Below are 144,179 nucleotides of genomic sequence, written 5' to 3'. Positions count from 1 at the left end.
TCCAGTGATTTCTATTGTTGACACAACAGATGCCTAAGCATATCTGGATCTTAAAAATGAGAGATAAGCCATTGGCCACTTACCATTGATGTCTCCTTAAAGCGAATATACCAGTTCCATCCAAATATTAAGCTTTTTATATGACCTTATAGGTGCCCCGCACTCCTTATTGGGTAGTGGATCGAAAAAAGGACTACACTGGCAGAATTATCGTAGCGGCAAACATGGCCTTGTATGAAAAGCTTAATATGTGAATTGCATCAGCACTGCACTTTATTTTGCACAAGCATTTTTTATCACTGTGCCCCCCTTTTTTATTACCATGATTTATTTGTACATATTGTTTTCTGCACTTGTTATATGTTTGTATGTGTTAGTTTATGCACTTTAACCCCTTAACGACATCGGGCGTAAACTTACGCCCTCGCGCCCTGGTACTTGGCGCATCAGGGCGTAAATTTACGCCCGATGTTTCCCCGATCGCTGCGTGTTCACACACAGCGGTCGGGGAAGATGGCCTGCTATAAATCATAGCAGGCCATCTTAGCTTCACAGCACGGGGGGTGGTTAACACCCCCCGTGCTTACGATCGCCGCTATAGGCTGATCAATTCAGATCAGCCAATAGCGGCGATCGGAACCTTTCCGGGTCATCGGTGACCCGATGACCCGGAAAAAAATGGCGGTCGGTGCTGTCCGAGGACGGCACCGACCGCCATTACTGTAAAAAGTAATGGTGATCGCCGTGCCACCGGCCCGATCGCTGTGAACGGCCGGCCGGCCGTTCACGGCGATCGGGCCGGTGGCACGGCGATCAGAGTCCAGCAAAATAATAAATACCTGCCCTGGACCCCTCAGCTAGGTAGCGGAGGGGTCCAGAGCAGGTATTTGTACATTACTCACCTGTCCCGGGCTCCTGATCGGCGTCTTCCGGGTTCGCGGCGTCCTCCGTCATTCCGTTCGGTCTTCGGGTCTTTCCGCCGTTCCCCGTCATCTTCTTTCGGCTATTTTCGGCTCCAGCCTCGTCATTTTCCGGATTTTGCGCTCTGCTGCCCCCTAGCGGCTGATATGTGTAATACACTTATCAGCAGCTACAGGGATATTCAGAATATAGAAAAAGGTGTTTTTTTTTTTCCAAATTTTTTTTTCTTCTATTTTCCGCACCCTATCGCCGCTGAGTGTTGATCAGCGTCGCACGAAAGTGCGCTGCTAATCAGCAACTCCTCCTTTTTGGCGTTTTTTTTCTATATTCTACTGCCACAGTCTGCTTATAAGTGCCGGACATAAGTGCGGCATTTATCAGCAACTCCTTTGTTGGCGTAGGTTTTTTTTTATACTTACTGTAAAAAAACACGTAAAAAACACTACATTACACCACACTACACTACATTGAATAAAGTTTGACACTACACCACTATATACCCCATATACTAGTCCCCGTATAAAGATGCCCCCCAGGGTGTTTTCAGCGTCAGAGGGATACGTTATTATTACCTCCGACACCGAAACAGCCAGTGAGGATGAATGGGTGGATCCTTCTTTCCTCCATTCATCCTCATCATCCTCATCATCCAGTGACGTGTCTGGGGGGTAGCGTAGCGTACGCTGCCGCCCAGACACGTCTTTTCCGCCAGTACCGTCCCAATAAGAGATCACGGTATGGTGTGAAATTCTACAAACTCTGTGAGCGTACCTCAGGGTACACTTACAGATTTGGGGTACGTGCACACTGCGGAATGGCGAAGGATAACCCTTCGTGCATTCCGCAGCTGGCACCCGCCGGTGGACTGATGGAGGCGCATGTCTCTACCCGTGTCATAGACTCCATTCTATGCACGGGCGGAATCCGTCGTCCATCCAAAGAATGAACACATTGGACGGAGAGCGGAATCCGCCCGTGCATAGAATGGAGTCTATGACACGGATGGAGACGTGCGCCTGCATCAGTCCGCCGGTGGGTGCCAGCTGTGGAATGCACGAAGGGTTATCTGTCGCGATTCCGCAGTGTGCATGTACCCTTAGAGTGTATGTAGGAAGGGACACCCGAATCCAGCCCCCAGATGCCCCCCCCCCCATCCTCGGAGTTAGTGGGAAGATCGTCCGGGAACTGATCTTCCCACTGCTGGATAAAGGTCACCACCTGTACGGGGATAACTCTTATACCAGCACCCCCTCTTCTGGTCCCTCGCTGCCCGAGCTACTGTAGCTTGCGGCACGATCCGAACATATCAGAAGCAGTAATACAGCCCTAATATTTAGCAGCCATGGAGCGGACCCAGCGCTTCTGGATATGAAGGACCCCGTATCCCACCAGGACAACATTTTCCAGGTGACGTCCCCCACACTGGAGAAAGGGAGACCCCAGAAGAAGTGCAGTGTGGCGTAACAGGGGGATCAGGTAGGACACCATTTTCCTGTGTGACACCTGTCCTGATCCCCCCGGCCTCTGCATACTGGATCGCTCCAAGGTGCACCACACGTCACTGGGGTTCTACATTATCTAAATTCTGTCCCTTATTCCTATTTCGGGGATTATTCTGATCGCCATTATGGAGTCGGGAAGGAATTTTTCCCCTGTGATGAGGCTACTGTCGTCTTCCTTATGAGGGGTTTTTTTTGCCTTCCTCTGGATCAACACAGGTTGAATTTGATGGACACCTGTCATTTCCAACCTTATAAACTAATAATTGGCCTAATACCCCCAAATAAATTAGAATTGTCCCTTTTCCCCAGCTAAGTAGGTATGGCCGCCATTCCCATTAGAGACTTGCCATGATGCAATTACAAAGCCTCTGTGCGGCCAGGACAGTAGAAACCCCCCACAAGTGACCCCATTCTGGAAACTACACCCCATAAGGAATCTAACAAGTGGGGCAGCGGGGATATGGCCCCCTGGTGACGGCCACATTTGGGACGTGAAAATGAAAAAAATTGTATTTTTTATTTTCTTGGCACATGTTCTACGTAAGTGCCCGTCACCAGTGGGGTCCATATGCTCACTGCACCCCTTGTTAGATTCCTTATGGGGTGTAGTTTCCAGAATGGGGTCACTTGTTGGGGGTTTCTACTGTCCTGGCAGCACAGGAGCTTTGTAATTGCGACATGGCCTCCATCCTCCATTCCAGCCTCTAAATGGCGCTCTGTCCCTTTGGTGACTTGCCCTGTGCCCATATGGCACATTATGCCCACATGTGGGGTATTTTCGTACTCAGGGGAAACTACCCTACACGTTTTGTGTTCATTTTCTTTTTTAACCCCTTGTGGAAATGGAAAAAAATCAAGGCTAGACCAACATTTAGTGTAATTTTTGTAAAATTTTTACTCTAAATCATTAATCTTGTCATGTTTTTTCATTTTCACAAGGGGCTAAAAGATAAAAAAAACATTTAATGTGTAGAGCAATTTCCCCTGAGTACGGAAATACCCCACATGTGACATAAAGCGCCATGCGGGTGCAGGGTAAGCCTCCGAAGGGAAGAAGCGCCATTTGGTTTTTGAAGGCTGGATTTGGATGGAATGGATTTCGAGGGGCCATGTTGCATTCAAAAGGCCCCTGTGTTGCCAAGACAGTTGAAACCCCCCACAAGTGACCCCATTATGGAAACTGCACCCCTCAAGGAATGTAACAAGGGGTGTAGTGAGCATATGGACCCCACTGGTGACGGACACAAATGTGGAACAATGTGGCGTGAAAATGAAATATTACATTTTTTACACTATAATGTTGGTTTAGCCTTGAATTTATCATTTTCACAAGGGGTTAAAAGAGAAAAAAACACACAATATGTGTAGAGCAATTTCCCCCGAGTCCATAAATACCCCACATGTGGACATAAAGCGCCATGTGGGCGCAGGGCAAGCCTCCGAAGGGAAGGAGCGCCATTTGGATTTTGGAGGTTGGATTTGGCTAGAATGGATGATGAACGCCATGTCGCATTTACAGAGCCCTCGTGCTGCCAAAACACTGGAAACCCCCCACAAGTGACCCCATTCTGGAAACTGCAGCCCTCAGGGAATCTAACAAGGGGTGCAGTGAGGATATGAACCCCTTGATGACGTGCACATTTGTGCCGTAAAAGTGAAAAAAATGAAATTTTTCCCTTTCACGTCACATTGTTCCACATTTGTGCCCGTCACCAGTGGGGTCCATATGCTCACTGCACCCCTTGTTAGATTCCTTGAGGCGTGTAGTTTCCAGAATGGGGTCACTTGTGGGGGGTTTCCAGTGTCTTGGCAGCACAAGGGCTCTGTAAATGCGACATGGCCCTTGAAATCCTTTTCAGTGAAATTCAGCTTCCAAAAGCCAATTGGCGCTCCTTACCTTTGGAGGCTCGTCCTGCGCCCCCTTGGCACTCTATCGCCACATGTGGGGTATTTCTGTACTCGGGAGAAACTGCGCTACACATTTTTTGTCTTTTTTTGCCTCTTATCCCTTTAAGAAAATGAAAAATTGAAGGCTAGAACAACGTTTTAGTGTAAAAAATAAATTTTTCTTTTTTCACGCCATATTGTTCGGAAAATCTGTGAAGCACCTGTGGGGTCCAGATGCTCACCGCACCCCTTGTTACATTCCTTGAGGGGTGTAGTTTTCTAAATGGTGTCCCTTTAGGGGTGTTTTTTAGGTTTTGACACCCCAGAGCCTCTGCCAACCTGAAGTGGTACAGTCAAAAATGACCAAATATAACGGAGGCGTTGAAATTCACTAGGCGCTCCCTTATATCTGAGGCTTGTGGTTGCGTCAAGTAGCGCAATAGGGCCACATATGGGGTATTTCTATAAACTGCAGAAACGGGGCAATAATTATTGGGGTGCATTTCTCTGGTAATAGGTTTATAATTATGAAAAATATTGGATTACAATAAAATCTCTGCAGAGAAAATTAAAATTTTCAAATTCCTTACACACTTAGCTTTTATTTCTGTGACTCCCCTAAAGGGTTAAAACACTTTCTGGATGTGCTTTTGCAGAGTTTGGGGGGTGCAGTTTCTGAAATGGGGTGCTTTGTGGGGCTTTCTAACATACAGGCCCCTCAAATACACTTTAATTTACCTGAACAGGTCCCTAAAAATATCTGATTTTGAAATTTTACTGAAAATTTGGAAATTTGCTGCTAATGTTTTAAGCTTCCTATCGTCTAAAAAAAATGAAAGATAGTTTAATAAATGCCGCCAACATAAAGTAGACATGTTGCTAATGCTATTTAATATATAATTTATGTGGTATAACCACTTTCTGTATACGCAAAAAAGTTTCAAAGTTGGAAAAATGCATTTTTTCACATTTTTTCACATTATTTGGGTTTTTTTCATAAAGATTTGTTATGAGTATCGACTCCAATTTACCAGAAATGTAAAGTACAATATGTCACGAGAAAACAATCTCAGAATCAGCCGGATAGGTAAAAGCATCCCGAAGTTATTAATGACTAAAGTGACACTGGTCATATTCATAAAATTTGTCTCTGTCATTAAGGCCATTTCAGGCTCTGTCCTTAAGGGGTTAATGTCTCCTATGGAGCAATTATATTTATTTCATTATTTCATATTTTATCTTTATATAAATATTTTTTCTATCTTTATATCTATAGATTTTATTTATTGTAGCACTTATTCAAGATTCATTTGTACTATTTGATTGTATTTGTATGATATGTGTATTGCCTGGTATGTTTTTCGTTTGTTTCAGTCTGTTCTATATTTTGCCCCTATATTTGCCCACTACCAATATGGCGACCGGACTGTGTGTGATGATGTGCGCATGTCCGGGATCTGCGTCGCGCCGTGATGCATCGGGACTGACTGATGGCGCCTTGCTGCTGATGTTATTTCCGGTTGCGCTCGTCGTTGCATTGATTCCCGGCAACATGGAGGACAATGTGCCATTTAATTATGCAGTCCCGGTAAGATGTTACCTTCTAGCCAACCAGGGCATGTGTGGCGTATATAAATTGTCCCCTGGGCCTCCCCCTCACTACTCCCTGAGGAAGCGGAAGCGAAATGGAGTGAGGTGGGAGGCCAGCGGACTGGGACACATTATTCCTTGCATGTAGCTTATTGGATTGCATTTTGCATATACTCTGTACAGCGTACTGTAGGCATTTTAGGCACTTGCACTTTATTATCTATAATGCATTTATGCTGATGAGTTTACAGAAGGGCTATTCATTAATTGCACATGCACTTTTTACGTGTTATGTCCCAGTAGTGGGGTCTCCCACATTCCAGGTCCTGTTTTTATTAATTGTGTGGTAGATTGAATAAAGTTTTGTTTCTAATACATCTAATCTAATACATCTAATAAAATAATCTTTCTAATACATTGGAATTATGTGCTTTTATTTGGGCTCAAGAGGTCTGATAGGTGTAGGTATATAACGAAGAAACTCATGGTGGCACTACTGGTCCCAGTATAGACGTAAAAAATATTAGGAATTGCAGTAATAATGGAGGTGCTAGTTCCCAAGTATAAGTAACAAGATAATTGCACAAAAAGAAGGAAATAGAACTGCACTCACTGCTAAAATTTCTTCATCTTTATTTGTAATCCATCATAAAATCAAGGAGCATTGGACAAGGTGCAGAAGGCTGTTTCATGCCTCTTTCCGGCGCTTCTACGGACCACCCTCCTATCGACGTCATCACGCTGCTTTAAATCAGTTAGCTTACAGTGACGTCAAAATCATGTGCAAGTGATTAGTTTTAAACAAACAAATATACATATATACATATATTTATAAAAACACTGATCCACTACATATAATGCACACTTGGTCTGATAGGTGTATATTATCTACTTTTAAAGGGCAATTTGAGCTTATTATTTTGGTTATGGCCCTATTTCACGGGTCGTCTAGAGGAACAAACGAGCGCTCTCAGCGCTCGTTTGCTCCTCGTTCCCCGCTCGCTGCCGCCGCTATTCAACGCGGCTGCAGCGAGCGGGTGAGTGCGCGAGGGGCGGCGGGGACCTGCGGGGGGGCTGCCCGGGTGATTGCTGATCTTCCGGGCAGCCCATAGGCTACAGCAGCGTCTGCTGCCGATGCTCCTATTCAACGGAGCGACGGCAGCAGATCTTTGCTGTATCAGTCACTTGTTTTTCAACATGTTGATAAACAAGCGACTGCAACGATCAGCCGACATGAACGATGTCGGCTGATCGTTGCACTCTATTCCACGGGACGATTATCGTCCGTAGCGGCAGATAACAGCCGAATACGGACGATAATCGTTCCGTGGAATAGGGCCTTTAGCAAAAGTAGGTCTCTAGGAATATAGGTGTTTATTAATATGTGGATTGAACTGGTACATTCACTTTAAAGAGAACCTGTCAGCTGCTATTAGATACGGCTGACACTGTTAGATAGTTGGCAAAGAAAAAAAATGGCAACTTTTATATATCTGCCTGTGCTTCCATAATGCATACACAAACCTGTGCCAAAAGGCAGGGATGGGAATGGGAGCAAGCAGGCTTCCTAGTTTGATGCACTGCAAGGGCTTGAGAAAGCCTCTATGACATTGCACAGGGGAATAAAAACATTTTTCTGTGTTATGGAAGCACAGGTAAATATATAACAGGTAATGTGTCTCCTTGCCCTAACAGCTATCTAACACTACCAGCAGTTTGGATAGAATTGCAGCTGAGAGATTTATTTTAACCACAAGCCTTTACTTTTGCACTATTATGAATCACATGGCACAAAGATTAAATGGGTTGTCCAGCGAAAATCTTTTTTATTTTTCAAATAAACTGGTATCAGAAAGTTATATAGATTTATAATTTACTTCTAATAAAAAATTTCCTCAAGTCTTCCCATACAGTCATGGCCAAAAGTTTTGAGAATGACACAAATATTATATTTTCACATGATCTGCTGCCCTCTGGTTTTTATGTGTGTTTGTCAGATTTTTTTTTTATCACATACAGAAATATAATTGCAATCACATTATGAGTAACAAAAGCTTACAATTAGACAATTAGAATGAGTTAATGCAGCAAGTCAATATTTGCAGTGTTGACCCTTATTCTTCAGGACCTCTGCAATTCTCCCTGGCTGCTCTCAATCAACTTCTGGACCAAATCCTGACTGAAAGCAGTCCATTTTTGCACAATCAATGCTTCAATTTTGTCAGCATTTGTTGGTTTTTGTTTGTCCTCCTGTCTCTTAATGATTGACCACAAGTTCTCAATGGGATTAAGATCTGGGGAGTTTCCAGGCCATGGACCCAAAATCTCTTTTTTGTTCCCTTAGCCATTTAGTTATCACCTTTGCTTTATGGCAAGGTGCTCCATCATGCTGGAAAAGGCATTGTTTATCGCCAAACTGCTCTTGGACGACATTCTGGTACCATTCTTTATTCATGCCTGTGTTTTTAGGCAAGACTGTAAGAGAGCCAATTCCCTTGGCTATGAAGTAACCCCACACATAAATAGTTTCAGAATGCTTTACAGTTGGCATGAGACAAGACTGACAGTAGCGCTCACCTCGTCTTCTCCGAATAAGCTGTTTTCCAGATGTCCCAAACAATCGGAAAGGGGATGCATCAGAGAAAATGACTTTATCCTCAGCTGTCCACTCCCTGTACCTTTTGCAGAATATCAGTCTGTCCCTGATGTTTTTTTCTGGAGAGAAGTGGCTTCTTTGCTGCCCTCCTTGAGACCAGGCCTTGCTCCAAGAGTCTCTGCCTCACAGTGCATGCAGATGCACTCACACCTGCCTGCTGCCATTCCTGAGCAAGCTCTGCACTGCTGGTAGCCCCATTCCGCAGCTGAAACACTTTTAAGAGACGGTCCTGGTGCTTGCTGGTCTTTCTTAAGTGCCCTGGAGCCTTTTTGGCAACAATGGAACCTCTCTCCTTGAAGTTCTTGATGATGTGATAGATTGTTGACTGAGGTGCAATCTTTCTAGCTGCGATACTCTTTCCTGTTAGGCCATTTTTGTGCAGTGCAATGATGACTGCACTTGTTTCTTTAGAGATAACCATGGTTAACAGAAGAGAAACAATGATGCCAAGCACCATCCTCCTTTTAAAGTGTCCAGTGGTGTCATTCTTACTTAATCATGACAGATTGATCTCCAGCCCTGTCCTCATCAACACCCACACCTGTGTTAATGGAGCAATCACTGAAACAATGTTAGCTGGACCTTTTAAGGCAGGGCTGCAATGATGTTGAAATGTGTTTTGGGGAATAAAGTTCATTTTCTAGGCAAATATTGACTTTGCAAGTAATTGCTGTTAAGCTGATGACTCTATATAACATTCTGGAGTATATGCAAATTGCCATTTTCAAAACTGAAGCAGTAGACTTTGTAAAAATTAATATTTGTATCATTCTCAACACTTTTGGCCATGACTGTACTTATAAGCTGCTGTATGTCCTGCAGGAAATGTTCTTTTATTTTCAGTCTGACACAGTGGCCTCTGCTGACCTCTCGGAACTGTCCAGAGAAGGAGCAAATCCCCATAGAAAAACCTCTCCTGCTCTGGACAGTTCCTGTCTCGGCCAGAGATGTCAGCAGAGAGCACTGTGTCAGACTGAAAATAAAACTACATTTCCTGCATGACATACAGCAGCTGATAAGTATGGGAAGACTTGAAATTTTTAATAGAAGTAAACTACAAATCTACATAACTTTCTGACACCAGTTGATTTGAAAGAAAAAGATTTTCGCTGGACAACCCCTTTAAGCCCTATAACATCAGAATGACTAGTCTTTTTATCAGGCCATCTTTTTCTCCCAGGTCTCCTATGTCTTTTCAGATAACCAAGTCTAATAAGACTGATTCTATGGATAAACTTTAATATTAACAGCATAAAGTCTTTTTTTGGCATTGACACTTACAATAATATTTACTTGGTATATTAATATGTGCTTTAGAGTTTTGCTGTGTATAGTAAACCAGACTTTATAGTTATTAGATGTCTACAGGGGCATATTCATCTGTTTATGGGGAAATGTTTGTATGAAATGCCCAAGTGCTTGAAAATGCTGCCAACAAAAGGTGAGATTTCATATAATAAAAATAGGTGTTATGTGAAATGTCTGATTCATAGAACTGTTGGCAAAGCATACTGTGTATCTTTAATTACAGCTCTGATATGGAGTCACTAGGGCGTTCCCAAAATTTTATATAAAAACTAGATGAAAACATAACCTAGTAGATGCATCATTTCTTTTTCTAACCTTGTAAATGCAAAGCTGGAATTTAACTGGCACTAATATTAGTTTTAAAGGAATTAGCCAACTCTAGTACTGTATACATGCCACCATTCTAGCATCAGAACGCTCCATAGCTGTGGGAAGTAACTAGATAACTATGTATGAAGAAGGGATCTCTATGCACTGTTCTCACTGTTCTCTGCTTGTTACACAGATATAATAAGAACGGTTGGAGTTACCAAATAAAAATAGACCACAACTGGGAAATGACTACAGAATTGGGAGCAGTCTGCATTTGTTCATTTTCAAGCCTGGTGTAAGGCTTGTATAAAACCCATGAATGGCTAAACATCAAAGCTGGCTGGACACTTTAGATGGATGTCACTCAAAACAGCAAGAAGATGATCAATAAAGAGCCTATGCTTACCTTTCTGCGTTCCCCTGGTGTCCTGCTGCTGTCTCAGGAGTGACAGCCCACTGGCTGTCTGGCTGATGAATCTGTCACTTCCAAGATGGATTCCCTCTAAGAAGTGCAGGCAGCTGCGATCCACGGGGGACACCGGTGACACTGCAGGAGGAAAACAGGCAAGGGCGGACAGGCAAGCATAGATTGTTTATATGGTTTTCTACATAACAGCAGCAAGATATCAAAAGTTGTCTAATGCTAGCAGGGCCGGCTTCAGCACCCGGCTGACTCGGGCAAGTGCGGGGGCCCACAGCACCTCAAGGGGCCCCCGGCACTTGCTTCCCCCGAGATGCAGAGTCAGTGGACACCCCTGGCATACGGGCCGCTGCCTTCCCCATCTCACTCCCTCTCACTGGACCTCACCCCCTGAAAAGTTAAAGCACCGAGTACCTCCTGGTAAGCCCCGCCCCAATCGTGACAAACCCCGCCCCCGGAACTTCACACGGGTGGAGGATTAGCGGAGCACTATGTAGGTAAGGAGCTGATGGAAGCCTCTCCTGTCTCCCTCCAACCTCACTGCTCCTTGAGAAAGGAAATGTGTTGGAGGGTGAGGCTGAGGGGCAATGTTATTGCGGGGAAGCAGGACTCTCTGCTCTTCTATGGTCAGTGTGACGCTGTGATGAGGAAGACTGCACTCACCCTCACTGTTATATCTGCCAATTGCACTTTACATGAATGAGCTGAGTATTGTTTAACCTGAAGTCCATGAATTATAAGTAATCAATGTGATCATGAGGTTTCTACCCCACGAAGTATCAGTCCACATTGCTGATTAATTGACAATTGAATATTAGTGAGTATAATGGCAGTCACTCAGCTTTCCCACCATCTTGTATAGTACGCAGTATATGGAGGTTACCCAGCTTTCCTAGCATCATGTATAGTAGTCAGTATAATGGCGGTCCCCCAGCTTTCCTAGCATCTTGTATAATGGCGGTCACCAAGCTTTCCCAGCATCTTGTATAGTAGTCAGTATAATGGAGATCACCCAGCTTTCCCAGCATCTTGTATAGTAATCAGTATAAAGGCGGTCACCCATCTTTCCTAGCATCATGTATAGCAGTCAGTATAATGGCGGTCACCCAGCTTTCCTAGCATCTTGTATAGTAGTCAGTATAATGGAGGTCACCAAGCTTTCCTAGCATCTTGTATAGTAGTCAGTATAATGGAGGTCACCCAGCTTTCCCAGCATCTTGTATAGTAGTCAGTATAATGTAGGTCACCCAGCTTTCCTAGCATCTTGTATAATGGGGTCATGCAGCTTTCCTAGCATCTTGTATATTAGTATAATGGAGGTCACCCAGCTTTCCCAGGATCTTGAAGTCAGTAAATAAAAAAGTAATAATCTTCTTTCTCAAGTAGTCCAGTCTTAACAATGATGCCACATGATTTGTTATACAAAGGGGCCCGCTGAGGCTCTTTCGCCCAGGGGCCCACAAAAGCCTGGAGCCGGCCCTGAATGCTGGATAACTTCTTTAACCTCTTCCCTCCTGGGCATGTTAAGTTTTTGCATTTTTGTTTTTTCCTCGGGTTTAAAAGGCCATAGCACTTGCATTTTTTAACCTACAGACCCATATGAGCCCTTATTTTTTACTTTTTTACTTTGCAATGGCAGACTTAATTTTTGCATAAAATATATACTGCGAAACCAGAAAAAAAATTATATGCACAGTGAAATTGAAAATAAAACGCAATATTTTTTATTTGGGGTGGTTTTTCTGTTTACGCCATGCACCATATGGTAAAACTGACTTGTTATGCCTGTTCCTCAGGTTGTTACGATTACAACGATATGTAACATGTATAACTTTTATCATTTGATGGCTTGTAAAAAATCAAAACCTTTCATAAAAACTAAGGGCGACATGTATCATCCGGCGTACGGATGATTTTCGGCGGAAAGTGCCAATTTGCGTATTTTTTTATTCGCAAATGCCCGATTTGCAAATAAAATATTTGCAAATCGGCACTTTCCGCCGAGTACGCCGGGGAGGGGGTGTGAAGGGGGCGGAACGGAGGGCGCGAACTCAGAGTCTGCGCGATCTACCATCCGTTCCGCCAAAAGATACGCCGAAAACCTACTCCAGTCCTCAGCTGGCGTAGGTTTTTGGCTGTGCACACCGACGCGCACGGGATTTATGTAGAGGCAGTCCGCCTCTACATAAATCCCCGTAGCGCTGGAGATGCGGGGACATTTATAAGTCCGGCGTAAAAAACGCCGGACTTAATAAATGTCCCCCTAAATGTTCCTTAAAATCGCTCCATTCCCAGGCTTATAACGCTTTTATCCTTTGATCTATGTCTGTGTGAGGTGTCATTTTTTGCGCCATGATGTGTTCTTTCTATCGGTACCTTACTTCCATATATGCAACTTTTTGATCGCTTTTTATCACAATTTTTCTGAATTTAATGCGACCAAAAATGCGCAATTTTGCACTTTGGTTTTTTTGGCGCTTACGCCGTTTACCGTGCGAGATATAAGGAATGTGACAATTTAATATTTTGGGCGATTATGGGTGCGGCAATGTCAAATATGTTATTTATTTATTTATTTATTTTTATTTATAAAATGGGAAAAGGGGGGTGATTTAAACTTTTATTAGGGGAGGGGATTTTTTTTATTATTTAAAACACTTTATTTTATTTTCACTTACAGTAATTAGAAGCCCCCTGGGGGACTCCTATATACACAGGACTGATCTCCCATTGAGATCAATGCTGTGTATATTATAGGGCACCGATCCATCAGATCGGTGCTCTATTATAATGATCTGTAGCAGACAATCTAAATAGATTGCCGAGCCAGGATCAGCGTCATTCCGATGCTGAGCCCCGGCCGGCTCAGTACACCGGATCTCCCCCCCCCCCCATCGCATCGCCGGGGGGAGATACGGCCACTAGACACCAGGGAGAGTGGGACACAAGGCAGTTAGAGGCAGCTGTCATGTTTGACAGCTGCCTCTAACTGGCCTACATAGCGGGCGCGGCCGATTGGCGGCATCCGCTAATAGCTGCGGTCCCATGCTGTAGTAAGTACGGCGTGGCCCCTCCCTGAACCTCCCCCCCCCCCACACACACACACACACACACACACAGGACATGCCGGTACGTCCTGTGGAGGGAAGGGGTTAAGAAAAGTTATTCAGCCAGTATTCAGAGGTCAGTGCTGACTTCACAGGAGATGGCCGGTGATGTAGCTGTAAATTAACTCTTTGTTGTCCTGTTTTGGTGCCTTATCTCCCTCCACCCCTCCCCTCTCCATAGAAAATCAAAAAGATAATGAAGTACACCACTTGACCATCTTCAGCAGCTCCCATATATAATGAATGGAGCAGCAGCATGCAGGTCTTAATGACTGAAAACCCCTATGTGCTATACTAGGGCATAAAGATTTCATAAAGGGGGATTCCAGTCAAGACACCTTTCAATGAGCCAGAAGAGAGCTGCTCTATTTGCATGGCTCTGACAGACTTCAGCCGTCCATGTATTCAAGCGAGTGGCTGCAATGTAATGTTACAGTTCCTCTGCAGCAGCCAGACAATGTTCCCATTAAAATCAGCTGTTTGTTGGAGGCCCTGTGAACTGGTCCCACAGCAATCAAGCCTTGTCTGAAAGGGGAGGACCCTGATGAGACAACCCCTGGTAGAGCCAAGCAGTCTCTTACTAGAATTCATAATGATGTAATGTTATTGTTAACCCTAGGAGGAGCACATAGACATTAATGGACAGTGCCAATAATTTTAGTTTCCTGGAACTGAAACATACCAAGTATCATCTAATATCAGACTAAACTACATTTTCTTATGTCACTGTTCATCATGACGCCCCATTATTCCCACTATTTGCACCATAGGAGCATATTGTACTGTAGAGTGTAAGCACCACCGCATGACTGTTTTATCAGACTGACGGCATTACACTGTGTGAGATTTACCTATTGGTTACCCATTTACCTTTCTGTCTATGTACGTTACCTAGCCCCTGATCCAATATTAGAGAACAGATTGAACAGTGTTGGGAGGGTACTGCATAAAGGAGAAAGAGTCTAAGGGCCGTTATTACATGGCCTGATAACTAATGTAAGGGAGCACCAATCTGATAGATTACAAGGCCCGATAATTGTGCAGCGATGTCCACGCAGCCCCTGTCTTAATTATAAGATTATAAACTTTATATAGTACATACCTATCCACGTTCCCTGGTGTTCAAGCTTCTGCCCAGGGGATAGTTCAGGGTAGGGGTTGCCTTTGTTAGGGCAAGTGCCCCATTGATCCCTGTGTGAGCAGGTTTATATCATCCATGAGGGGTACAGGGAGAGAATAGGGATATACCCACTCCCATGTACCAACATCAGCACCACAAGACAGCACTACAAAGCTTAGTGAGATCAAACCTATTAAGTGGTATGGTTTTATTGTTGTTCTTGTGGTCCAGATATGGTTGGTTAGTGTCTACCTTTGTGGGATATACTGTATGTGTTTTTTATCGCTGATTAGTAAAACTTACCCGTCATTTAAAACTCATCACTTCTGACAGATTTATTAAGGAAATTGTCATTTTAAGACAGATTTTCTATCCTAAAAAACCAGCCGCGGCCGCGCTGTCATCCCCCGCCGCAGCCGTGCGTCCCCTCGTTCCCCCGGACGGCTTCCTCCTTCCCCTGGCAGCTTCTTTTCTCTCCCTAGCAGGCCGGGACGCGCCTCGGCTCTGCTTACATTTAAAGGGGCGGTATGCCCTTAATTGGCCAGCTGCTCCCTAAAATCCTGCCTGTCCTGACCCCATTGTTAGAGCCTCTGCATGTTTCCTAGTGATTGGTCAGAGCTCTCCGTAATTCCTGCCCGGGGTTCCTGTTGTGACTTCTATCCTGGTCCCCACTATGAGTCCTGCTGTTTTCCTGCTTGCCTACCTGGTTCCTGCTATATCTCGTCCGCTGCCTCTAGCAAACCTAGCCAGGGGTAGCGACCTGGGGGTCGCCTGCTGCAGCAAGTCCATCCTGCCTTGAGGGGGGCACTGGTGAAGACCAGTGGCCCCCTAGACTCCGCTGCCTGGTGCGGCTTATGTCATCACTAGAGGGGGTCCAGTGGATCCAAGACTCCAGTCGTTACAATGGTCAAGTCTTAATTTTGCCCTGTGAAAAAACTTCCAGATTTACATAGGGCATGTGCACATTAATGAATTTGATGCAAAAAAAAAATTTAGTTAAAATTAACAAAAAGAATACTAATTTTAAAGGAACTTTTAGCTGTCTCTTCATTTCTGGACCTCTGGGTAGGCCAGATCAATATCCACTGCTGGAAGCCAACCTGCAACTTTTCTTCTTGTTCACGCAGGGCATTTACTACCTCAGGAATACCCATTTTACCACTTTGACTCCACCTACAATCTGCTATTAAAGCTATGCGCCTTCAAGTTGTGTGTTTTAAAATAGCGATAATTATTTGCCATTAAATGGCGGCCATCCACTAAATTTCAGCAGTGTGTGAAAATAGCCTTTCTGTGTTTTCAATCCACTCCTTGTATTGGTTGCAAAATACTGACCAAAATACTGAGCAAAAATAGTGTGTGGATATAAAGTCTCAAACCCCTTGTATTTTCTGCCTATTTGACCGAATAAAGCATTGATTTAATTGGAATCGGGGAGTACTGATATCATCTTTGCCTACTATTGGGACTGTTGGATATCTTATAATAGCAGAGCACCACAATATGAGAGTGAGCCCAGCATTCGCGCATCACGCCAAGGTCATGGGAGTTTACCATATAGTAAGGTAGTGCCAGCATTGTATCTGTTGTATGTGACTTTAAGAGACTCTCTCAGAAGGTTTATGTTGCCCTTTCTAAGCATTGTTCTGTGCAGCTGATCCAGAGATATCTTTCTGATGAACATGGACAATAAGTAGTCCTCTCCATTATGTTATATTATTGTTATAGTTATGTTATCTATTAATATTAATGAGAAGCAGATAACTCCCAACGTCATCATGGAGGGCGACTCCAACATCCCCATCGACACATCCCAAACAGCTGCCTCCAAACTCCTATCACTAACCTCCTCCTTTGGCCTCACACATTGGTCCTCTATGGCCACTCATAAAAACTGGACATTATTTTTACCTACCTCTGTCCCATATCTGACCTCACTAGCACACCTCTCCATAGCTCTGACCACTACCTCATACCATTCTCTTCTTTCTTTTCTTCAACTGCCCCCCCCCAGTTGAGAACCTTGCCCCCCTCAGAAACCTTAGACACCTTTACATTCAAACACTCTCTGACTTCCTCCTACCACTCTCCACCATATATTCTTTCAATGACACTGACGTAGACGCAACCTTTTACAATTCTACAATTACCTCAGTTCTTGACACCTTCTTCCCTCTCATGCAACATGACACATCAACAGACAGCACTGGCACACTGACCTAACCAAACAATTAAGGTGAGTGTCCAGCGCTGCTGAGTGGTGCTGGAGGAAAACCCACTCCAATGGGAGACTTCCAGACATACAGTCAAGAACTCCTTAACTTCAAATCTGCCCTCTCCTCTGCTGAACAGGATTGACCTATGACCTAGGATTGGCCAATGACCTACTAACTACTTCTCCTTGACCTATCTTCTGCCTTTGACATAGTTGACCATTCCCTCCTTCTACAAACTGTTTCTTCCCTTGGTCACTGGCTCAGCTCTCCCCTGGATCTCCTCTAACCTTTCTAACTGCACTTTTAAAGGGGTTATCCAGCACTACAAAAACATGGCCACTTTTCCCCCTACTGTTGTCTCCAGTTCAGTTGTGGTTTGCAATCAAGCTCCATTTACTTCAATGGAACTGAGTTTTAAAACCCCACCCAAACTGGAGACAACAGTAGGGGGAAAGTGGCCATGTTTTTGTAGTGCTGGATAACCCCTTTAATGTCTCCCACTCCCACACCACCTCCTCTCCTAGTCCCCTGACTGTTGGTGTCCCCCAAGGCTCTGTCCTCGGGCCTCTTCTCTTCTCCATCTACACTTTGGCCTAGGACACAATAAAGGATCCAACGGCTTCAAGTACCACCTTTATGCCGATGACACTCAGATCTACCTCTCCGGTCTGGATAGCAACTCCCTGCTATTCAAAATTCCAGAATGTCTATTGGCTGTATCTTCCTTCTTCTCCTCCCACTTTCTAAAACTCAAATAGGACAAAACAGAACTAATGATCTTTCCTCAGTCTCACTCCACCCCTCCATCAAATCTTTCAATCACAGTCAATGGCTGCACTCTGTCCCCTTTCCCCCAAGTCTGCTGCCTTGGGGTCACCTTTGACTCCACCTCTGACTACCTCTTGCCGCCTTCAACTCAAAAACATTTCCCAATCCTGACTCAACAAAACTGCTGGTACATGCTCTCATTATCTCCCCTCTGTGCCGTAATGCCCCCCTGTGCTCCCTTTATAGTAATGCCTCCCCTGTGTGCTCCCCTTATAGTAAGGCACCCCCTGTGTGCTACCCTTATAGTAATGCACCCCCTGTGTGCTACCCTTATAATAATGCCCCTCCCATAAGGTTCCCCCATGTGCACACTAGACAAAAAAAAACTCACCTAAGGCACGCTCCACCACAGCAGCATCTCTCCCCACACACCTCTCTATTTTCATACACAGACAGTGTGTCGGAGACACTGCCTTTGCTGGAAGCCCTGGCTGCTGGCGCACACACAACTGAATGGGGCACTCAAACGGGATTTCGGGACAGTTGCTCCGGATTACCGGGTTCCCCCTGCAGCCATTGGCACCCACTGGAGCATTTTCTGATCCTCCAGTGGGCCAGTTCAACATTAAAAAGGGGGCGCCACCGGGTTCACCCATTGAGGCACCCTGTGCAGTCGCACACTCCTAAGTCCGGCTGTGTCTATCCACGCTGGGTATAGGCAGTCAACTGTCAATCAGCAGCTGGAGAGTGGGGGTTGGGGTGTGGCATGAAGCCCATTCTCCTGCATATTAGGAGAACAGTTGAAGAAAATGATGTAATTAATATAATAATCTGTATATAGTATCTGTATAGTATAGTCAGCATTTCTCTCACTAGTTTATGCTGCCCTCATTTAAGACGGTATAAACCTAATGACAGATTCCCTTCAATCAGATATAATAATCTACTTAGTGCTTTATTTTCCTTTTCTTATTAAGATATTTATCTGGCAAACATCCTCCGAGCACAGTTACATGGATTTTTTTTTTTACTCAACCATGAAATCATAGAGTATTCTTTGTATTACAATGTGTTATTTCATGAATCTTGGAATAATTCTCTAATGACTTTCACTAACATTGAGTTTCCAGACTGTGATGTCAGTTGCTCAGAAGAACAGTTTCCTATATGAATGACCAAGCCCCAGGTCTATGTTGGACTCAATGGTCTATTCATTAGCACTTTGAATACATATTTTTCAGTTACTAAGTTGTGTGCCTATTGTATAATAAAGGAACAATCACTGACACCATTCTATTGTTCATCTAAAAAGTCACATTTAAACTTTGACAACTATTTGCTGTATTCAGATTCATGCACAGGTAATGGCCAGGAATGAACAGCTTAGTGTCCAGTCACAAGATACCAGTAAAATTCACCTTGTCAGGCTACAGAACTGATAATTGGGGCCACTAATGAAGAACCAGTGAGAACATGCTGACCCGGATCAACCCTGGAGTCATCTATACCTGTGACCTTAATTCCCTTGTCTTTTAATCAAACTACAATTTTTAGAATGACCCATATTTATAAAGCTCTCAGGGTATTCTTGAAGTTGTAATTTGAGAGGACAACCCTTGAATAATTGTTGATAACATAAAAAAGGTTATGCAGATGTTCCTAGTGGCTGCAATATAAGGGCCAGCACCATTAACCCTGAAGGTCCATCAATAAATCTTTCTACAGCACCCGAGGTCATCAGAGGATTGTCTGGATTCGGCAACTTCTCTGAACCTGAAGGCTCTGCATTTAACATCCCGCGTATGGAGAAGGTGGAAGCAGCCTGAGGACTGCCTGGAAAACATGGATACAGCCTATTGGCATTATATATTAGGTTGCTTTCCCATTAAAATGTTATTACAAAGGACTCTGACGTTGTGAACTGCTTGACAAGACAAGCTTGGCTCTTGCCTTCTTCCACGCTGGTTACCTTGTCGAACAAGACGAGTGTGGAATAAAAATGAGATGGTTCACTTTTCCATCACTTAGTAGCAGTATAAAAATGTTTAGAGGTTATAGTTCTTATTAGAAACATATAAGCTAATTGTTTAATCCATACAAAACAGTGCAATCTTCTAAGTTGTAAAAAATAGCCCCTTGGTCACACTCGGGGGATAAATTTCCCAATACACTTTATTCAAAAGTCATCCACACCCATTGACTTCGGTGGGACCAACCAAATGTCTTAAAGAGGTTTTCAACTTAAAACTAACTTGTCCACAGAATAGGCGGCAAGTAAGAGATCATGAGGGTCCAATCTCTGTACCCCCTGGAGATTTCAAAATCGGCCCGAGGTTTCTTTGTTTTGAAACAGCCACGGGTACAGCTACTTCCTCCTTTAGTTGCTTGTCCAATCACAGCATGGGAAATACTCTTCCCAGGTATGCCATGACATAGTGCTGGTGAAAGTGCACTGAATTGTCTGATACTGTGCTGAAGGATGGTTTGCAGTACACTACTATGGAGGGCGAAAGGGTTACTGATGCACTGCTGAGGACAAACCTGCAGACTAAAGTGGGGGGGGATTAGATACAGAAGGCAGCACTGTTTTTATATAGCAGCAACATAGCAAGTAAGCCATTTAACAAAGCACTGTAACTGCTGCAGCTGAGAGGACAGGGAAGCATTGATTTACCTTGCATGGACAGTGCACGTCCTATGGACAATTTAAAAAGCTTGCAGACACAAAATATTTCTCTACCTCTCACTTGCACACAGCAGTGACTAAGCCTCACTCCCACTTCCTGTGTCCCACCTTGCTGTCTCTGTAACTAGAGACAAATCTCTCCTACCAACAGGCAATGGACAGTAGAATTCAGAGGGGAGCTAAGCCTAGTGATGGAGACTTTGGAGCTGTTTTGCTGTGAAATAAGTCATTTTTGATGGATGAAAGGATTTGATAAAATGATTGAGCAAAATGTTAGCCATCTCATTGGCTATTAAACAGATAAAGTTGATTGAAAGGACATGTTTTTTCATTGTAAGTACAGGGCACTGTGTAACTCTGGAAAACATTAACTTCTGTCTAGGTTACCCTGATTGCATGGTATGAATTAACACTATGTAGATGGTCTATGGAATTTAGCACTTATTTCTTTACAGCCAGAAAGTGGATACCTAATGTATACATAGAAGTATTACAAAAACTGCCTTCATTTCTTATGTTGTACATTTAGCCCTAACATAGAGATTGCAATAATAATATATAATATAATAATATTGCTTCCAATATCAATAGAGGTTGCTATAGACTGTTTATGATGACTTTTTCCTTGATTTCCATGATACAATGCTGTAGCCACCATTTTTTTTGGTTACTATGTTGATTTTTTTTTTTGTCTTGTGCCTGGAATGAATGAGATCACATATGAACATTCAATGACATTTCTCAGCCCTTAGATCTCGGCGTACTTAGTGTCAGGCATATCATTGAGCAATCTGACACATGGTTTTTACATATGGAATCCACAAATTGGACTAAGCAATGCAACATTGAAGAAATTGTCTTTAATTAGTACCAGTCTCATTCTGTCTATGTAATACTTTTATAATGTAAATCATTAACAGAGTTTTCAAATGCTTCATTGTCATGAAATGCCTCAGTTATTAAAGTTGTAAGTTAAAGTTTATTTTTCTCCAAATAGGCCATTAAACACATGGGTATCCTTTATTGTGTGCACAGAACGTGCCTCCTATACCTTTCTGTATTTAGACGTACATGCACAAGGCTTAAGAGAAATAGCTAAAGTTTTGCGAAATAGCGATTAGCTATTCAAATAGAAATGACTGTGGTTCATATATATATATACACATATGTATATATTTACCTTGACTCCTAATGACCCCTGATTTATACATACTTCTGCAATACCAGCAGAGCCTACATGTGAGATGTCACTGAGTTCTTGTTACACTGATGTGCCTGGCAGCCATTTGATTTGCTTGTCTGGAGGGATTAGTGACGTCATGCAGCCATGCCACTAGTATTAGATCATCAATTTATAATTCTAATGAAGTGTATATTCATTGTATATACTTTTTTTTTTTTGCACAGAACTGTTTGTACTTTGAAAAAGACAATGTATGAGCCCCTTGAGTGTGGTTATGTCATAAATATCAGGAGGTGTGTCGGTTTCAGTAAAAAATAAATGGGCTAGACTATAATATTCAATGTTATGGTTTCTATATTAAATCCATATCCAACAGTACTACTTTCAGTTATACAGTATTTGGCCATGTGCAGACGCTGTAAGAGACCGGCCGTTCCGTGACTCGGCCGGGTCACGGAACGGCCGGTCTCTGAAAAGATCATCCCGGCTGGTACAGCAGTACCGGCCGGATGACCTTTAGGGCCGCAGAGTTCTGATGCGGGCACGTCCCCACTGCACACTATGGAGCGAGTGGCTGGAGCTGCTCGCTCCATAGTGTGCACTGACAGGGTTTTCTGCCGCCGCTATACACTGAATAGCGGCTGCAGAAAACTGACATGTCATTTTTCAACGGCGCTGCGAGAGATCCCGGCCAGAGTGTATACTATGTGTATACACTCTGGCTGGGATCCCTTTAGCCTGCAGCACTGCGTAAGTTCCGTGGAAATCATGGCCGTTGAAACAACGGCCGTGATTTTCACAGAACTTACGTAGTGTGAACATAGCCTTACAGTGGGGTGCAGAGGTAGGATGCAAATTGTCGTTTTGCAACAGCTGAACGGACGCAGGTTCCCTTCCCTGATCTAAGCAAAGCTTGTTGAACTGAGGGTAAGTACTTCTATGTTCTTATGGACTAAACTGGAACTATGTAGAATAGGATGTGCGTTTGCCTACATTAATGGAACATTTTACCTTAAATTCTTTGCAGCCTTCTGTCCAGCTAAAAACTTATCATGTCTGAAACATTGATTTAGTACAGTGTATTCTATGTACCACATTTTTTAATTTTTCTTCATTAAAAGTAATTTAATTCTGTTTCCAAGAACAGGTTTTTCAAGAATGCAATTTCCACTAATGATCGGAAACCGCATTTGAAAAGCATTTCTACCTAGAAATAAAAAAAAAATTAAAAAAAAGAAATACAAAAAGATGGTTGTAACTAGAACACGTTCATATTTGGTGTCCCCAACACAATTCATTGTGAATTGGGAAAAAGTCTAGAATTATTATTAATTGTAGTTTCATATACTCTTTCACTTATTTCATTGTATAATATGTGATATTATATTATGTGTATTGTTATATTATGTGATATACATGGGCATTAGGATATCCTATGGATATGCTATCAATGTGTGATCAATGGAGTCTGAATCTTAGGGACCTACAAGTGAAGGATTGTAAACGTGAAACTTATTAACAGCTAATAGCTATTTTCTATGGTATATAGACACTAACAGACATGTTTTTGGGTACAGAGGGTGGCTGGGGTGAATTTTCCACATCATGGAACAAACATTTACCCCTTGTGACCTATGACCATTTATTGTCAGAATTCACTATTGAATTGACTATTGTAGCATTAATCCCATATAATTTCATATATACTCCATAATATATACATCTTTGGAGAATTTCTCACAAGTTATAACATTTATGTTTTTATTTAAAGATTTATTTAAAGTTGGTCCCTTTAATTAAAGGGGTAGTTCTTACAAATCATCTCATGCCAGAAAGTCCCAGAGATTTGTAATTTACTTCTATTAGAAAATCTCAAGTATTCCAGTACTTATCAGCTGCTGTATGTCCTGAAGAGAGTGGTGTATTCTTTCCAATCTGAGGAGCAAGAGAGGTTTTCTATGAGGATTTGCTACTGCTCTGGACAGTTCCTAACATGAACAGAGGTTATACATGACTCCCTGCAGGACAGACAGCAGCTGATAAGTACTTACTATTGAACTAAATTACAAATCTTTGACACTTTCTGGCACCAGTTGTTTTAGCCCTTTAAAAAAGAACATCTAGCCACAACATGTTGCTCATTTTCTCATGTCACATTGTGTATTGCATGGAAAATCAATTATATAAATGAGTGACCATGGAATACATGATTGTGCCAAGTCATGCTACCCATGCTAGAGGATTAAGATAGACCCTAATAGGCATATTAAAGTTTGTTTGGCTTTAACAAAAGTTTAGCCTTAGCCATGGATATAACTGAAAGCCATCACTGCCATGGTCACTATGTACTCTTGATAAAAGGCATAATGGGGGTATGTATTTTGTTATTTGTTAATAACCTAACCATCTGATGAGAAAACAGGATTTGTCACCTGAGGCAATGTTTTTGTCTTATTTGGAAGAAGCACCAATGAGGCACAAAAAGTGTACATTTTGTTTAACATGGGCTTCAATCTTCAGGGGTATTCTTAGGAACTGTTTTCTATTAGGGTTGAAAAAACTTCAAGCACACCCGGGTTCCCCCATACTCCAGCATGCAGTATTTCATTATGTATTCCTCAGGGAACAGTTTAATAGTAAAGAACTAGTCTTAACCCCCTCACTTCCTTGCCACCACTATCTCTATGTCAGTCCCCTGCTGCTCTCCACTTCCTTGTGCCTGTGTCACACAAGGACCTTCAAGCTCAACCAGTCAGTGGTTGCAGTGGTGCCCCACACGCCCATTGATTGGCTGAGCAGGGAGGTCCTGGTGCAACACAAACACAAGAACAGTGGGGATTACATGAAGAATGCAGTGGCAGGGGAGTAATGGTGGGTTTGTTTTTTCTACATAGAGGTTTTTTCCATCCGGGACCCCTTTTTTTACAATCGCCACGGAGGGCATGGGTGAAAACGATTACATGGATTTACCTCCCCAACTCCAGAACTTCCTCCTGCATCCCGCCGCTTCAGTCCCCATTCTCTGGCCACTTCCTGGTATGAGACAGGCCACATCTCAGGCCCATTCAGCCATTCAGCAGCCAGTAGTGGATTATAATAGGGGTGTTTCGGGCGGCAGCCCGGGGCCCTGAGCTCCTGGGGGCCCATGACCACCCAAAAAGACTTATACTTTCAGTGGTGTACTGTCTCCTGGCTACACTTCTGCCATGATTTTCAAAAAAATCACTGTTTTTTATAGCAATTTTGCACAAATCAGGACATCATGACATTATATGTCCTGTACTATGAACGCCAGGCTAGTGCTGCCATAGTTACAGTGGGGTGGGGGGCCCAGGCTTGGTGAACAGCCCGGGGCCTATGATAAAGTTAATCCGCCCCTGTCAGCAGCAGAGGCAGGACACCGCTATAGCTGCTGAATGGCTTAGTCTGTCCGTGTCACATCACAAGTCCTGTCTCAGATCAGGAAACGGCCAGAGACCAGGGACTGGAGCAGTGGGATGCGAGCGGCAGCACTGGAGCCGGTGAGGTAAGTAGATGTAATTGTTTTCACACCTACCCTCACTGGTGATTGTGAACAAAAGGGGCCCCGGCCAGAGTGCCCCTTCAATTGTACCCTGAGTAGTTAATGAAAAATTCTCTTGAAAATCCCAGAGTCAACCATTAAGAGAAGAGAAACAGCAGTGATCAGCAAGAAACTATGGGCATTTTTTAAATATTATGTAGATTACTTACTTATCATAGCCAACGCTGACCTGTAGAAAGAAAAAGCGGAGCCACAATATAATCCATTGCACAAAGCTAAATTGTGCCAGTACAGACAGTACAGTGGGATATCTCAACCATCACCTTACAGATATGCCTTTGATTACTCTAATCCACCACAGTTCCATTAGGTTTAATGCACACTGTAGCATAAGAGAAATAATACAAAGCTGTCTTAAACCACTTTAGATGATGTAATGATAGCAGCTCAATGTTAATTTCAGCATGTGTTCTCTTACAGCCCATGCCAACTCTTCAGATGGTAAGAGATGTGAAAAAAAACTTGATAGAAAAATTATAGCGTGCCGACTTTAAACTGACCAAAACCAAATGGTCACGATGAGAAAACTGTTTTTGTATCCAAACTCTAAATTCAATAAACTTCCATGTTTTGTTCTTTTTTTTTTCCTGCAAAAATATTTTTATTAGTGTTTGTTCATGTTTTTCCTAAGATATTTGGTTTGGACTGTATGCAATTTTTCTTGGCTTCCTATTTCATTCATAATGTATATCAATGTATAATATTCATCTAAATACAAGGAAATGAATGTCAGCTGTTATTCTCTTCTCTCTATATGAGCACATAATGTGAAGAAAGCCTAAAATGACTAATAAACAGTATGTGCAGATTATGGAACTGATAACCTGGACTATACCCAAAATGTTCTCATTTACTTTTTATATAGGGTTCTCGCTAAGTCACATAATAAGATGAGTCTCCTTTAAAACACCCTGTATCTAGTTAACCTGCAGCCTGAGGCAAGCACTGAAAGAACACAATCATCCATTTCACCTATAATCATTTGCATGAGGTTAGCATATGCTATAAACACATTATAGTATGGAATATTTCTCATTATTTGGCCAAATTGGGTGTTAAGAAAGCAAACTTAGAGCCATAAATTTAACTTTTAAGCAATAAATTTCCCTATATCATTTAACGTTATATCCCATATTCATAGGCCACCAAGACTGCTGCCTTTGGTGGCCCATCACTCATATTAGATGGGGATCTACACCAAGAGCATTTCTACTGGAAATTTAAGATTTCCCTTGTATAAGTAAATCAGATGTTAGAACAGGAGCCAAAAATGGACATTATATTATATTACTTACAAAGTTTCATGCTTGGCATATATAGTTGTTATATATGAAAGAACTATGCAACTAACATCCATTTAAGAAAACTGTATAAAGTTAAAAAAAAATGTAAATCAAGAACCACATAGAAGATTAGACATAGAAGCCAGCACTACATCATTATAAAATATTTATTAGGGTGCGTTCACACCTACAGGATCCACAGCAGATCTGCAGCAGATCCGATGGTGCAGATTTGATGCTGTGTTCAGTTATTTAAATGAAATCTGCTGTGGATCCGCAGCAGAAAATACACTGCGGATTCGGTAAGTGTGAACGAACCCTTAATCTTTATTAAGGTTCAGGGAAGAAAAAGAGCGCTGCACCTCACACCTATGGCTGATACTAGTGCCCTTAGGCTAAATAAAAAGCACATCAGAATTTTGTGTATGAATTGATCAAGCCATACTGCCCCATGTACCATCGTGCAGGTATCTGATACACATGGGTCCCTACACTAAGTCCACCCCGTGCCAGTCAGTGGCCACCAACCCCGCAGGCGTGCACAGTCAGGGAACGGGGGCCATGGGACGGCCCTGCGACCCCCATGCCACAGGACCAGACCCAAAAACACCACACCAGAACCCGGCCAGCACCGCCGGCGGAGAAGGTCGCCCCCAAACAGCACAAGTCTGGATGAGGTATTGCGCTCACCATAGCTGCTGCAGTCAGAATGGGAAAAGACAGGAGGGATTAAAACCATGTGCACTCAGGTGTCTCCTGCTAATTGCGGTCATGTGGGCCTCACCAGGAGGAGTGCAAAACACAGAGAAAAGAGAGAAACAAAATGCGGTTCAGGGAAGAAAAAGAGCGCTGCACCTTACACCTATGGCTGATACTAGTACCCCTAGGCTAAATAAAAAACACATCAGAATTTTGTGTATGAATTGATCAAGCCATACTGCCCCATGTACCATCGTGCAGGTATCTGATACACATGGGTCCCTACACTAAGTCCACACTGTGCCAGTCAGTGGCTACCAACCCCGCAGGCGTGCACAGTCAGGGAACGGGGGCCATGGGACGGCCCTGCGACCTCCATGCCACAGGACCAGACCCAACAACACCACACCAGAACCCCGCCAGCACCGCCGGCAGAGAAGGTCGCCCCCAAACAGCACAAGTCTGGATGAGGTATTGCGCTCACCATAGCTGCTGCAGACAGAATGGGAAAAGACAGGAGGGATTAATCTTTATTAATCCACATTAAAACGGCTACCAAAGACTGATGTGTTCCCGGTTTCCATTACCTTTACCTATAGAGGGACATTTTTGAAGACCAGCATACAAGTACACCCGGCCCAAATTACCCTGCCGGATTCACTAAGAGGCACATACACTGTTCTGACCTGCTCCTACTGTACAGCAGGCACAGAAATCAGCCATGATTTACAGCTGTCAGCAGGAGTAAATCATTGTAAATGTGGTGACTCCCCCCTACCCCCCCCCCCCCACCACCACCACCTTGCTTGGGAGAAGCGGGGAATCTGTGCCTTCTCTCTGGCGTAAATCTCCGCTAGATTTACATATATATATATATATATATATATATATATATATATATATATATGTATATATACTTGGCACTTGGTTTCATCAACTATTAAGGACATGTTTTAGATTAACTACTAATAAAGACAGGAGCAGGTTTACTGAAACCATTTTAAGTGCAATACAGAAGGTCACAGTCTCTTTCAATATAGGTGCAGTCACAACAATAATACTCCTGAAATCACTTGACAATAATTGAGATCCTTTCATACTGTAATGTAGGCCCCACCTAGTGGGTATAACTAACCAATCAGTTGACCCCTAAGCAAACCTAGCAAGTTGAAGTGGAGTTTTTTTTGGCTTTAAGCACTTACCTAACTACTGACCGAAACCTGGAGTGATCATCAGGATGGAGAAGAGAATAGCCACCCAGCTTAGATAGGGTTGTCCCTGTGGTCCCCTTTTGACCTCAGTCTCACTGTCAGCCCTTGTGTTTCCCATCCTCTCCATTCCTGCTATAATGTTGCCGCACTTACACTCAGCCATTCGCACTGCTGTATAGAAAAGTTACTGTCACTGTCCTCCTGCACAGCTCTCACTTCCTGATTGGTCCATGCTAAACACACCCCTTCCCCATTGCTGTCATGTGACCACACAGACCTCTGAATAGAGAAGCCCTGCTTCTCTATTCTAGCCTGTTGTACTATGCTACTGCATTATAGGGCTCTGCAGTTTCATCCTGTATCTACAAACTGCTGCTGTGTTATCAGGGATATGCAGTTACTGTACATTATACACCACATGCTGATTGCTATACTGTACAGTAACTTATATTATGACATATTCAGCAGTTTCTAAATATTTGTTTCATTTGATTTACATGTTATTCAGTATAAAAAAAAATATTATTTTGGGGGTGTGGAACCAATTGTCAGCATCTCAATGATTTCTTAGAGGAAAATTTGCTTCATTTTAAGAGTGATTTGGTTTACAACCACGGTCCTGGAATGAATTATGCTCGTAATCCAAGGCACCACTATATATATATATATATATATATATATATATATATATTCATATAATATAGCTGTGTAGCAACCCAGAGGGAAAGCAGAAGGCTTCACCTCTTGGGTAGACTGAGACCTGTAGTTACATGTTGGTCATAATGTCACTCTCAGCCAGGGGCGGATTAACATTACCATAGGCCCCGGGCTGTTCACCAAACCTGGGCCCCCCACCCCACTGTAACTATGGCAACACTAGCGTGGTGTTCATTGTACAGGATAGATAATATCATGATTAATTGATTTTTGGGGAAAAAATTGTGGTGAAAAAGCAGTGATTTTTTGAAAATCATGGCAGAACTGTAGCCAGGAGACATTACACCACTGAAAGTATAAGTCTTTTTGGCTGGCCATGGGCCCCCCTGGAGCTCTGGGCCGCGGGCTACCGCACAAAAAGGAGCTATTCTCATCCACTACTGATTTATGCCAGCTAGCAGGTGTAGAGTGTGGGAGTTATAAGGTGTTCACTAGCAGGATTTATGTTTCCCATGCCAGTCTTACTAATTTCCCCACTTTAACTAAAAAAAAGGGGGGGGGAATCTAAAGCATACAGAGGGATTATTTTCAAAAATGCTCTCTTCCTAGTAAAGTCTGTATAAAGACCTTTCTATTCTAGGTATTGTAAAGTAACTAACACATAATCAACTACTCAATAATTAAGTGATGTTTAAAGGTACCAATGTGCTGTATATTATTCCGATGCAATACTTCCACTGGATGAGGATCATCTAGTCTACATCTGACGCCAAAGCACCAAAAAGTGTTTGAGGATAAGCTACAGCAGAACATGAAATGAGATTTGCCAAAATACCAGTAAAATATCTGCCAGAATAGACTGGGACGTTTCCTCCATTAGTCTATGCGACAGTCACCTGCACATGGTGATTAATTTAATGCTGCGTTTACACGGAATGATAATTTGCCCAATCGAACGATTAACGATTTCAAAGTAACAATGTATTTTTCATAACGATCAGCGTTTAGACGGAACGATATATCAATTGGAAAAATCGTTATTGCTGTCATTTTTAAGATCGCTTAAACCCATATCACACATAGGGTAAAGAGGTGAAAGACTGTTTACACGAAGCAATTTGCACATTTTTGAACATGTTGAAAGATCAAAATGAACGATTTCTCGATCGTCACTTGATCGTTCTGTGGTTACACGAGCCGATTATCGCTCAAATGCAATTGTTATCGCAAAATTCAAACGATAATCGCTCCATGTAAACACAGCATAACACTGAGCAATCTACACTCTACTAGAAAGGAAAGTGTTAAATAGTCAAAATCTCCTTAGGGAGGAGGGCGTATTAGAATGTCCCTTTAACCCTTCTGTTTCCAGAGTGCATAGCTGACATTGTGTTTGCCCCCAGACTGTTTTCAAGTCTGAATGAGCCAGCCTGCTGTGAAAGGCAGGATTTCCTAGTTCCCAGTGCATGCTGGGAGCTGCAGTGAATACGGACATGCCTACAAGCCTGACATCGTGTTTTCAAGGTATTGTACTGACAAATACTGTCGTCCATGGTGTCAGCATATATCCTGGAGTGATGGCTTACCTCAGCTGTCAGGAGCTTCAGATCTCCGGCCAGGAAAGGACACATAAACTCCATTAACTTTTCATTATCATTGTATCTATTTGTTATGAAAGACCAGCAGCTGTCAGTCCATAAATTCCAGTACACGAGAGAGAGATAAATTATGAATGTTGTGGAAGTTCATTATTACCAAGAGTCTCTGTCCACGTTTTTGTAATATATGTTATGAAAATTGGATTAGCCCTTTTACAGAATGAACCTCGTAAACAGCCCTTCTTGGCTAAAAAACGGGACAGAATTTTTTTTCCAATGCCAGAAAACATAGCAGAAAAGATTGGCAGAGCTGTGCGGTGCTAGCCAGTGCTGTCTATCCTCCAAAAGGGTTCTCTAGCCTAAATAGTTTGTGTCTATTTTTCACTTGCTCCATTGTTTTATGATATATGAAAACAGGCACAATCTATGTGTCTTTTCTGGCTTGGACATCTCAGTTTACGCCAAGGCGCATATTTCTTGTCTGTTTTTTATTATATAAATCGATATTGTACATAACAGCCCTGAAAAATGTGCTGTGGCCAAACATGCAGGGAAAAAAAAATCTCATGTTTTGTCTATTGGATAATAAAGTAACCACTCTTCTCTGCCAAAACCACTCGCTTTTCATGTTTCACTTGTCACACAATAAAGGAGAAGTCTCCATCTTTTTTAGACATGGTATTAAGATGCCAAGGTTAATGGTGTGTACAGGACTGTGCTTGGCATAGATGAATTGTACCGGAATTATGATGCAAAATATGGAATTGTTTTAGAATGTTCCGCCATAACAACGATTCTAGATATGAAAACCATCTCCCTAAATTACAAGTAAATTTTAGGTCATATAGCAGAACAGGACATAAGGCTCTTGGGGGTGTACTATGAAACTGTAGGCTGTATGGGGTGCTTTCAAAAAGTGGATGTCCTACCATTAGAACTGTCAACCGCCAGGACCCCACACAATTTGTAAACTGGAGACTAGAGTTGAGCGCATCTCTAGCATGCTCGGATCCATCTGGACCCAAGTGTTCAGCTTTTGATAACCAGTGGTTGCAGAAGTCACTGCAGCCACTGGTGATTAAATGCTGCACACTTGGGTTTGGACAGATCTGAGCATGCTAGAGATCGGATATTTATATTTTTCATCTTGATAGGAACCACAAACAAACTAAAAGATAGCACTAAGGCCTCATGCACAAAGCCTTTTACTGCTTTGTTGTACACAGTGCACTTAGAGTGCATGCACTTTTAGGCTATGTTCACACAACGTTATTTTTCAGTAAAGAACAGACACTGATTGCAATGTCAATGCAATGCGGTACGCTGCGTGCACACATCGTTATTTTAATGCCCGTTCTTTAGAACGGGGGTTAAAATGATGTACAAGACTATTATAATAGTTGTTCACACAATGTAAGGCTATGTGCAGACTATGTAAGAGATCGGCCATTCTGTGACCTGGTCGGGTCGCGGAGCAGCCGGTCTCTGAATAAATCATCCCGGACAGTACTGCAGTACCAGAGTTCTGATGGGGGCGCATCTGTGTGCACCCGCATCAGAACTCTCCACTGCACACTGCACTCCACTGCACGGCCGGAGCCGCATGCTCCATAGTGTACACTGACATGGTTTTCTGCAGCAGCTATTCACTGAATAGCGGCCATAGAAAACTGACATGTCAGTTGTTTGTGGCGCCGCTAGGGATTCCACTAGGGATTTTACTATGTGTATATGCTTCGGCCGGCATCCCATAGGCAGCAAGGTATTGTATATTTTTGTAATAATCACTCGTAATTACGAAAATATACGAGTGTGAACATAGCCTAAAGATGGATGGCGGGGGTACTTTACATTGAAGTGAATGGTTAATTGATTTGCAGGCACACCCGATGGTGCCCGCAAGTCAATTGTACAAAAAGAACATTCCTGCAGCCAATGCAGAGGTATCAGCTGCAGGAGTGTCCTGAATGCAGCCCGGTGGGCAGGAGTTTCACAGCGTTCATTGCTACATTAAACGCTGTGTGAACATAGCTTTATTGTTACTTTGATTTCTTGCATTTTCTGTCTAAATGTGGCATGCTCTGTTTGACACTGTGTCATTGGAACTATTCTCCTGTAGAAGGATTGCTAAATATAGAAAAATACAGATTAAAGCTACTGCATGCCCTCCATGCACTTCTGTGAATGCTCCATGCATAATGCTCTACTGCGTACATGGAAAATCCAACTGTTTGTGTAAAGTCCAAGTTGTTTCATGGGAATCCGCATTATGGTACTGCATGACTAAAGTGCAGTCTTCTCACTTTTATGCATGCTGCTAGGGTATATTCACATACTGTATGGCAGGTTTCTTGCAGAAATATCTGCAACTTAAAAATCTGCCACATATTAATATATCTTTGAAGTTTGGCAGTGGCGAAGTACCAAGCATGATGTACATACAGGGATCTTATGCGATAGAATTGATGAAGGGAAATGTGTCCTCAAAATCTATTATACATATAAACAGAGGCACTGCACTCCCAGAAGATTGTATGCTGGTGAAATTTTATTCAGAAGAAAATCATAAACCACAATCCAACCAGATCAAGTTGTACGAATTAAAGTAGAGAAGTAATGCTACGGGCCCGTAGCATTACTTCTCTACTTTAATTCGTACAACTTGATCTGGTTGAATTGTGGTTTATGATTTTCTTCTGAATAAAATTTCACCAGCATACAATCTTCTGGGAGTGCAGTGCCTCTGTTTATATGTATTATGGGATTGAGGAATCCCTCTGCACGAGCACCCAACAACACGATTTAGGGTGTGCGGACTGTTGTTGTTTCACAATCACTCAAAATCTATTATGTGATAGAATTTATAATTTTTCTATGTTAAACTAGGACAATAAAAAGGACATTATGCATGTAAGTACATGGATGGTAGAAGTAGACAATGCAAATTTATTGTAATGCTAAATGCTCATACACCAATCCATAATAAGTCAACCATAGACTTGGGTCTCATACTGTGCCTCTGACTGCTCTGGGGCTGTACAGAAACAGATTATAGGGTAGAATACCTTGGTGGGGGAGGGGGCCCCATATGACAGCATAGATTGGGAATTATAGGAACTATGTGAACCAACATACAGGCTCTATGTATAGGAGACACTAAAAGATTAAACTGCAATGATCCAATCTGATAAGTCTGCACTCTGCAGCCCAAGTGCCCAGGATCATAATTCAGTCCTCTGCCCATACTGGCCAAATATGTGAATTTGTTTTCTAGTAAAAGCATTTAATAATTGTAGCAAATTTTCAGCATAGTATATGGAGAACGTGACTATATTGTCTAAAAAGCCAAAGAATGCAATGCAAGTTCTTTACAAGGTAAAAGAAATCACTCAACTCTTAGAAATGACTTCTTGAACTGTGCAGAGCCAGCACATTTACGACAGATCAGTTCTCTATTAAAGCTCTTGAGAAGATCTAAAGTTGGGAAAGCCACATCAATAGCCTTCCAGAAAGTAAACTTTGACTTCAAGGCTTTGTTCCAATATTTTAGTCATATCTGGAAGATGTAAAGTTTTTGGAATTTATATAAATGGAGACTTTTCATTTCAATTGGAAATAATCCATATGGATATTTTAACATAGCGTTTAACACATATGTTTAATGTAGAGCAACGTGGTTGTCATCAGCTTGGTGGATACATGTAGAACTAGATGATGATAACAAGTTATGACAGCATCTACATCACAACTACTCCTATACCCAATACTTTTTTTCCCCTTGATTAGACTGGTTTATATAACAATGTACCTCCTAAGCTATGACACACTATACAGGGGCCAATCTATCCACCATTGAGAGTTGATTTATCTATTTGAGACACAAGCTGCCAATCACAGCTCAGGCTGGGTGACATCATGGAGACCCAACGGCATCCCGAGGCACAGCTGAATCAACAATATGTTTGTTTAACTGACAGGTCTGCTGACCTGTCAACTGTGAGTTGCTTAGGTGTTTTGGTTAGGGGAGCAGGCCAATCACATCCCTGACCGGCTCCCTGGTCCCCTATATAGTTCAGTCAGTATCTGCATTGGACCCTGGCTATTAAGTCTAGTTCTCCTAGCAAGCTCAACATTTGTGGTGGTCGGCCGGTAGCCGGTTAAATGGTTCGCCACCTCGGGGGAGCTTAGGGTCACTTAGGCACTTGTCACAGTGCCCTGGAGTGGTGTTAGACCCACCCCAGGCTGTTGGGACCCCCACACACATTAAGAGAGGATAGCCCAAGTGTTCTGAGATGTGTAAATGCAGGTGCTTAAGGAGTAGACTAGAGTCTTGTGCGTTTTAGTAAAATTAAAGTACATTACTGAAGGACAACTTAGGGCAAACAATACACATGATGAAAACAGTGCAAATCTTAACAGAGAACGTAGGTACTGACAGTTGAGGTGAGACCAGTGCTTGTAGAAGTAGGTGCTTTGTAGTAGAGAGAGCAGAGGAGTTGCCAGAGGAGCCCTGCCCAATGTAGTAAATGTCCTCTGCCAGAACAGGTGTAGAAATAGAAGAGATAAGAGAATACCCATACTCACGGATGCCTATACTGGCTCTGAACCGCCTTATGCCCCTTAGTTGCGGGATTACCGTCCTAAGTGGGTAATATGAGCCCCAGACGTCGGTTATCTGGGTGTTGAAGACTCCTGAGGTGCGATGTGCAGTAGGATACGTAGACCTTTTCACAGTAGCTTTGTCCTACTGGGGTCCTGCACATTTTAGAGATATCCCTCGTGTGGGAAAGGTGTTTCCTATTTGGCTTCTCTCCCCTTTGTAGAGCTTAGCATGGTTATTTTAGGGTTTAGTAGGAAAACTTTGTAACTTAGCAGGTTCTCACACATCCGTCCGCTTGCACCTCCAGCCACTAACCAACTAACTTCATCCCACCAAGAACTAACTCCTCCTACAGGGGCTGTGTTAACCCCCTGTGAGTGGTGGGGCTGAGTGTATGTGAGAGAGAGAAGACAGGATAGGACAGAGGAGAACTAGCACCTCAGCACATAACATGTGGTACAAAACAATTTAACTCTTCCACTCCTTCAGGTCTGCAATAAGTTGAGACAGTAGTTACACCTAGTGGGGAAAACACACTACATCTCCACTACATCTCTACTACATCTACTACATCTCCCACTTGTGTGAACCTGAGGGAGTGACTTACTAAGGTGCCATTGACAGCACCCTGTGGTGGGACACCACACATTCCCTGCAGTATTTTCTGTGTTGCTTCTCTGGTTTATCGGACCCCTGCATTCGTACCTTGACTTTCCTGGTTTTCTGCCTGCCCTGACCTTTTGGATTAATGACCCAACTATAATATTTGACTCTGATTTGGTACCTCTACTGTCCTCTATTAGTGACCTCAGCTTTCTGACCCTTCTTTATTGTGTGTGTCTGTCTTATCTGCATTTAGTGTGACACATATTTTAGGTCAGCGACTGTTGCCCGGTTGTTCGCAGCAGCTTAGGGCTGATGGTGGCAAGTAGGCAGGGACTAGTGCAGGGTCCACTGTCTGTGTCTTCCCCGTCCTTTTCCTGGCCCAATGGTACCACTGTTTGTAACACCTATGCTAGATTGACTGACAGAGGTGTTCAAAGTTGGCCGTTTTGCAGTATTGTGCTATTCAGGTGAACAATGCTGTAATACTGCTATGAATGTTCCTGTTTGGACCTTGGCGCAGTCCTCGGTTTGTAAGATACAACCGAGACTGCCCTTTTTCCCGTGATTCTACACTTTTATGTTTGTATAACATTTATGTCTGAACCTGGTATGAACACTGTCTTATTCCAGCCCTTGCTGGGTGGTGATTAGCGGGGTTCCACCACACCCATGTCCACCTGTTTAGTTCACTGGCAGGTTTAGAGATAAACTTTGTTGCTTCTTTTTCTCTGTGATTGACGGATCTTATAGCCAGTCAGTTTCCTTGTTGTCAGCTGTGTATGCTCTGCAGTCAGTAGGTTGCTCAAATGGAATTCTGGAGCGGGCTCTGGTTCACTATAAGTCATTCTCAGTATCCCAGTTCAGCTGGTTATGCAGTATAGCTTCCCTGTCCTGCATTCCAGCTCTCCCTGCATTTTTCTGTGTTACCTCTGGTTTTTTGTGCCTTGCTTTGTATTCTTACTATCCTTGCCTGCCTCCTGCCCTGACCATTTGCCTGACTTTTGACTTCTCTTCTGTTTGGTGATTCTGTACTTTGATGCCCGCTTGTTATTACCCTGACTGTCGACTCATTATTGTGTTTGTTTGTTTGTCTTGTTTTGTCTATTTGTTTCACTAATATAGGCCAGGGACCGCCGCACAGTTGCCCGCTGCCACCTTTAGGGCAGATAGTGGCAAGTAGGCAGGATCAGTGGGCGGGGCTTGGCTTAGAGCTCACTGTCTCTGTGTGTTTGGAGCGACTGGTCCTGATAAATACCTTGCACCATCTCTGTAAATGGTATGGTTTTTGCAAGTACAAACACAAGCGCCATGGCCTCTTCAAACAGGTGATCAGCAGAGGTGCCTGGATTCCCACGTCCCACCACCATGAATGTAATATACTGAGGATAGGGGTTCAGTTTCTAAAGGGATAACCCAGTGAAGCACATGGTAAAACCTTATAATGCAGCACTTACTGTATACAGTCTGTACTATTACAGAGCTATAGCCATTCTTTCTGCCACTATATAGTACCTCCATTAAGGCACCACATCCTTTTCTTCATGTAAGGCTTCTATAAAAGAATACCATATGTGTGGAACATACCATTTTTCTAAGATGAAGAAATAAAAAGATTGTGAAGACAGCTTGGGTGAGTGCAACTTCTCTTTTCTCTATGAGCACTCCATTCACAAAACTGGCTGACCAAAACAGTGCCTTGATTCTGCTGACAGAACAATGGCTGGGAATTAGAATGGCTGTGATTTCCTGCAAATTCACTGTATCATTGCTCCCATTTTGCTCCTCTTTTCTCCATCTGCAGACATATTCACTCAGATCACTAGAAAACATTTCTGCTAAATATGTTAGCACTGTAGCATGTGCACTTGTTCCCCAGTAGGGGGAGTCCTCTCACTGTTCTTTTCATGCAGACTCCGCAGCTGGTGGTGTTGAATATTAGAGCACTGCCATAGGATTGTTTAACATACAGATTACTCAGTCGATTTAGTGCTCGATTTTACTATACATGAGCCGTGAGTGATTGTGATCGAAAGCTTATTTAATCATTTCTAAGGAGATTTTGAGAGAACATTTTTATCCTTTTTAGTGTAAGAGACCGCACCTTTGGCACATGTGCAAATATAGCGTCGTAGCCAGGGCTGTGCTGCCGCCACCAACAGTCACTTTGAAGGCTTTTCACATATTTTGTTGGAGTGAAAATGTCCAAATTCTGTTTCAAATGAGGAGAATGTTCTGCATTAGTCCAGCTGACACGAAGGGGCTGGGATGAGGGACTTATTCATGGACAGTGCTTTAGTATTATAATGTTTGCTCATGCTTTCAGGAAAATGTGAATGTAATAAATCCCAGTCCAGTTTATCCAGATTCATAACTGGAAAGTAAACAGATATTAATCCGCTCTACGTGGCCCAAGTACAGGTTGTAAATGTGTAATAGTGATATGTTGCTATACAGCTCGAGCTGGAGTATACAGCGTGCTTAAGGCTGAGTCATGTTTCTGAGGCTGTCCAAGGACCTGCTGTAATGACTGGCATTTGTATGAAAAAATAAACAGCTTACTTAGCTATCTCCTCCATACAACTATGTGAAACATTGCAATGCCGACAGTAAGAAACATTTCTGTATACAAATTGCAGGTTACGACAAGGGTTGCATACACATTTATATAGGACCTGTCAGTAAATAAACTCATGGATAGATAGGGCTAATCATCGGGACTGTGAGTATACCTTTTTTATTTCAGTAGTCCTTTCCAGTGCTAAAAAATAAGCAAATGAGGCTCAAGTGCCTGGGGGTGTTACCTGGCATAACAGGAGCCCAGGATTATGGCTACCCAATCTTGAGTGACAAAATGCACGCTAGCACAGAGGTGGTGAATAAAAGGGAATGGGCTGGCTAACCCTGGGCTCTTCCCACCCTAGGCATTTGAACCTTAGTTACCAGTTAGGAAAAGGATTTTGATTATCAGAGCTGGAAAGCACTAAGAGATAAAGAAGGTAAGTCCAAAATCACCAAAAATAGCCCTATCTAGTCCTGGCCTTATTTACACCTTTGTTCCTGCTGACCAGCTCCGCTTTGTTAGCTTTTATGCCGTATGTATAAATGTTCGGCTCAATTACACATTCATATATTTTAAATAAATGGGGGGGGGGGGGGGGGGTGTTACATGTTACTGCCAGACCACTATGGCTTAAAAAAAACAAAAAAAGAATTGGGCAGTGGGGTGTATGGTTTCAACATCTAAAGTATATGGGGGTCTCTCATTTCTTTCCCAACAGATGATGTCAAGTTGATGTCAAGGGAAGGACCAGGAATATTGGTTTTCAACTGATTGAATGAACATGTAGACAACAGCCTCTGAAAGGTGAATGGTCATCTATGGACTGTTCACATAGTTGTAACTCATGGTCAGTACAAGATTAGTAATATTGCTATATGTAAACTATAATAGTGTTCTTAGGTGACCATTTACATGAAGCTATTCCATAATATAAAGCAATTGAAGATGGAGCCTCCTACCTTGGCCATGTTTCTATGCTGGGCAGTCCAGTAATCTGTGTCAGGACCAGGAGAGGTGACTGTACAGGATTAGGCCATGTTCCCACATAGTAAGACACCGGCCATTCCGTGACCTGGCCGATGTCAGAGAAGATCTTCACTGCCGCTGAATTTGGCGTGCCCGCATCCGAATTCCCCACTGCACAAAATGTGGTGTGCGGCCAGAGCCGCACGCTCCATTGTGTGCACTGACATATCCAACCAAAAGTGTCCACAAATGCATGTGGCTGCCTCTGAAGTCTAATGGAGTAGCTGGCTCAACTGTTTTCATAACTCCTAAACCTATGCATATCTCTATTACATGTGGCTGAGATAGTGGGTCTGGTGGGCTGTGGCTTCAAGCAGTAGTATATGGAAACCCAAAAAATGTAATTGGTCCTTGGAAACAACCTTCAGCATTTGCATTAACCTTCCCGACATTGAGAACCATAACGCATGCAAATAAAAGAAACCTTACTCCTAATATTTTCTATTAATTGTACCTAATGCTGTTCGTAAAGCCTCCACATGACAGCGCCTCGTGGCGGCGGCATTCCCGCCTGACGTCACTGCGGGCGGCCGTGGTCTGTCCCGGCTCAGCCACCGCAGCAGACGCATGGGAAACTCCGGTCTGGAACAAGTACTGAGATCATTCTAGGACACCAGGACTTCCACCTAGAGGTAATACTGTCTACCATTATATCATTATCATTGCACTTGTGTTACATACATGTACAGCTCTGGACTATTCCACCAGGTTTTAGCTGCATAGGCACCAGCCAGGCCGCTCCCCCTCATTTTTCTCATTGGTGGAGGGGCACACATTACTGTATATTTTAAGTCAGATGTCACCAGGGTTCTGTATACTTGACAAAGACCTCAGCAGAGGTCGAAACGTCGTATTTATGTGACTTGGACACCAATAAAGGTTTGGAAATTTAACCGTGGATGCTGTTGGACTCTCTTGCATGAACTGTCTAGACCCACTTGGGGTACGTGGGTGATCCAGCGTGCATCCAGCTAAGAATAACTAAAGGTATCGAAAGGGACGATTGGTGCTGCAGGACCTACACATATCGTATAGCATCATACTGGAGCTATTTACCCAATGCATTGCATAACTTCATGCAGGCCTCTAGTCTTTCGGTCATACCCATGTGTAAAAAGGTGCTGAGAGAGCTGGATTTCTAGGAAAACAAACAATAAGCACTTTGGTTTGTAAGTATTCATACACCACTGGGTCTTTTTACTGAGAAAGAGTGGAATGTGTCATTCCTCTGTTATTGACTAAATAGCCAACTGGGTGTTACCAGGAGAGGGCGTGTCCCTATACTGTGTGACACTATCCAATCAGAAATGACAGTGCCAGACTGTGTACACTCTACAATTGGTAACACCCAGTTGGCTGTTTAGTCATACATTTCTTGTAAGGATAACAAAGGAACAGCTATAAGAAAAGCTGTTTCAGAATTGTTATTTCATGGGCATTGTAGGTATTTGCTAAAACAGACAGGTCAGGAGTGATCACAGATCACAGATTAATGTCCATTTATTGTGAGGGTGCAGTGGAGATCAGCTGATATCTCCCCGTCTGGCTCTTGTAGGTCTTAGTTCGCCATACTTTTTCCCTACAGGTGAATTGGGGTGTTAGGTGAGAGTAGAACCATGTATTATGTCTAGGCTGAGCCACTGAATGGTTGAATCGGTAACCTAGATGAGCTACATCTCTCAGGGCAAGAACCACTCTTCTATTCTATGATAGCTTCTCCCTGCCCTGGCTAATACAGAGAGATCAGGAGTATGGGACCTCTCTCTATGGAACATCGGCAGGTATTGTCTTCATAAAGATACAAAGTATACATGACATAAAAAAAATAATAATCCTCATTTTACTTTCTAAGAGATTGGCTGTGTACAGCTGGATTTTTCCCCTTTTGTTTTTTCCAGATCTTTGAGGACAGGTGAAATGCATCATTTGAACATCTAAAACATGGCAAACTATGACAAAGGGCTACAACAAGTCAGGGGTGTCATTGCAGCTGCTCATAAAGACTGCTCTCTCTTGGAAAAACTACAATTTTATGACCAGTGGGCTACGCAGTACGAAGAGGTAAGTTCTTGGCTATCTTCATTAGGTCCAGCAGAGTTGAATGGTATGGCAGGATGTATGCATAACCACTAGTGATGAGCGAATAGTGAGATATTCGAATATTTGACATTCGTATGAATATCCTGCGATTATTCGAATATTCAATCCCATTAAAGTCTATGGGAACAAGTATTCAATTAGTTAAAAACATCTATTTGACCATTTGGAGGGTGAAACCAGAAGCTGGGGGATTTGAACGCTTATCGAATATTATTCGAATATTCACGGGATATTCATACAAATATTTGAATATCTTACTATTCGATCGAATATCTATTCGATTGAACAGTATTCGCTCATCACTAATAACCATCTATTAAGGAGGAGAAGGGGGGGCATAGGACCTTTATTCCTGTTATCAGTGGGCTCCTAGGGATGGGCCACCCAGTGATCAGACTCTAAGGGTCCTATTACACGGAGCGATTTTTAACGATTAACGACTAATGATAAACAATCCCAAATAAGATTGTTTATCGTTAACTTAAAATCGTTCACCATATTACACAGAACGCGGAAAAAATGCGGAACTTGAGCAAACGAATGTAGAATTACAACGAACAATTAGCGAACGATTAACGATAATTTTAGGTTCAGATCTAAATCAACAACATACGAATGATTTTCCAATCGTTGCCTGCAACTACAAAGAACACTTATAGTTTAAATTGGAACGATATAACGATTTTTTGAACGATAATCGTCCTGTGTAATAAGGCCCTTACCCTCCCATAACAGATGGGCGTAATAAACACAGGATGTCGTCATGTCACAGTATAGGGATAGTGAACGTAGTATGGCACATATATAATGACTATAATGTATCATGAATTCAGTAATGTACAGGCATAATAAACCAATGCACTGGGGTAATAAAGTGATTTTATAAACCAGGTGCAATGAATACAGTGACTGAATACAGAGATTATAAGCACAATGACATCCCTGTATATCTATTATAAAGACAGAATGTAACAGCAAATAGAGAGCTAAAACAAACAATGAGGAGAACTCAATATTCTCAGTGATGTCATTGAATTATGTAGTACGCAGAATAAATAATGTGTTAGCTTTATTCTGATAGTCCGATTGATAACAATCTTTTTTTTTACTCCTTTTGCACAATGAAAAACAATTCACCTGTTGCCATATTCTGAGATCCATAGGAATCTAACCTGCTCATATGTCACTATAGTGCAGGTAATCTTCCATATTCCTATGTCCCTATCATGAAGGTAGTGTTCTTACCTTCATCCTCAGCTCCTTTTCCATGATATTAGTAGTTTAACCGCTATGCTAATAAGTTGTTTTGGTGCACAGGGGGCGGGACTACAACCCCTAGTGCACCGATCCAGTAAGCCCACCCTGCTGATATATTTATTAGGAGGGGTTGAATGCAGGCAAATGCTGAGTGTTTGGGTTCGGCAAGTCTACTTCACACTACTAATATCACAGAAACGACGGCGAGGATGAAGGTAAAAAACTTGGCAAGCTAGGTTCACACTGAGTTTTTGCTGTCCGTTTAATACACAAATACATCCTTTTTATCTGTTTTTTTTTTATATGTTTTTTTTTCCCACTAAACGAACAACAGACAGCAAAAACGCAGTGTGAACCAAGCCTTACCTTCATGCTCAGCACCTTGTGAACTATAGGGACATATGAGAAGCTTCTTCTGTGATTCTAGATTCAGGTTAGATCAGGGCACTGGGAAGAGCTGTGAACTAATCCTATAGGTTAACAAACAAAATGCAACTTTAGTAATTTACATTTTTTAAAATTTTGTATGTGTTTTTCTTTTTAACATTTTATATTTGTAATTTTGTATTTTTTTTTTCTTTTAAGGATGTCTCAATCTTGGAATACAAAGCCCCACATCTGGCTGCTCTGGCATTAGCCTCAGTGTGTCAGGGAAAACAAGAGTCAAAGCTTGTGCTGGACGTAGCATGTGGTACTGGACGCGCAGCTGAAGAGGTACACATTTCTAACTTGCAATACAAATTACAGCCACTAGGGGGTAGTAGTGTTGCTGAACTGCTGTTAATGCTGCATTGTTATTATCAGTATAATACTATGAAAGATTATGAAGAACATGTAAACCTAAAAAAGTGAGAAACAAAAAAGGTAATGATTATCACACAAGTGCATAGATCTGATATCTATAGTATTGAGCTATATGCCTATCCAAACATCACATGACCAAGAGCAGATTTACATCCTCTTAATATAGTCAATAAAACTGCTCATTCATCTCTTTTTGTTATAAAATGAATTTGACAACGCCGTAATACCTCTTTAACCCCTTAAGGATGCACGCATTTTCATTCTTGCATTTAGTATTTTCTTTTCTTCTTTTTTTGCTCACCTTCTAAGTGGCATAATTTTTTTTTATATTAACAGTTATATGAGAACTTGTTTTGTGAGTCTAGTACTTTTTAATGGCAGCAAGCTTTATTTTACTATTAAAAAAATACTGTGAAACAAAAAAAGTTTGTGGTGCAAAATATAAATATATAGTGGTGTCTTGGATTACGAGCACAATTTGTTCCGGGACTGTGCTTGAAATCCAAAAGCAAATTGTCCCATAAGGAATCATTGAAATGCAGATAATTGGTTGCACAACCCAAAAATAATGACTTTTTATTCTGAATAACAAGTAGAACAAATGACTGTACAGTAAAGCAATCAGCATGTGGAGTATAATGTATAGTAATTGCATAAACCAGAAACTACAGCAGCATTTTGTAGATACAGGATGGAGCTGCATATCCCCATAATGCAGTAGCGTAGTACAACAGGCTACAATAGAGAAGCAGGGCTGCTGTCAGAGGTCTGTGAGGTCACATGACCACAATGAGGTGTGTGTTCAGCCTGGACCAATCAGGAAGGGAGAATCACAGAGCTGTGCAGGAGGACAGTGACAGAAACTTTTCTATACAGCAGTGTGAATGGATGAGTGTAAGTAAGGCCGTATTTACAACTAGGCACCCGTGGTGCTGTGCCTAGGGCAGAACCAGGGAGCAGGGGGAAGGAAACAACTTTTTTTTTTTTTTTTAGTCTCCCACCTCCCATTCAGCCTTGCAAGTAAATCTGGTGTCTTTTTGAGGGGGAGGCAGGGCCGTATTTACCATTAGGCACCCGTGGTCTGGTGCCTAGGGCAGCACCTTGCAGGGGGCAGCACCAGGGGGACAGAAAAAAACTAATTTTTTTGTTTTTATTTTTTTAGTTTCCCTCCTCCTGTTCAGACTTGCCAGTAAATCTGGTGTCTCTATTACCAGAGAAATGCACCCCAATATTGATTGCCCCATTTCTGCAGTTTATAGAAATACCCCATATGTGGCCCTATTGCGCTATTTGACGCAACCACAAGCTTCAGATATAAAGGAGCGCCTAGTGAATTTCAACGCCTCTGTTATATTTGGTCATTTTTGACTGTACCACTTCAGGTTGGCAGAGGCTCTGGGGTGCCAAAACCTAAAAAACACCCCTGAAGGGACACCATTTAGAAAACTACACCCCTCAAGGAATGTAACAAGGGGTGCGGTGAGCATCTAGACCCCACAGGTGCTTCACAGATTTTCCGAACAATATGGCGTGAAAAAAGAAAAATTTATTTTTTACACTAAAACGTTGTTCTAGCCTTCAATTTTTCATTTTCTTAAAGGGATAAGAGGGAAAAAAAAAAGACACAAAATGTGTAGCGCAGTTTCTCCCGAGTACGGAAATACCCCACATGTGGCGATAAAGCGCCAAGGGGGCGCAGGACGAGCCTCCAAAGGGAAGAAGCGCCAATTGGCAATTGGAAGCTGAATTTCACTGGAAAGGATTTCAAGGGCCATGTCGCATTTACAGAGCCCTCGTGCTGCCAAGACACTGGAAACCCCCCACAAGTGACCCCATTCTGGAAACTACACCCCTCAAGGAATCTAACAAGGGGTGCAGTGAGGATATGGACCCCACTGGTGACGGGCACAAATGTGGGGGGCTCTGTAAATGCGACATGGCGTTCATCATCTATTCTAGCCAAATCCAACCTCCAAAATCCAAATGGCGCTCCTTCCCTTCGGAGGCTTGCCCTGCGCCCACATGGCGCTTTATGTCCACATGTGGGGTATTTACGTACTCAGGGGAAATTACGCTACGCATTTTTTTAATCTTTTAGCCCCTTGTAAAAATGAAAAAATCATGACAAGATTAATGATTTAGAGTAAAAATTTTACAAAAATTACACTAAATGTTGGTCTAGCCTTGATTTTTTCCATTTCCACAAGGGGTTAAAAAAGAAAATGAACACAAAACGTGTAGGGTAGTTTCCCCTGAGTACAAAAATACCCCACATGTGGGCATAATGTGCCATATGGGCACAGGGCAAGCCACCAAAGGGACAGAGCGCCATTTAGAGGCTGGAATGGAGGATGGAGGCCATGTCACAATTACAAAGCTCCTGTGCTGCCAGGACAGTAGAAACCCCCGACAAGTGACCCCATTCTGGAAACTATACCCCATAAGGAATCTAACAAGGAGTGCAGTGAGCATATGGACCCCACTGGTGACGGGCACTTACGTAGAACATGTGCCGAGAAAATAAAAAATACCATTTTTTTCATTTTCACGTCCCAAATGTGGCCGTCACCAGGGGGCCATATCCCCGCTGCCCCCCTTGTTAGATTCCTTATGGGGTGTAGTTTCCAGAATGGGGTCACTTGTGGGGGGTTTCTACTGTCCTGGCAGCAAGGAGCCTTTGTAATTGCATCATGGCAAGTCTCTAATGGGAATGGCGGCCATATCTATTTAGCTGGGGAAAAGGGACAATTCTAATTTATTTGGGGGTATTAGGCCAATTATTAGTTTATAAGGTTGAAAATGACAGGTGTCCATCAAACTCAATCTGTGTTGATCCAGAGGAAGGCAAAAAACCCTCGTGAGGCAGACGACAGTAGCCTCATCACAGGGGAAAATTCCTTCCCGACTCCATAATGGCGATCAGAATAATCCCTGGATCAACGTGACCCATGAAATAGGAATAAGGGACAGAATATAGATAATATAGAACCCCAGTGATGTGTGGTACGCCTTGAAGCGATCCAGTATTCAGAGGCCGGGCTGATCAGGACAGGCGTCACACTGGAAAATGGTGTCCTTCCTGATCCCCCTGTTACCCCACACTCTGCACTTCTTCTGGGGTCTCCTGTTTTCCAGTGTGGGGGACGTCACCTGGAGAATGTTGTCCTGGTGCGATACGGGGTCCTTCATATCCAGAAGCGCTGGGTCCGCTCCATGGCTGCTAAATATTAGGGCTCTATTACTGCCTCTGATATTTTCGGATCGTGCCGCAAGCTACAGTAGCTCGGGCAGGGAGGGACCGGAAGAGGGGGTGCTGGTATAAAGGTTTTCTCCGTGCAGGTGGTAACCTTTATCCAGCAGTGGGAAGATCAGCGGACGATCTTCCCACTTGTTCCGAGGATGGGGGGTAGGGGGCATCTGGGGGCATCTGGGGCTGGATTCGGGTGTCCCTTCCTACATACACTCTAAGGGTACGTGCACACTGCGGAATCGCGACAGATAACCCTTCGTGCATTCCACAGCTGGCACCCACCGGCGGAGTGATGCAGGCGCACGTCTCCATCCGTGTCATAGACTTCATTCTATGCACGGGCAGATTCCGCTCTCCTTACAATGTGTTCATTCTTTGGATGGACGATGGAATCCGCCTGTGCATAACATGGAGTCTATGACACGGGCGGAGACGCGCGCCTGCATCAGTCCGCCGGCGGGTGCCAGCTGCGGAATGCACAAAGGGTTATCCTTCGCCATTCCGCAGTGTGCACGTACCCTAAATCTGTAAGTGTACCCTGAGGTACTCTCACAGAGTTTGTAGAATTTCAAGCCATACCGTGATCTATTATTGGGACGGTACTGGTCGAAAAGACGTGTCTGGGGGGCAGCGTACGCTACACTACCCCCAGACACGTCACTGGATGATGAGGATGATGAGGATGAATGGAGGAAAGAAGGATCCCCCCATTCATCCTCACTGGCTGTTTCGGTGTCGGAGGCAATAATAACGTATCCCTCTGACGCCGAAAACACCCTGGGGGCCATTTTTATACGGGGATTGGTATATGGGGTATGTAGTGGTGTAGTGTCAAACTTTATTCAATGTAGTGTGGTGTAATGTAGTGTTTTTTACGTGTTTTTTTACAGTAAGTATAAAAAAAAAACCTACGCCAACAAAGGAGTTGCTGATAAATGCCGCACTTATGTGCGGCACTTATCAGCAGACCGTGGCAGTAGAATATAGAAAAAAACACCCTACGCCAAAAAGGAGGAGTTGCTGATTAGCAGCGCACTTTCGTGCGATGCTGATCAACATTCAGCGGCGATAGGGTGCGGAAAATAGAAAAAAAAAATTTGGGAAGAAAAAAACAAACTTTTTCTACATTCTGAACATCCCTGTAGCTTCTGATAAGTGTATTACACATATCAGCCTCTAGAGGGCAGCAGAGAACAAAATCCGGAAAAAGACGAGGCTGGAGCCGAAAAAAGCCGATGGGGACCGCCGTAAATAGCCGAAGACCCGACGGAATGACGGAGGACGCCGCGAACCCGGAAGACGGCGATCAGGACCCAGGGACAGGTGAGTAATGTACAAATACCTACCTAGCTGAGGGGTCCAGAGCAGGTATTTACTATTTTTGTGGACTCTGACCGCCGTGCCACCGGCCCGATCGCCGTGAACAGCCGGCCGGTACCGGCCGGCCGTTCACGGCGATCGGGCCGGTGGCACCGTGACCACCATTACTTTTTACAGTAATGGCAGTCGGTGCCGTCCTCGGACAGCACCGACCGCCATTTTTTCCGGGTCATCGGGTCACCGATGACCCGGAAAGTTTTCGATCGCCGCTACTGGCTGATCTGAATTGATCAGCCAATAGCGCCGATCGTAAGCACGGGAGGTGTTAACCACTCCCCGTGACGAGAAGCTAAGATGGCCTGCAATGATTTATAGCAGGCCATCTTCCCCGATTGCTGAGTGCGAACACACAGCGATCGGGGAAACATCGGGCGTTAAGTACCAGGGCGCGAGGGCGTAAATTTACGCCCGATGTCGTTAAGGGGTTAAAGACCATGAAAAACGTGATTCTGAAAATGTTTCTATATGTAGAGAAATGCCATTGGCCAAAACCAGGTTCCCCCACGCTCCCCAAGATGGCATGTCTTCAGGTTTAGTGCCTAGGGCAGCAGCAGCCATTAATACAGCCCTGAGTGTAAGTGCAGGCACTAGCTGAGTGTAAGTGCAGGCACATTATAGCAGGAATAGAGAGGATGGGAAACACAAAGGCTGACAGAGACTGCAAGGAGCATGAAGGAATGAACAGGACATACTGTATGTGGGCACAGTATAGCAGCACTCTCTGTCCAGGGAGAGAGGGGTTACAGCTAGTCCCCTGATGCAAGCTCTTTCTTGCAAAACGCTCTTAAACTTAGGCACTCTTAATCCAAGGTACCACTGTATGTATGTATGTATGTATGTAGATAGATAGATAGATAGATAGATAGATAGATAGATAGATAGATAAACAGATTGGTTGAAGACAGCATCAATCTCAGATTAAAATCGGAACTTTATTGTGCCTGTTCGCATATACAAAAAAAAGGTGCAACGTTTCAGCTCATATCATGAACCTTTCTCAAGCTTGAGAAAGGCTCAGGACATGAGCTGAAAAGTTGCACCTTTTTTTGTATATGCGAACAGGCACAATAAAGTTCCGATTTTAATCTGAGATTGATGCTGTCTTCAACCAATCTGTTTATCTGTTTATAGAGGTATTGAGCCGGACATCGGGAGGACTGTGCATCTGAATAGTGTTACTGCTGACCCACTCCGAGTACTTGATAGATAGATATAATATATATATATATATATATATATATATATATATATATATATATATTGTGGTATATTACAGGGTCAAGTTATTAATGGGATCTATGTGTCTCCCAGGTTCCTAGCATATGCAGAGGATAGCTATCTGGGAAGGGTTAATTTCTAGAGCTCTTACCTATGTCTTGATTAGGTGCACCTGGCTAGGTATGTTTTAGAGCCAGGGTGTGCTGTTCACTGGGTCTCTTATGGTACTTTTACACGGGACGATTGATTGCTCGTTCTTGCACGATAACGGTAAAATTCGAACGATAATCGTACGTGTAAACGCAGCGAACGATCAAACGACGAGCAAAAAATCGTTCATTTTGATCTTTCAACATGTTCACAAATCATCGTTGATCGTTCGCAAAAAATTCGCAGATTGTTCAGTGTAAACAGTGTCAACGATTTCCCCTATGTGTGAGATGTGGCTTAAATGATCGCATAGCGAATTTTCCGAACGATGTATCGTTCCGTCTAAACGCTGATCATTATAAAAAAACCATCGTTCATTCAAAATCGTTAATCGTGCGATCGGGCGAATTATCGCACCGTGTAAAAGTACCATTAGCCTGGGGAGGGAGACAAGCTGGATCTCCCAGAGAGACATTGCTGAAAAACGCAAGTATACAGGTTGCTTTATTGTGTTTGGCAGGGCTGAGGCTAGCTCAGTTTGGTCCTGTAGTTAGGGACTGTATTTCTGTTTAGTTAGCGCCTGGACTCTCAGGAATTTCTGTTTTTGATTTGTGTTTGTATATAAGCAACCTGCACAATAAAACTGGCAAGAAAGCCAGTTTAAACGTACTGCTGTGTCCTGAGTATTCCGTGTTGGTGTGCCAAGTGGACTGGATGACTGTGTCCTGCCTTTTACCCCAGAAATTTGTGTTCCTGCAAGCCTGGTGTGTTACTATATATATATATATATATATATATATATATATATATATATATATAATATATATACCCTGTTTTTGTTTGCAAAAAAAGGGCACTCTGTCTTATTTTCAGGTGGGGGCCTTTTTCGCACCACACAGGCGTTGAGGGGGAGGGGTGAGCGGCACGGGAGGGAGACGAAGGGGTGAACGCCACGGGAGGGAGATGGAGGAGTGAGCTGCATGAAAGGGAGAGAGGTGAGCGTCACGGGAGGGAGAGAAGGGGTGAGTGTTATGGGAGGGAGAGGAGGGGTGAGCGGCACAAGACAATCACGGAGAGGGAGGGGGTGAGCGGTGGCGGGTAGTGGTGGAAGGCCTTACTTTCGGGGTGGGGGTGCCTTATTTTCGTGGGGTGTCTTACTTTGGGCTACTTGGTAAATTAGTTGAGGTGTCTTATTTAAGGAGGATGCCTTATTTTCGGGGAAAAACAGTATATACATATATTGATAATATTTGGGGGGCTTCCATCCATAGTTTTTATTTGGGTAGATCAATAAATATATTTAATAGGAGCCCAGACCCAGATGGGTTTAACAATAAATTCTATAACTGAAGAAAGGCTTCAAAAATAGGGTCTCCTATATACCCTCCGGTGTAAGCCTGGAATCCACAGCTCACTCACGTATAAGCTCGCCCTATACAGTATGTAGATAATCTGGTCCTACTGTATATATTACTAAGCACCCTTCCCTATAGTTATGCCCATAGCTATGGGACATTTAAAAAAAAAAAAAAAAAACCTTGTGACTGGTGTTAGACGCAAGCTCAGATAGACTGTAATTATAATATAAAGCTGTGTGCAGCATCTACATTGTTCTCCACTATACACAATATATTATTAACCATGCCATTGTTGACAACTGTTGTCTCAGTGCCATCCCCCGATGTAAGGCCTATGACCCATGAAATAGATTTTCCTTCCTGTTTAGGAAACCTATAATCAGGCCTGGATGTGCATGACTAGTGTTGGGAATCGTTCTACATTTTTGTTGTTTGCAGCTTGAGGCAAAATTTATAATGAAAGCTGAAGAAATGGGCTTGACGTTTGTTCTTGTGCTTGGCCATTAATGTCACTTGTCTTTCCTTGGATGAGAGAAGATTTAATCTGTGTTCTATTATTTTATGGAAAAGCTGATGTGCTGAAAACATTTATAAATATGAAAATTCCACATCTGTTTGACTGGCCCACCAGAGGTCCCGAGGATCCTTCTGAGGCTAACAGGGTCACTTGCTGCTGAACATTATCACTTGTTTTGAGTTACTGAACACATTAAGAGCCCTTTTACACAGAAAGATTATCTGACAGATTATCTGCCAAAGATTTGAAGCCAAAGCCAGGACTGGATTTGAAAAGAGGAGAAATCCCAGGCTTTCCTTTATGACCTGATCTCTGTTTATAGTCTGTTCCTGGTTTTGGCTTCAAATCTTTGGCAGATAATCTGTCAGACAATCTTTCTGTGTAAAAGGGCCCTTAGAAGCTAAAATTATTATGTTAATTTGTTTTCCCTGAGACCCATTGGTATCACAACATATGGGGTAAATTCGCCCCTGCGAGCCCCTGGGACGAAGGAATATTTAATGAAAAAAATAACAAATTTTAATCCCCTCCTCCATGAGGTATAAATAGGCTCCACCTCCCCCTAGACCTCAGTCTAATTATAAAGAAACATAAAACACAGGGAGGGAGTCTTGTGATGCCAATGGGTCTCAGGGAAAACAAATTAACATAATAATTTTAGCTTCCCTTACGTCCCATTGACATCACAACATATGGGGAGTTAGCAAGCATTATCCCCAATGGGCGGGTTATTTATTACATCCACATTAAGAACAGATCTTGCAAAGGTTGTTCTTGACAAGAAAGAAGTATCCAGCCTGAAATATCTCACAAAGGTAGTCAAAGACGACCAGGTAGCTGCCTGGCATATGTCCTCAAGTGGTACAGCGGCACGCTCTGCCCAAGTGGAGACCACAGCTCTAGTAGAGTGAGCCCTGGTAAATTCTGGTGGATCCAGATCTGCAGAGGAGTAACGTAAGGCAATGGAGTCACAGATCCATCTGGATATTGAAGGTTTTGAAGCCTTTCTCCCCTTGTTCTTTCCTGCGAAAGGGATAAAGAAACTTTTGTCTTTACGAAAATCACCTACTCTATGTAGATAGATCTTGATAGCTCTGGATACGTCCAATAAAGAAAGATCCAAGTCTTCTTCAGATGATCCAGTAGGAGAAAATACAGGCAATACTATAGGCTGGTTGATGTTGGCAAATGAAACCACCATAGGCAGGAATCCTGGAAGGAACCCAAGGATAACCTTGTCTTGGGAAAAAATCACGTATGGAGGTGCGGAGCCAAGGGCTCAAAGTTCTCCAACTCTCTTAGCAGAGGTAATGGCTAGTAAAAGAGAAACTTTCAATGTTAACTTGAAGTCTACTTCCTCCCAAGGCTTAAAGGGAGGAAGACACAGGCGTCTCAACACAAAGGATAAGTCCCATGGGTCTACCTGCTTTACCAGGTTAGGCCTAGTCTAGCCTTAACAAAATTCTTTACCTCCAAGATCTGAAAAAAGGTGAGTTTAGGTGTGCAGAGAGGACTGCTATCTGCACCTTGATGGAACTAGGTTTTAATCCTTTATAGAAGCCTTCCTGTAAAAACTCCAATGACTGTGGAGTAGAAGGTTTAAGTCCATCAATACTCTTGCTTGCACACCAATCTTGAAAAATCTTCCAAATACGTGCATAAGATTTATTTGTAGTGCTACTACGAGCGTGAGAAAGGGTATACTATACCTTCTCAGAAAAACTAGAGTCTAATACGGTCCTCTCAGTCTCCAAGCTGTCAAGCTGAGGCTGGAAAGATTCCTGCACAGATGTTGACCCTGGAATATTAGATCCGGATGCAGAGGTAACCTCCAAAATTCCCCTCTGCTCATATTCATGGGCAGGGTGAACCATGACCTCTTCGGCCAGAAGGAAGTTATTATTATTACTGACGACTGATCTTCATCAAACTCTGGGAGTCATGGCTATGGGAGGAAAGATATACGCCAGCTGGTATGTCCATGGTATTGTCATTGAGTCCACTACCGTGGGATTGTCTGCCCTGTAAAGGGAGCAGAAATTCCTCAGTTTGGCATTGCTTGCTGATGCCATGAGGTCTCTCTGAGGAAGCCCCCACCTCTGGGTTAACTGAATGAACACTCTCCCTGAGAGAGACCATTCCCCCGGGAATGTCAGGCCTCGACTCAGTCGATCTGCCAATGTATTGTCGACACCCCTGATATGAATCGCAGAGAGTCTGCTTATTCTGGTTTCTGCCCAACAGAAAATCTTCTCTACTTCCCTGAGGAGAAAAGGGGATCTGTTACCTCCCTGTTTAGGTACGCCACGCAGGCCATGTCTTTCATCCGGATTCTGACTGCTCTCTGTAAAATAAGAGGAGAAAAATGAAGAAGAGCTAGGTAAATCGCTCTGAGCTCCCTCACGTTGGAGGGCAGAGCGGATTCCTGTTGACTCCAAGATCCTGCAGTCGTGATGACTGTCAGATGAGCTCCCCAACCTGTTCCTGAAGCATCTGTCGTGATGGTTATCCAGTGTGGTTCTGAAAATAAAACTCCATGTTTGACTTGTCTCCACCACATTAGAGAATGTCTTGTTTGAGTCGATAGAACATGCATCGCATCCAAGTCCTTCAGTCCTCGGTTCCATACTGTTAGTGCTTCTCTCTGAAGAAATCTCATGTGCCATAACGCCCATGGCACCGCGTCCGCAGCTGAGGCAAGGAGCCCTAGAAAGCGCATTTATGTTCTTATGGATACCTGACGAGGAGGGATTAGGAATTAAGTCTGATTTCTCTATGTTGATAAGCCAACCTAATTTTTGAAGTATGTCCTGGACATAGTTCAACTGAACTCTCAGAAGATCCTGAGTCTGAGTCATAATCAACCAATCGTCCAGGTAAGGGATAACTTTATCCCCTGTAGACGGAAGCTAACCATCATGGTGACACTACAAAGGGTGCGGAGGTATTCCGGATAGAAGTACTTTGAATTGTAAGTGTCTTACCTTCCCCTGGATTTGGATGGCGAAGGCTCTCCTGTGAGCCTTCAGAATCGGTACATGAAGATATGCATCCTGTAGATCTATGGTGACCATAAAATCTCCCTCCTGGAGGATAGATTTTACTGATCTTAAGTTCTCCATGTGGACCGTCTTCTTTACGATGCACCTGTTGAGATATAGCAAATCTATAATAAGCCTCCAATTTCCGGATGGCTTCAGCACTAGTAACACTGGGGAGTAAACTCCCTGACCGATCTCGGATAGAGGAACATCCTCTAGAGCCTCAATGGAAAGGAGGTGAAGAATTTCTGTCTCTAGGACTAAGTGTCTTTCTGGCTTAAGATTTCTTGACAGAAGAAATCTTGGAGGAGGAAGAGATGATAAATGAAGGACATAACCATTTTGAATAATATTTAACATCCAGTGATCTTTTCTTAATTCTTCCCAGGCAGGGAGAAACAAACTCAGACGTGTTCCCACTGGACAGCTTCTGGCGTCAGAAGTCTGGTTTCTTGTTGGTGTCCTTATTCTGCTGCTTCCCTGAACCTCTTCTGGAATAGTTTCTTCCTCGACCTCTGTACTGGTATCTCTCTTTGCCTCGCTGAGGAGATTTTGCTCTGCGAAAGGAATCACGGCTCTTATAGGACAATGGTAGGGACTTCCCCTCCTTGTCAGACAATTCCTCCATTAATTTATCCCGCTCAGAGCCAAACAGCCTACCTGTCTGGAACTCCATATTACAGAGCTGAATTTTGGAGTTAGCATCTCCAACCCAGGGTTTCAACCATAGCGCCCTTCGGCAGCGGTCGAGAGCGTACTAGTTTTTTTTACGCTAACCTGGTTCCCTGAGATGCAGCATCGCAGAGGAAGTCAATGGCCATAATGACCTTTTTTAAGGAGTGAAGGACCTTGTCCCTGCTAGCTCTACCTTCCAAATTTTCCTGGACCTTGGCCAGCCATCTTCTTAGGCTTCTAGAAACCTCAAAAGAAGAAATGGAGACTGCCCCTTGGGCTGCCGCTGCCGTGTATGATCTCTTGAGGGCTACCTCCACCCTTCTATCCATCGGATCCTTAAGATCGGATCCGTCTTCCGCAGGCAGCACAGTACATTTCGACAGTTTGGCTATGGCTGGGTCCACCTTTGGAGGCTCAATCCAGTCCTTACATTGTTCTTCCTTGAGAACATATAAGGTCTTAAACCTCTTGCTCAAACCCGGAGCCTTTTCCGGTTCCTTCCATTCCGCCTGTAACATAGACAATGAAGTCTTACCCACAGAAAAAGCCCTAGGCTTTTTTGAGGAGGACGAATCCTTATGCTCTTCTATTTCCTCAGGGTGTATTTCAGCTTGCACAGCTTAGCAGAGCTTGTGAATTCTATCTGCTGTGAAATACCCCCTGAATAATTCTTTCTCATCTTCAGAAGTAGAAGAGGTTTAGAAGAAGATGATGAGTTAACTTCATCAATCACAGTAAAACTGAAAATGACCATAATCCTACAGCCATAAAGTAATATACTCGAAGGCTGGGAGTAGAGAGAGAAATACTCCGTTTGGTCTTTATCTTAGGACACGGGCGGCGATTCTCATTAGCCGCTAAAGTCTTTTGCACATAGTCCTTGACCCATACAACTACATCCTGGACATCAGGCTCCTCATAGGTTTAGGTCTGCATGAAGGACAGCGTACTGAAACACATAGGCATTCATAAATATTTTTATGAAAGAAAGGATGAATCTTATCTGGAAAAAAGATCCTCCTACGGTATCCATAGCCGTCAGGTAGAGGAGTCTCACACTCTGCACATGAAGTGCTTCCTTAGAAGGTCTTTTGCCCGCAGCAGGACTGGTCTCCATTTCAGACATCTGCAAATAATCAATGTATTACAATACATATAAACCACTAGCCTGGCTAGAGTGATACCGTAAAGAGACACTAGGTGGCAGCAACACTTACTTTTAGTATATAGAAGAGAGATCACAGCACTTTGCCCTCAGATGTTTTCTATTAGATCCAAATGAGCCACAGAAAATCCTTCCAGAGGAACACAGCCAGACCTAGAGGTAGCAACAGCTTACCTTCTGCCTTGAACACACAGCTAATTCGGCGTGCAGAGAGCGCATGCCGCTGCCGCCCCCCGAAAGTGACATCACGCCAACGCCACAGTGCTGAGACGCACGCAGCGCTGATGCGTTCCACAGTTGAACGCGACTGGAAGAAAAGCCAGCGGCTCGGGTGACACGCAGAGTGCGTTCCAAGACGCACTAGGTATGAAAACTTAAAAGCTAAGACCTGCAGAAGCAAATATCAGGATACTACCTGGACACCGGCTCCAGCGGCATCCCAGCAATCATTACCTGGAGAGAAAACCTGAATGCAACAGGTAAACAAAGCATAAAAACGGAGGAGGGACAAAGTCCCCTAGGGCTAACAGCAACGAAGTAAAAAAAGACTGAGGTCTAGGGGGAGGTGGAGCCTATTTATACCTCATGGAGGAGGGGATTAAAATGTAATTGTTATTTTTTCATTAAATATTCCTTCGTCCCAGGGGCTCGCAGGGGCGAATTTACCCCATATGTTGTGATGCCAATGGGACGTAAGGGAATGAAAGCCTTTTGATGATTATTTACCATTGATGTAAGGGCCCTATTCCACCGGACGATTATCGTTTGCATAATCGTTAGCGATTAACGATCTCAAACGACCGCTACTGCGAAAGACCTGAAAACGTTCACTCATTTCCATGGAACGATAATCGTTACTTATGATCGTAATTGCGATCGTTTTTTCTTCGCTATTTATTCGCTATTGCATTCGTATCTATTGAGAACGACCGAACAATGTCTTATTCAATGCGAACGAGCAACGATAAAAATAGGTCCAGATCTTTTAAAGCGATCAACGATTTCTCGTTCGGTCGTTAATTGTTAACTGCATTTCAACCGAACGATTATCATTTAGATTCGAATGATTTAACGATAATCTGAACAATAATCGTCAGGTGGAATAGGGCCTTTAAAGGCAATCTGCTAACACAGAGATAAAGATATGGAGGTGAGCCACAGCATGCATGCCTTCCCGCTCCACCACCCCTTCCTGCCCTGTATGATTCATGTACAGGGCTTGGTTTCCAGATCTTTTGCTCAGTGATAGGTAATCAAGGAAATAGTAGACCCCACAGATTCAACAATTTGTGCCACAGACATCCTTACCAGGTGTTCACCAACAATCATGCCCATTATGAATCCCTGTTATAATGTATCACAACCTTAAATTAAATACAGCTATTTAGAAAAGAAAATAATAAAATGTATCAACAGTGATAAAGGCTACATGAGAAAAAAAGGGTGATGGCAGATCAATCAGTAAGAGGTCAATTTATGTATAATTTTCTTTTTTTTTTTAGTTATTTTATCTACCCACATTGTTTCTGTGTGGCTATATGACAATGCTAATTTAATGTGAAGGAAGTTCACAACACCCTAGTGTTAGAATGGCTACATACATCCATGTTTTTTTTTCTAGGTGAACTGGAAGAAGCACAACTAAGTAATAGTAATAAAATGGTGATGATACCAGTCAATACTACCTAAATCCTGGTAAAACCGGTGGAGAGGGCGAAGTGGGGCAGGATTATATGTAACTATTAAAGGGGTACTCCAGCATAAAAGAAAACCTTCTTTCAAATCATCTGGTGTCATAAAGTTATGTTGATTTGCAATTTACTTTTATTTGAAAAATCTCAAGCCTTCCAGTACTTATCAGGTGCTGTATGTCCTGCAGGAAGTGGTGTATTCTTTCCAGTCTGACACAGTGATCTGCAGCCACCTCTTGCTAGGATTTATTACTGCTCTGGACAATTCCTGGCACAGACAGAGGTGGTAGCAGAGAGCACTGTGTCAGGCTGAAAAGAATACACCCCTTCCTGCAGGACATACAGCAGCTATGACTTAAATAGACTGCCAGGAAAAAGCCTGAGTGATGAGTGTTGTCTCCGTAATCTTCTAGTAATTTCTATGACAGATTAAGAACATACCCGCTGTGTATCTATAGGGCGAGGCAATGTGCCCAGTAGTGTACAATATTATTTTAAAACAAATTCTAATCCATTTTGCCATATATAAAATCCTAGTTTTGATGCGTTCAACATGGGATAAATGCATCTGCTATTTGAATCTGCTATTATTACATTACAAAATAAAAGCACTATAACGAAAAGGAAAAAACGAAAATGTAAAAATGAAAATTGTCGCTCTCTGGGAGATGAGGAAGAGGAGGAGCTAGGCGTGTTCCTCCGCTCACCTGCCACGCTTGCATGAGTGCTCCCAGGGATTAGTGTTTGCTGGTGCTGGTACCTAATTTAGAAGCCGGAGCTGACTGAGTGCTGCTGAGAAGCCTGTCGGGAGGAGTGTTGTGCTGAAGGGAGTCGGGTGGAGTGTGCGGAGACGTGAGCTGCACCTGCCGTGAGAGGGCGGGTGCACCACGTGGGGGAAGTTTGTGCGGACCGCTCCCTGAGCCTGATGTCCTCACCCTGAGCGGCGGTGTGAGAGCCGCGGGATGAGCTGCAATCCCTCCGGAGGGGCATATTGGCCGACGAAGATCAGAGCCGTTCGAGTAAACGGGCAAAGCTATTTGTGAATCCTGGAAAACTTGCGGCACCCGCTGTGAGAGAGCGGAGGTGCCGCTACCTGCGGCTGGGAGGATTAAAGCTGTACGAGGAGCTGCCGAACAGCGGTGAGAGAGCTGTAGAGCGGCCACGAGTCGGACAGTACTGTCTCAGCTGTGGAAGCCAAGGGTCCGTGCCAGGAGGGGAAAGTCGGCTTTCTGTCTCCTCCCTTGCTTACCTGAGGAAAGATGTGGTGGCCTCGTGGGTGAGGTGAAGACAGGTGATACCCTCAGATGAGGGAGATATGGCTTCTTTGCACATAATATATTTGCTGCTATGAACTTCTCTGTCTGCTAGCTCCAGCTAATAATTGATTTATGCACACTCCTGGGAGCAAAGGAATTTTAGTCTCCTGCAATTTTTGTTTATCTACTGTTGTGTTGGAATCCTCCCTCTCCTTCTCTGAGTATTATTATTAAGCACCCGGAAGATCTAGGTGAATACTTGGAACTGTGCTTCAATTGCTATATTTCACCAGGAGGTTGCAAACTATTAAGCGATGGAACTATATGATGTGACTGGTGCTGTGTTCTAAGGTTGCTGCTGTAGCATTAAGTCTTTTGCTCTACTCTTTTTTTTTCCCCTGCCCTTTCATGGTTATTAACTGATCAACATTAAGAGGAGCGGTGTGCCTGCATGGAACTGTGTGGTCAATATTATATCCCCCAATTATTGGAAGACATTTAATGTTGTATCTCTATGTGGTGCCCGGCGATACGTTTTGAGATACTGGTGCCAACATAAATACACAGAGACCTCAATTTGGCTATAAAAATCTTGTGGTTTATGCCCTAACAAGTGGTGGATCCGCCTGTTCGTCTGGCTTTGAGAAAAGCCGCACAGTGACTGTTGGAACTTTAATTTATCTATTTATTTATTTATTTATTTTGTTAACAGTGTGGGACTTGGACTTTTTTTTTTTTTTTGGGGGGGGGGGGGGGGGAGATTCCCATCAGAGTGGGGCTCTACGCTCGTGTCCGAGCATTGCGGGACACGAGAGTAAGAGACTCGCGAGAAGAGGGGTTGGGGAGTTGTCACGCTGGGACCTCTGACTGGGGGCTCTGCGCTCGTCTCTATGCAAACGCTGGAGACGAGAGCAAGAGACCTAAGTGGTTTGAGGTGATTGAATTCGTGGGGGGCTCTGCGCCCGGATCTATGTGAGTCACTGGACCCGGGAGCAAGAGACTCTGCACTGAAGTGTGTTGGGGTGGGCCTGGTTGGAGATCCTCCAAAACAAGATATATATATCATTTATTTATTTATTTATTTATTTTATTTTATTTATTTTTTTTCTTTGGTTCCATAGTAGGGAACTGTGTCCTGATGGATAAGAAGGCTAATAAAAAAGGAGGGGGCACACCGGGGAAACCCGGCAATAAAATGGACAAGTTTCTTTCCCCCAGCCAGGGTGCAAGTAAAAGTAGATCGGCTAACACTGGACTGGCTAATGAATCTGTGTTGGAAGAAACGATTGGCGAGGGGATAGAGGAAGTGGATCCATCTTCTGTATTGGGAAGAATTCTGGGGGCAGTCACAAAGAGCAATAGTACATTGGATGCTCTCACTGGACAAGTGGGGGCCCTTCAGCAGGATGTTTCTCTGATAAGAGATCATGTTAAAAAAATCAGGGATAGGTGTACGGAAGCCGAATCAAGGATTAGCACAGCAGATGACATAAATAAAATAAAACAGGAAGTGGTATCTTTGCTGGCTAGTAATAAAGCTCTAAAGGATAAGGTCTTGGACCTAGAGAATAGGTCCCGCAGAGCAAATTTGAGGGTTATGGGTATTCCAGAAGGAGAGGAGAGAGAGGGGGCATGTGGATTCATGGAGAAATGGCTAAAGGAACAGTTTGCGGATAGTCTTTCCCCTCTGTTTGCAGTAGAAAGGGCGCATAGGGCTGCGTTGTAATAACTCTAAGGTTGTCATCTTCCCAGACTTCGCGGTGGAGACGCAGAGAGCTAGGACACAGTTTTTTGATGTGAAAAAATCTCTGAGATCTAAGGGTGTTAAGTACTCTCTGCTGTTCCCGGCCAGACTTAGAGTGGAGTGGGAGGGGAGGGTTTTGATTTTTCAGACGAATGAAGAGGCAAGAAAATGGATGGATTCGCAGGGGATGAATTAAAGAAGGAGTATTAATCTCCTATAATATAAGTTGATTCCTGTATGAATAAATTTAACTAAGTACTGTAGTAGGCGTAGTGGGTGGGGAAAACTCGGGTGTGGGACACATTGCTTTATGCAGTGGGTTATGTGGGGGAAGGATGTGGGGGGTATGGGAGGGTAGAAAGGATGGGGTCAGCCCTGGGGGGGAGGGGGGGGTCTTTTTTTTTTTTTTTTTTTGTATTATTTGATATCTTAAGGCTATGGTTAAAATAGTTAGTTGGAATGTGAGAGGTTTGGGCGAACGACTTAAGAGGTTCGCTGTATTTGACCAAATAGGTAAACATTTACCGGCAATAATAGGACTCTTGGAAACTCATTTAACTAAGGACTCTGTGATGGTTATCTCTAAGGGTTGGACAGCTTCATCTTTCCACTCATTTGGGTCCTCTTACTCAGCAGGGGTATCGGTGCTTGTCCATCGCAGAGTGGACCATAAAATCCATGCGACCCAGGTAGATAATAGGGGAAGGTATGTATTTCTGTTTGGATGTTTTGAGGGAGTTAATATAATTCTTGCGTTTGTTTACATTCCCCCTCCCTTCTCCAAGGACATACTGTTGGACTTACTGCACTTTGTAGCGGGTAAGGACCATAGAGGTCTCTATATTTTGGGAGATTTTAACTGCACTATGTCTTTAAGAGATAGGAGGTCTGGAGTGAGGAAGCTGGATGAAAGAGGATCCCCATTGCAGAGGTTCACCAATGAGGTTGGATGGGTGGATGTATGGAGATGTTATAATCCTACACAAGAGGTTTTTTCCTGTTTTAGCGCTTCTTATAGCTCCGCCTCTAGAATAGACATGGTGCTAAGTGATCAGCAGGGAATTAGGTTAGTCACTAAGATCTCATACGCTCCGAAGAACATTTCAGACCATACCCCACTGATATGGGAAATTAGAGCACAAGAAGAGGAGAAATATCTGGGTAAGCCCTTCAGGCTCAACCCACACTGGCTCAATGTTCTGGCAGAGGAGGATGTGGAATTAGAAAGGGAAATAGAAGGATTTATGTCATTAAATAGGGGGTCTGCAAGTATCCAAGTTGTCTGGGATGCTTTGAAGGCATTTATTAGTGGGTTTTATTTTAAAAAGATTGTGGGTAAAAAAAGGGAATTTAAAGCTAAGGAAACTAAACTCTCTCAGGACATTGAGCAGAAAAGAAGGAATTATGAGATAAGAGCAGATGTAGCGTCGTGGAATTAGTTGGAAGCAGTCCAGGAGGAGTATGCTAGGTTTGTTAGAGATAGAGCTTATAATAGAATGTTATTCACAGATCATAAGAGGTTTAGAGAAGGAAGTAGACCAGGGCGCCTCCTGTCTAATATTATCAGGAACCAGACGCAAAATAGTAATATTACTGCGGTTAGAGACGAGGAAGGTAGGATAGTAGCAGAGCAAGGAATGATAGAAAAAGCTTTTGTTAACTTTTATTCTAAGTTGTATTCTTCCTCTGACCCAGATCTATCTAATTTAGACTTGCTATTGTTTGACCAGATTCAATTGCCTAGGGTGACTACTTTGCAACAGGAGACATTGGACTCTCCTCTCTCTCTGGCAGAATTGGAGGCAACGTTGGCCTCTGTTACTAGCAATACAGCTCCGGGAGCAGATGGTTTACCCTATGAGGTTTATAGAAGACATGCTAAGATGTTGCTCCCAATTCTGTTAGAGGTACTGAACCAGTCTATTAGTGATGGGATACTCCCTAAGTCTATGGAAGAGGCTGTTATTGTCCTTATTGGTAAGAAGGGGAAGGACCATCTTGAGATGGGGAATTACCGTCCAATTTCTTTGCTTAACATTGATTTTAAACTTTTTTCTAAACTGATAGCTAGGAGGTTGTCAAATGTTATAGAGGACCTGATCTCGGAAGATCAAAATGGATTTATGCCAGGCCGTACGGTATTTAATAATATAAAAAGGATGTATATTAACATGCAAATAGCCGCAGAAGGGGATAGAGCAGTTGTAGCACTGGACGCCTGTAAAGCATTCGATCAGGTAGAGTGGCCATATTTATGGAAGACTCTGGAATATTTTGGGTTTGGCGTTAAATTCATAGAGTGGGTTCAATTGTTGTACAGGCAACCCCTGGGTAGAATTCTTATTAATGGGTCGATGTCCCCTCAATTTAGTATACACAGAGGCACCCGGCAGGGGTGTCCGCTGTCCCCTATGTTATTTGCTCTCTACATTGAGCCCTTAGCAGAGTGGATACGGTCCTGTGGAAAATTTAAAGGTTTTGGACTAAAAGGGGATAATGAGAAGATTCTTATGTATGCAGACGATTTGCTCCTTTTCATCGTCAACCCTGAATTGAATCTTCCAGGTATTATAGATGATTTTGGAATCTTGGGTAGTCCTATGGGGTTGAACAAACCTTTTGTTATGCCATTGGATAGGGAGATAAAGGAGGGGTTATGTAATCTGAAAATATGTGGTATGAAGGAGGGCTTTGAGTATTTAGGAGTAAATGTGGCAGCCAATCCCTCTTTGTATGTAAAACAGAATGTTATGCCATTGATGGATAGAATAGCAAAGAAGGTTGTAGTCTGGTCAAGTCTCCCTATATCAATGTCAGCGAGGATGGCCCTTATCAAGATGGTCCTTCTCCCGCAAATTAATTTTTTTTTGGCAGTCTAACCAATTTGGATACCAGCTAAGTGGTTTAGAAGGATAGAGGTATTACTCAATGGACTTATATGGGGTAGAAAGAGGGTGAGGCTCCGTTATGGTCAGTTTTGCCCACGGATTGAAAGAGGTGGTTTTGCTCTGCCAGATTTCTTTTTATATTTTTTGGCTTTTCAAATAGCGTTTATTATTGCACATAGGGATTCAGGTTGGCTTGCTACTAACTGTATGAAACAAATAGATAAGGGGATTTTTGTAAGGTTAGAATCAGGGGGTGTTAGAGTGATTTCAAAGGGTATAGATTTTTTTGGTATATTGACACATAAATTATGGCAGGAAGTTAGGAAAGTGTGTAAAATAAGAGGGAGTTTAGCTTGCACGGAGCTATGGAATAATAGTAACTTTCCAGAGTTTGAGGAGATATCTAACCAAAAATTTTGGAAGGAACGTGGCCTTAGTAAAGTGCAGTGCTTTTTTGAACAGGGTCTTCTCAGGAGAAGGGAGGACATTTTTGTAGGTTGTGATGAGGTTTGGCAAAATAGATTTAGTTATTCACAGTTAAAACACGCATTTCGCAAAACACATAATAAAGAGGTTTTTTTAATTATGGGGAATGAGGGAATTCATAGAATTATGTCTTTGGAAAAAGGGAGGGGGCTCCCTTCACGAATATATACAATATTATTGAGAGAAAGGTATGAAATGGTGGTACCTTCCCAGAGGGTTAAGTGGGAGAGGGTGTGTGGTTCATTTTCTGACTCTAGATGGAAGGGTATTGTTAGGAGTGTGGGGAGAGTATCGGAGAATTTTGAGCACAAACTTATTCAATTTAAAATCTTGCACAGAGTGCACTACGCACCATTGTTTTTGCACAAGGTAGGTGTTCGGGAGAACTCAAGTTGCGATAAATGTGGAGAGACCGAGGCAGATCTGACCCATATGTATTGGTTGTGTTCTAGAGTTAAGAAATTTTGGATGGGAGTAGTGGTAGTTTTGGAAAACAAAGGTATTTTCAAAGGGCAATTGTCATTGGAGGTAGCAGTATTGGGGGAGGAACCTGTAAAGGGTATGGGGGGAAAGTTGTTGTTTCTTGCAAGACTGATAATAATGAGAAATTGGACAGGGAAGGCCGGACCAACTATAGAAGAATGGGAAAATCAAGTGAACCTGATTAAAAGATATGATTGGATCTTAGCAAGGGGAGTTGGAAGTAGAGAGGAGAGGTATAGAAAATTGTGGGAAAAGTGGTGATTTTATTTTATTTTATTATTCCCCCCCCCCTCTCTCTTATTCAGGGCTGGCAGGGGTGGGTAGGGTGTGGGAGGGCAGGGAGTTTATAAGATATTGTATTTTTTCTTGAATCTGTGGGGAAAATAAGTTTTGTATATGTATGTGATATTGTTGTCCTAATTTAAAGGACGAATGTCAATGACTTGTAAGGAAAATTAAGAAATAAAGATAAATAAAAAAAGAAAAAAAAAGAAAAAAAAAAAAATGAAAATTGTCCTGGTCATTTAGGCCATTTGGACAGGGTCATTAAGGGGCTAAAAATGTCCTCAGGTTGTGTGTGGTATTAGAATTAAGCTCCATTTTGTTTGCTGGAACTGAACTGCAAACCCACACCCAAACTGATGACAGAAGAGGTGCTGTTTCTGGAAGAGAGCACACATATTTTTCTAAGCCTGCATTACCCATTTAACTCTTCAATTTCTGCTGAGCACAAGGTGCAAAATTAAAGCACAGTTTAACATTATTATAAAGCATAGCAATAAAAAAAGCATACAGCTCTAATGGAGCCACGTCATAGAGGGGAGGGGCCCGCCTCCAGTGCTTCATGCTTAGTAATAGAATGGCGCTGTGTGCGGGAACTAGGCCACGGTTCAAAAAAAGGGCTATGCCGGTGCCGGTCTATTCATGGTAAAAATAGAAAAGTAATGTACCACTGGTACATTCGCTTTAAGTCTTTATTAAACTTTTGTTTCCAGTTACAGCACAATGGCTTTAACCTGTTTCATGGTTTGGATGGCAGTAAAGGAATGCTGGAAATTGCTAAGAAGAAAGAGTTGTATCAGGAGTTGAAACAGAGCATGCTGGGACAGGGACAGCTACCATATGACTCTGGTAAAAAATAATAATAATAATAATAATAATTGACTATAAAAAGGTACCAATATGTACAAAAAGTGGGTCATCTAGGTCAAAGGGCCATAATTGTGTGTTTTTAGATACTTTTTCCCCCATCTGCACACAGAATCTTTGGAGCCCAAATGATCGTGAATCTGTAAAAAAACTTCTTTTATTTAAAGTGACTCCGTCCCCACAATCTGCCCCCCCTCCCCCCCAAGCTGCTTGTACCTTCACATAGCTGCTTTTAATCCAAGATCTGTCCTGCGGTTTTCAGCAGGTGATGCAGTTAAAAAAAAACAACTTTTAAACTAGCAGCCCCGTGCCCTTTGGCCGGGGCTTACATTGTGTATGCATTAGGCTGGCACAACCTCTCTGTCTCTCCTCCCCCCTCCTCATCATTAGAAATGCTCCAGGCAGATTGCCTCCTATTCATCACCTGTGTCAACCCGGCACATGGGCTGGATCGTTAAGGAACCTGTGTAGTTTTCACTGCAGAGGAATAGTAAAAATGGTGAAGAGGGACAGAGAGGGTGTGCTAGCCTAACGCATACACAACTAAAGGGATAAACACACACAACTAAGGGATAAACCAAGGCTAGGTAACCATCCACATACAGCTGTTTCAGGGACTTTCAGGGACTGCACTGAGCGCTTTCACTAGCAGCCGGCAGTGTTTTTGTTTGGCTGGTCTCCCTGAGTTCAGCAATCTGTTTCTCTTATGGCTCTACTAGGCATTGCTCCCACCTAGCCAGAATCCTGCTCCACACTGAGGGGCAACACCCTAAAACAGCTGAATATGGATGGTTACCTAGCCTTGGTTTATTCCTTGTCATTACACTGACTTATAGGGCCACTTAATATGGTGGATTTGGTGGTTTCCTAACAAGAGCTGCCCCTTGGATGGGTCCTTCCCGGAGGGATATCTGTAGTAAGTGCAGGGAAAAAAGCACTTTATAAGCATTGCTATGCTCAGGGGTACAAATATATATGGTAGCCCCCAACGACACATTGAATTGACTGGCTACATCACAGAATGCACTAATAATCTTCTCTGTTTTCAGAAATGTATGATGCCGTTGTTATAGTAGGAGCACTCAGCGATGGACAGGTCCCTGTGTCAGTACTTCCTGAACTACTCCGTGTCACAAAACCAGGTGAAACATATGACATACTGCCTTAGGCCAGCTTCACACAGGAGTAATACAGAAACATTCTTGCATCTGCATTAAACCCACAAGTCACAGCCTGCCCATAGGCCTTATGACCCCCAAATCACAGTCTTCTATGATGCATGGAGACCTTAGAACCACTGTCCGGCCGGGACTGCTGTAATGCAGATGTCCATTTGCTCCTGTATTGTACAGAATGCACAGACACCTATGGCAGTGATTATTCACATCTTAAATGTCTATGTATTCTCAAGTACGAAAGCGAAGAAACTACTACCGTGTTTCCCCGAAAGTAAGACCCTGTCTTACATTAATTTTACTCCCAAAAGTCCCACCCTGCCTTACTTTCGGGGGAGGCCTTACATTGGGAAAAAAAATGAAAAAAATATTTTTTTTAACAATAAAATTAACATTTATTAACGCTCCTCCATATTCCTCTCCTGTATACATCCCCATTCATTTCCCCCTTATTCCTCTTTGATCCTTTGGATTTCTCATGCTTCCTCCCACTCCTCCTTATTCCTTTCCTATCCTTCTTCTTATTCATTCCCCTCCATTTCCCCTGTTCCTTCTCATTCCACAGACACACATACACACCTTACCTTTCTTCTGTCTCAACGCGATTCCTCTGCGGTACCGGGCTGACGAGGTGACGTTCGGCCAATCAGCTGCGAGCCGGCTGACTGGCCAATCGCAGCTCGAGCTGACTGGCCAATCGCAGCTCGAGCAGCAGGATGCGCCGCAGGCCATTTACTGAAGGCGGAATACGGGCGGCTCCTGGATGGAGCGAGGTACCGTAGCAGTTCCTGTACTTTCCCCAGGGACCCCACCCATATGCGGCCTTACATTCCCCCCTCCCAGCTACCCTGCTCTACAATCGGGGGGTGCCCTACATTGGCGGACCCCCCCGAAACCCTCACCCTGCCTTACTTTCGGGGGGGTCCTACTTTCGGGGAAACACGGTATATCTAACAGTCAGGGCCGATTCTAGCTTTTGTGCTGCCTGAGGCGAAAATTTAAATTAAATTAAATTAAATTCCCATGTGAATACCGCAGCTATCAGTAAACTTATTATTTTTTCAATGTGTATTATGATGTTATGCTGGACCTCATAACACACCTCAGCTGCTGCAGACCTCATAAGACTCTTACTTTATACCAGGCATAATATTTAAGCTGAAATTGTTGTACTACAAGTTCCAGCACAGAGAGGCTGAGGGCTGAATCCAGACAAGCTGTGTGCTTCACTACTAACTAGTCTGCACAGCATGGCAGCTTGCCACTCCACACTATTTAACAGTATAGTGTGGTATAGGGCAGTGTAGTGTACAGAGTATATATTGCAGCACATGTGGATGCATATTGTAGTATATTAGTGGAGGGGGTGGTAAATAGTAACACGTGTGGATATATATGTACACTGGGGGCGATAGATAGATAGATAGATAGATAAAACAAATTCAACTGCAGCACTGCCAGACTTGAAATCAAAAAAATACGTGATTTATTCCATACGTGATATACAGGGAAAAACAGCGACGTTTCGCTCCTCCACTAGGAGCTTTCTCAAGCCAGTGAATACACACATCAAAAAGCAAGTGTTATATACATCCGTGGTAAGTCAATTAGTGACGTGTCAATTAGTGACGTGTGCTGAAGTGGGAGTAGATAAAAATGCACAATTTAAGTATCTTCTAGTAAGGGAATTTTTACAGTACAGGGCAAGTCCGACACTGTATGGGGCCGGACAGGGACTGAGCAATGTTAGGGGGCCGGGGCTGCTGTCATTTCAGTGAAGTAAAACTTTACTAAAATGACAGTGGCAGAGAAGATTCTGCCGCCCCCTGCAGGATGACAGGAGCTGCCGCCTGAGGCAGAAGCCTCAGTCTGCCTCATGGCAGAAGCGGGCCTGCTAACAGTGAACTGTCAGCATGTTGCTGACACAGAACTGTGACTGGACTGTGGATCTTATTGACTAAAGGCCCTATTACACTAAAAAATTATCGTCCTCACTTGGCCAATTACCGGCCGATAATCGTTTAGAGTAATAGGACGAGTTGAAAGGCCATGATCGGCAGACATGCTCAATGTCGGCTGATTGTGGTCTTTTAATATATTGAAAGAGCTCGATTTGTGCAGCAACATCACCTGCAGAGAGACGCTTATAAAAGTGCTAAGTTTTGTGATAATTATGTTGTAACCCCCAGATGATGTTATAACGGTGGGACAGCCGGTCATTTGCTAGGTGGAAGTGTGACACCACTACTGTGGTGGATGGCCGAGATACAGCCGGACCTTAGGGTTTTGTCACGTGAAGCCAGTGCCTGGTGGGCACACAGGTGTGATGGCACGCCTGCTTTTAGAGAGTAAGTCCGATTGTACCCTTCTCCCCTGTGGTCGGTGTCCTGTCGGGTTGCTGCAGGGATTATGTCACAGATGGTCAGAGTGGTGTAGTAACCCTCCCAAATAGTAGTAGGACCCACCACCCACAGAAGGGGGAAATATCCCAAGGTTGCGGTATAAGTGCTGTGCAGGTGGTAGTGAATAATCACAGACTCAGGTGATAACGTTGACTGGGTTTACTACTTGGAAATTTGCAGCAGGTAATACAATGAATCTTGAAATGCACTTGATACAGTTCCAATAAATATACAAACATAGAACCACCAGATCTGTGTGAGAAGTGCTGAGTAGGATATATTACAGTTGATAAGGTTGTACTGAGGTAGCGTAGTAGAGAGGAGAGTGCCGTGAGAGTCTCAACCCAATTAGCAATGTGCTCTGCCGGGAGGTTGGAGTGTAGAGAAGAATACTTGTAGAAGAAGAAGAAACAACCTGTGCCTGTGTTTTGACCTTTCCTATTCTTTACACCACCTTATGCCCACTAGCTTTGGTGGAACCGTACCAATGGGTGACACAGGCTCCAGACCCTGTTACTTGGGATGAGTGGAATGGCTAGGATTTCCTAAGTACACCCGTGCTGCGAGATGGAGTTTATAGACTTTACGTAACTTTGCTCCACCCGGATCAGTTCCTAACTCTTTGGCTCTTTTGCCGTCCTGCACTGTAGTTACTCCTTGTCCTCGGCGTGGGTTAAGGTTATCTGTTGGCTAGTCCTCTCTTGAAAGGCTTAACAGTGCATCAGTTTGTCAGAGGGCTCTGTTCTGTGTCCTACCCATGCGGGGTACTGAATAAGACTGACTCTTGTAGAGGCCACCTGGCAGAGGGCCAGGGCCCAGGTAGAACCACGGTGGAGAGCTATCTGAGCTGCGTCCTTTCTTCACAAAAGCTCAGCAAAGATTCCTCCTTCACCCAAGGGACTAACTTCCTAACCAGCATGTAAGATGCGCTGTGATTGGGTGTAAAGAGTGCAATAGAGAAACAGGATAGAAAAGAGCGGATAGGAGAGAAGAAAGGAGAAATCCTTCTGGATAACAAAATCTGGGACTTACACAAACAATAAACCTTTAGAAAACTTCAGCTGTGCAGATTCTAGACCTTAGTTAAAGCAACACCCGCAGTGGGATAGCAACACCCGCAGTGGGATAGCTACAACCGCAGTGGGACACCACACTTACCGTATGGCTTCTTCCAGCAATCAGTCTCCGCAACCAGGCCCCTGACCGATCAAAAATTCTAACATGTCTCAGTGTACCTGTCATAAAAATAAACTTTTTACATGAGCATTTTAGACTTTGTTAGTAAGACCAAATTGTCATCTCTTTAATGAATATGTTTATAAAACATTAGGAAACATAACGTGAATACTTGTCCCCCTTAAACTGAATAATTTTTTTTTTTGCATGTCTAGGTGGCTTTGTGTGCATGACCACACGTGGTAACATCTCTAACTTGAAATACAAGGCTGAACTTGAAGAAGAAATGTCTTCTTTACAGAACAAAGGATTCTGGGAACAAGTCTTGGTACAAGAAGTGGAGCAGTGGGAGAAAGCCACATCAGAAAAGGAGATTACTCAAGAATCTGATTATATCCGTGGGGTCATATATATTTATAGAAAAATGTCAGCTCCTTCTATAGTCAGTTGATGATAATGCATATTACTATATTTTTCAATGTTAAATTTCTGGGTATATTTTAATAATATGACATTTAATAAAGTTTGGCAAACCCATATTTTATATGAGGGATGAAAACACTGTCTGTGCAACTGCACAAGGGTCCATTAAAGTGACTCTATATCCACCAACTCCCCTCCTCAAACCACTAGTACCATATATTTGATGAGAATAAATCCCTACCGGTTGTGTCTTAAGATGCGCCTGGTGCCTTGGTTAGAGCAAAAAATAATCTTTTCATCTGTAGCAGGCAAGTCTAACTGGTCTAAAGCATCTGTGCCCCAGGTGTGTGACACCGCTCCTTTTTTTCTCTCCACCCTTCTCATCATTAGGAATGCCCCCAGGCAGGATTTCTATTCATTGCTTGTCTAAACTGCAGGGTGGGGAGGAAGAAATGAGAGGCATCATAGACCTGGGGAACAGATGCTCTAGACCAAACCAATTTGACTTGCCTGTTACAGGTTAAAAAATCATCTTTTGCTGTAACCAAGGCACCAGACACATTAAAAGACACAACCAGTAAGTATTTACTTCCATCAAACAGATGGTACTAGTGGTTTCAGGGGTGGGTTGCTGGATAGAGTCGCTTTAAGTAAGGCTCATCATGACACCTTTAAAACTTTTACGGTTTATTAGATTGCATGTAAGAGACTAATGCAGATTAGCCCCAAATAATCCATTAGACTGTAACTTTTTAAAAGCTGTATTCGACATCCCACCCCACTGAGTAAATGAGCACCAATTTGCTAGATCGGCACTCACTTACATGGCTTGATAATCGTGCAGCCCTGGCTTTAATCAACCATTGGCCATGCAAATCCTATCACACTGAGAAATGTGTGGCCGGCAACTGATTATTTGTAGAAATGTTGACAATCACTGACAGCTGAGATGGGCTTAGGCCATCTCATATGTTCCTAATGGTGCGTTTACACGAAACGATAATTGGCCCGATCGTACGATTAACGATGTCAGAGTAACGATTTTTTTTCATAACGATCAGCGTTTAGACTGTACGATATATCGTACGGAAAAATCGTCTTGCGATCGCCGGCTCGATCGCCACCCCCACCACTCTTTTCGCCGCCGCCGCTCTGATCGCTCCAATCCGATGCTGTGAGTATAGCAGCCTCATCCCAGAAACAGATGCATGGACAGCTTGGCAGAGAAAGAAAGAAGCAGTCTTTACATACAAACTATATCTCAGGAATCTCAGTATGACCAAGTGGCAGCAACTGTAATCAGACTCCTTCCCTACTCGGCTGGCAGTTATCCTGGGATACGGATATGAGATGGTGGTTGAGTAAACAGGTCCTTTTTAATTTCTAACACAATACGAAATGTGCCACTCAGCTCCCAAGAGATACTGCAAACCCAGTATATTCAAATGACCTATTTGGTGCAACGAGGGTAGTCCCATACCTGTAGTACCCTTCTACGGAGCTCAGGGATTTACTGCACATGCGTCACCACTTCATATAGTTTGTAATGACATCATTTACAAGGCTGAATATGTGTTTTTTCTTGCACCTCTGTACTATTAGTGGCAGCGATGTAAGGAGCTTCTGCCACTACAAGTAGTACATTGATGCAAGGTAAGCACAAGAAAGTACTAAGGTGGGTAACATGCTCAAAAGAATATTTTAGCAAATTTAAATAGCTGATCGATCGGGGTGTTGGGAGTCGGACACCTGTTAATTTAAGATTGGTGGTGTACTAGGAGGATAGGCTATTAATTGTTAGAGGCTGGATAACCCCTTTACATGGGGCAGTTATCTGCAGAATGTAACTTTTGGGCAGCCTTAAAAGAAATCAAATAAGATCTCCAGGTGGGGAAGACCCATCCATTTATAGAAGGAGGAGGATATATAAGGCAGGACTCAATGTTTTGGTTAATATTCCTAAGGAAGGAAAAATGCTTTTACCTGAAACAAGTCAAGTAAGGACAAATCTCTGGACTGTCTGAAGCTCTGTGACATCAGTCCACAGACAAGGTGTGTCTGGACAGGAATGCCACAAGCCAGAGCATCCTGTTCAAACAATACTGGAGTAAAGATGAGCTGGATCATACACAGACACAGTATATTCAACCATCAATCATAAGACTGTGACTATACCACCCCTGGCACTCATAGTTCACACTGAGCAAGAACGTCAGAATTCCCGCATGCTCAGTGTGCTGATTTGAGTGAATGGGAGCGTGCACGCTCTTCCGCTGCCGCCGCTCTCCGCTCATAGAAGTGACATGTCATTTCTTTGAGCAGAGAGGGGAGGAAGCGGCCGGACGTGCCCGCGCCCTCTCATTCGCTTAAAGCAGCACACTGAGCACGGCGGGATTCCGTAGCGGAATTCCGAAGTTCTTGCTTAGTGTGAACGGGGCCATACTGTGTAATCTAAAGGTTAGTAAATGAGACTGTGAGAAAATCAATCAATCAATACTGGGTGCAGAGAGCCATAATAGTGTGTTGGTGTTTCACGCACAGTTCCAAAACTAGGGGACACGATTTACGAAAAAATACCAATTTACATATTGCAGTGGTTTATTGTGATTTGTGAAGCACCTTGTGGGTTGGCTGTGTGGCTGCAGATACATGTCATAGTTGAGGCTTCTTCATCTACCAGATTTGGGGTAGCACGTCAGTTGTATGGACAGCCTGAAAAGACATTGGGGGAGATTTATCAAACTGGTGTAAAGAAGAATTGTCTTAGTTGCCCCTAGCAACCAATCAGATTTCACCTTTCCTTCCTCTCAGATTTTCTGAAAAATGAAAGGTGGAATCTGATTGGTTGCTAGGGGCAACTAAGACAACTCTACTTTACACCGGTTTGATATATCTCCCACATTGTTTGTCGGCAGCATATCTCCTTATGTAAACAGGATGTTAAGATTTCACCAATAAGGGGAGGGAATAGCTGGGCATAAAATAATTTATCTTAAAGGAGTACTCCAGCAATTAGTTTTTTACAAACTTATATATTAGTGCGTTTACACAGAGATTTATCTGACAGATTTTGGAAGCCAAAGCCAGGAATGGATTTAAAAGGAGGAGACATCTCAGTCTTTCCTTTATGACCTGTTCCCTGGTTATAGTATGTTCCTGGCTTTGGCTTCAAAAATCTGTCAGATTAATCTCTCAGATTAATGAGTAAACGCACCATAACTTTGTAATGTGTGTTAATAAGCTATCGCCCTCCACCCCTGGGGGGGGCACTGGAGTACTCCTTTAATCCCAATCTCATATTGTCACAAAAGTGCCAGACTGAGGCAGGGAACATGACAAGACAGTGAGCCCTAGCCACAAGAATCCACCTTCTGTCCCTACCTACTTGCTTCAACGGCCCTAAACAGCCACGGACAACCACAGTGACGGCCCCTGTCCTACACTAGGTGATACACAAAACAAAGACAGATGAAACAAATTCAATAAGAAAGAGTCTACGGTCTGTGTGGGCAACGGCGGTCAGCGGGGTACAAAAAAGTAAGGCAGAAGGAGAGTTGGGGACAGGCAAGGAGGTCAAAAAAGCAGGTAGGAAGATCAAGCAATGGGTCAGGGAACAGAAGTAATAGAACCAGATGAGAAGTGCTTAGCTGAGTAACATTCAATAGCCAGCAGGGAAATAAGGAGTCTGCTGCTATTTACCTAGGATCAAGGACTGGGTCCGGCAGCTGAATGGATCAGCCCTGATCTCAGCACCAAGCTCAGCTGGACAGACGTTCAGAAGGGGTAACCCCCACACTGTGAGAGTGAAACAGACATTTCCACCAACAGATCTGACGACAGATTATCTGCCAAAGATTTGAAGCCAAACCCAGGAACAGACTATAAACAGAGAACAGGTCATAGAGGAAAAACTGGATTTCTCCTCTCTTCAAATCCATTCCTGGGTTTGGCTTCAAATCTTTGGCAGATAATCTGTCGTCAGATCTGTTGGTGGAATAGGGCCTAAGACAGCATTCAGACAGATGACTGCAAACAAAAGGCTCAGCGCTTCCTCAGTTGTCCAGCACGGACCGAGGAGCGCAAAGTCACATTCGTAACACATATACAGTCTGTCCACACTGGATTAAAACGTCCTCACTGTGATAACTAAGTCTGCTAGATCTTCCCTTTCTTTGGGCGGGTTCAGACTACAGAATTCTCGCGGATAAATTCTGCACAATTCAGTCGCCTGTACGCGCTCACGGCCGCGCGCCTTTCCACCAGCTCCATAGGCACCATTCTATGGGCCGGCTGATTCCGCATTCCGCCGAAAGAATAGTCTTGTCAATTCTTTCGGCAGAATGCGGAATCATAGCCCCCGGAAAGGCGTGCGGCCGTGAGCGCATACAGGCGACGGAATTCCGAAAAGTTTATCCATGAAAATTTTGTAGTCTGAACCCACCCTTTTAGAGTAATCCATTAATGTTTCCAAGATTGGTCGTACCTCCATCTACGATCACAAAGTGACTGCACATTGTTGTTTATGGCCACACATAGGTTATTTCAATAATCTGCTAGTGTCATCACAAAGTGCAGCATAAATCTAATGTAATGCCGAGGGTGTAAATATAACATCTATCATTTATTTTACAGATAGCCATTTTGCTTCTATAATGTTTTCCAGGACATATAAACTTTATCATTACTAATGTGCTATTAATGGTGAATGTCCTCACATGGTGTCATTTTATTGTCCTGACGGATAGTCACTGGTTCCAGGCTCGTAGGTAAAGTCCCTGGCAAGTGTTCTTAGCATCGTTATATATCAGTTCACTGTCTGGAGGGAATGTCCTGTTCTTAATGGATTGCACCATCCAATCCTATGCTGTAGTCTATCAGCATGTACACTTGTAGCAATACCTGCTATCGATTCAGGGAATAATATTCGACACAATCTTTAACAATCACTTCAGGATAAAAGTGAACTTGTTGTCCAATTCTTGATCATTGAAAGAGGATCTGTAGCGAAGCCAACATGTAATAGCTTAGGGCTTCCAGATTTTACCAAGCTATTTATGGTTTCTTAGCAGGGACTCCTGTTCCCAAGATAGGAGGGTTTATAATTTACTATGGTCAGATGCAACAGGACCCCTTCCCATACTGTTCTCATTTACACTCTGTGACAGTGCTTGAATCCTGAACCTTAGCCCCCCCCCAATTAAGTAGGCTTGGTGGGTGGCACTCATAGAAGTCATAGATGGTCCTTTAGCATAATAGGGTGATGCCTCCCTTCCTCCAACGTCGTAGGGAGCCCCCTTCCCCCCAGCAGTATACAGCGCCTCCCCAGCACTAGCTCCATACTGTTTCTCTCCTGTAGCCTCCAAGCAAGTGGAGAGGGAGGTGACCACTGTATGTACATGTTTGAATATATGTATGTCTATACATGTATGTGTTTGTGTGTATATATGTATGTGCCTATATAAAGAGTAACCATAAATGGGTCACTTAGCTAAAATTTATGGACAGGACACCTGTAACTACGTCACAGACCAATAGGGTTGCACCCCATATACCATCTGTCTTTGGCAGAGCGGGAATCAGCACCGGGCTTACCCAGGCAAGTGCCAGGGCCCACAGTGCCTCCCGGGGCCCATAGAGGGAAAGGGGCTCAGTGCTCTAATGTGTGGTGTCCCACCACAAGTGTTATTAGTTTATACACCCCTCGCAAAAGCCTGTACTACAAGTTAGTGTGGTAATTAAGTGATACTTAAGTTTTACCACTAGATGTCTCTATTATCTGTATATGCACTTGTATATTGCACAGCTGTAGTGGTTATTGTTTGTTTATTATCTGCGCACCAATGGGATATCTCTTTAATTTTTCACCCATCTCTATTCTCCTTCTTCTCTTTACACTTTCTTCTCCACCACTCACAGGGGACATTACACCTCCAGCAGGAAGTTGTCACATGGGGAGAGGAAGTGCACGCCCCCACCTAGTGAGTCTTACCCAGGTCTTGGTTGAGAGAAGACGCAAGACAAGACGGCTCCTGCTGTAGTCCAGCTTGGTCCTGGTTTTGCCAGGTCCCCCCTTCAGTCAGAGTCCAGTCTAGTGTAGTCTAGTCAGGAGTGTGGTAGTGGACGGACGCACACGGGAGACGGAGATACTTTTGTTTTAAATGCTATCTTTGGTCCAACTATGCAGTGCTAAATTACTTGAGAGGACAAGTCAGAGAACACCCCAACCCACGCGTGAACGTGCAGGACAGTATTATGAAACAAGAGGAACTGATCCGGATAGAGCAAAGTTGCTACAAGCCTATGTACTCTATCTCGCAGCGCAGGTGTAACCAGGTAAACTTGGCCACCTTTCTCAACTCAGGTAACAAGGTCTGGGGCTTCTGTAACCCTAATAGGACGGGTCACCCGACACGGTAGGGCAACAGGTGATACAGCAACAACAAAGGTCAAAACACAGGCACCAGTATACTTCTATTTTAAAGTATTCCTTAGTATTCTACTTCTTCTTCTAAAGTTCCGGCAGAGCACACTTCTACCCTTGGTTGGGATTCTCAGCACAAACTCTTCTCCACTACTCTGGATTGCAGCACAAACTCCTCTTTACTGTTCTTAGCTCACTCTACTTCTCAGCACACAACCAAATAAGCTAAGCTCTTCTACTCCAAAGGCTCTTAGTGCAGATTCTGTTCTGTTACGTCTACAGTCTATGATCGCTATTTCACAAAGTATTCTCACAGTAAAGAAGATTTTATTTATGACAACAGTACTCAATAATTATTGTTCCGGCACCTTCACAGTCACTACTCCATCTTTGGGTCATCTCCCCTTTCTGTGGGTGGCGGTACAGATAGCCCGGGTTGGTCACAGCTCCCCTCCGGACCACCGTGATAAGTACCCAAGGGACCCCCTCACAACCCGGCAGGTCACCGACCACTGGGGAAAGGACTTAGCCAGACACCTTAAAATAAAAGCAGGTGTGCCTCCATACCTGTAAGTCCCTCTGGCACTGGCGTCACAACAATCTACCGTCTGGCTGAGCTATATCCCGACCAACCACTACAGTAGTGACGTCACACAATACCATCTGGCAAGTGACCAGTCGTCCATAGGGCTCCACCACAAATGTTTAGCCGCTCAGTGCAGTGCAGGGTGAGGGGCTGAACCTCAGAAGACATAGAAGGAGCAGAACCTGTCAGCAAAAACAGAGAGAGGGGTAAAGGACCTGATCACATGACCCACATGTCCTCAATCTTACAGTGTGGAGATTGCCCGACAGCAAGAGGGAGAAGACCGAACTGTAGGTGCTGTGTGTCAGTAATGTGTGTGTCAGTAATGGATGTGTGTCAGTAGTGTGTGTTTGTGTTAGGTGCACAAGTGATAGTGTGTGGATGATGGGTGCATAGTAGATGGATGAATGGATGAGGGGCCCACTGAGGCTCTGTCGCCCAAGGGCCCGCAAAAACCTGGAGCCAGCCCTGGTCTTGAGTATAATCCATAATATCTATTCTTGGTCATTTACCAATATAAACAATAGGCATATATTAAAATATATTTTTAATTGTTGATGGGAAAATAGATAAATGAAAGCCCATATATTGTACTGTGACTATACTGCATGCAGTATGTAAAGACCTAATTACAGATACATCAAAGATGGTAGAGCGTCATCTAATGGAACATAATGGTTTTATGGCTAATTAACAGCACCATCTGTTTAAAGGAATTTAGCCCTGGAGAAATGCAGGGGACAGACTGGGGGTAGGTTGGGAAGCTGCTATGAAACATTGAAGGTGAGTACTGAGGTGGAGAATTGTATGACATTATGATGTAAAATGGCCTTTAAACATGTAAAGGTTAAAGGGTATTAAGGTTGGCATTAGAGCTATCCTGTCCTTTGGAGCATCTAGATATAAATATATTTTGAACAATTCCCCAAATCTTCCAGCAGATGGCATATGGTATCTACCTTAATAAAGAGGAAAGCTTGAAAACCTACGTCACTCGAGAAGCACCAAGGGAGGTAAGCACAGGCATCTTAGCAATGAAATGCAAAAGTAAACAGTTCTCTGCAAAGTGATTCACCCAGAACTCATCCCATACTTCTTAAGAATTATTTTCATGGTGTAAATGAATACTTTGATCCTGGTATTTTAATGTATCCAACCTGCTGATAGCTCCCTATAATGCACAGGGTGCTAAGGATGAAGGTAAGTTTCTCACCATCATCCTCAGTGCTATTTTCGGGAACTTTGTAGTTTAATCCATATGCTAATGAGGTCGTTTGGTGCACTAAGGACAGGACTACCACCCCCCCCCCCCCCCCCCCAGAGCACTGATCCAGCCAGGGGCATTACTAGAAATGGCGTAACTAGAAATTTTATTCGCACCCCCACCCCACCCCAACTGACCACAAACCCATCAAGTGTACTCATAACCTGTAATATTTAACTGCAAGTGCTTGTCAGGAGCGCTTACAGTTTAAGGCTGAGTTCACACTACGTATATTTCAGTCAGTATTGTGGTCCTCATATTGCAACCAAAACCAGGAGTGGATTAAAAACACAGAAAGGCTCTGTTCACACAATGTTGAAATTGAGTGGATGGCCGCCATTTAATGGCAAATATATGCTGTTATTTTAAAACAACGGCTGTTATATTGAAATAATGCCAGTTATTTACTGTTATATGGCGGCCATCCACTCAATTTCAACATTGTGTGGACAGATCCTTTCTGTGTTTTTAATCCACTCCTGGTTTTGGTTGCAATATGAGGACCACAATACTGACTGAAATATACGTAGTGTGAACCCAGCTAAGGGACATTTTCATCACCTAGGAGGCCACTGGGTGCTGCAAATGATGACATCTCGGGGGCCCAGTGTATTGCAGGAGTGGGCCCCCTGATGTGGTGGGCCCCGTAGCAGCAGCTATGGCTGCTATGGTGGTAGTTACGTCATTGGATCCAGCTCAGCCAGCCTGCCCCTTTTAATAAATGTCAGTGTAGCACTCTGCAGTGACATCACTCTGGTGCCTCAACCTTCCTCATTAGCATATGGATTAAACTAAAAAGTATACAAAAACTGTGCAGAGAATGAAGGTTAGAAAAGTCACTTCATCCTCAGCGCCCCATGCGCTATAGGGACATATTTGCAGGTTAGACTCTTCTAACCTGCTCATAGCTTGCCTTCAAAGTTTACCTGTCATTTAAAAAAAAAATTATATCAATCAGAGCCGAATCGATTGCTAGAATGAGCAGGAAGAGAAGCATGTGGCTGAGCTCTTCTCTCCCTGCTCTCCATGTTTATGACAGAGACAGTCCTTTAAGGTCCATCACGTAGCACAAAGCTGAAAAAGAACTTGCTTTGCATGCACTTGTTCTGGCTCATTTTACTGATCGGTTGGGGTTTAAACACCCAGACCATGACCGATCAAAACTCTATAACACATCAAAAGTCTTTTAAAGTAACAGTGCCCAATTTTAAATGCAAACAGTTTCCCATTGAAACTATTTAAAGGGGAACTAGCAGCAGGTTAGACAAATCTAACCAGATGATAGTGGGCACCGAGCACCATTCCCAGTAAGCCATTAGGAACACTGGGGCAGGGATACCGAGGGCACATGTCTGCATAGGGTCCGGGGTATGCCCCGCAGGCCTGCCCCTTTTACTGATTATCAATGGAGGGGCCTGTCAGGGATGGACCGGTTTGGTGTTCGGTGGCTCTAACCACGCCCCCAGTGTGCCTAATGGCTATTGGTAACAGAATTATCTTCATCCTCAGTGCCCTGTGCCCACTAGGGAGCTATCCGCAGGTTAAATTCATCCATGCCTTTACAGTGCCGCATCCCACTCCTGGACCCCGCCAGGATGCTCCATCTTTTCTCCCTGCTTAATTTGTATCATGTGGAGTATTGACTTTAAAGTATGCTCTAAGGTCTGTTTAAGAACAAGGGAGATCAGATAAACATTTTTACATGCCCGACATGGGTGAACTACCCCTTTAACCTCCTGTGAGTAAGGAGCCTACCAGTATAATGCAGAGCTGCCGTTCTCCGTATAGTCTCTGCCTGCAGCCCCTGATTTGTGCCTATGTCTCCATAGGCAGGGACCCTAACAGGTGTGCCTCACAGTTTGAGAAGTGCTTGTCTTTGGAACCCCGAAATGTGTCTAGTGGTCATACTGAATCTACTGTACCCGGTATATTAAATTCTGGCACAATATAGGAAAAAAGAGCAACACTTAAAGGGGTAGTGCGGCGGTAAATAATTATTCACAGAATAACACACATTACAAAGTTATACAACTTTGTAATGTATGTTATGTCTGTGAATGGCCCCCTTCCCCGTGTCCCACCACCCCCACCCGTGTACCCGGAAGTGTGGTGCTCTATACATACCTGTCACATGCCGACTAGTCTCCGATCTTCAGTCAGCGATGTCGTCTTCGGACGGCCGGGCCGAATCCCTCCGTCCGTCCAGTTATGCTCAGCCAATCGCGGCTGAGCAGCCGATGACGCGGCAGAGGGCATCCGGTACTCAGGACGGACGGAGGGATTCGGGCGAAGACGACATCGCTGACTGAAGATCGGAGACGAGTCGGCACGTGACAGGTATGTATAGCGCACCACACTTCCGGGTACACGGGTGGGGGTGGTGGGACACGGGGAAGGGGGCCATTCACAGACATAACATACATTACAAAGTTGTATAACTTTGTAATGTGTGTTATTCTGTCAATAATTCTTTACCGCTGCACTACCCCTTTAAGGCCCTATTCCACGGAACGATTATGGGACGTATTTGGCTGATAATCGTCCCATGAAATAAGAGGCAACAATCAGACGACATTGTTCATATCGGCTGATTGTTGCGTCGTTTGTCTTTCAAACATATTTAAAAACAAACGACTGTGAAATAGGAGTGGTGGCAGCAGACCACTGCTATATCCTATGGGCTGCCTGGACGATCTAGCGATCACCTGGGCAGCCCCCCGCAGCTCCTGCAGCATATAGACAGCACACTGTCTGGGAGTGGGTGAGAAGCCAATATTACATTGACATTTCAAATTGATCTGTCAGCCCACATATAGATCAATATTCCCAACCCATTTGGAATTTTTCAGAAAAGATTAGAAACCAGGACCGGGCCATAAACGTCACCATTACCTGCTTTATTAAAGATTTGCTTTCTTTCAACTATTGTTCCTTGACCACAAATGAGATAAAAATAGGAATGTGTGCAAACCAGTATTTTTTCTTCTTCATTTAGGCTACGTTCACACAGAGCAAAAGGGGCGGATTACGTGAGGAAATATTTCCGCCTGAAATCAACTGACGCTGAATTCCGAGCAGAATATAAGCAGAATGTAAGCAGAATCCCTGCGTATTCCGCTAGGAAAGTGTTCAGCTCGTAATCAGCTCTTGACAAATTCAGCGCGGAATACTCGAGGAATCCGAGCTGAATCCGCATGTATTCAGCGCTGAAATTCAGCGAGTATTTGGCGAGTAAACTAGACTATACCAGAATATATACTAGAATCCTCCTCCCCCTTTTTTCCCCATTTCTGCGCTGATTCAGCGAGTAATTTCTGCTTGCATTACGCTTGTATTCCGCGCTGAAACAGAAAATCAGAGCCCCATTGATTTGTATAGGCTTCCGCTAGCGGAAGAATGAACATGTTCATTCTTCTGGCGGAAAGCGGATTATTTCAGTGTGGAAATTCCACCGTGTGAACTGCAGAGCAGAATTTCCATTCAACACAATGGAAATTAGCTCTGCACCTATTTTAACGGCTGAAATTTCAGCGCTGATTCAGCGCAGAAATTGAGCTGCTTTTGCTCTGTGTGAACGAGCCCTTAAAGGAAAGGAGTCATCTGAAATGATCTCCTGTTTGAAGTGTTACTATCATTTAAAAAAACTTCTGATATTTCTCAGCACCCAGACCGCAACCGATGCAAACTTCTGACATGTCACTATTATATGTCAGAAGTTTTTTTTAAATGATAGTTAAACTTTAAGGCCATGTTCACAAAATGTATATTTTCAAAAAATAAAGGCTGTTTGTTGCAGATTGCAACATCGGCCACTATTTATTAAATTGTGAAATAACCTTTGCAATAGAACAATGGTCACAGTGTATACACTCTGGACGGAAATCCATGTGTCTGCACAGAACTCACATCTATTTTGTGCAGTCGCTATTCAGTAAACAGCAGCCCGGCCGTACTTTACATTGTGTGCTATGGTTAAACAGAGTGCGGGCACAAGATTCTTATATTCAACATTTTTTTAAAGAATTTTTGGTGATTTTTTTACCCCAATTTTCTATTTTACTATCTATATTTTAGAATCTTAAAATGTTCTTTTCTCACCATTAAATAGGTAGTTCAGCAAAAAAAAAAACTCAGACTCCCTTTTTCTGATAAACCTCTGCAAAGGTCACAGAACATGCCAAGACATGTGTTAGGACAGCTCCTGTCTATTGTTGCTTATGTTAATGGGGCTTACTGTAAAGTATATCTCCAAATGCTGTTGAAAAGAGCTCAGGAAACATGACTGCCCCCAGAAAATAAAATACATAAAATCCAAAATTAGAAACAGATTAGAAAAAAAATAAACATTTCAGTATCTGGTTCTAATTAGGAAAAAAAAAATATGTGATACATTCCCTTTTGGAAAAGCTTAGTAAATGTCAGCAAAATTGCAGGGGAAGCTGTTTTTTTTTGTCCTTCAAATTAGAAGACATGATCTTACAGCAGCTAGAGGTAAGTGACTGATTTACTTTTAACAAACTATAATTATCTCATTATAAGCTTTTATTCAGCTGTTTGTTAGATGTTTAAAGGGCTTATCAAGGGCTAGAAAAGGTCCTACCTGTTCCATTCCTTATTGCTGTCCATCTGGGAAGTATACCTTCCAACACGAGAAGGGAGCAAGAGCATGTTAAGGGTGAGGTTCAATAGCTGCCAGATGTTACCAATATTGCAGGAACATCTGGCAGCTATTGGACATTGCATGCAGGCATGGTTTTTGCCCCGAAAGCAATTCCTGCAACATGGACCTGCACCCCTTTTCATCTTGGGAGGCAGTAGAACATCTGGGAGTGGAACGGATAGGACATTTTTTACTCCCTGGATAACCCCTTTAAAATGTGGAAGAAACTTGATAGTATTTTGTTGTCTGCCATAAGTTGTAGTAAATCCATTGAGCGTGGGAGACCATGCCACCTTAACGTTAAACCCCGCCCAATTTAAAAACTATATATAACACATAGGGTGAAAAGCCGAAAAGAGACTGTATTTTAAAAACTTGCAAAGCTAAAAAAGCAAAAAGATGTATTTTTCCTCTCATAAACCAGGACTTTGCACAAAAACGTTTAACATTTTGAAATTAAAATACATACATAAACCTTTGATCAATCCCTCCCAATGCTTTCTGAAAAAATTACAGTGACCCCGAAGATATAACTAAAACGTCAAGAACCCAAAGGCTGTGTTAGTAGATGGTTTCATAGACAGTGAACTATTGGCCAACTCCTGACTCCCGAGGAGTTGTTGGAGAAGAGAAAGGTCCGACACGTCTAGCAGTAGTTCTTTTCCTTCTGCCCATACAGAATACATGAACACTTGGCTAGGGTATGTGGAGATCCAGAGAGGTAGTTGTCGGCTGCCAGCTATCAGACGTGTCACTTTACTGACAATTATTTTTCTATTGTTGCCTGGAGAAAATATACGATTTTAGAGGAACGTCCCAAGAGGTCCTCTTATCTCAGTCTGCAGGATATTGATCGCCGCTGGTCCCAGTTTGAGAGGAATGGCCTTCAATGACACAGGTGTTTGAACTGGTTATATAGAGATAGCAGAATCCTAGATACCAGACAAAGTTTGTTTGTTCCAGTGCTTTTTGCACAAGCTCGACAGGTCATTTTTTTGGTATTATATAATGAATCTATGACTCTAAGGGCAGGAACAGGAATGGAACAGGTTTATCCTGTTTTTGTTTGTGAGCCACAATTGCTGTATTTATACAAGCAATGAACGAATACATTCATGGCATTAAATATTTTATACACAGTATTCATTAAGCCCTCACAACATACACATTCTCTACAGTCGTATGTGCCCCTGTACCTGTCGATGTGTTAGCCAAATCCATTAATGCACTCAGCCTCTGTTCTACTCAGTTATATACAATGTCCAGTCAAAAAATTATCATTTCTAAACAGTAGGGTGACCATTCAACAATGCATCTGTAAAGACCCATAGAATAAGGTTAACATATTATTTATACCTCTATTGAGGGTCAAGGGGCAAGTGAGCTTATAAAATTTGATAAAAATGTGTACTAACATCCCAATGTTACCTTTTATAAACTGTGCTGAGACACAGTAAATTAATATATAACTTGTGGGTGTGTAGCATTTTGCCTTTTTCTCTCCATAGAGCTGTATTGTTTATATTGCATGGCATTAAAAAGTCTCTTACAATGCAACAATGAAAGAAGTAAAAACTAATGGTCTTTAACCCCTTCATGGCCAAGACTAAAATGGCATAAATGACCAGGCCCATTTTCATTTTTGCATTTTTGTTTTTTTCTCCCTGTCTTCTAAGAGCTATAGCGCATTTGTTTCTCCATCTACAGGACCATGTAGGGGCTTGTTATTTCAGGATAAAGTGAAGATCGGAGAAGACGTCACTTTTGAGTCACTGGATGTACAGTAACTGTGCTGTATGAAGGTAACTGTGCTGTATGAAGGTAACAATGGTCCGCATATAGGGTTTTATATACAGTATGATAGTTTTAGAAGCTAGGTGGTGGTAAACAGTGATCATGGCAGAGTGGTATTATTTGTCCCCTGTTTAGGGTTGTTATTGGGAATAATGCCCTTGGTACAATTTTATTTAGTAAGAGTATAATGGTAACATGTAGTAATTATTTGGTAGTGATATCTTGTCAAACAAGATGTAAGTCAGAGGGCCCATTCCATGAATACTTGTCTGTGAAAGTGAGAGCACATGTAGGGAATCTAATGTGTCATTGGTAGTCTCCTTGTATGGCAGAAATTAAATTGTGAACTGTAAAGGCTATACTGGTTCAATCAAAAACAAAAGGTTCTGAGTGATCAAAGTGAACAAGGAATATAAATAAGAAAAAGAAGAATTAAACAAGAATTGTATTATTATACAAACCTATAGATCGAACCAATGTACATAATATGATGTTAGTGTTGGTGTATTTAGCACATCAATAGTATGTAACTATGTGTTACATACTTGGTATGTATGGTCGGATGATACATCATATACAATAGTAGGCCATTCTTGATCAATGGTTACCTACAGTAATAAGTTTATACCACATTGATAATAGCTTATATGTTTTAGTAAGTCTACACCCTTAACTCAGTATCCAGCATTTTGCATTAGTCATTATAAAAGTTTTCAACAAACAATAACGTAATCTACAACTGATACTGGGCCTACAGTACATAACTATATCTCTTGGTTTCAAGCCCAGGTAAAGAACTTGTTAGACTCTCATATAATTATACATTGTAGGATATCACCATTAGCAGCAGCGGATTATAATTTTTTGTGTGGTAGCTCGGGGCCCATAGCTGCCCAAACAGACTTATACTTTCAGTGGTGTATTGTCTCCTGGCTCCAGTTCTGCCATAATATGCAAACAAACGCTGCTTTACTACTGCAATTTTGCTCAAATGAGGACAAAACTGCAGCCAGGAGACAATTCAGTAACATGAGAGTACATACAGTGGCGTAGCTACCGCGGTCGCCCCCCCCGATCAATCACTCTTGTGACCGCAAGCATTGTTTTGCTTGCGGTCACAAGAGTCTGGCTCCGTCTTCTCCCGGCTGCTGCGCGGCTGCCGGGGGTGTCGCGTCTTACCCCCGGCAGCGCGTGCATCCCAGAGCTCCCTGCACGCCTTGGGCCCTGAGTTCCGGCGTGCAGGGAGTTCTGGGATGCGCGCGCTGCCGGGGATAAGACGCAACACCGGACAGACCAGGAGGAGAGAGGATCAACGTGGGAGCGCGTTGTCAGGTGAGTTAAGTTTTGTTTTGTTTTGTTTTTTATCAGCCTGCAGGGTGGGGGGAAAGAGGGGGGCATCTATGAGGGTGGGGAAAGGGGACCATCTATGAGGGTGGGGGGGGAAAGGGGACCATCTATGAGGGGGGGGGGAAGGGGACCATCTATGAGGGGGGGGAAGGAGACCATCTATGAGGGTGGGGGGGGGGAAAGGGGACCATCTATGAGGGTGGGGGGGGAAGGGGACCATCTATAAGGGTGGGGGGGGGAAAGGGGACCATCTATGAGGGTGGGGGGGAAAGGAGACCATCTATGAGGGTGGGGGGAAAGAGGGACCATCTATAAAGGGGGGGAAAGGGGACCATCTATAAGGGAGGGGGGGGAAGGGGACCATCCATAAGGGAGGGTGAGGAGAGAGGGGGCCATCTATAAGGGAGGGGGTAGAGGGGGCCATCTATTTGGGGGGGTAACATAGGGGGAGAGGGAATACACAGAGGGGGGCATATATTATTAGGGGGTCACATAGAGTCAGGGCTACCCACTAAATGAGGGTGTAAAGGGGACAGTACAGATATGCAGTGTGTATAGAGATGAGGATGGTGTCAGAGTGTGGAGCCTAATATGTCTGTCTGGCAGATTCTGTGGATTCGTGGCTCGGAGAAGTTCTGATAATGGCCCAGGACGGATGGAGAAGATGAAAAGGAAAGAACTCTGATCAGAAAAGACGTCTCCTGTGAGTCACCTGATATAACTGCACTGTAATGTATATGGTGTATAGAACCTGTGTAGAGCTGGGGCCACCTCTATATGACTGGATGAGGTGATTTAGTATACTGGATTTGGTCAGTAACAATATGGTGGTGATGGTAGTGGTTGTGGTGTGGCGGTAATGTTTCCTTCCTATATACTGGTATTACATATATACACACACACCAATAGCATCACTTGGTCGTGAAAGGAGGGGGGGGGGGGCAAGTTGGCCTCTCGCACCAGGGCCCAGGAGACATTAGCTATGCCCCTGAGTACATACTAAAGGACCTGAAAGTGGTATTCCACACAAGAGCTAAAAAATTAAACACTTCCAAACCTACAGTAGCTGGTCTTACTCACAAAGTCCCCCTGAGTATTTTGAGCCATCTCCAGTCTTTCTAGCTGCTGCCATTCCTACAACTTTTTCTAAAAGCTGATCTATATCCATGATGGTGTCGCACAGGAAACTAAATTTCCCAGCATGCATTTCCCACATAGACTGCAAAGGGCCCCTGTGCAAAAAAAATGTGTTTGGGCCCCCATAACCTATTCATTTCTCCACCTTTCTACCTTAAGGCCAGGTTCAGACTATGTAACTGTGCGGCTGTATTTGCGGCTGTAATTGTGCGGCGGTATTTTTGGTGGTTCATGCGTACGCTGGAAAGTATAGGATATACGGCTGCACAGTGCACACTATGTATGAATCTACGGCCCGATCGTAAACGGACCCGTAAAAAATGAACAAGACCATTGTTTGCGGCTGGACATGCGGCCGAGGATTGACAGGCGGTCCGTAAGGAGTACTTCAAATAGCCGGCAATGATGCCGAATGCCGATGCCTCTAATAGTTAATATATTAAATTAATAAAACACATTCTTGTTGTAATAAAGTGCCTTTCGTTGGTCAATAATTTAATTCTAACGAATCCATCATTTTGCAATTAAATATACTGTTAAAATAAATAGATATATAAATAAATGTATATTTATCTATATATTTATTTTTTGACAGTATATTTAATTGCACAATGATGGATTCGTTAGAATTAAATTATTGACCAACGAAACTGAATTTATTTCAACGAAAATGTGTTTTATTAATTAAATATTAATTAGTACAGGAAGCTCCATAAGCCGTTAATTCATATGCCGGCAATAGAGCATTCTGTACTAATCATCACTTTACTTTAATGAAAACATCAAATGTTTCTTCTAATTATGTTATCACAATAGCATTATTAGAAGAAACATTTAGAATTATATGTGCGCTCAGCTGATTGGCTGATCGGCTCAGCGCACATATAATTAGCGGGTCCGCAGCACAGTGACTTCATTGTGCTGCGGACCAGCGAAGAGACAACATCGGGGTGAGTATAGAGCTCTCCCCACCCCCTCCCCAGCACTGCACCCCTCCCAGCAAGGAAGGGGGGGTCAGTTAACCCCTTTCTTGCTGGGATGGGTGCAGTCTGACATCAGTCTGGCCCCCAAGGGGTTAAGGGGGATGCAATACATCCTCCCTTAACCCCTTGGGGGCCAGACTGTAAGCAGCGATCTGTAAAGATGCTGCATACTGTAAGGAGCACAACACCGCTCACAATGATGGGTGTTGTGCTCCTGTTTGTGTGTTTTGTGTGTTTCTCCCTTTTTGTTTTTCAGATATCGGTATCCTGTGGATTACGTCGGATTCCGTGGACTACGTCGATGACCAGCGTTTTTTTAATGTTTTTTTTTAATAAAATGGTCAATGAGGGGTGTGGGGGTGTTTTTATTTGAATAAAAAAAATTTTTAACTTGTGTCTTGTCTTTATTTCTTTACTTTATAGACTTAGTAGTGGAAGCTGTCTAATAGACGGAATCCATTACTAAGTTGGGGCCTAGTGTTAGCCGGTATAAAATGGCTAACACTAACCCCCTATTATTACCCCAGTACCCAATGCCACCAGGGGTACTGGGAAGAGCCGGGTGCCAGTGGTCCCGGAGCGTCAAAATTGGCGCTCCTGGACCGGGCGGCAGCAGGCTGGTAATATTTAGGCTGGGGAGGGCCTAAACCAATGGCTGTTCCCACCCTGGTGTTAGCAGGCTGCTGTCGTTTGGTTTTTAACCCGGCTGGTTATAAAAATAGGGGGGACCCTATGCGTTTTTTTTTTTAATTATTTATTTAAAAAAAAAACGCATAGGGTCCCCCCTATTTTTATAACCAGCCGGGTTAAAAACCAAACGACAGCAGCCTGGTAACACCAGGGTGGGAAGAGCCATTGTTTTAGGCCCTCCCCAGCCTAAATCTTACCAGCCTGCTGCCGCCTGGTCCAGGAGCGCCAATTTTGACGCTCCGGGACCACTGGCACCCGGCTCTTCCCAGTACCCCTGGTGGCATTGGGTACTGGGGTAATAATAGGGGGTTAGTGTTAGCCATTTTATACCGGCTAACACTAGGCCCCAACTTAGTAATGGATTCCGTCTATTAGACGGCTTCCACTACTAAGTCTATAAAGTAAAGAAATAAAGAGAAGACACAAGTTAAAAAAAATTTTATTCAAATAAAAACACCCCCACACCCCTCATTGATCATTTTATTAAAAAAAAAACATTAAAAAAACCGCTGGTCATCGACGTAGTCCACGTAATCCGACGTAATCCACAGGATACCGATATCTGAAAAACAAAAAGGGAGAAACACACAAAAAACACACAAACAGGAGCACAACACCCATCATTGTGAGCGGTGTTGTGCTCCTTACAGTATGCAGCATCTTTACAGATCGCTGCTTACAGTCTGGCCCCCAAGGGGTTAAGGGAGGATGTACTGCATCCCCCTTAACCCCTTGGGGGCCAGACTGATGTCAGACTGCACCCATCCCAGCAAGGAAGGGGTTAACTGACCCCCCCTTCCTTGCTGGGAGGGGTGCAGTGCTGGGGAGGGGGTGGGGAGAGCTGTATACTCACCCCGATGTGTCCTCTTCTCTGGTCCGCAGCACAATGAAGTCACTGTACTGCGGACCGGCTCATTATATGTGCGCTGAGCCGATCAGCCAATCAGCTGAGCGCACATATAATTCTAAATGTTTCCTCTAATAATGCTATTGTGATAACATAATTAGAAGAAACATTTGATGTTTTCATTAAAGTAAAGTGATGATTAGTACAGAAAGCTCTATTGCCGGCATATGAATTAACGGCTTATGGAGCTTCCTGTACTAATTAATATTTAATTAATAAAACACAATTTCGTTGAAATAAATTCAGTTTCGTTGGTCAATAATTTAATTCTAACAAATCCATCATTGTGCAATTAAATATACTGTCAAAAAATAAATATATATATAAATATACATTTATTTATATATCTATTTATTTTAACAGTATATTTAATTGCAAAATGATGGATTAGTTTAAATTTAAATATTGAACAACGAAAGGCACTTTATTACAACGAAAATGTGTTTTATTAATTCAATAGATTAACCATGAGAGACATCGGCATACTGCAGAGGATCCCAAACCCCGGTAATAGCGATTCATGTAAACTGTTTCCCTGCTTTCCCAGATGCATCCAGAGGTGTTTGCATCACTTTCTTAACATTTTATTTGTTATTTTTAGTTGAACCAGATTTCAAAGTAAATGACCGTATGTTTTGAGCCGCATATCTATTTTTTCCCACGGCCGGAGTTTCATCCGCACATTTACAGCCGCATAAAAAATACAGCCGCACAGTTACATAGTGTGAACCTAGCCTACAGGAGCACACATATATACGTCCGGGTATCCGGTACATGTGTCCTGGTTTCTCGGGAGGGCCCAACAGCACCAGCACAGATGCCAGGGCCCACTGCAGTCTATGCAGACCCCAGTGTGGGACTGAGGTACCTGTGGCCAACCAATAGAACAGATCATGGGGGGCACCCAAATAAAGAATCCGTCAGAAGTGACGTGCTGACCTGGTCCCACCCCGTACTGATGTATCTGTCACCACAACTCCCAGAATAACAATAACTACAACTCTCAGAATGCCCTACACTTATGAAGCTCTCAGAGAATGCTGGGAGTTGTAGTTTCAGAGGGGACAACCCCTTGAGTTGCCTGCTCATTTGTACTTCAAATCCCAGCACATCCTAAGGGCTGCAGACTGCAGTAGATGCTGGGAGTTGTAGTGTTTGCAGCTGTTGTACTTAGAATGTCCTGGGTGCATTGTTCACTGGCTGCTGTGTGGGGGGGTGAGGGTATATAGCTCTGAATGTGGAAGTGACCCCAGAACAGCAGTAACAGGGGATTCAACAAAGGGCCCTTGATCACTGTTGGGGCACAGGTGGGATACGTGTACTGTATGTGGCTGCACAGGTGGGATACATGTACTGTATGTGGCTGCACAGATGGGATACATGTACTGTATGTGGCTGCACAGGTGGGATACATGTACTGTATATGGCTGCTTGGGGGAGATGAAATAGAAAAACAACCATGCTGCAGGGAGGAGGGGGCACAGTTATTGGCAAAAAAGGCATAAACTTACAATAAAACATCAGCATCACAGAGGGGGGCTCTGTTCTTTCTCTTACACAGTCCACCCTCTATCTTACAACTTCCAGCAGCCTGACAGTCACACTGACAATAAGCACTCACTGTCAGAGCTGCTGTTGCTCCTCTTCACAGTCTTGTCCTTGGCAGCAATAACCCTGCAGGATCCCTTCAGCCCCTGTCATCATATGCTCTCTCATCTCCTCCTCATACAAGGTATGCCGGACAGTGGAGTACAGGAGGGGGAGGGGCTGTCACCAGCAGCCTCTGACAGCATGCATTGCACCTCAGAGCCAACTGCCAAGTATTTGCCTCATCTTGTAGTATTGGCCCATTGTTTGCCTATGGTAAAGTTAACCCTTAGAGGACCGGGCCAATTTAAATTTTTGCATTTTTGTTTTTTCCTCCTTGTGCTAAAAAGGCCATAGCACTTTTTCACCTAGAAACCCACATGAGCCCTTCTTTTTTGTGCCACTAATTGCTATGAAAGGCTAAATTATTTCATAAAGGACACTGCAAAACCAGAAAAAAAATAAAAAGCATTTATTTTATTTGGGGTTTTTTCGTTTTTACGCCACTCGCCCTGGGGTAATACTGACTTGTTATATATGTTGGACTGTGCCAATAGCTGCGCTAATAGCTGCGGTCCCGGGCTACATGCCACACCCGGGACCGCGGCGGATCAGAGCGCGGCTGCCGTGCGGCCCCGCTCTGAACACACGTAGGCGGCCCTGGACGTACAGGTACGTCCAGATTCACCTAAGGGTTAAAGGGGATTTCTTTCAAATCAACTGGTTTTAGAAAGTTATATAGATTTGTATTTACTTCAAATTAAAAGTCTTCCCATACTTATCAGCTGCTGTATGTCCCACAGGAAATGTTGTTTTCTTTTCAGTCTGACACAGTGCTCTCTGCTGCCATGTCTGTCCAACTGTCCAGAGCAGGAGAGGTTTTCTATGGGGATTTGCTGCTGCTCTGGACAGTTTTCTGGACAGAGGTGTTAGCAGACAGCACTGATTCAGACAAGAGAGAACATACCACTTCCTGCAGGACATACAGCAGCTGATGAGTATGGGAAGACTTGAGATTTTTAAATAGAAGTAAATTACAAATCTATAACTTTCTGAAACCAGTTGATTTTAAAGAAAAAGATTTTCGCTGGACAACCCCTTTAATCCGCCTTTGACCATTAGGAAAACACATGTACAAACATTTGACACCCCATAATAACTAATGATATACTGGGAATTGTGAGGTACTGGTTATAGTGTGCACATACTTTATTGAAATAAGGCCATCAAAATATATTGGAGATTCGATGGGAAAAATCCCCCCCCCCCCTTCACATCCCCCAAAATTTTTTCATACAGACTAGCACAGACCAACTGACATTTAAATGGTATTTAAGTGGCCAATGTTGTTTCAACAAATGTCGCATAAATCAAAAGTACAAGCAAGTATCACTGAAAAAACAGCTCCTGTGTTTACAAGATGGACTAGAGACTAGCAGCTCACTGAGAGATCTGGTACATGTTGCCTATACAAGTCTATGGAGATGGGAGGGGTGAGTGGTGAGATTGGAGGGGAAGTGAGTTCAGAGAGAGACAGAGAGACACATAGAGGCAGCCAACTCTTTGTAGTGGATCTCACCTCAGGTCTTGATTCACAACTTTGTCTTGATTCTTTACTACTGCTCTATAATGCTCCCATGCTGCTACTGCTTATTAGTGTGTACTATAAAGACATAAAATTGCAGGATCCCCTGTAAGTGCAGACTATGGAACCTATTATATACAAAGTACATAATGGCAGTCTGGTGACCACCCCCGATGTGGAGGCTCTATGGCCGGTAACTTGTCAGATGGTCGGCGTGACGCCAGTCCTATGGTGGTTGGCCGAGATATAGCTGTGCCAAGTGATGTTATGTTGTGGCGCCAGTGCTGGTGGGGCAAACAGGTATGGTGGCACACCTGCTTTTATTTTAAAGGGCTGGCTATACCTTGTTCCCCTGTGGATAGTGTCCTTCCGGGTTGTTGTGGGGTCCCTTGGGTACTTATCATGGTGGTCCAGAGTGGAATAGTGACCTGTGTACTGTGTGTACTGTGTCGGTGCTTGACAAGGAATCACAGAGTCTCTAGCACACAAAAAAATCTTATGTACTGTACTCTGCAGATACTTGGGGTAGGCAGTAGGTCATACAGCTTTGCCTTGATATAATACTTGACACTTGATAAGACACTTAATACCTTAGGATCCAGATCTGTATTGAGAGTGGAATAGTGGTACAGTTGTGCTAAGTTGCGTGCTGAGAAGTAGGAGAAAGGATCAGAAGAGTAGAGAGGAGGATGTTGAGAGAGTCCCAACCCAAGTAGTTCTGTGCTCTGCCGGGATTTCGGAGGTAGAAATAGAACAATACTTGAGTAGAGAGAGAATACTTGTGCCTGTGTTTTGACTCTTTGGTCTTTGCACCACCTATTGCCCACCAGTGTTGAGTGACCCCAGACCTTGTTACCTGGGATGAGCGGAATGCTGAGGGTTCCCTGCTTACACCCGCGCTGCGAGATAGAGTTCATAGGCTTCTAGCAACTTTGATCTATCCGGATCAGTTCCTTACTTTCCTTATGTATACTGTCCTGCACTGTGTCTCTCCTTGTCCACGGTGTGGGTTAAGATGATCCGTGACTTGTCCTCTCTAGTGAAGGTTTAACACTGCATAGTGTTGAGTAGAGTTACTTGAGAAGAAACTGTTGTTAGTGTCCTGTCTCTACAGAGTCCAACGACAAAAGACCCTACACTTCCTCTACCCATGTGGCTTCCTTCCTACAACCCCTGTAAGGTGTGCTGTGAGTGGGTGAGGAGTGCGTATGTGAAAAGTAAAGAGAGAGATGATAAGTGAGAAAAGGAAAGAACTCTCATTGGCTTACAGATCCATGTGACACACAAACAAACAATAACCCCTTACGTACTACAGCTGTGCAATTACTGAACATACATACTTGCAATAATGACATCTTGTGGTGAAACTCTGGTACTACTGCATCACCACTTACACTCAAAAAGTACAGGCTTTTACAAAGGGTGTAACCAATAGCAACACCCATGGTGGAACACCAGCGCAGATAAGTGTGCTACACACCGCAGTATATCCTGCCTAGTGCAGGAGCTGAAGGGGTTCCACTGGTAATGTTCAGATCTTGGCAGGGAACAGCTGATTAGTATATAGTCTACATTGCTTTAGCTGTCTTTCCATGGAAAGGAAAGAATGAGAAGGAAAGAGGAGAAATCCTCACTGTAGAAAGTAGATCAGAGGAAAGGCTACAAACAGATGCTCCAGGGGGCAGGTGCACTTTGCTAAACTGGCCCTATAAACAGGTTTTGACAAATTCTTTTCCACCCTCATCATCCCTCAGGGTAGACCACAGATCTCATATATTTTTTTTACCTGGAAAGTACTCATATTGACTAGGTGACACATAACAATTCTAGGCTCAGAACTCATGTTTGCAATTTTTCAAACCCCTTTCCAGTATCAGCTTGTCACACTGCAGTTCTCTACTTGCAAATGAATTCAACATTTTTACATATCAGGACGATCTTCTTATAAGTCACAGGTCATAAACAGGATCGCCAACTCTCTAGCACTAGATATTGTCATCTGTACTCTCTGACAATAACATGGACCTAAATAAAGGTATATCTGAAACCAGTTCTCTATTTACCAGGTATTTGAACAATGATTTTTCTTTTTCACTTTCTGAAAAGATATTGGTTATTCAACACTATAATGCATAATGCTACCATTAGATTACTGTATAGTTTCATCTTACACTTACTGTTTTACATACAACTAATAGCTTATTAGTAAATCAGTAAATTCCTTATTAGTAAATTTGGAAATATGATCCCTTTATTATACTACGGGAGGTTACCTTATATTATCTCCTGAGCACCCACAACGTCTCTAATCTCTAATCTAATCTACTTTGCAAATACTTATGAGCAATATGCAGATGTTTTGCATTATTACATATTGTTTTAAATTCTATTCATATAAAAAAATATTATTAGTTTTATTATTTATGATATGAGTCTCCAGATTGGGGTTCACAATATGATCAACACTAAGCCATCTCACTGCTGAAATATTAGGCCACTATCCAAAGTGAAAAGCATGGGTGTACACAAGATTTTCTCATGGGGGATGTCAAAAAACATTCTTTATGAGGCTTAGGTCGAATGCATACTGCACCTCCCCCCATTCTCATAGCTCCTATTACACCTGGATAAGCAGAGAGTGTGGCTGCAGGTTATCAGGGAAAAGGTTTCTGGAGAGAAAAATTAAACTATAGGCCGTATTACCACAGGCTGATATTGTCCTGTGTGATATTTTGCCCTGGGCTCATGGGAAACAGAAAACACAACAACTACGGTATAGTGGATCCATGCAATGTGACCCCGATTGGGTGGTGCTGGAGACGGACAAGGCCCGTAAATACTCCGCACACAGAATGCTGTAAGGATTTGTATTTCAGGTGGTAATCATTTTTTTAAGCCGACTTCATCAGACTCTTTAGAATGGCAATAAGAACAAATTATTATACAGTATGGCTTACTGATATACTTTCCCTAATCCTACAGGACCTAGATAAGGTTGTCACCACCCCAAACATCATACCTCAGTATTAGAAGCTGATCCTCCAGCTCTATCTCTATATGGATGCTCAATCCAAGCGAGCACGCATATACCTCTTATAGTACTTGTAACCTAATTTTGTTGTTTTCTCCTGCCTCTGTATTTTTACTTATAATACATACTGTATGCCTTGCAAAATTATTGTAGAATATTTTTTAGAATTATTATTTCCCTTTTGCAGAATTTGATGAAGGCCAAAATGCCAAAAACATTACATTTGTTGATTGAAAACCTGATTATCCCAACAGCATTTTGTGAGCAGAATACTTCTTTTTCAGGGAATCTAGTTGAAGATGTTATCCAGGACTTTTCAGTAAAGTAGCATTGCATTGACTTCTGTGGGTGTTGTATGTTCATTTATACTTTGTAGCTCTTGTTGTGTTCTCAGGCTCAGTCACATGACTACTCTGCCAGTGTTTTCTTTACTTCATGTGTGTTTTCTGTCCCTCCCATTGGCTGGCTGGAATTCCACATTGATTTTAGCCCTGCCCCTGTAGGTGGAGCTTATATTGGAGCTCAGTAGAAGCTGTAGCAGAAAGGACAGCATGGAGGATAGCAGGGTCTGATAGCTACCTTGCTGGAGTCCAACAAGACAACAAGCCTACCCACTGGGCTACAAGGTAGTTACCAGCCCCTGCTCTCCATGTCTTGCTGCCATTTCTGCTACAACTTCTACTAAGCTCCAATATTAGTTCCGCCTGAAGGGGCAGGGCTAAAATTATTGTGAAATTCCAGCCAATGAGAGGAACACCTGCCCCACCCACCTGATGACTCCACCTGCCATCATGTTCAGTGGAAGGAACAGGAAACAGATATTAAACATGATATCACAGCAAGTAATCACAAGCAGAGTGGTCATGTGACGGAGCCTGAGAACACAACAAGAGGTAGAATAATAGAAAAAAAAAGTGAAAGTGTATATGGAATATACAACACCCACAATAGTCAATGCAGTGTTAGTTTATTGAAAAGACCTGGACAATCCCTTTAAACCCCTGGCACTGAGCATCAGAATCATGGATTTCCATTGCCACCAGGCTCACTTTAGACAAGTATCAGTGTATTAGAGTGCCCAGGCAATCAGACCTCTGTTTCAGTCTCCAATTCTAGTGTTTACTGGGTTTATAAAAGTCAGGCCCTTGGGTCATGCATGTAGTTTTTAGTTCTTGTATGTACGACTTATGTAAGACTACATATGTCCCATAGTGTTTAACTGTATCGAAGTCCTAAGTGCTTGGGATACTGTTGAAAGGGGTAAAAAGTGAGCAAGGAGTTAGGGTCCTATTCCACGGGCCGAGGAGGGCCCGATCAACAATGTAAACGAGCGTCGATCTGCTAGATCGCTGCTCGTTTATTGGGCCTATTCCACGGCCTGATGATCGTTGAGCGAGGGCTGCAAGGAGATTGTTACCGATGTCCTTGCAGCATCATACATTACCTGTCCAGGCTTCTTCTCCGCGCTGTCTTCATCCCCGGGTCCCACGCGCTCTATCTGCAGAATGGCTGGTCAGCTGACAGGCCACACTTAGCCAATCACAGGCCGCGGCGGTCCCGGCCTGTGATTGGCTGAGCGCTCCATCAGCTGACTGGCCATTCTGAAGATAGAGTGCGTGGGACCCAGTTATAAAGACAGCGCGGAGAAGAAGCCTGGACAGGTAATGTATGCTGCTGCTTGTCAAATCGTCAGTTGCCCGCTGCGCAGCGCTATTCAACCGTAGCGATGCGCGGTGGGGGAACGATGATTTTAGGTCTGGCCCTAAATGAACGATCAGCCGATGACACGATCATCGGCTGATCGTTCTCTCTATTTCACCGAACTATAATCAGCCGAATCGGGCCAAATGGGGCCGATTATCGTTACTGTGGAATAGGGCCCTTAGTTTTAACTGAGTAACTGCCTTCTTGTATATGACCCTGTGCAATTAGGTAAAGTGTTCAATGATTAAATTATATTATTATATTGAGGGTTTATAGCTATATAACAACACTCATAACACAACAGATACATGGAAGATTTGAAATTTAGGTCTATATATACGGAATAGATATACAACAGCAGTGCAGGCAATCCTCAAGGGTGCCAGTAGCAGGAGATCTGATGCGGATGCCTGTCTTCAATGAGTCAAGAACTTCCGCAACACTCCCAGTTCAGTGAAAAAACAAGTGGCTCATTCCTTCATAAATGGTTGGACATACAGAGGTTCCTCTACGAAGGAATAAACCCTCTGTTTTTTCACTGAACTGGAAGCACTGTGAAAGTTTTCACTCATTTGTAGAATAGATAGATAGATAGATAGATAGATAGATAGATAGATAGATAGATAGATAGATAGATAGATAGATAGATAATAAATATATAGATGATAGATAGACTGGTGAATTTTTTTTTACTATTACAGTCCACAGTATATGGCCTTATGGTTGTTTGTATGACCCTAAAGAGCATTCTTGCACAGAGCCCCATGAGCTATACAACAACTGTACTCCTCTGTGAGAAAAATATTACAGCTAGTCTGCTAAAGTAACTACAATTATGTTGCACCACTAAACACAGCTGACCTATGGTAACTTTTACACGCAAACACATAGGTGAATGACCTTTGTTTAAAGAGTCCTTTGGTGTTAAGCTGACTGTGCAGTGTCCTACTGCTGAGACCCACCAGTGTGATCCACCAAAATCTGTAGGGGATCCAAAAGCAAATGTTCTTGTTTTCCAGCAGGGCTACCAGAAAACATAACATAAAAACTCAAAATAAGTATGATTTATTGGGAGTTTGATCTACTTAACTCTATAGGTAGAATGGATTATTGGCACTCAGAACCCAGAACACTTACCCCACCAGCAACCCCTAAACACACCCTTAGATCTTCTCAACAGAAAAGATAGCATAAAGACCTATTATTTTCTCATTGCCTAATTTTTAATGAGCCTCAAATATTCCCTGGGGCCAGACACGTATGAAAAACATATCATTATTATTTTTATTATTGAGGGAGTGCTATGTATTGTACAATAATGCTAGAACAATACTATAACTTGAGAGATAAAGGGAGAAACGGAGATAATGTCTTATGAGTTTCTATTTGGACTCACAACATAACCTTTGCCTTATGACAAAAAAAAAATCTTCTACAAATACTTAAACCCCCCACCCCACCCCTCCCCAACATGTACACCTAATTCCAAGCATACCTTTTTGTAATGGTCAACATTTGACCATGAATAAATTTCTAGAAGACGTTTTGGTTGAAAGTTAATTTTTTTTTTTTATTTTAGAAACAGTTTTTAGAATCTAAACAGCATAAACATTTCTGAAAACATATAAAAATAATAGGTTAAAAAAAACAGCAATATACATTTATAATTCTTCACTGACATTAGGAGGCATGGTGGTAAAAGCACAGAGAGAGGCATTGTGCACACACAGTGAATTGTGATCACTATTAGTTTTATCAGTAAGGAGAGGGTGAAGGAATCAATAGAGACATATTGGGATATGGCTAATGTACACACCAGCCATGGTATCTATTTTTTAAAATATACATACAAAATCATCCTAAAATGCCAGTTTTCTAATGTACATCTCACATTCTAATTTTGCAAAAAAAAAGCAGAAAACCAGAAGTGCCACTCTGAACTACAACTCCTACCTGGTTTTGATGGGAGTTGCAGTCCAGCCGAAGCACAGGTGGTCTTGCAATATGAAATACTGAAATATTACAACCTCCATTTGATCTCATTATAATAAATCATTATTGCATAAGTCTCAGGTATGTCCCATTATTCCCACCCCTATGTGTTTTGACACTTGAATATTTTCTGCTCCCTGAGTTCCCTTTTCTCATATCACAGACATATTTTGCACCGTTTTCTCGGACTGACCACAGACTAAGCATGGCACACTGCCTGCATGCACCTATGTAGCCCAATATTTGTACAGACCAGTTAACACTTTCCCCCCTTAAACCCCAGTTGCACACCTCCACCCAAGTTACAGTTCAATGTTCTTTTCATTCAGCATCTGATTCAGGAATGACAACGCCCTCTGCTGGACAGGGCAAAAAAAAAAGAGTTCCTCAAATGGGCTTGTGCAATTGTAGCTTGTTTGGGAGCAAAGAAACAACCAAAATGATGGCAGAACTCTCCGGGGTGACCCATGCTACAGTCTGTGTCCATATATCAGGGAAAGAAGAAAAATGATGGATGAATGTCCAATGTCCTTAAGTTCTTTATAGCTAATTAAACGTAGTTGCTGGCTGGTCCAGATCTTGCAGCTGAGTATTTGGCAGAGTAGGGTTTCTGTTCCCTTGGTGGGCAGTTGCAGCACAGCATGGCACCACCCAGGATTAAGAGGGCAGCTGCAGCCCATCCAATGTACAGCGATGCTCCCAGTTCTCTCTTCTGTGCTTCCACCACCAGTGGGTTGTAGAAATCCCTGATGATGTTGTTTGCAGACCAGGAGACGGGGATCAGAGTAAGGATACCAGCCAGGATGACAATAATTCCACTGACAATCATGACCTTGGCTTTTGCGGACTCATCTTCTATGCAGTTGGTGCACTTGCCTCCGACAATGGACAGCATAACTCCCAGGAGAGCCACAACGATGGCAATGACAATCAGGGCTCTGGCCGCTTGAAGATCCTGGGGCAGGGCAAGCATGGAGTCGTAGATCTTGCATTGCATCTGTCCAGTACTTTGCACCACGCAGTTCATCCATAGTCCTTCCCACATGATTTGGGCTACCACAATGTTGTTTCCGATGAAGGCAGTTACTCTCCACATTGGGAGAGCACAACAGACCAGTGTGCCCAGCCAGCCTACGATGGCAAGGGCAATGCCCAGGACTTGCAGACCCAAGGAGGCCATTGCTTGCTTCTTCCTTGCTGTGCTGGAGAATGAGAAGGATGCTGTAGCTAGGCTGATAAGGAGTGTAACTGTGAGGTGTGATCAAAGTAGGCTAGATATATCCCTGACACCCATGGGAGGAGTTTGTCTGCATCAATCCAGTTCTCCATCTCACAGAAACTCACCAGGAGCCATGAAACCAGTTGGGCTGGATTCTGTGTTTGTCACAACAATGACTGGTTTCACCCACCCCTCACCTCCCCCATCTTCAAGGTAAAATTGTCCCTGTATGATGTGTCACCAGAGCTGAGAGAGACTCCTAGTATCATACCTGTTACTAAAACAGAAAAACAGAAAGTCTGGGGACAAAATACTTATTAATCACAGGAAATTGGGTAATAATGCTAAAGAAAAGTTAAATGTCTGACCTCATCTATATGTCATGCAGGTTACATGTAACATATGTTCTATACTATCAGTATATCTTTTATGTTTGTATATACTATATGAGACGTTATACTGCACTGGGCACTAACCTGAGCCAAAATACACAGAATGAGGAAATCTACCACTTCAGCTGCCTGTAAAAAAAAAAAAAAAAAAAAAAAAAAAACATTCTCTGAGAAACATTTACCTTCCATGATAGTATATATAATGGAAACTGCTTAAAGGGGTACTCCGGGCCGGGGGTTATTTTTGAGGATCACAGGGGAGGGGGTGGAAATTGAAGTCGGAGGTCACTTACCTTCCCTGTTCCAGCGCTGGTGCCCGGATCACTTCCTGGTTAGAGCTGCCGCATAATACGTGATGTCTCAAGGCAGCTCTGCCAATCAGCGGCCGTAGCGGGGTCTGGGCACCGGCGCTGGAACGGGGGAGGTAAGTGACCTCCGGCTTCAATTTCCACTCCTCCCCGTCGATCCTCAAACACCCCCCCCCCCCCGGCCTGGAGTACCCCTTTAAATCGAAGGAGAAATCACTACTTAAAACCAACTTTAAAGTTATCTTACCGACCTAACTGCTTTTCTAGATAGGAGGGCAGCAGAAAAGTTGCATATACCTGTACTTATCAGAGGGGGTCAAATTGAAAGCTACACAGTCTTAAGGTCCTATTAGACAATTGTTTTTTAAAATTTCCACTGATTAACGATAAATGATTGCAAACAAGAGCTTTTGGGAGCAACCTGAAATCATTCACCATAATACACAAAACGATAGTGATTAGTTATGATCGCAATTACAATCATTGGAATATTGAACAGTCGTAATTACAAATAAATATTAATGTGTACACAAAAGATTTGTGAACGATTAACGATTGATTTTATGGTCGGCTCAAAAGCTGCGACCAACGATATACAAATACATTTTTTTCATTAGTCGTTTGATCGTTTGTTACATACACGTGAAAAGATTATTACTTAAATTCTAACCATATAGTGATTTTTCGCACAATAATCTTTCCGTGTAATAGGGCCCCTTAGAGGGCTTTTGCTGAAGCTGTTTATTTAATACAATCATACCAGAAAACATGGAATTGCTTTGATAAGTCTCCTCCATTGTTCACATGGAGCCGCATTTTTTCTTAAACTACCAGCATCTAGGCAGGGTATAGTCTTCAACATACATGAGAGCTACAATAGGGACTTACCATCACCTGACGAAAGTCAGGGGAGGCCCCTAAGCAAACAATTTTGTGGGGGCCCCTGCCCAGTCACTGTATCATTTTATATACACACTCATTGTTCCCTGCTGTCTAAGGGTACTATTACACCAAGCAATTTTCCGACGACTAACGATTAACGATAAACGATCTAAACGACCGCTAAGGCAAACGACCCGAAATCGTTCGCCTAAGTACACGAAACGATGATCGTTATTTATGATCGTTCTTGCGGTTGTTTAGTCGTCGCTATTGCGTACGTTTCAGCTGTGAATTCTTATTCCACCGAACGATGTGCGAACGATGAGCGAATGATCAAACGATAAAAATAGGTCCGGATCCTATTAAACGATCAACGATTTCTCATTGGTCGTTTAATCGTTGCCTGCTATTACACGAAATGATTATTGTTCAAATCCGAACGATTTAACGATTTTTCGAACGATAATCGTTCCGTGTAATACCACCCTAAGTTTAGCATGTTGGATTTTAATATCCCATTTTCTTTGATCTGCTGAGAGATAAGCGGAGCCAGATATCAGCCGCTTATCACCCTGTTGCAATAATAATGCATGCTCATCCCCTGCAGATCTGATTTACAGGTAGATAGAGATTAGAGCTCTGCCCTTAGTGATAAAAGCTGCCTAATAGTAATAATGTTGGAGGTACACTGTAAAAGTTTTCAGGCTCACTGGAAGGAACTAAGCAAATGTTCACACAGCAATGTGGCGAACAGCAATGTGGCGCTGATGCACGTTTATTTTTTTATATCAAAAGCTATGCAGTATCACTTTGAAAAAACCCAAGACTCTTAAAGGGGTTGTCCAAGATTGGAAAAAATACAACAATTGGTTTGCAAAAACAGCACAACACCCCTGTCCCCAGATTGTGTGTTCTATTGCATTTTAGCTATAGTCACTAAGCTGCCAAACCACACCCAATGGCTATGTTCACACTTGGTTTAACAGCATCCGTTGCATAACAACGGATGGTGTTAAACTGCCGGCCGCTGGGCTGCATTTAGGACCTTCCTGCAGCCGATACCTCTGTATCGCCTGCAGGAACGTTCTTTTTTTAACATTGACTTGTGGGCACCGTGGGGTGTGCCTGCAAATCAATTAGTCATTTAATAATGGCAAATCGACATTAAAATAACAATGTGTGAACACAGCGGGCGGCATTGCATTGACTTCAATGCAATGCCGCCCCTGCAGTAAAGAACCGACGCAGATTCCATTGCAATCAGTGTCCATTCTTTACTTGAAAAGAACGTAGAGGGAACATAGCAAAACTGAGGACAAGAGTGGTGCTGCTTCTGGAAGCCTGGAGAACCCCTGTAACTTCTACGGGAGTTGAGGAACTGTACAAAATGTGACACTACTGTACTTCTTTCCAAGTGTTTATGCCCTGAAACTTCCATTAAAATCAGTAAAAGTTTCAGGGCTGGCCCCTGACACTGACACGGCTCAGAGAATGCTGCAATATCCCCTATCCTCGGGCTACAGTGACCCTAGTATTGCATGCTAGTATAAAAGTTTGCCAGATTTAAAGAAGTGAAAAAGTTGGTAAAGGGCACTCACCATAAAAAAATTCATGTCTTCATAGGAGTACTAAAGCTGGACGAGCATGGCAGAGATGCCAGGGCTTCCCAATTAGCGCTGCCCGCTCTCCGCCATGCTTGTCCTGCATTTGTACTCCTATAAAGTTTTTTAAGAAGATTTAATAAAGACAAAAATATGAATTTTTAATGGTGAGTGCCCTCTCCAAACTTTTTTACTTTTTTGTATTTGAAGATGTATCTACTAATTTGGTAGAAGTGAGCACCCTGTAAATTTATATGCAAACCCATACCTCACCTTATTTGTGGGATTCTAGACACATGATTTTATGAGTGCCAGTTGCGGTTCTTTCTTCTTGATAAAAGTTTGCCCACTATGTGGTAACCAGTGTGGTTGCATGTGATGGCATTGCCCAGTAGTTGTTCTGCAAAAGAAAATCCCTGTAAGTCATGTGTGGCTATGATAGCTATGTGACATTTACATTTTGTGGGAATAGGACTGAAAAATAATGAGTCTCATTTACAGTTGAGGAATAGTGACCTTTTAAAATAAGGCAGTGAAGGTTATGTCTAGCCAAAGCCTTGCGCCATTTATTATAGTTTACATCTCTGTCCCTGTGGATCATGTAAACAGGGCCACACCTTAAAGGGGTTTTCAAGTGTTCTTATATATCCTTTTTAGGCTATGTTCACACTTTGTATGAGACCAACCATTCCGTGACCCAGCCGGTTTTAGAAAAGATCATCCCAGCCAGTACAGCAGTACCGTCCGAATGATCTATAGCACCATCTGTGCGCGCCCGCATCCGAATTCCCTGAGGCTCATGTGGAGCCGCACGCTCCATTGTGTGAACTAACAGGGTTTTCTGTGTCCGCTATTCAATAAATAGCGGCCCCACAAAAGTGACATTTCAGTTTCTTGTGGTGCCGCTAGGGATCCCGGCCGGAGTGCATACTATGTGTGTACACTCCGGCCGGGATTCCCTCAGCACAACGTAAGTTCCGTACTAATCACAGCCATTGCAACAACGGTCATGATAAGTACGGACCTTACGTTGTGTGAACATAGCCTCATAGTGTTTTATACATACAATTAGGGAGTTTTGTTTTAATAGAGGTGGTTTCCAGTTCAGTTTCCTCATCTGTTACAAAAATCATCTTCCTCTGGAGACAACCCATGTATTTGAATAGACACTGCCGCAGAGAAATTACACACTTACTTCCAAGTTTACAAATTACACCTGATTGCTGTGGATCACAGGAAGGAAAAACTTTGTGATCAGCCTATTGTTAAAAAACCTTTGTAACATGAAGTTATTGATTGAAGCAGAAATCCCCTTTAACCCATGTATAAAACTGTTCATTGGTTTCTGCACCATTAAAGGGGTTGTCCGGGATAATTTGATAATAATGGATCCTTCCAGGGCTGCGGAGGATGTGTCAGTAATGTATACTTTCCTGTCCCTGCTCCCCCGCAGCTGCCGGATCTCAAACCGCCCGCTGTTATGCTGCTCCCTCTGGAAATGGCTGGTTAGCATAGATCCTATACTGTCTATACTGACTGGCAATTATCAATTCTTCATGGACAACCTCTTTAAGCAAAACATAGCATAGTAAAAGCCACACAATGCAGTGCCACACCAGGCTCTTGCTGAGAAGGGAGTGAAAAACATGTGAAAACACCAAATTGTATGTTGTGTAAACAGCGATAATATTTTCATAATCACTAAAAGCAATCTCATAGGTTGTGTCTGAATCCAGCCCTATTTTAGTTTTTAGAGTAAAATAAATATGTAAGGCACATTTAAGAGGGATTTCAGTACTAGGGGAAAATTTCCCCAAAAATTTAGCAGATGCAGTTAAAACATTGGATTGTATGTTCAGTGCCCTAACTACTGATCTCCAGGCTTGTTTGCGTACAATGTGTCCATGGCTGAGCAATATGTACATAGGGATCTGTGAATGTATTCCTTGTTCATGAATTTCCTGCATGTAAATAAACCTTCCCCTATTGCACCCAATGTTAAATGTTAAAAGCTTGGATACAAAGTCTGCAGTAGCATCGCTAAGCCTGAGCATTAGAAAGGTTTTAGCATTTTGTCTGGCAGTATTTCACCCACCTCTCATTATGGTAGCTTACATGTATACCAGGACATGGGGAGTCAGGGGGCAACTCTTTAGCCACCTGAAGAATAGGGTGGCAGGTCATTGCAAGTACAGAACATATATTTTATTATTTATTTATTTTTACTGCATAAAGAAATCCTTCAGTATATTTATTTTTATAATGGGAGTCAATGGGGGTGTATGTCTATACCCCCAAGTGTTTTCGGACATACACTTGGAACACAGCACGAGCATATAGATAGGGATTGGGTCTGTTACTTCACATCCTTATTTAACCCCTTATTGACCCCCTTGACTTGTCATAGTGACAATGCAGTGCAACCTCTATTATCATTTCAAAGCACTAAGAAACCATTGACATGCAGTAATTTCTGTACCTGATGCTTCCTTTTAGAACCTGGAATTGTTGCCCACATCTAACCCTATTTACATAAGTATTGCTCACTGGACTGTAAAGTTACCGGAAAACTCAGTGATGGTTACCTTTAAGACAAAGACATCATGAGGAAACTGATTGAAACGTAAACTCCATCCTTTCTCTGTGTTGTGTGCTATTGAATGCAATGTACTGCTTCCTATAAGCAGCTACACCAGGCTGTATTGTTCTAAGGTTGCAGATGGTCTATCCGGCATCCCTGAGAGAGTCTACCCCAGTTCTATAGAAAGCAGATTGACAAATAAGATAATGATGTCGTTTGGGAGTGATCGCTGGCTGCTGACAGAATGAGAGTTATTTTCGTAAGGCATAAATGTGAGGACTATTTGTTCTAAGAAGGAGCAGCCACTCCCTACACTCACTGTGCTTTCATTTACTGTATCTGTCTTTAATGCGGTCATGTGGTCCACCTTATCGCTGGTTCCCCTGCACATGTTGCATCACATTATTATACATGAGCGATAACTATCTGAAGTTATATTTATAACATAGAGAAAACTGGATATGAAAGGTTGGTTCACATAGTAAAGTGAGAAGAAGCATGGATGGCCCTTGGATCATCTACGGCTCTATTCACACAAGATTTGTGTCAGAAGATGTAAATCTAATGCCATGGTGACCATGATACCCCCATGTCTGACATTGGACTGGACAGAGATCCAGAAAAGCAAAGCTGCAGTACCAGGCACAGCCACTACACAAAGTACAGTGCTCTGCCTGGTAAACAATGTAGGGGATGCAGCACTCGCTGGCAGGGGCGGATTAACTTTACCATAGGCCCCGGGCTGTTTACCAATCCTGGGCCTCCTACCCTACTGTAACTATGGCAACACTAGTGTGGTGCTCATAGTACAGGATACATAATGTCATGATGCCCTAATTTGTGAAAAATTTTAGTAAAAAAGCAGCAATTGTTTGCAAATCATGGCAGAATTGTAGCCAGGAGACAGTACACCTCTGTCTTCTTGGGTGGCCATGGGCCCCCCAGGAGCTCTGGGCCCCGGGCTACCTATTATAATCCGTTATTGCTCGCTGGAGCACTGTGGCCCCTTGAGTAAGCAAATTGGTGGAGGTGCCAGGAGTCAGATCCCCACCAATCTAAAGCTGATAGTCAAGAAGATACATGGCATAGAGGCAGACCATGACTCTTACTTGGTCTCATCCCCATAATACTAGGTGATTACAAGCCTAAATTCCCTGATTATCAGCAATGAGCATTGCTAGAAATGCTCATTCGTCCCATAATTGGCTTATCTAAAAGTGTCAGCATTCACACATGGAGAAGAAAAAACACCTGCTCCTCGGCTAATCGCAGGCCCTATAAAACATCTAAATCGGGTATGTGCAGCTGATAGCAATAATTTTAGTTGTGCCATGTAAAGGTACTGCAAACAAGCGTCGTTCTTGCTGATCGGTGCTCGTTTGTGGCTGCAGAAGGATGAAAATCTTTACATGTAAAATCACCTTAAAGTGTACCCGTTATAACTTTCACCATCTAAACCAACAGTAGATGTGATATAAAGCAAGTATTTATTATAAAATTTAAATTCATTATTATTATTTTTTTTAGTCATCATGGAGAACACAGAACTTCCTGTTTTCAGAATTTTTTTTTCTCAAAGAATCAGAAAACAGGAAGTCCTGTGTTTCCCAGGCCATCTGACAACTCACTGAAAAGGCAGTTATGTGATTGATGGACACAGTGAGCCGTGACTCTCTGTACTGGCTGGAATTTCTGTGTTTAGTCTGGTTTTTTTCATCCAGCACAAGTCAGAAAATCTGCCTTCAGGTGATTGGACCTGGATTTCTGGTAAGTTCAGCTTTGTTTTACACCATGATAACAACAAGAAAAATAACAAATGTATATTGCAAATTTGCTTCATATCGCATCTACTGTTGATTTAGATTTTGAAAGTTATAATGACAGAAACACATTAAAGGGAATCTGTCAGCTCCTGGGCACTACCTGAGGTGCTGACAGTGTGCTGTAGCTGGCAGCCCCCAGTGAGCATGGTGCATTTTTGGTAATTTTCTGTGCAGCGGATTATGTACAATCTTATGTCTACTGCACTAAAGAGTCACAGAGCAGTTGTTCGTGCCACACTCTGGCATGCATCCACCTCTCTCTTCATGAATAATCAATGCTGCCCGGCCTCATGCTCACTCAGCTGTCAGATTGCAGATCAGAAACACTCAGGTAAAATTTAATCTCTTCTCCCTAATGTGTTGCAGCTGTGGTCTAATGGCAACTCATCTGTCTAGAGACCTGCCAGCAGTTCATTCTCTGGTTAGAATTAGAGATGAGTGAACTTTTCAAAAGTTCGTTCCGACCAGACTTGTGGATTATTTTGAAAAAATGGTTGGTTCGACCGAATTTCGGATTTCATAGTTTAAAGCATCTATATGATACGGGGGTAGTGTATTTGGTTGAATTTAGGGCTCTTCATGTCAGTAACATTGTTATCTTTTCAATATCTCAAAGTAATTTTTTTTTTAGACTTCAATATTCACCATTACAGGGTCTATGCAGGAAAAAGGTCACAAATGCAGTGAAGGAGCAGCAGTAGTCATTGGAGGCCAGTGGAGGTCCAGCAATAGTCATTTGAGGCCAGTACAGGAGCAGCAGTAGTCAACATGGAGGGCAGGCAGGATCAGCAGTAGCCAACATGGAGGACAGGCAGGAGCAGCAGTAGTCAACATGGAGGCAAGGCAGGAGCATAGCACTTTTTTTATTGTTTTATGCTACACACATGCACCAGGTATATTTGTCTCTCAGGATAACACATATGTGATAGACACTATCACAAGGGTCCAACTATAGGACAAGTCTATTTGTATATTACTTTTTTTAGAGTTTTATGCTAAACACATGCACCAGGTATATTTTCTCTCAGAATAACACGTCGCCCTCTCTATATTTCTCTCTCAATCACTAGATCTTTCTCCTCTCCGCTTTCCTAATCTTTTGGTCTTTGTTTTTATACAATTGCTTCTCAGTAGTCTGTACAGCAGCACCAGCAGCGTTTTGTCAATGACGAGCTGTGTGCACTGCTAACAGTATGCTTCCTCTCTCTCTCTCTCTCTCTCTCTCTCTCTCTCTGCAGACTGCATCGTGCGGTCATGTGACCGCTCCTCATAAAGCAATACAGATGTCACACATGGGGTGGGCTAGTGCAAGATCCCTGCTGATTGGATGTGTTCCGGGAATCATGGGAAATCGCTTTTCCCGCCCGGAACACTTCCTGCTTTCTAAAATGGCGGCTGTGCCATTTTAGAAAGCAAGAAAAAAAAAATCAGAGCGGATTTAAAAAAATCCGAATCCGATCGGACTCTGACTTTTGGAAAAATCTGAATCGGATCCCATACAGGCCAAACCAGTTTGCTCATCTCTAGTTAGAATCCCCTGATAGAAATTAAGTAGATGTCTTTTTTTTCCTCATTATTGTATAATTTTTAAGGCTATGTTCACACACAGTATTTTTGCTCAGTATTTTGGTCAGTATTTTGCAACCAAAACCAGGAGTGGATTGAGAACACAGAAAGGCTATGTTCTCACACTGTTGAAATTGAGTGGATGGCCGTCATTTAATGGCAAATATTGGACGTTGTTTTAAAATAACATTAATTATTTGCTATTAAATGGCAGCCATCCACTCAATTTAAACAGTGTGAGAACATAGCCTTTCTGTGTTTTCAATCCACTTCTGGTATTGGTTGCAAAATACTGAGCAAAAATACTGTGTGTGAACATAGCCTTAAAAATGATACAATAATTAGAAAAAAAAGACATTTAATTTCCATCAGGGGATTCAAACCAGAGAATGAACTGCTGGCAGGTCTCTAGACAGGTGAGTTACCCCTAGACCACAGCTCCAACACATTAGGGAGAAGAGATTCAATTTTACCTGTGTGTTTCTGATCTGCAATCTGACAGCTGAGTGAGCATGGGGCCGGGCGGCATTGATTATTCATGAAGAGGGAGGAGGATGCATGCCACAGTGTGGCACAAACAACTGCTCTGTGACTCTTTAGTGCAGTAGGAGACATTAGATTGTGCTTAATCCGCTGCACGGAAAATTACCAAAAATGCACCATGCTCACTGGGGGACTGCCAGCTACAGCACACTGTCAACACCTCAGGTAGGGCCCAGGAGCTGACAGATTCCCTTTAAGGTGGGCATACACCTTCAATAACTGACAAATGAACGATCATTCAGCCATTGGTTCTCTCTCTCATCAGGCTCCATCATCCGCATACACACGATGGTTCAGCACTGCTGAGCAATTCTCTTTCTCTGTAGGAAATGGTAAGCCATAGCCAGAGATCTCTGGCTGCAGTTTATCTCTCCCAGAACAAAGCGGGCCAGGCAATGATTTTTCCATAACACCCACTCCTATCTTCACAGACAACATCTGTCACTGGTCGGTCGAGAGAGCCCTTTATACCGGCAAAAGTTTAAGGTGTAAGGGGACCTTAAGGGTGGAAAAACCTTGTCATCACAGTGAGGGGCCCATTTTGATCTACATATCCTATATTAACATTAAAGTATTGGAAAACCCCTTTATGGAAGAAGAATGGTTGGCTAACCTCAATTCTGTGCCTCAATTTAGTTTAGTTTAGTGCCAACTCAGTAGCAGTCTGGGAATAGCCTATTGCCTGTTGTTAGGCTTTTACTTGGGCAAGTTGGAGCTCCTTAAAGTTTTCACTATTCAGTCCAGTTTGTCAAAGCCTCTTTGTGTGCCACTCTACCTATTTCCATGTCTACGGCTGTCACCCGAGTACCCAACTTTCATCCAGCTCTCGGGAAAAAGTCTAAAACAAAAGCATTACAGTTTTTCACTATGTCACACATATACACAGGAAAAAGGAATCTCTAAGCATACTGTACAATGGACATAACACACAAACATGGTTTGAATATAAACTGTTGAAATGTAGGTGTATACAGTACATACTGTATATGTGTAAGAGTATATACAGTGTATATTTGTCACCTATCATGTTATATTTTAGTGATGGGGAGGAATTGGGTTTAGTTTAGACGAGAGGGGCAATCTGAATCCTCTCCCTATGACCCACTGCATTTGTTATTTCCTTTCTCCCACAAAGCAGTGAAGGAGAACAGAGCTCTCCCAGCAGGAGTTCCAGCCTTGCCCTGGTTAGCAAAACTTAGAATTTCAATTACAGCTTTGAACTTATAATGGCCAATGAAAGGTTACATTGGTGGAATACTACTAATGCCATTTACAACATTAACCCCTTAGTGACATGGCCTATTTTGTCCTTCAGGACGCTGCAATTATTTTTTATTTATGTCTGCCTTCCATATATATATTTATTTATTTTTAGCTGATACTACTTTTTCACAATCTGTACACACAGTATTTCCATTAGTCTTTTTTCAACCAAAACCAGGAGTGGGTTAAAAACACAGAAACTGTGCAAATCTTTCCATTATACTTTTGCCCTGTCAATTTCACTCCTGATTTTGGCTACAAATACTGACACAAATACTGACCAAAATGTGTGAACATAGCCTCAAATCAGTTGTGGTTTGGTATACAAACAAAAATTATCTGATTTAAAAACTGAATTATAAGCGCTCAATAACTTTGACACATTCAAAACATATGTAGATATAGGCTATTTGGCATATGCACACGGGTAGTTTCCTTTTAATGTTTTATAGGCATGTTTGTATGTGTGCATACATGATAAAGTCTATGCTGCTTTTTGGTGAACTTACACTACTAATGTATTAGGAAGATGCAAAAAAAAAAAAAAAAAAAAATACCAGTTACAGTTACATAACAGTAATACTATAAGAAGTTTTCAGATTACTCTTTAGGGATGTCAAAGGAATTCAGTATTTTCCTTCTTGTAAGGGAGCGACTTGTTTGTTTATCACAGTTTTCATTTTTGACTTGACTCCAGAACTATAAAGCTTGAAGCCTGATCATAGGCTGGAGACAAAGGAAAAAAAGAAAGTCAATATTATCTTCTGCTTTGTCACAGTGATAAGGGCCACATAAAACCCTTTGTCACGAAAGGCTCATACTCTGGTATCTCTTTGCACTAGTTTTTATACTACTGATATAGTGTTCTGGAAAAGCACTACTGCTATTCTCATGTGTCGGCAAAGTGAATCCGAATCCGGGCAGAGGGTGGTCGTGATGGGTTCGGACTAGCAGGGGCTCACTATTATTAGTGACGTGGTTACACCTACAAGTCTGGAATGTCGGTTGGGGTTGAAATTGAGAGGGTTGGAGTTAAAGGGTTTATATATACTGTACTTGGGAAACAGGGCAGCTCTTCTGGCCAATGAAAATATATCCTTGGCATCAGTCTACTGTTTTCTGCATTGGTGTCTTAAGCCATGTTCACATAACAATTGCGTAATGCCAAAATAGGATGTCAATGTATACAACAATGGACAAGCATGGGCCCTAGTGGCTTCAGTAGCACAAACAAAGTCATCTAAAAACTGAACATTTCTTGAATGTATACATGAACATATACTCAAAGAACGTAGACTCAAAAGTAGGGATGGTCCGAACCTGCCGGACAGGAGATGACAGATTTACTTTAAGGGGCAGACCCTGGGAACTCATGTACAAAGATAAGTTAAAGAATATCTGTAGTGATGTCACAACAGCTTATACGATTGCATGTAGTTGTTTAAGGGTATTGCTAAAATATAAGGTTGTCAAGGACACAGTCACATAATGTTTTAACGGTTTATTTGTATTTAGATATTTTACAGCTTTTACCAAAGGTCACATGTGTTGTTTTATACTTATGAGGTGTTTATGTGGCCCCTGTTGCTATTGTGTGTCGTATATGCAAGAGAACTCTTATATTACCTAATGCCAGACATGGATAGAATGTAGCTGAATCATAGAAACAAGGGAATATCACAGAACTGGACTGTATCTTTTTAATAGAAAAATGTCTATAGATAGAAGCTTCGGCCCTCGCTCGTAGTGTATTGTCAGTTTTACTCCGAACACATGGTCACAGATGCAAACAACTCAAGGCAACCATTGTTTCATGCTTGTAAGTGCTTCCTCTCAGCCATTTTTCCATGTATCTGCATGAACAGATGAACTCAAATACTTTTAATAAAAAGTAGTTTCATATTGGAGTAAACCTAAGTGTCCTATTAGACAACCAGATGGCGGCCCGATCAATACTGTAAACGAGCGCCGATCTGCTACATTGGCACTCGATTACTGGGCCTGTTACACAGACAGATAATTGTTTAATAAGGGTTGCATGGACATCATTAGCTATGTCTGTGCATCTCATGCCCAAACAATTTACATTACCTGTCCACGTTCCTGGCCTTCTTCTTTTCCCTGCTTCCTCCCCGATCCCGCGCGCTGCAGGTTCAGAGTGGCCTGTCTGAGCTGAATCACTGACCAATCACAGCCAATCACTGACCGTGACCGTGCAGCCAGTGATTGGCTGAGCAGCCTGTCGCTCAGACAGACCGCTCTGAAGCCACAGCACGCGGGACCAGGGAAGAAGCAGAGAACAGGAGAAGGCCAGGAACGTGGACAGGTTGTGTAAACTATTTGTTGAATTGTCTGCTATCGGCCATGCATCGCTATTACACTGTAGCGATGAGCGGTCAGTGTCCGATGATCAGGCAAATCATGTAATAGCACCCTAAAGGTCCCCATACACTTTATACTTTTGTCAGCCTAACTTAGATGTTTATCTAAGATGTATGGGGCGCTGCTGAATGACTACAATAGATAATATATAGTTGGTGATAGGGGGTTGGATGTGATGGAAAATCACGGTCTGACCCCTCTGTTTTGGGAGAGATAATTTGCAGCCAGAGCCCTCTGGCTGCGGCTTACCCCTCCCCACAATGACACAGGAATTCTCGGCTGTGCAGAACTTTGCTGTGTGTGGAGAGGATGGGTGGCAGACGAGAGATATAACTGATGGCCAGACGATCGTTTGGCCATCAGTTTTTGGAGGTGTATGGCCACCTTATAATGTAACCCCCTCATAGACATTACTGCACATCCACAAGGTAAGCCATAATTGCTTCTGTCACTCCCATAGACAGGAAAGTGCATGTCTAGTCAGTGTACTCCTGGATACACCTAGGATTCTCGACTATGCAGCATTATCCTGTGGATGTTTCTTGTTATATGCAATGCCATTGGTATATGCTATAGTAATATAATAAGCTAATATAGCCATAATTTTCAGCAAGAAAAAAAAGTGTGAGCAGGTGAAAAAAACAACCATTTTCTTCAAAAACGGGTTGTAAATAATGAACATGTTAATATTTTTACGTCCATACTCTGTTACAGCCTTTTTTCTCCACTGTATGTGTACTGATGGTCAATTTTCCATAGACTCCAATGGAGTATATTATTACATGGAAAATATGGATGCATCTTTCACTCAAAATTACAGTTGTACAGTTTGATTTTATTTTACTGTGTGTGAACATAGCCCAAGGGAACAACTGTACCCTATTACCAATTGTCTAACAAATATAAGAATGATTCCATTATAATGGAAGTTTTCTGGGCTGTAAAGTCACTCAATATGGAAGGCTTACAGAAATATCCACATCACTGTGTTAACCTCCTATTTTTGAGATTGGTGAGGCTCTTAAAGGTTGTTCCCCTAGCAAATGGACATCTAGAAGTCTGGTGGATTATAAAATGTCACAGCCGGCAAAGGGGGAAATTGTTTACAAGTACTAACTTACCTCTTCCTAAGCCTGGGGTAAGAGGGGGGACAGACCACGGGACCCCCACCAGAAGGCATTTTCCCCCGAGTTGTGGGGCGTCCCGTCTGAGCCACTGGCTGAGCGGTCAGTCTATCAGCCAGGTTGTGATGTGGAGCTACGGAGATCCTGGGGTCCCGATGCCGGTCCGCGGCTCGCCACGGGGAGAAGTAAGATAGTACACAGTATGACAGTATCTGTTCATAAAAAAGTTTCTAGTGTAATTCCTATAGACTACACTATGGCAATAATAGAGTTAATTTTATATGAAAACCTCAGAAGATTGTGAAATTATCTCTTCAGGGTGGAGCCCTGGCATTGTTTTCTAGTTGGCACTCTGATGCCCACAAAGCAATGGCATTGTCAGTGATCAGCATGCACCCTGCATACGTGACCCTTGTCCACGTACTTTACAGATACTAAAGGATATTACAGAATCTAATTCTTTAATATATTTTTATAAAGCACCCTATGCATGATTTCCTCATCACCCTATCCTTAATGCTACAAAACTTTAACAAATCATAGTGTACAGTATTTTACTGTTTTGTGAACAGTGTCTGAATCTACCAAGATTTCCTGTGTGGAAAGGTCAGCACAATTTGTTATTTAGCCTCCAATAAGAGTCAATTATCACCCTCCAATAGTAGGTAGGTGCAGTATATATTCTATTATACAGTATATCTCCTATTGTGTTTTTGGACCAAAACTGGGATCGGATCCAAAAAAGCTATAATGTTTTTATTTATACTGCTCTTCCCTTTTGGATCCAATTTTAGTCTTGGCAAATCCAGCCAAAGTCTACAACATTAAACATACATGTGCACCCAATATATCCGGACAGCACAAACACAAGGTCATTTGTGAAAATATTGTAATAAGAAATTATATATTTATCTCCACAAAGACATTTGCAAACATTTCTTTTCTAGGGGATATGGAAGATTATTGTTTCTTTTAGCCCTATGCACTCTAACAGGCCTCCACTAATGGGCCACCTTGCTTGTCAATCACCCTGCAGAGCGCTCTCGACAGGACAAAGAACCATGACTAGTCACAATCTAGATGACTAGTTCACGGCTCCCCTCCTGCCACACTCATAAGATTAAAAAGCATTTTATCTGCCATGAAGCCTATGGAGCCCAGAACCCCCGACACCAAAGGAGACCCCGCTGCGAGGTCTGTGCAGCTGTTATGGGAGCCCATTTAGCACAAATGTGCTGATTGGTTCACTTAAAGCTAGGTTCAAATTCAGTAAAATAAAAGCTAAATGTGACTGAAATTTTAAAGTGAAAATAACACAATTGAGCGATGAGCGATGAGAGATGAGCGAACCTCGAGCATGCTTGAGTCCATCCGAACCCGATCGTTCAGCATTTGATTAGCGGTGGCTGCTGAAGTTGGATAAAGCTATAAGGTTGTCTGGAAAAGATGGATACAGCCAATGACTATATCCATGTTTTCTACATAGCCTTAGGGCTTTATCCAACTTCAGCAGCCACCACTAAAAAAATGCCGAACGATCAGGTTTGGATGGACTCGAGCATGCTCTAGGTTCGCTCATCTCTAAATAGTACACAGGCAGAACAATGGTTGTGCCAATCAAGTAGATCAGATCTTGATCAGTGCGGCCATTGAAAGGCGGCCATCCATTTAGTTTTAACTGTGTGTGAACATAGCCTTTCAGTGTTTTCAATCCACTCCTGTTTTGGTTGCAAAACACTGACCAAAAATAATGTGTGGTAACATAACCTTACAGAACATTAAAGCAAATCTGTACCCACAAGCTGTCCCCCTTAACCACTTGTACCTTCGGATAGCTGCTTTTAATCCAAGATCTGTCCTGTGGTCCGTTCGGCAGGTGATGCAGTTATTGTCCTAAAAAATAACTTTTAAACTTGCAGCCCTGTGTCAAACGGCCGTGGCCTAGAGTGACTATGCATTAGGCTGGAATAAACTCTCTGTCCCTCCACCCCCCCCCCCCCCTCCCCTTCTCATCATTAGGAATGCTCCAGGCAGATTTTCTCCTATTCATCAGCTGTGAGAACACGGCACATGGGCTGGATCATTAGGGCACCTGTGCAGTGTTCACTGCAGAGGAATGGGAAATATCCTGCCAGTGGCATTCCTAATTATGAAGAGGGTGGGGAGGAGGGACGGAGGGGTCTCCCTCACCTTCCAAATCACAGCAGATCCAATTCAGGCTGGGGCTTGCATCAGAGGACAAAACTGTGGAGGTAATCTTTTCATTGCTGTAACCAGACACAAGACAATATTGGCTGAATTGTTCCATGTAATAGGGCCCTTAGCTATAGTATCTTCAGGAACCAAGTCTGAAGCCCACTCCTGTCTCGTGTCTGGTTAAGGAAGTCGTTTCTTCCCTTTCCTATTAGATTGGCTGCTTTATTCTACTTTCCCATAGTTTATATACCGTGATTCTCCGAAAATAAGATGATGCCTTATATTTTTTTCCCAAAAAAACAGGCACTATGTCTTATTTTCGGGGGATGTTTTATTTTTCTCCCCTCGGCTGGGGTGGGGGCCCAGAGGAGAGAAATAAGACAGCCTCCCCGGAATACTCACCAAGAGCGGTGGGTTCAGGCACATAGCAGGTCAGCGGCAGGTCCGGCGTGCAGCGGCCCAGTGTGGGGGGGGGTCAGCAGCGGGTACAGCAAGCATCGGTTCAGCGGCAGGTCTAGGGTGCATCGGGACTTGCGGAGGATGTGGGGGCCATGGACCAGGCTGCCTGTGGCGCCAGTTTCGGAGGTCCACGAGGGGATTAGGTGATACTGGGGTGTCGTGGGGGGTGGCAGCGCAAAGCCTTACTTTGGGGGGGGGCACCTTACTTTTGGGGGGTGCCCTAGTGTAGAGTATGGGGTGCCTTACTTCCGGGGGATGCCTTACTTTAGGTTTGAGGGTAGAGTAGGTGGGTGTCTTATTTTAGGACGGCGTCTTTTTTTTGGGGGAAAACTGTATTCTGTGGTACTGTTCAGATATTGCAGTCAAATCTATGACTCTTTCCCCCCTCACCAAAAATATCATAGGAAACTATTTAACCAGAATATTTCTGAGCTCTGGGAGCAAACCTTAGAAATCCAACTAAAAATACAAACTGCTACAAAACAAAAACTATGCTGTAAAAGAAACAATGGCAGCGTACTTGTTCAGGCACTGTTCAGCAGATAACACATACAACGAAACAAAAAAGAAATACTCGCCTGTCTGGGTTCTAACTAAACATATAAAGGTTTCCTCACCTATACACACACACGCAAATAAAGCACAGCGTCTAGACATCAGGCTTTCTACGCCAGGCTGATATAGCTTTCTTGTCCATCTGATCTAGTCTATGCCGTGTTAAGAAATTTCAAAGACATTCAGTATATATATATATATATATATAGTTTTTTAGCATGCTGCTGATGTTTTTCTTTTTTTTTTTTTTACACTTGTGCTGCAGCCATAAATAACATTCCATTATTTTGGAGGTGCTGACCATTTTGTGTTTTGTACTGGGGAGTGGCTGCCCCTTTTGGCCATGTGCTCCTTAACACCGTCTGCCTCTTAAAATGTGGTTTTATTCAGTTTTTTCTTTTCTTTTTAATTTTCTTTTTATATAAGCAACAAACCAAAAGAGTCATGAGAATGATACAGTTTCAGGACAATGCAGCGCCCTTCACAAATATACTTATCACAGAGTTTGGACCATAAGTGCCAGTTCACATAGAGTAAAACTGGTGGAATTCCGCAATGGAACTCTCCACCACGGAATCCAGCCAGCCGTGTTATGCAGGCAGTCTATGGAAAGGCTTGCGCGCCTCCTCTTGTCAACTCTAACGAGCGGAGAGGCACAGAGAGCGGAATTCTGCCAGTTTTACTCCATGTGAACTGGCCCTAACATCTGTCAAGGTACCTTAAACACGAAACCTAACCCCCCTTGTTAGGTCAAGTAGACACACAGCACCTTTCATAACATGAAATGCTTTTATAAGAGTTAAAGGGAGCCAATCAGCACTGTGTGCTGATAAAGCTCCAAGCTGCGCTACAAAGATGTCCTAACCATCTCCCCTACCATATATGCTGTTTCATCCCTGTAACTTGACAACTGACTTTTGTACATCAGTTTGCATCAGTCAGCATCCTTTTTTCTATCAGTTTATTTTTCTTCTTTGGTTTCTTGCTGCTTCTGCGCATGCTCAGTGCAAAAACGGATGAAAACAAACAGATGTGAACGGAAATACCTTCCGTTTTAGATCCGTCCTCATTGACTACAATGTGAAAAAAAAAACGAAGTGCACTTTCCGTTCGTGATCCGTTTTTTTAAACGTAAAGAAAAATACTGCAAACACAATTTTTTCCTCTTTTCAAAAAAACTAATCTTTGAACGGATTGCATGCAAACGGAGCACAATTAGGGCAAACGGAGCAAACTAATATATCATAGGAATCTATGGGGATTTTAACAGATCCGCCAGTTTCCGTTTTGCTTACTCCAAAACGAAAAAGGTAGACGGAATGGTGCCGGATGGTCAAACGCTGATGTGAACGTAGCCTAACAGTGTCAGCAGTTTGGAACATGAATTACAGCAGACAGAATATTGTGAAAGGAAGGGCACGGAGCGGGGGCGCAGACCTAGCGGAGGCCCAGCATGACTAGGTTAGCTGGGAGTGTAGTTTAAGGGGTTAAGTGGGGCAGTAAGGGGTTAAGTGTGAGCCAGTTGGGAGAGGGTGAGGGGTTTGAGGAGAAAAGTGCGGGAGTTGCTAGGTGAGTCACTTACCAACGGCCGCGGTGTTATAAGAAGAGGAGGAAGTGGTGGAGCTACAGTTCTTGCTGGACCCGATTCAGCCCGCCCGCCCTATTACAGGCTTTTGGTGTTCGGGTGTGGGCTTTGGTTGCTTTCCTTTTGTCATGGCAGCCTGCGGTAGGGAGGTCTTGCAGGGCACGTTAATGTAGTAATTCGGATGGGGACCCATAAGAGGGATGATACTCCCCGCTTGTTTTGGTGGATTGTGGAAAAAAAAGTGGTGCAGTGCCAGGTGATAGATTTGTCAGCCGCTGAGTCGGTGCGGTGCGGCTGGGGGGATAGCCAGTAATACTGGTACTGCTGCAGGGTGCTCTGCCAGACCTCCCTAGACATAATGGGTTAACTGAATGTTATTATTGTTATTATTGTTATTTATTTAATGTTTGTTAATTTTTGGAAGCACTTTTAATAAAGAGGCTGTTATGGCCAATTTTTCCAACGTTAAAAGAAGGTGTCCTCAGTTTCATGGGTTAAAGGGGGGAGGGGGTTTGTGGAGTAAGGGTGAGGTGGGGGGTAGTGTTCGATAGGGGATAGACGAAGGGACTCAGCAATACCTTGAGTCAAGAAAGCTGGATACTGCACACATTTAGAGTTTTGCCTTTAAGGCCAATCTGGGGCCATCTTGAGTAAAAGGGTGCACTACCTGTTCAAGGTTTTAATAATATAGTTTTGCAGTCTATATTTGCATGAATTAACGTTATTTTTATGCTGTTGTTTTCCTTTTTACATACTGTGCAGTTGATTGCTGATGTATTTTTCCTTTATTTTATATTTTACTGATGTTTCCATATTTTGTTATTGCGCCAGCTCTCCTCAGAGAGACAAATAGTTAACTGTATGCTTTATCTGTGTTGTTGTGAGAATAGGGGAAGGGTGGGAGACAAGTTGGGAGATGTCCATGCAGCCAAAATTATGCATCTGTGTATAAGGGTGTCACGCAATCTTTCAGAGAAGTGTTATACTGATATTTAGTTGTATTTTGATGCCATGGTGGGATCCATAACCCTAGTGTCATCCTGCAATGTCAGAAAGACATGCAACCCTACTAAGAGGTATGCCATCTTTGAATGTAATAAAAAAATGCTCTATATAACTTGAGTGACAACAACCCACATGACCACAGATACAGTTTTGTCTGCATACTCTTAGGTTACAAACCCACACACCGTATACACAGCAGATACGCAGCAAAAACGCAGCAGATTTGAAGCAGATTTGGTGGTGCAGATTTGATGCTGTGTTCAGTTATTTAGATCTAATCTGCTGCGTATTTGTTGCGTATTTGTTGCGTATTTGCTGCGTATTTGCTGCGTATCGCAGCAGTAAATAAGCTGCGTATACGGTGTGTGGGTTTGTACCCTTAAGCAGTAAGTTTAACAGGACATAAAGATGCAGTCATATTAATTCCAAAGTAGATGAAGATGGGCGACAGTACTGGCAAACTACTGTATACTCTATGGAGTGCATGCTGTTCTCTACATTCCATCCACTTATTTAAGCACTGTTCTGTTCCAAGTGCTGGAGCTTAACCATTAACTTTACTACATTTGGGACACTGATAAGAGATCTGGGTTAGAGAATGCATTGTGCAGCCAAAAACCTGGGTTACAATGTTATTTGTATAAATCTACAAAATATAGCTCTCTGTTTCTATATAGATTTTATATTCGGTTATGTCGTACTATGTATCTTCAGGTGTAATAGATGTCCCAGTTGCTGTCCACCCTCTTTTCTCGGATCACACAACTTGTTAATACATCAACTACATAGGCAAAAGGGTGGAAACTTGATCCACTTTGGATTAAAAAAAAAAATAGATGAGGTCAGGAGCATAAAATGGACACTGACCTTTCACACAACCTGTGCTCATCTGACAGTAGAAGTGCTCACAAGCTTATTTATTGTCTTCAACGCTTAGCTTTCTTACCCTGTGAAAATAGAGGTCACCTTTCCATTGAGTTTGCTGTTCACTGCCTGTTGTAAAGCTCAGTCTATCTCTAATAACAGAAACACCAAAACAGAATGCAGGAAGTCTGTCAGCAAACCGTTCTTACTTATGATTTTCAGTAGGGAGGGGGACATTTCAGTTTTCCCTTCAGGGAGCAGAAAAGCTAGAATCAGCCCTGAACACATCGTTATGTCATCTCATATTTATGATCTTTTTGCCATGATGTAAGAGAGATCTGGATTTATCTGACCAGGCAATGTTTCCACTGCTCCCTTGAGGTTGATGATGTAGGTGGAGATAGAGATCAGGCCTGATAGAAAATCACTGCCCAACCTCTATGTTCTCAGAGAGATAAGCCACTGCCAGAGCTGTCTGGCTGCAGCTTACTACTCCCCTACCCATAGAAAATATGTGCTGGGGTAGAAAGGGAGTGTGGCCAAATGTTGGCCAACAGTTATTAAAGGTGTATAGCCACCTTAAGTCAGTAGTTTTATCACTTAAAGAGAAGCAAATGCCCCTACAGGCTGGACAGATGATGATGTGCATTGATAAGTTACATGATGCTTTGAATAACCAAGAAAGTCATACAGCATATGTCTATAATAACCTTTACTTTCAAACCATAGTAGAGAAAATAAAAAGTGCCTGAATTAAGTTACCATTATCAGTAGTAGGGCATGCCAATCAGATAATGATGAAGCAAATGCTAATTTGATTATCCGTTTTGCATAACTCCCTGGTGTGGTTCCCGTTTTATATGTCTAAGAAAATAAATAGCATTTTTTTGTGATCTTTTCTGGGGGAAAAAAAAGTGTATTGTGAAGTAGGGTACTGTAGCAAAACAAAAATCTATCTAGGGGAGGAGTAGCTCTACCAAGAGAATAACTACGCTTTGTAACATCTCATCTTGGAGTGTTAACAGTTAAATTGACTCAAGGATCAAAGTGATTCGGCTTTTATTGGGAGTAAACAATTGGGAAATTCACTGTAGGCACACTTTAAAAATACTTTCCTTAAGCTCAGATTCTAGTCCTAATGCATAACATGTGATGGAAGTTCAGAGGGCTTCTTGATATAATTGGATATACCAAATATATACCTATAACTTTTAAATATTTAAAAAGATTTGAAAGGAAAAGGGGAATCCATTAAGTCTATTAACTTTAAAGTGGTGAAATACTTAAAGTATAATATAATCACCGACGTACATGGACCACTTTAGGACAATTTAAAATATAACCTTTATTAATGCTATAAAAACAAGGTCCATACAACATGTACACCCAAAAGACACCCGTTGGTGCACTTATATACAGTGTAGTATCCTCAAGAGCACTAGCAACATAGGAAAAACGAATAACTGTATAAACACAACAGGGATAATGGTCAAGGCTGTCACAAAGTGCAATAGTAGATACTATGGTAGAGGGGGGGGGGGGGTTGTGCGCCCTCCACTTACCCTGGATAGCCTCTTACCCTGCCTTTTGGGGTGCCATCTCCTTAGCAGGGTGGCCCGTAAGTGTAAGTGCTGTAAGTGCTCAGGGGAAAAAACAACAAACAAAGAGACAGAGAGCAAAAACAGTGCAAAAAATGTGACAACTAACAATCACCAAAACGTAAAATTGCAGCAGCACAATAGATACAGGAATAACTCAGAGTGTATATAAAATATACAACACTCGTTTCAACGCGTTTCTACCGTCCCAATATCTGACGGTTTCATCAGGGAACAAACCTAGCACTCCAAAATGGATGTGCCCTAAAGTATTAGCTGCTGAAAAGATCTCCTCTCAATACAATGGACCTCTATTAGTTAGATATGATGATACATGATAGAAAATGTTACTTGTGGTATATATTGTAGAGGGGGGCATAAATTGTAGCGCTGCCAGCTGTACCTGTACTGGTACCAATACCCATAGCCCATTTACAGAGATAGTCTTATAGGGCTGGAACATACATATAAAGCCTGTTACTTAGCTTGAGATGCACTGAATCAGGAGTAGATGGTGGCCCCCTCACAAGGTCCCAGATGGTTCCATGATCCCCTCACGATGAAATGGAGATGTTCTCCAATTTATTAATCTGTCCCTTGTGAGATGGTACTGTTGGTATTGGTCTTGGTATACAGGATTTGGTCTGTAACACTATGGTGGTGATATGTACTGTCATAATATTTCCTTCTTGGATACAAGTCAACTGCAGCATTCCAAAATCTTGCTGGTGCCGTTATTTGATGAAAATAGGATTTTTATATTGGTGTCAGTGGGGTCAAAGAGGTGAAGCCTAGGCCTGTAATGCCTCTGTGCTTCCTTCCCACCTTTCTGCATTTCAGTAATATTTCTGGGCTGGCCACTTTAGCTGTGCAAATCTTGTGCATGCACCATTGCTAGTGAGGCAGCTCATCGCTCTAGAGTCCCATGCCAGAGCATCTGCGCACTGTAGGGGCTGGGGGGATCGATCAGTATAAAACCAGACTTAAGATGGCACAAACCATAAACATAGGATAATTGAAACTTGTTATTTTAACTGGCACATATTTCATTAGATCCTGTTTTTAGTGTGTTTGGCACAACTGCACATTCATACGGAGGAGGTAGGGGAGGCCACCACATCCTTGGTGCAATTTATCCTGTGGTGAATATCAAGAATGCATAGATGGTTTCGACATCAATCATTACTGTTCTTTCTCAAGAATGAGCTGGCAGCTGCCCACATGATAAAACAAGTGTTTTTTTTAATTTAAAGGGTTGTCCCAAATATTCCATATACATTTATAGGCTATGTTCACACAACACATGTTTTACATAAATCATGGCCGATGTTGCAATTTGCAACAACCGCAGTGATTTATGCAAAACATATGTTGCATTTGAATGAATAGAATCCTGGCCGGAGTGTATACACATAGAATACGCTCCGGCCATGATTCCATCTGGCCGCACAAAAAACTGACATGTCAGTTTTCTGCGGCCGCTATTCATTGAATATCGATCGCAGAGAACCTGTCTGTACACACAATGGAGAGTGTGGCTCAAGCCGCACTCTCCATTGTGTGCAGCGGTAAATTCAGGTCCGCCTGCATCCGAATTCAGCAGAAATGAAGATCATCCGGACGGTACTGCAGTACCGGCCAGAATGATCTTCAGTAACACCGGCTGTTCTGTGACTCACAGAACGGCCGGTGTTATATGTAGTATGGACCTGACCATATATTGTAAATGCACATTAGCTTTAAACTCTGTCCCTTTCAAACTGGATGACAGGAATGCTGGCAAAATGGATAGTCAATTACTACAGACCATGTGACGGCACTCTGCAGTAGCGTGGTAAACATGTGTGGACTGCGCATGTTCTCTCTGTGCTATCTCATTGTACACAGCAAAGAAGAAAGCCACTTTATTGATCTGCATGGGCACAGTTAATGAAAATCAAAATTATATATTGTTTTAGGGGTGATGACTGTTAATAATGACCCCTCTCCCTAGAAATAATCCAGTGCATCCCCCAGCATATTATACATGGATAATAGAAGTTAGAAACTACAATAGTCTAATACAGTAATTAATTTTTTACTTTACTGTCACCCTACCTATACGAGCAGGAAAGCTTTGATGAACCGAGCACAACATGTGTCATGCTGAGTAATTCATAATCTCCCTAATTTCTTACATGAACTTCGATTATCCTGAGCTCTGGGAATGACTCTGTGCGTTGACACATGAAGAATGATTATGTGCTTCAGCTTTATAATACACCTTGAAATTCTATTTTTTCCACTGCACCTTCTGTGCTATATGTCCTTACTGGGTTAACAAGGGAAGCTTGAAGCTTAGGTTTATGGTTGTGCTGACACGCACTTCATGTACCTAGCAGAACAGGAAAGTCTGCATTGACTGAGACAGGTGTCAGGGCTGCGCTGCTATCTACGTGGTCACTGGGAGATTTCCACAATGTTTCCTTTCAAAATGAACCAATGAAAACACTTTTTTTTTTTTTTTCATAAAAAGGACCAATCGGAAGACCTGTTTTCCTACAAACCTTATATGGCTATAAAGTAACTAGCGTGGTTATTAAAGAGTCAAGTAGACAATGTCTGCAGACATTCCTGTAGAGGGCACACAGCGGCTACTCCATGAGAACAGCACAGGACATTTTCAGGCAATTATATTTTATTACACACCTGTAAAACCCTATGTACTGATTTATTTCTAAAAAAAAAAAAAAAAAAAAACTTTCATGGTTTTTATCGTACACTTACACAGAAACAATTAAAACTAGAGACAACAAATCTCCCAAGACCCGTTTCCGGTCTAGTTTAGTAAAATGGTAAATTCATTTCAGAATTGGATCCCTAATTGAGTTATTAAGTGCCCTGACTGCCCTGCATTTGCCAGTGCTCTTGTCCCTGCTAATGTGCAGTACACTGAGGTTCTAGCCCACAAATGGAGCAAGTACAAGCTGCGATGCATAAAGCATCACCACTTACTATAGAACCACTCAGTGTACAGGAGAAGGGGGAAAAAAGACTAAAATGGATCAGACCAAACCAAATATTTTTGTGAAACTTGCACCAAATTCACATGGTCCTGAAATCATCTAAAAGCATAAAACAAAAGGTTTTTTTTTTATCTTCAGGAACTTTTTGAGGACTTTTTATCGTACTTACAATTTATTAAACACACTGGTAGACATTTGGACAATTAAATACATCAGGGTGTGCAGTCACATGTTGCACTAGCTGAATGCAGATGATGCCTGCAAGTGGAAGGCAACTCCTATATGGTATTGCACTGAAAGTATTACTGCAAAAATCATACAGATATTAGACACTGCATGTGGGCATGATTTTGTGTGCATATGGCAACTGCCACACGTGAGTGCACCTTTAGGTCATGTTCACACAACGTATAGGACCGGCCATTCCGTGACCCTGCTGGGTCACGAAACGGCCGGTCTCTGAAAAGATCATCCCGGTAGTACCGGCCGGATGATCTTAAGCCTCGCAGAGTTCGGATGCGTGCGCATCCCTGGGCGCACGAATCAGAACTCCCCACAGCACTATGGAGTGCATGTCTGGATCCGCTCGCTCCATAGTGTGCACTGTCAGTTGTTTGCAGCACCACGAGAGATCCCGGCCGGGATGTGTATACGCTCCAGCCGGAATCCCATAGGCAGCAAAGGTACGTATATTTTTGTTATAATCATGGCCGTTGTACAAACATCATACATTTATTTATTTTTTTTAAATTGGTATACATTTAAGGGAGTCAAGAGCAATGATCTAGTACAATGTCTAGTACAATGAGCAAAAAGTATGGGAATAAGAAAGGTATAAAATAAACTTCTGCACTTGGTTAAATGTTTTATACTGCATAGTTTATGACATACAGTACTATGTACCAACAACAAATCTTTGGAAGTGCTGTAGTAGTAATAAGAGACAAAGGTGAATGGCAAACAATCATGTAAAAATGGAAAGTCCCTATTTTTGTGGTCTGTCACTGGAGGTCTCGGCTCACCGACTACCAACAATGCTCTGATCTGTCTAGAAGTTGGAAGTATTGAGAAAATATTCATGCAAAATGTTAAGTAAGGCGGTCGTGCTACAAGCCCAACATTGCCATTTGCTTTAAACAGGATGCAGTCAAGGTTGCCGTCTGCTGCCCATACACAGGCAAACCCCGACAGTCAGATCAGAAGGAGTTTACACACTGGAGGTCCAAAAGTGCGCTATACTCGGGATATTGAGGGCTGAACAGCCTGAAGTAAAAAGCTGCATCAAGGATGATGGGGAGAGAAGTTGGAAGAAGGGTTTTAGACATCTCCTTCCTTCTAATGGTTAGTACATTTGTATGGAAGGCTTCAGTTACATGCGCACAAGATAATATTCTTCGGCAAGCGCTACCTTGGATGATTTACAATGGAATTTTTGTTTAGTACGAGACTGTGCCATTTGCTGTAAGAACACACCTGGCAGGATACCAAATAACTGACTGTACTGTTTGACCTTGTGTATAAATGTGATTTATCAACATTTATAAGAAATCTGCTGTTTTCATGATTTTTACATACATCTACCATATCAGCCTTCTTGACTTCATTGTACTACCATATCAGTCTATGTTAGTGCAGATTCAGAAATCTTCAATGCTCATAGGATTTAACTCTTTACAGTACTCAGGGTCTCCTTCATACCAGGAGTATATGGCACCCATAGCTCATATCCCTCACCTTATTTGACGTGACATGATCTAAAGGCGGAACTTTTATGTAGAGGTCAGACAGCAGCCTTATAATACCCTGTATCCTGAGGAAAGAAAAGAAGTTCTCTCCCAGGAAGGGCATGTTGTTATCTCAAGGACAGGATGCTGATAACACTTCAAAGGCCTTTTTTACTGAGGCCGAGGAATGCCCCTTCCCAATAATCTAGTTTCCAATAAACGGCCCAGCGATCAGCTGACAAACGAGTAAACAGTTGTTCATTGACTTATTGCATCTTTGGCTGTATAAATTATCGGCCACAAATCACCCTTCGTAAATGAAGGACTTGCAGCAGACAGTGATGCCTTTAATGGCCCCACAAACAATTTGGCAATCATTTGCCTCATAATTGATTGAGCCTTATAAAAGCTTTGCAAGTGAGCCGATAAGCGAGATCAGTTGTCCGCCCGCCATGTGTAAAAAGGCCCTAAGGGCCCTATTACACGGCCCGATATTAAGAAGCAAGCGAGGTCAGCTCTTGCTTGCTCCTCGTTTCCCGCTCGCTGTTGGTGCTATTACACACGCCGACAGCGAGCAGGGGAAGGTGGGCGGTCAGCTGTGGGAGGGGCTGTCTAAGTGATCTTTAGATCATCCAGGTGGCCTATAGGAGATGGCGGTGGTCTGCTGTCGCCGCTCATAGGAGTCATGGCCAGCAGACCATCGCTATCTTTGTTTTTTTAATTCGTGGATGTCAGCTGATCACTGTCTTTCAACATGAGCTTTCAGCGGCCGGTAATTGGTCAAGTATGGCCAATAATTGTTTTGTGTAATAGGGCCTTAAGATAATGGGCAAATGCACTGCAGTTTAGGAGTTAATCCACTGCCAAAATTTGTAGTCAAAATTTTGAGCAGATGTGCTTATCTTTTCAGGAACAAAAGGATTAGCAAAAAACTGTACAAGGCCCCATGAATCCTGTACGCTCCCCTACCCTACCCCCCCCACACACACACACACACACACACTGCCAAACACAGACAATGATGCACATATATACACACAGAGGCACCATTAACATAAATACAGATATGCCACTGACATACACACATATATACGCTGTAATGTGATTACACTAGTGCTGATGTATACACCATGAGTAGACTGTACACAGGGAAATCATCTCAGTGTAATAAGAAATACTCAACCAGAAATAAAAGAAAATGCAGCAGATATTAATGGTGGGTTCTTTTATTAGAGCCCAGCATTAATCACTTGAGACACTACTGACATACACAAACACACACATATACACCAGTGTTACAGATACTAATGACATACACACATATAGCCACAGATACATACACACACTGACATATACATATATACACAGATACATATATACACACAGATACATACATACACTCTCTGACACACATACACAGCACTTACAGCTCCCAGGCTTCGCCCCTCCTCCTCCTCCTGTAGTCTGGGCTGATCTTCACATAGAAGTAATGAGGACCTTTGGGTCATGTGATCATAAGGTCCTTCATCCTTCTCCTGTGCCGTGCAGGACCTGGCAGGTACTGCTCCTCTGTTCCTCTCCTTTTGATGTTCAGCCTGCTCACCCAGCACTACAGTGAGGGGGCTGAACAGTGCAGTGGCGGGTCTCACTCCCTCTCTGGACCCCTGGGGGAGCGGGGTACAGTGGTCAGCTGTCAGTGGCATACAGTGCCTACCATGCAGGCAGAGCAGGCTACCTCGGGCCCCCTTCCTGCAGGAGCCCCATAGCAGTCGCCTTCCCTGCCTTCATGGTAGCTACGCCACTGAATAGAGGGGCTGAGCTTCACAAACTATCACTGTTTTACTTGTGCAGCATTAACATTCGTTGTTATGGGACGCACATCAACGGTTTACAGCGTTTTTGGTTGTTGGCTGATTGCTGTCACTTACACTGGCCAATTATTGTCTGAATAAGCACTCCTAGGAATGCTTGTTACCAATAATCTCCCCATGTAAAAGAGCCTTAATATGTTAGCTATGACAAACCTGAATTTAAAGGGGAATTTATGCAGAGAAAATAAATGTCGGGGGTTGGCAGCTAGCATTCTGATGGCTCCCGGTCCTGACTTGTCATTGCTTCTTATGGATTCCTATAACGCACTGACCCCAATGGAACTAATGTACTCTCAGCCAATCACTGACTTATCTAAGTGTGCAGGTCCTGCAGGGTTCACATGTCACAAGTACCAGAAAGAAGCAGCACTTTTTTATATTCTTAAACCACTCCTAGCCATATATTGTATATAGAAAAAATAATTATTTCTGGAAAACCATCTTAAAGGGGTATTTTCATCTTTTTAAGTTGATCTGTAAAGATCTACCTAGCTATAATTAGTAATATACTTTAATTACCTGTTTTTTTACATTTTCATAGATCTATTCCTTAACTCAATTCCATTGTCGACGGGTCATTTGGCTACAACCCATGCTGCACTTGTGCAGTGGGTGTCGGCTCATTAACTGCAGGGGGCAGACGAAACTCTGGGTCGCTCATCCAGGCTCAGGCACAGTACCTCCCATCAATTATATGACTCTGGGGCAGGCACAGGAACTGGGAATCACTGGCATTGCAGTCGCTCTTCGCTTGGGTTCAATGCTGGTTCGAGTCCTTCCCACATGGAAGTCCAGACCAGTAATGCTTAAGTCACAAGACTGATGCTGGCCTGAACTTTCAATTAGGTTAGAACATCCTGCCCTCCCAAATGTAGCAATGGCCGTAGTGACGGGTACTCTTTAAAACCACAATGTGAATGACTCAAAGTCCAAACATTACCTTGTCATTCTTTCTAGATGATCTCGAAAATCATCAGTTGACATTGTGGGAATACATACAAAATTAAGGGGAATTACTGTTTATAGAAATGGTAATACCTCAGAATTACTGTGTGCAGATGGTTGCTATACGTCAAACAGATCATTTGTGCACAACATAAGACGACTCACAATGATTTATGTATGAGCCTTATATAACCAGTATACAAACACTGTAATTACAGTTATTTCAGGAAATGATGGACTGCTGGTTTACACTTTGGTTGGCATGGCTATGTCCTGGGGCATCTGTATATGTATATAAGAAAAGACAATATATCCAATTGATATTTTAATATACAAATATGTTTTAATACATGCACATACTTCTGCACAATATTTTAATACCCAAAAGTGGTTTAATGACCAATTGTGGTTTAAAGAAGTCCGGCGAAAATTTTTATTAAAGTATTGTATTGCCGCCCAAAAGTTATACAAATCACCAATATAAAACTCATTACAGGAAATGCTTATAAAGTGCTTTTTTCCCTGCACTTACCACTGCATCAAGGCTTCACTTCCTGGATAACATGGTAATGTCACTTCCTGGATAACATGGTGATATCACTTCCTGGATAAAATGGTGATGTCACAACCCGACTCTCAGAGCTGTGCAGGCTGTGGCTGCTGGAGAGGATGACGGCAGAGGGATGCTCAGTGTCCCTCCAGTGCCCTGTGTCCCTCAGTGTCCCTCTGCCATCATCCTCTCCAGCAGCCACAGCCCACACAGCTCTGGGAGTCGGGTCGTGACATCACCATTTTATCCAGGAAGTGAAGCCTTGATGTAGTAGTAAGTGCAGGGAAAAAGGCAATTTATGTGCATTTCCTGTAATAAGTGTATGTTGGGGATTTGTATAACTTTTGGGGGGCAATACAATATTTTAATTAAAAAAATTTGCGGGACTTCTCCTTAATACCCAATTGTGTGAGATTTCAAGCTCTGTATCAATTTTCCCTATAAAGCATATAGCATATGCCTCTTTAAGGACTTAAAAAAAAACAGCGCTTGCAATGTATAGAAGAAAAGCCACAAAAAAAATTGCACTATGCAAGACGGTGGGAAAAACAAGATATTTTCTCAGTGTATTCAGCACATGAAAGAATTCCAGTCGTTTCCATGCCAAATGGTTTACTTCACTTTTGCTCCTAGATCTTGACCTATTCCTAAGTGTATTTATTACTTGTCACTGTAAGTGTTTTTTAATTGTCATGAATGTTGTAATGGAGAAGTCATCTGATAACTGGAAAGTACAGAACACTTGCTATTCTTGCTATTTGTACTACTAGATGCATTAAAAGTTAATGTTCAACAGTTTTTCATATATACCCTGCATCTTTGCAATAGATGTGTAACAGGATATTCCCTCTACTGTATTACTGACATTAAGAGGGTTTTCCAGGCTTAAATGATTGATGGCCTATCCTCAGGTTAGGCCATCAGTCGCTGCTTGGTGGGGTGCCGACAGCCAGCACCTCCAACACTCAGCTCTTCAAATATCTAAATATATTAGTTACCTGTATTACTGCTTACATAAATTCAATGAGCAGTTACTTAAGTATCTTTAAGTACTATAAGTGATCTAAACGTTAGCCAGGTATCTTGATCGTTGGTAGTGAGGTATCTTGATCCACTATGAATCTAGACTGAATGGCTCTCCTTAAAGGTAACAGGTAAAGTGGTTATAGTGGAGACTGTAAGCCCTCTTCCCTCATGTACAAGTCTGCCATTTACCTTCATGTAATGTGTTTTTCATCTTGTAATGTTCCTGTTTGTTACCCTTATCACTTGTATAGCGCTCTGGAATTAAGGGGGCTTTATATCTAATTAAATAATAATAATAATAATAATAATAATAATAATAATAATTAATAATAATAATAAGTGAACCAAAAATATAACTAAACCTCTTATGTTAGACCAAGCAAGGAGAAGATTGAGCAGTTCAAACTTAATATTTGACTTAATATTTGAAATGCAAATACATATTGTAAGGGGACACTTAATCCGGAGGACCTGCCCTGCAATACACAGACAAGCTATTGATTTGAATAGGCATTGTTTAACTTTGAATTGGCCCTCTAGTGGCGCTGCAGGGAAACTAAACATCTTCCTATGTTTCCCCATGAATTTTAACTGACTGTTGGGGTCTCAGCAGGGGGGGGGGGGGGCAATTTGTGATCAGATTGTTGTGAAAGGACCCCTCTAAGAAGTAGGGATTAGCCAAAGTGGACAATCTATTTAAGATACTCCTACTCACTGCACGTCTGCACCTTTGTAGTTTTTGTCTCAAAAAGAGCAGCTTCTAGACCACTTGACATGCCCCTCAACAGCATTTCCTCTAAATTAATCTTTCATAAAAAATAGATATGCAAAGGACACATTTATTCCATTGCTGGAGGTGAATTGGTATCAGTGTCTTGGCTTTATGACATTGTTTGCATACTTTGCTTTCTCCAACAACGTAATTTCCCTCCATTGGTTTTGGTGCAGTTTCTCCCATCCCCCATCCCTCTCTTCTCACATAAACCTGCAGGTTGACACAATGATCTCTCTGTCACTCCCCAGTCTCAGGTGTCACATTCTTTTCTCACTCATCTGCTCGCTACCTGGGTCACATGATGAAGACGTCATCCCACCACACCCTCTCCCCTGAGCAGAAGCTAAGACGCTTCCATTAGTTTCTGTCTTGTCAGCCTGGACATATTTGGTCAGAAGGAAATGTGTTTGCGTGCCGCCTGCATTACCGTACTAGCATTAGTCACAAAAAGAAAGTTACTAATTTTAGCAGCAAATACGAAAGTATCACTGATACAACAAAGGCCGTTGCAGGAAATAAATATGTTTGGAACAGATGACAGTGGTGCAGTGAGGGATACCAGTCCTGGGGCTATGTATGGTAAAAAGTCATTCAGAATTCTGAGATCAGGCTCTGTTCACATATTTCTGAGCCTACGTCAATACCCTACTGTATAGGCCCCTAGGCTTTTATTGTTAAATTGAAAAATATATCTTATAGTATATTTTTTGCTTTGTCTGATGTGGTGTTTAGAAAACCTTACACTACACTTTCTTAAAAAAAAAAAAAAAGATGAAAAAAAAAAAGACATTCATATGTCACATGCTTGGTGAATAGGGGGTCATTTGACACGTCAGTGGTATAAATAGGGGAATATTCCTCATGTGTATAAAAATTAAAGTGACACTGTCCCCCTTTTTTGCATTACGATTTCTCTACACAGGTGTAAAAGGTAAATTTAGCAGTTTTCATACCTTACTTCATATCATACGTCATATATGTCATCATACGGCTTATTCCAGTAAAAAGTGATATTTTTTTTTATCATCTGTGGATAGGCGGGGCTTCACGTGCGAAGCGCCACTTAGACCCGCCCACATCTCCACCACAGGCCCAGCCCCCGTGACGGCATAGCCGTATAGGCCCCGCCTCTCGACGGCCATTGGAACAGGCCAGCCTAAAGGTCTAGGGACACCGCCTCTTGGTCGGCCTATACCAATGGCCACTGAGGGGGCGGGACCTATGCAACAATGAAGCCATGAGGCGGGGCCTACGGTGACCATGTGGGTGGTGCTAAGTGGCCCTTTAGTCATGAGGCCACTGCATGATCAATGAAGCCTGGTAAAGGAGATCAATTTGGATAAATTCTTCTGGGAATATTCTAGGAACATTTGAATATATATTTTGAGAATATTCTTTTTAGATTTTTGTCTGACTATTGCCCAAAAAATTTTAAACGCAACCCCCTCTTTTCAAATGGTAATCTGCTATCGATAAGTAAGACAGTAGTTTTGAGATAAAGAAGAATTCTTAAAACATGGTAAAAGAGAAATATTGAGGAATTAAAGGGGGACATGAGTTTGGGGACATGACTTCATAGGCCTGCTCAAATATTCAAAGGCCAAAGCAGTGTCCTCAGTAACAGAAGCTCTATTATACAGGTGGCAGTGGGGGAGCAAGGAAAGTAAGTGTTTGTTTGTTTTATTGTTTTTTATTTACCACCTCCCTGACTGTAATTATATAAAATATAGCTAGCCAGATAACTTTTTTTAATGCATGGTAGTGGCAAAGCCATTGTAGCCTTGACAAAAGTGGTTGTGGCCTAAATGCACCAAGAATTGTACCAAAATTTTGAACCATGTTTTTGGTTCAAAGTAAGCCAATAGTTGATCGGAACCTGAACTAGACAGTATTATTATAAAATACCCCCCCCCCATCCCAAAGAAACCCTGCACCACTAGCCATGTGACCAGTGTCATTTTGTCCTTCATTTAACTGACTAACCCTGATTTTTAAACTCCAGTACCAGTGCAACAGTGGTATAAATCAAGAACGATGGTATAAATCAAGAACGATGGTATAAAATAGATAGAAATAGTGTCTTAGTGTTGTCTATTTCCATCTCAACTAATATAGTTAAACTTGGAGGACTCGTCAATTCAAATATTTATGTAAAATATATTAATTTACAAAACTTGCCTCCTACTGATATGGCCACTTACCCTCCACTTGTTGACAGCTCATTGTCTAGGTTATCGACCACCACTCTGCCCTAAAAGCAGTGGTCGTCTGGTGAATATGTAACTGTAGTATACATATTTATATATATTATACAGTGTATGTAGACTATATATATAGCTATATTATAGATACACCAGCCACACTACTGTTTTTAGAGCAGAGTGGTGATCGGTAACCTAGACAACGAGCTGTCAACAATGGGAGGGAAAAAGCAGCATATCAGGAGAAGGAGACAAGTTTGCTTAATGATTGTTTAAGCAAAAAGTATTATCAGTATTTTTGATAAACTCTACAATTAAAAACTATGTTAGCTGGGATAGAAATACCCCTTCTAAAAAAACATTTGAAAAAAACAGCAAAATCACAGCACCATTGTATCTATGTGTGTGGGTTTGGCTGTTGTTTTGTGTGCATTCGATACTGTTGAGGTTTTAGTGACATCCAGTATAATACAAGATTGAAACATCAGAAGATCCTGACCAACATCAACAAGCATAGATTGTTCTAACAGCTGATTTACTCATATACAGCCATGTCTCAGTTTTTGAATGGAATAATAAGACTAAACTTGGCAATCCCAGTTCTAAATAAACATAACTTGTTTTACAGTATCACCGCTATAAAAAAAAAAAAAGCTATTTTCTCAGTGTAGGTTTCACCACCTGGGAACTGAAAGTTTCTATTACAACTGTTCATAATCAGTTATTACTTCCCTATTTACCTATAACTCCAGTGTCCTGTGCATAGTGTTCTATGAACAAATATGTACAGACTTTGATAACAGGAAACTATGATGGCAGATAGACCTTACTTGACATTAAAGTCTACCTGCCTGTGACATGGTGTCTGTAGCTTGGCCTTTCGTTCCAGAACAATCTGTAGGCACAATCCCATTTTAAGGAGTAATCAGGGTTTAAGTATACTGTGAGAAGGGCTTGTGGACACTGGGTGTTAAAAGGAAATTAAAGCCCCTATTACATGGGGCGATGCAGAGGAGCAAACAAGTGCTGGAAACTACTAATGCGTTGTTATGAGTAAAAACCCTATTAGGCAAAGCGGTTATCGGCCGTAGTTGGCCGATTATCGGCCAACATGGCTCATAATCGCTTTGTGCAATAAAAGGCAATGATCAGCCGACATGAACGATGTCGGCTGATTGTTGTCTTTCATTGTCTCAACACGATGAAAGACAAACGATATGGAGGGCAACAATCTGCTCTTGTCGCTCTGTGCAATAGTAGCGGTGGCAGCAGACCGTCGCTATCTCCTATGGGCTCCCCAGAAGATCTAAAGATTAGACAGGGAGATCCCCCCCCTCACTTGCTCCCAGAGACCCCCCTATGTAATAGAGGCTTATATTGTTAATTTTGTGCCAATAGAGTATCTCTGCGCTGACAGTCAGAGATCGGTGACTAGTCACAGACTGCTTCATGCCCAGATCACTAGTTGCCACTATTCTCCTGGCCCCACATGCCACAATAAAACACCTTTTCCCCTGATGTAAAGATAACCCAGCAGACGTAGCTGGTAGCCTCAGGGAGCTCCAATAAAGATGTATAGGGTGCAGCTGGGACCAATATCAGCACAATGATGCTGATTGGTTCCCTTTAACAAACAGGATTAGCACCCAGAAGTAGGGATGGTCCGAACAGAGTTCGGTTCAGGTTCGTACGAACCCGAACTCTCGGTAATGATTACCGCTGTCTGCCCGCTCCGTACAGTGGGCGGATCCAGCGGGAGGACATTGGGATAGCCATAGGCTGTATCCCAGTTTTCCAGGCGGTCCTCCCGCTGTATCCGCCTGCTCCACGGAGCAGGCAGACAGCGGGAATCTGATGCAGAGCCTTCGGGTTCATACGAACCCAAACCTCAGAGGGTTCGGACCATCCCTACCCAGAAGCTCAACAAAGGCATCATAAAATAAAACCTTTGGTTGTCTATATTATACATTACATTTTGTGTAAATCAATCAAATGTATAGAATCATGTTATATAAGGCTACGCCCACACACTGTTTTGCGGCCGTCTTTTTGGACGGCCATCTATTGATTATGAAAGCCACAAATAATGATCATGGTCATTAATTACGGCAGTCATTATCAAATGACGGACTTCAAAAAAAAAAAGACATAACATGAGATTGTAATATGAACTTTAGGGTCCCATTCCATGGAGCGATAATCGGCCCAATTCGGCCGATTATCGCTCTGTGGAATAGAGACAACGATCAGGGGATGATCATGTCTTCGGCTGATTGTTTATTTAGGTTGAAACCTAAAATCATCTGGCACCAACTGCGCAACACTGCGTGGAATAGTGATGCACGGCTGGTGATTGAAGATTTTATAAGCACCATGCTTTACCTAAGCATGTTGCAGGTCTTTTCCTGCGCTCCTTCTTCTTCCTGGTCCCGCACGCAGCAACAGCATCGGTGCGGCATGTATTAGCTGAAAGACCGCTCAGCCAATCACTGGCCTAGACCGCCGCGGCCAGTGATTGGCTGAAGGGTCTGTCAGCTCAGACCGAAGCTGCTGCTGCTGCGCAGGACCGGGAGGAAGAAGGAGCGCAGGAGAAACCTGCAACATGTTTAGGTAAAGTATGGTGTTTAAACAAGGGCTGCAAGGACATCGGTAACAATGTCCCTGCAGCCCTCGCTAAACGATTATCGAACCATGGAATAGGCCCAGTAAACGAGCGCTGATCTAGCAGATCGGCGCTTGTTTACATTATTGGTCGGGCCCCCATCGGTCCGTAGAATAGGACCCTTACAATAACTTTCCAGCAGAATCTAACTCGGCAAATATGATTTACTGCTTTCCATTGTTACCTGGGATTAGAGATAAGAAACTGTTACAATTACATGTATTTAACATCAATTATTATTATTTTGCTTTAGTAATATGTATTTTTAAAGTCAAAGATGACTCAATGAAGGAAATAAACCCAATGTCAGCATTACCCTCCTTTCTTTGTCACACACGGATATCCATTGCTGTAAATGAAACCAGTGCTGCATGTACTGTCTGCGTGAGTCAGCCTCTAGCTACGTGTGCTGAGAGCACTGATGCATTCTGCAAGCTACAGAACTTACTGAAACAGAAACACAGCAAAACCAGTATGTGCCAATAGTACAACAAGTCTTATCTGAATGAGATTATGTGTCACCTGATAGGAAGAACAACATAGGTCATATCTTACATAAACAACCTCCAACACTTCGCCTAAACCCCATTGGTGTATTTGCAAAAATTCTCAAATATAAAGGCTTTATATTAGATGGCTCGAGCCATGTTGTAAATGAGCACTGATTCCTAGATCGGTGCTCCATTACAGAGCCTATTACACAACTCGATAATTGTGCAGCCAGGGCTGTACAAACAATCACTGGATTTTATGTGGAGCTCTTGAGTTAATCAACCCCATATTTCCTAATACACGAGGATATAGGTAGCCAATGGCAGATTATTTTTTGCCATGTCAGGGGTGTGCAGTCAGCTGATCGCTGTCCCTATTACATCTGCCTGATTGGGCAAAAAATCCTACTGTGTAATAGGGCCTTAACCAAGTGTATTCTCGTCTCCCCCAGATACAGATCGTCACCGCCCCGTCCTGCTCTCACTTCCTGGTTTGACGGGGGATTCATTAGCAATTTTGCTAATGAAAGGCATTGGCAAAATTCCTTAAAGAGGATGTACCACCAGGTACATCCTCTTTAATCTGAACCGGCGGATCGAACGGCGCCATCACGGTTCCCGTGCACGGCACCGTTCTATGCACCGGAACCGGACGGTGCTCAAGCACTGGAGGTAGGCCGAGCCGTCCCCAGTGGGAGGGAATTCCCTCCCCTGTATGACGCGGCTCCATTAGAATGAATGGAGCCATGTCATAGAGGGGAGGGAATTCCCTCCCACTGGAGGCGGGCCGGCCTACCTCCAGTGCTTGAGCACGGGCCGGTTCCGGTGCATAGAATGGTGCCGTGCAGGGAACCGGGCCTTGGTCTGTTTTTCGATTTTCGGCATCGGCTTCCCCGTGACGGTGCCGTTCGATCCGTCGGTTCAGATTAAAGAGGATGTACCTGGTGGTACATCCTCTTTAAGGCCTTATTACACAGGCCGATCCATGGGAGGAAGCAAGCTCCAAGCTGTCAGGTCACAGCTCACTTGCTCCTCGTTCCCCACTCACTGGCGGCACTTTTACACATGCCAACAACGAATGGGTAAGTGCGGGGGGTGCCGCAGGGAGCTTCAGGAGAGGCTCTAAAGATTGTCCAAGGAGCCTATAGGAGATATTGGTGGTCAGCTGTGGCCACTCAACAGCAGCAGATTGTTGCTATCCTAGTCATTTGTCTTTCAACATGTTGAAAGACAATGATCAGTTGCCTATCAATCACATTGTGCAACTGCTTAATACTGCAAAGTAAATATACAGGATAAAACTTTGCTGCTGCATTTCTACCCAGTAGCTAAAATACAGCAAACAAAAAAGAAACAATGAATGTTATTACGTGCTATATGTCACTTTTGATAAAGCAATGCTAGGTATATTCATGTTTGAGATGGTAGCTGGGTGGTGCTGTCTGGGGCCCCATTGATCACTAGATCAGAGAGGTGACATACTTCAACAAGCAACTTCTTTTTTATTTTTGGATTTTTAGATAATTGTAAATAAATTCGCCATCAAAATTGCTTCAATGGAAATGTATGCTCAGCAGAAGACAAAGAAGTAGTATGGTTTTTGTAGAATCATGGAGGTCCCAGGTGATGTATAAGGTTTCCAAGACATGTGTCCAAATTTGTCTCAATGATATTTCAGATGTTTTAATGTAGATAAACACTTTAAAAGGGGTATTGTGATTTAGTAAGAAGGGAAATAATAACAAAGTAGAGGATACACATCTCACCAGCCCCAGCACTTTAGGGCTACTTTGGTATGACTTTTAATATGGTATTAGAAAACCACTTACAGCATTACTCACCAACTCACTACAGGCAAATGTATTTTCCCTTGATGATATTAGGTTCACCAGGAGATATATTCTGTGCCAAAAACAATATCAGAGTCAGTAGACCCCTATTCTGCCAACAGGTGGGGATCCCTGAGGTAACTCATAAGAAAATGCTCTGTTTAGCAGTAAAACCAAAGCTTTTGATTGATGTAAAGCAACTACCCTAAGAAGGATTTGCGGTAGATGCCACCTCTGGGATCATCACCTATTGGAAGAATGGGGATCTAATGACCTTTGTTCACCAATACCCTCTCACTGCATTATCCATATACTGGATAGGTGGAGAAATGGCCAAATCCAAACACTTTTAATCAAAATGCATGAAGAATGCACTTAAACTGGCAAGCAAGACAGAGTAATATTTACATGTAGTTTACTCATTATTCCACCCCCCCCCCCCCTCCCATCGGAGACAGCTCCCACCTGGTCTTCATCATAGTGGTGGGCCTAGCCTGGTACACACAAGACTAGGCCACCACTGACATTAGCAAGGTGGGAAGGTCCCCTGGCCCGGCCTCCTATACAGCTCCGTCACCACACATGTGCACACTGCATTTCATTGAAAAGTTGGCATCAGAGGAATGGTGGCACCAAGGAGGGGGGGGGGGGAATCAGTGATTATCACCAGTGAAGTTTGGGATATTTTTAAGTAAGAGGGCAACACGGCTCTCAAAAGCGTTTTGTGTACAAGCGGTAAGAAATGGTGGTGCATAGTTTTTTGTTCATCTGTCAATACAAAAGGGAGACAACGATGTAACATTGATTCTTTATACCAGAACTCTTCTGAGTATAAAGTGGAAATGCCGAACTTTTAAACCTTGTTGATGGTGTGTACATCTTGTCCCCATTAACATACTTCATGCCTGACCGATTCTTCTAGCATGACGTCTCGATAAATTGGTCATACAACTGAACTTCTCTAAGAATTTGATTAGTGAAAGGCTTTGGAATCCAGTCTGCAGCTTAGCAAAATCTGATGAATCTGATTACATCTTATTATCTATCACCTCAGACTTTCTATTAGTGAAATGTTTTGTACTTTTTAGTATTAGATCCTATGAGTCATGAGTCTGTTTTATCTAATGTAAATGGAATAGGACGGATATTTCAAGAGCAGCTTCTTAGGCGAGATGCCTTTCTGAGGATATTATCCATTACATGACATCTGTTTATTTTTTTTAATTCCCTGACTTACATGTTAAATTAAAAAGGCCCCAGAACTAACCCCTAGGGTTCTTTTATCCAGACCAACTCCTGGTTACGGCATTTATTACAAGATGTTGTCGTCAAGCTTTTAGCCAATTCTCTGGAATACATATGCTCCAACTGATCTGGTTAAGCAAGCGTATCAAAAGAGAAAATATGTCTGGCTAAAGAATCCATGTTGAAACCTTGGAGGTCTCTAATACAAAATCAGTTTTGATTTGTCTGATTATATATATATATATATATACATACATACACACACACAGTGGCACCTCCATTCTCGAACACCTTGGTGTTCAAACTATTTGGTTCTCGAACCCCAATTTCCCCCCCAAGGTTTTGTTTGGTACTCAAAGTTTGCTCGATGCCCAAACAGAAATGGGGGAGATAACTTTTGGCTGAACTATTTTTCAGCCGGCAGTTATCAGAGGTGTTCGGGTACCACTGTTTAAAGCAGGGAATGTCTTCATTATGAACGGGGTTTCCTGGCCAGAAGCAGAAAACATCTACTCGGAGGGAGCCCTGTCTGTACTGCTGCTGCTGAGCTGACTCAGTTTGCCAGCCAGGCAGGGGTTAAGACACCTCTGAACACCCTAGGAGGAGCAGAACACCAAAATGATGGGTCTTGTGCTTCTCTTTGGAAAGGATTTAGGGCCCTATTACACGGTGTAATAATCGGCTGAATTATCATCTGATCCTGTCTTTTGGTCCTGACCTAAAATCATTGTCGTCCAATACAGCCCTTACTTAGTTTTCCTGGGTTTTGTCTGTGTATTCATGTGCACAGCAGCCTCTAGTGATGATCATGTGAATATGACTAGAGGCTGCTGTGCACATGAATACGCAGATAGGAGCCAGGAAATGTAAGTGATTACTTTCCAAAGAGGAGCAAAACACCTTGGTGTTCTACTCTTCCCAGGGGAATAGGAG

At 42.9% G+C, this 144,179-nt stretch overlaps 2 protein-coding genes and 1 long non-coding RNA gene across 7 annotated transcripts; 1 reads left to right on the top strand and 2 right to left on the bottom strand.

The window, feature by feature from the left end:
* The first annotated feature begins 30,570 nt into the window (after positions 1-30,570).
* Positions 30,571-71,389, top strand: METTL27 (methyltransferase like 27). Of its 4 annotated transcripts, XM_069944700.1 has the most exons (8): positions 30,595-30,634; positions 39,193-39,321; positions 39,973-40,132; positions 41,399-41,561; positions 43,443-43,571; positions 65,959-66,094; positions 67,162-67,254; positions 71,081-71,389. In XM_069944700.1, exons 4-8 carry the CDS (start codon positions 41,442-41,444, stop codon positions 71,314-71,316), a joined length of 714 nt encoding a protein of 237 aa, XP_069800801.1. In that variant the 5' UTR covers positions 30,595-30,634; positions 39,193-39,321; positions 39,973-40,132; positions 41,399-41,441; the 3' UTR covers positions 71,317-71,389. The 4 variants fall into 4 exon arrangements, with proteins under 4 accessions (XP_069800800.1, XP_069800801.1, XP_069800799.1 ...); XM_069944698.1 differs by lacking the exon at positions 39,973-40,132; XM_069944699.1 differs by lacking the exons at positions 39,193-39,321; positions 39,973-40,132 and having other exon boundaries at positions 30,571-30,634.
* Positions 71,390-100,527: 29,138 nt separating this feature from the next.
* Positions 100,528-102,252, bottom strand: CLDN4 (claudin 4). The gene has a single exon (XM_069945305.1). It carries the CDS (start codon positions 102,154-102,156, stop codon positions 101,527-101,529), a length of 630 nt encoding a protein of 209 aa, XP_069801406.1. The 5' UTR covers positions 102,157-102,252; the 3' UTR covers positions 100,528-101,526.
* A 150-nt stretch (positions 102,253-102,402) lies between these two features.
* On the bottom strand, positions 102,403-108,180 carry LOC138767654 (uncharacterized). 2 transcript variants are annotated; one of them, XR_011358826.1, is made up of 4 exons: positions 107,964-108,180; positions 105,652-105,778; positions 102,672-102,716; positions 102,409-102,472 (listed from the first exon to the last, which is right to left on the bottom strand). It is a non-coding gene; the product is annotated as an uncharacterized lncRNA (long non-coding RNA). The 2 variants fall into 2 exon arrangements; XR_011358825.1 differs by having other exon boundaries at positions 102,403-102,716.
* Positions 108,181-144,179: the final 35,999 nt, after the last annotated feature.

This window comes from Dendropsophus ebraccatus, chromosome 11 (genome assembly GCF_027789765.1).
Source record: "Dendropsophus ebraccatus isolate aDenEbr1 chromosome 11, aDenEbr1.pat, whole genome shotgun sequence".
Lineage (NCBI taxonomy): Eukaryota > Metazoa > Chordata > Amphibia > Anura > Hylidae > Dendropsophus > Dendropsophus ebraccatus.
This window is presented reverse-complemented; position numbering and strand designations above follow the sequence as displayed.

Excerpts from the sequence above, each read along its gene's own strand:
- METTL27 (XM_069944699.1), top strand. The coding sequence starts at position 41,442 with ATGGCAAACTATGACAAAGGGCTACAACAAGTCAGGGGTGTCATTGCA. Across the intron at positions 43,572-65,958 it reads CTGGACGCGCAGCTGAAGAG|TTACAGCACAATGGCTTTAA; the intron begins GTACACATTTCT and ends TTTTGTTTCCAG. Across the intron at positions 67,255-71,080 it reads ACTCCGTGTCACAAAACCAG|GTGGCTTTGTGTGCATGACC; the intron begins GTGAAACATATG and ends TTGCATGTCTAG.
- CLDN4 (XM_069945305.1), bottom strand. The coding sequence starts at position 102,156 with ATGGCCTCCTTGGGTCTGCAAGTCCTGGGCATTGCCCTTGCCATCGTA.